This window comes from Prenolepis imparis, unplaced genomic scaffold, assembly GCF_030444845.1.
Source record: "Prenolepis imparis isolate NDT839.2.m4 unplaced genomic scaffold, iyPreImpa1.0 SCAF_14, whole genome shotgun sequence".
In the NCBI taxonomy this organism is placed as follows: Eukaryota; Metazoa; Arthropoda; class Insecta; order Hymenoptera; family Formicidae; genus Prenolepis; species Prenolepis imparis.
The window spans coordinates 9019336-9163514 of record NW_028141172.1 but is presented as its reverse complement, the minus strand read 5'-3'; the positions used below and the strand labels follow the sequence as shown (position 1 = coordinate 9163514).

The window sequence follows — 144179 nt, the reverse complement described above, 5'->3', positions numbered from 1 at the left end:
GATATTCTCAATAATAAGAGAGATATTAATTAATAAAGATCGGCCAATTCGCGTGACGACGGCGAGAAGAGACAGCCCAGTTTTATGTCGTTACTAAGCATGCGGCGAAAAGAAACAGTATAATGTTACACGGTTGCTAAGCGCGCGATGAAGCGGGGTGGAGCGCTTTACAAAAGACAGTAACTCTATACGAGTAGCGCTAACTCTGGACCCCCGAGTGGGCTGTCTCTTCTCGCCGCACGCTTATCATCGCGCGAATTGGCTGATTTTCTTTAATTTATTTCTCTCTTATTATTGAGAATATCGCAAAATGGTAGAGGACTTTTCTACTCGGTTTAACTAGCTCTACCTGCACACGACGGTTGATGCGACTATTACCGGACACCCTGTATATATAGATTTGTAAAGTTAAATTTTATATAGGTATTACATTTCATATTTAATTTTAAAACCAAAATACGGTAAAATCAATAACATACATATAAAAACAATCGAACCAAAAGAAAATAACTGATGTATTGTTACCAATGTTTAATAACATGACTACGTATAAACATCATTTAATATACGAATTCAAAAACGATATTTTACTTATATTTAGAAAAATAGAATTAATGCAAAATTTCGATATCAATGTATTATATTATTATTGATAAAACTTAAAAGTAATATTTAATCTTTAACAATAAAGAAATTATATTCTGCGATGACTATCTAATTCTAACGTTTCTTGATGTATGTACACTATTTCCCGTGAAAGCTGAGGAAGTAATACTTAAAAATTGAATTTATTATGTATATGTTAAAGGCGAGAAAATTCACTAAAATATAGAAAAGCTTACAAGCTTTCGACAAAATGTACGCGAGTCTAAAGTATTTCAATCCAATCTTGCAAGACTTGCCATGCGATGGCCATTAAATTACATAGAAATATAAACTCACTTAACAACAATATATAAAATAATAACACAAAAAAAATATTTGCGTAACTAGATATATTTTATCATTATTTATTCAATAAATAGACTGACAATGAGAAATTACATAATTTTATACAATAATCGCTTTGCATTTACTAATTCGTCTTGTCTCTCGAGCTTGATTTAATACCATTTTATTTATAAAATAGCAAAAGCAAGGCCAAACGTGTGGTTTACGTGAAATTTGCAAGTTTTTTCAATTTAGTAGCAGCTTTAATAGCTATATTATTTGCAATTGTAATCTCACTCGCGTATTGTTAATTAACGTTCCTATGTAATGTAAATTTTGCGCTGGTAGTTGAGCCGAATGTGAATTTAATTTGTCTTTTTGGTATACCTTCGTCTAAAATTCTTTTGTATGATTTTTAAATCTTTCCCTCGCTTGATTCTTTGTAGACTGAAAATAACTCTTTTATCAGAATTATAACATGCAGTTATACATACAAATACACACACACACACACACGCACACAAATATATATTTAAAAAACATCAAAACATTTGATATTATTGTGATGTTCAAAAATTCAAAATTCATTTATAATTATATAAGTATTCGTTATCTCATACATCGTGATACAATTATAAATATATAAAGATATATAGACACCTATTTATATACATAGCGTATGACAAGTAAAATAATCAAAAATTCATCGATTCTGTTAATGTTGGTCTATAAAGAAAGGATTTAGATATATAATATTTTATCAAAAAAATTAAGTATGCTATTTGCTACAATAATATAACTAAATTTAAAGAAATTTTAATACATTGCATAATTACAAACATTTTTAAGAAGATAATTCTTTTCCAATTATAATGCCTTCGAACAATTAATATATTTAAAAATTTTATATGCATATAATGAATTCGCTGCTTTATCCAAATATAAAATTGACATATATCGTCAGACAATAATATCGCTTAATAATGTAAATTACGTTTTATGTTTTTCTACTTAATAAAATAAAGGCAGGAAATTATAAAACGATGAAATTCAAATGCTATAATAAATGAATGAGAATTAAGTAACTAATTATATTTTTAAAGAATACGAGCTTTTTTTCGAAATTTAAAAAATTTATAAATTTAATACGAACAAACATTAAAAAATAACCAAAAGATTAAATCGTTGGCCTCCGAAATTTAAGAGAACTTGCTCATAGAGTATATCGCGCACGAAATATGATGCCTATCAACTCAAATCGTCAAACGTTGAATCGCTTAAAAAAGAAAGAAAACTTCGATAATTACATGTCATTTTTCAATAACTACAGATCCGTTATATCAATCGTTTCAAAGTGTATAACCGACTCGTGTATCTTTGAACTAAATCTGTATCCGATTGCGTCTACTTTGAACCGGAAAGAGGGTTGGCGAATTTATTAAAAGCGCCAACGAAGAGGATTTTTTGACGTCGTATGTCATAAATCAGCCAGACGAAAGGATAATTGCAATTCACGTCGACTAGCTTGAGGTTTGGAGAGGACTCTTGTCCGGCGTAAAACATGGTGATTGCACTCGCCATGGTGACTTTTTGCGTGACATTGACATAAGTTCGATGCACGGCATTACCGAGGTGCTGGAAAGATATGTAGTCAGGAACTTCTATTTTGTGAATCGCGCCGTATGATATTAATTCCTCGAGACCTAGATCTTGCAGCAGCTCACGGATTTTCAAATTTTTCTCCACTCGAAAAATCGGCCTCTTCGAGAAGTTTGTATCTTCTTGCGATGTCGCATCAGTATGATGTAACAGATGGCGCAATTTGCACCCAGTAAGCAAGGAACATTAGATTAACATTTTGAAATATTGATTTTATATGAATTTTATTAACGTTTTTATATAATATTTTATAAATGTTTTCAAAATATTATTTAATGAAATGATATTTCTGAATGTTTAAAAAATGTTATAATAATATTATTCCAAATATTTTATAAATGATGCTGTTATACATTTATTGAGATAAATTCAACATATCTACAATATTTGCAGAATATTTTATTTTATCTTTTATGTAATGTTAAAATAATAAGAGTTTTGTGTTGTTATAATGTTTTCTGTATTACTTTAAAATATATGTTATGCAATATTACAGTAATATTAAATAATAATACTTTGTTGCTTATAAATGAACGATTTTATTTCTATATAATCATGATTGATTTATTTGTAATAGTAATCAAAAAGCAGATAAATAACTCCAAAATAAAGTTTAGATTTTCAATACTAACAGTGAATATTGCAACATTAACTTCAGTAATAAATTAATTACTACATATAGATGAATAATTTTACATTCGTTGCGATTTATTTATAATTGCATTATACACAAATGCAATTTTGCTGTATAAAAGCTGCACTTATACATAATGCGATTGACCGCAATCCATGAATTAAAACACTCGATCGCCTCGTACTAAATACCTGCGGTGTCTTGTTCGAAGCTTAAAGCTCACATGTGAGGGCACCTTAAATCTTGCTCAATCACGTGTGTGCTTGCGTGTGCTGTGCCGATGCCGACACGAATCGACGTTAACTTAATCCAAGGTAATCCTTCCTTTTCTAAGTAATAATATTTATATAATAGTACATAAATAATCAAATAAAGTTGGAAAAAATATTGTAACGTAAATTTTTGATATTTTTTACGTATACTTGACTTATATTATTCAATCATTGTCGTGCTTGATGAAATAGGTTAGTTTGCTAAGTTGCACGCAAAACATTAATAAATTCTAAGATGTGGCATTCTAAAACGCGTGTGTTTACAGGTTTATATGACTTAACGAACGGATTTAACAAACTGAATCTTTGTTTATTTCAATCTTATGTGATTTAACCTGAAAGCCATTTCAAATATTCCAACTAAATTTGGCTTATAATTAGTTTATCACAAGTTAACATTTGATATATGCAAAATATTGATATTTTTTATCCTAATACATTTGCATGTGTTACAGTATTGCCACAAAAAATTTCACAACTTGAAAAATAAGGATTGGTGAAATATATATTAACACGTGGAACAAAAATTATAAGAGAGGTAAGTTTAATAATTAAAAAAAAATAACATGAAAGCTTTCTAATTATGGGATGAATTTGTTTACTGTCTATTTAATCTTTTTAAAAAAATTTTTTTTTGACTGAATAAGAGGAGAGCACAAAGATTTTTTTGCACATTTTAAAAGTCCATTATTAGTATATAATTGAATTATTTCATTGTTTGATTTTTATTATATAAGAAGATTTAACTATAGGCAGATGTACGCATGCTACTGATTTCTAACTAAATTTATTTTACTGTTAAATAGATATGCATAAAAAATGCTTTAAATTTCAAGTAGTCTTAATTATCTCCATTAATTTATCTCCATTAATACGATATATAACTTCATGCGATATATAACCACAGTATATTTCAATATTTATTATTTTTTGTCAAAATATCCCTTTATACATAATAGCCTCTATTTTATATATATGATCCACACAATATATTTGAAACTAATTACAGTATTGAAAGATAGAAGTGATAGAGGGTTCCAACAAAACAGAATATTCCATATTTTTTGTCAATAAAATATTAAATATCTTTTATAGTATAAGCTTTATTAATATCTCAATGCTTTTTTATAGAAAATAAAGAACAGAAAACGATTTGAAAGCATGGTTTCATGAAAAAAAATTGATTTTCGTGTCTAGTCTGATTTTCCACGTACAAGAAAATATTGCCATATCAGATTATGTCCCCTTTTGTCGGAAGAATTTTCAACTGTATAATATTTTATTTTGATTTCACGAATAGTCGTGAAGATATTCGCGTTATTTGAATTGGCTTTTATTTAAAATGGGCTACTCTATACATTATATTTTATTGTTATTTTCATTTTTGATATTTTTTCTGTATGATATTCAAATTTTTAATGAGTTTTTGTATGCACATTCTTTTATGTGTACATATGTATATATGTACATACATAATGTATAAATATACAAAATTAAACTTCTCAAGAGTTTTGTCTAAGTTGATAAAATGTACATAATATTATTTAATATAATTATTATAATTTGATCTTTTTATCTATTTTTATTACTTTTTATTTTTCAGAAATAAGTAAAAAGTATACCATTATTTTTTCTAAATAATGTACTAATATATATAAAATATTTGTGGCTTTTATATCTAAAGAATCTAGCTCTCAAAACAGAATTATCAAGAAGTTCAAAAAACTAATTTTTTTAAAATTATATTCTACCCCTAAATATTAATTATGGAAAGCAAACAAAATTTAACGCATAAGGTAAGAGTTCCAAAATTAACAAAAATGTATATATTCTTCGATATTTTTTATTATTTATATTTTGATAAATGAGATGTCAATTGAACTATTATTGCAATGTGTATCAAGTCTACAAAAGAATTATGAATGAGATAATATTATTTGAAAAATATTCTTATGTATAATTGTTGTAATTTTTTTAAAAGTAATTACTATTTATTTTTTTACCGAATAATTACTATTTATAAAATAAAAAATAATTACTATTTATATTTATACCGACTAATTACTATTCATATTTTTAAATTATTATTATTATTTTTAGTTTTATAAAAAATATCATAATGAGAAATATTTGAAAAGACTCGTGCGTAACAATATTCGAAAAAATGCTGTAAAAACTAGGAAAAATAGAACCGTTTCCAGTAGGTATATATCACGGAGAAAGTAAACCTAGTAATTCTAACATGTTTCTCTCAACATTTATTGAAGAAATAAAAATTTTACAAAATGAAGGTTTAAATTTCAATGGCAGAATTGTAAAAGTGATAATTAGTAAAATTCTGTGTGATGCTCCTGCAAAATCCTTTATACTGTGTATAAAGAATTTCAATTCATATCAAAGCTGTACAAAATGTTGGGCTGAAGGTTTATTTCAAAATAGAAGAATGACCTTTCCAGAATTAAATTCAAAATTGAGAACGAATGAGGAATTTTATTCTCAAATTGATGAGGATTATCACAAAGAAACATCTCTTTTATGTGATTTGAAAATTGATCTTGTTAAATCTGTCCCTTTGGATTACATGCATTTAGTGTTACTGGGAATTATGAAACGTTTAATAGCATTTTGGATTAAAGGAAATCAACAAGTTCGTCTATTAAAAGAGGATATTGATATTATTAACGAAAAATTGAAATTAGTATACAAATCAACTCCCTATGAGTTTTCAAGAAAACCAAGATCAATAACAGAATACGACAAATGGAAAGCGGTTGAACTGAGAACCTTTTTACTTTATTATGGTCCATGGCTTATGAAGCCATTTTTAAAGGAGCAGTATTTCCTCCATTTTCTTTCTTTACATTGTGCGATTCGGATTTTGATATGTGACGATTTAATAGAAAAATATATTGATTATGCTAATGACCTATTAATATACTTTGCAAGTGAGTTCGGCGATTTATATGGAAATGAGTACATCAATCACAATGTTCATAATATTATACATTTAACATTAGACGTGAAAAATTTTGGTTCATTGGATAAATTCAGCTGTTTTCCATTCGAAAACTACATGCATAAAATTAAAATGATGTTGAAAACGTCGAATAATCCATTGGCACAATTTATAAAGAGAGTTAATGAGTGTAATAAATACGCTTCACATAAAATAGATGAAAAATTTCATGTTAAAGAAAATGGTTTTGCCTTCATAAATAATACATATGTAGAGTGTTTTTCAGCAATTTATTATAAAAATTTCAAAATTGAGACTAAAGAATCCAATTGCAATTTCCTTTTAAAAAGCAATGAAGCCGCAAAAGTAATTAATATTTTTCGATTTCATAACGAATTTCGTATTAAATATGTAAAATTAGAGTTAATACCGTATTTTGAAAATCCCATGGATAGTACCATATTTTGGTGTAGTCTTGCTCACGTAACTGATGAAGAAAATATTATTTCTATTGAGGAAATATCACGAAAACTTTTAAAATAGAAGACTATTTTTTATCCATATTGCATACAAATTAATTTTTAAGGTGAGACATGTTATGTTACTTCATACCATCTTAAAATTTTGTCTGTGTTTGTGGGGGGGAGGGGATATTCCAATCGCATTTTACAATTTTTATTACAACTTTTAATTTTAAATTTATTGAGCTAATTTTATAATTAAGTTCTTATGAACAGTTTTTACATTATTTACTACTTTTTTCGTGCTTTACTGCTATTTTGTGCTTTAATATCATTTTATATTACTTAATATATATAAAACATTATTTATCAACTTTTTTCTCTTTAGCAGTTATTTTCTACACATTGTTTATATCTTTTCTTATTCGGAAAATTCTTTATTTCTTGTATTTAAAAATCAAAAGCAATATTTTTGTTATTTTAGTATGCACTGGTACAATTTGAGCATATGGAATTCTCAGTAGTTCCTATATTCTGGCTAGAAGAACCAAACTATTGTTATTGGCCTCACGGAATGAAAAATATAAGAACTGCAATAGTTAGAGGAATACCAGTGGAAGATAATTGGATGAAATATAAATGCAATGTTATTAGTAAGCATAGTAAGTACAGTTAGATTGATTAACATATAATAAGTACTATTGCTAACGAAAATTTAGAAAAATTTATTCAAACATCTTTTGTTAGAATATAAATTTGACTTTTTGTAACATTTATAAGAAATATGGATGAATCAAATTTAAACATAAACAAGTACATTCAAAGAATATTAAAATTCATTTGTTCTACATTTTTATAGTACTTAAATGTTTATATAAATTTCCTTTCTAATTTGTATGAATAGAAAATTGTATATTATATTTAATTGATGTAATGATTACTTCTTATTTTTAGTTACTTATGAGTTAGTTTTAGAGGCTGAAAAAACCGCTGTTGCTTCGTCAGAATCTGAAAATGAACGATCAGGAAAAAGAAAAGTTAAATATAACAAACATAAGCAGGATTATGTTGATTATGTTGGCCCTCCAAGAATGGTCTCCTCATACAAGAAATCAGGTGACACAAGTACTAGTACCGCAGGTAAATTTTTTTATTTGGTCGCAAGTATATCATAAGATTTAGATATAGATTATATAATATATTTATGTGTTATTATATGTATATAGGTATATATATGATTATATTGTATATATGTACATTCTGTTCAAGTATTTTGATTACTTGTATCTTTGATTATTTATTTGTGTTTGTATTGGTTTGCTAAATGTAAGTTTATTTTTAAAATTTTACTTATTTCATTGAAATAAATATTAATTAAGAATATGTATTAATAATAAATAATCTTACACTTAATGTTAAAAATAATTAATAAGAAAAATATAAGTTTTTAATTCTAAGTATTTGTTATATATAATAAAATTATATATATATATATATATATATATATATATACTAACAAACAGAATCTAATATTAACTTTGATTTATTTTCTAACAAAATTTTCAAATTCGATAAAATTTTTTTCATAACAAGCATGTATATTAAATACATAGAATATATCAAATATGTTCATACATATTTTTATATTGTATAATTTTATTATTCCATATAATTCTTTACAATATTATATAATTCTATAGATTTAAACCATGTGAATTTATAAACGCTCTATTTATACATGCTTTTATATGAAAAATTGTTTACCGGTAAAATATGTTTGAATATATTTCATTTTACAAAATAATTGTATTCTATTTTTAGAATCATTGGAACAGAATCACCAAAATTCAGAATTAGATAATGCAGAAGAAAGCGATGGTAATGCAAAAATTATTTTAATAAAAAAAGTAAAATTTATTAATTTTATTAAATCTTGCAGAAAATGACATATTAACGGATGATATCAACAATGCGCCAGTAATTATTGCACAAGGGACAATAAATGATGATTTCATAAATGAATTTAAAGAAATAATGAAAGATATTCAATTTGAACTAGAAAGTATGAAAAACAAACAGGAGGAATCACTTTCGCAGATTCAGGAAACTGTAAATATGATCCTGGCTAAAATTAATAATGAGCAATATCGCAATAAGGAAGACATGATAATAAAAGATAATAAAATTGCAAAATACCTTCCATTAAATTCGATTGAAAATTTCCTTGAGTTAGAGGATATACTGAAAGATGATGACGAAGTTTTAACGCAAGTAGTAAGTAAAGCTAGACATCACACAGACGCACGCTATTAAGTTCTTTTTCTCTTTTTTTTTTACTAATACAGTATTAATTAACCCCTTGATACACACAACTGTCAAAATATGCAATGACATATGTACAGATGTTGCTCATATCTACAGACTATATTTATATATATATACATATATTTTTTTTTCTTTTCCTGATAAAAGAAATATCTTAGACAAATAAATCGATATTCCATTAGATTTTATAAAGATTTCTTTTATTATTTTCAAAAATTATATTAATAATTTTAATAATTATATCAATAGTATAACAAATTTTTTTATAGGTTAATAAAGTGTTACTAATTGGAGGAAAAAATGAGAAAGATTTTCTTCGAAGAACCTTAAGTGCAATCTTTACTGATAATTTAGCTTCAATATGCTCATGGACAGGGCAAAAAAATAACTTTAAAATTAAGGATACATATATTATAATAGGTATCAAAAGTAAGTACTTTTGTATATATGTACATACATGTATGTACACGCGCAACATATACACACATTAATTGACATGTATAATTATTCTAAATCTTAAAATGAAATATATCAATTGGAATAGCAAGAGAAAAGTTACATAAATAAAATAAAGGCTATTTTGTATTATGATGCAATTAAAACAAAATTACATTTTATGATTTACATTTTTCTTATTCTAGAAGCTTTTAGAACAGCATTTCCTCGGGTTACGGAAAGGGATTTCGAATTCTCAATAATGGAATGGTTTAGATTTGCCACCGTTCGTAAACAAAGAAAACAAAGAGTTTAAGAGAAATAAGACAACATAGAGTGCAAGTAGGTATGTTATTTGATTATTTGTCTCGATAACTTTATTATTAATTATTACTGTAGATTTTAAAATCTTGTAAGTGTAATATACTATTTTTATTTTTTAGGGAGAAAATGTGGGAATTAAAAGTTAGCACTTTTTAAAGTATAAAAGAATAAATTTTATTTTAATGTTTTATATTTTTAAATTTTATTTGATGTAAACTTGATATTTCAATTTTTATATTTTATTGTATTTGATTCAATGCCTTTATAAAAATAAAATATATGTTCTGTATCTTCTATATTTTTCTTTTATTTCACATATCCATACCTAAATACATACAGAGTGTTCCAAAATTTGCAAATCAAAATACTATATAAACAAAAAAGTTATCGAAAAACAAAGTAAAATAGTTTTATTTGTAGATTTTTATTTCAAGAAATGATTTTTGAGATTTATATTTCAAAAACTATTTTTTTAAATAAAAATGTACGAGTAACTATTTTACTTTATTTTTCGATAACTTTCTTATTTACTATAGTATTTTGATTCGCGAATTTCGGAATACCCTGTATGTATGTATGTGTATGTACACACACACACACACACACACACACATATATATATATATATATATAATGTCATATACATTTAAATATTTTAGTAACATTAAAAATATATTGAAAAAATGTTGAAAAATATATACTTGTAATAGAAATAAAATATTTCTAACAATTTTAAATAGATGTTAGAATAAATATTGTTTTAACGTAAGAAAAATATTAATACAACATCATTTGCAATGTTATACAACTCTCATTTCAACGTTTTTAAAACCTTTAGATGTGCGTCAAAGTTTGTTTACGATGACGTTGTATACAACGTTACGAACTACATATTCTGAAACGTTACATGTTGTTAAATATCATTTTAGTAACATTGATGAAATGATATTTTGCTTACTGGGCACATACCATCCTTGGTCGACAATCGTTGGACCATATTGGAAATGTCAGTGTCGGTAGCATCTTTCTTGATCCTGCAGTCACCTGATTGTGAGTCTATTGAAGCAGGTAACAAGATAAACAATGACTTGTTACCATTCTGGTAGGGAAACTCGCTCACGTGCATACTTAATTCCTTACAATAGGCTAAAAAAAAAAAAAAAAAGAAGTTGAGAATATTATATAGAAAAAAAGTGATCAAGATTGATAAATCTATGAATTCGGAAATATATTCGTTTGATTGCATATAAAATATTGTGCATTGTTGAAAATTCCTACAATACTTGACATTTTAAGAAATTGAAAATTATTTGTGTAATCATATTTTCAACAAATGTTGGAAAATTGAAAGTAAAATGAGTGGCAAATTAGTAAAAATCGGAATCTTGTTTTTCAACAATTTCAAAAACATTTAACAACAATTTTTATTATTCTAAAATTTAAACCTTCTGTCAATGCGTATTTATTATTTATTATTTTTTATTAACATCCAGGTACCAATTTCCTGTTTTTTGTTCCGTGACATTTCTTTAGCAGCTGCTGAATATTCTTTTTCGTTATATTTTAGAGAGTTATTTTTAAATACAAAGCTAATTGTATTTTGCTTGGTATAAGAAAAAGTTCGACATGTTTAACATTTAAAGTTGCTTTGGATATTTGGATTTCCGTTCCTTGGCAGAAGGGTTAAAGCGTTGAGTGCTTTAGAATATAAAATATGTTTACAAAATATGTTTTGTTAAACAGCTTTCAATTAGTATCGTTAAATATGATACAATTAATTCAAAAAATGCAATTATAAAAAGCTTTACATATACATATATATATTATAAAAACAGATGAAATTACAAGATGATATTTTATGACATATATCAATGAAAGAGAAATTGTATGTATTTTTCATGGAATTAGCCTGTATCCAAGATCGATACGAAATAGAAATATAATTACTAACAATTGTTCTCAAACGATTGTTAATAAAAACGTCAAGGTCAAGCAAAGCTTATAATTCTTTTTCCAAGAAAACCATAACAACAACGATATCATCATGAGCATTGCGAACAATTGTTAGCCACTAATTTTCTTTCCGCCATCGATTTTGGACACAGGCTCGATGATCAATTCTCTTTCCATTTATAAATGGTCTAAAGATTATATTTGCTCACATTCTCTACGCTTTGGTTCGTCAGGAATTGTCGATACACTTGGTGCATGAGATTGGCAGGCCGTTGGAATTTGGAAAAAGAGATAATGAGAATAAGACATGTGAATCAAAATAAATTCCATATCTTTTCTGACTACGCTCAATTTCATAGGATGAATCATGTAATTCGTTAAGTAATATTTTATATCTCCATTTATGATATTTCTTCCCTGGATAAGAGAATCGATACGATTGAATCCGAAACCTGCGTTCAAAATATGATCACGCGATGATATTAAGAAATTATCCTCCTTAAGCCAAAGTTTAATATTATCTCTGCAGAAGGGGTAAGCTACATTACTTTCTGTCCGTAACTGAAAATATCAAAGAAAATATTAGTAAGATTTTCACTTATTTCTTGATAAAAGACTTCTGTCATTTTTAAATCTCGTTATTCAAATTTTTATATTAGCAGCCAAAATCGTATAAGTGCGCGTGTTATGCTCTGTTAAATCTAAAATTAACTCCAAATTGCGCTAAATTACTTTGTTTAAATTAATCAAAATAAAATAGTGTTAAAATTATAAAAATATTTCGATAAGTAAACTTTCTGAAATTTATTAAAGGCTCTATCATTAAAATATCGAACAGTGACAAATGTAAGATGTATCCAAGGTTCAAACATTTTAATTATAATTAAAAATATATTCTCTTTTTTTTGTAGCCGCTATTAATCTTTCTGAGTGGCAAAGTTTTTGTTGATAGATTGTTTTTACATTTCAATAGATAAAAAGTCTGCTATACAAATTTTGACACTTTTCTTATTGTTTCCATTGTTTAGTACAAAAATGCTTTATAATTATTTACTTGTCTTAAAAATTCTTCGTGTAATTTTAATTTGTGGTGTTGTAACAACTCATCTTTCGATAAATTTGTTAAATCAAGAATATCTTTTAGCCGCTCCTCGGTGTTACCACCATGGATTATTAAATAAATCATCATAAGTCCATCATATATGCAATTCGGACTAAAGGCTAAATTTTTCTTGGGGTTGATTTGGATAACTTTATGCAGACAATTGATCGTGAACTCAAAACGTTTCTCCGTCAATGTATCCTCTGGCAAATAAAAAATACGAGTAAGAAATAAACGAGCAAAATATAGAAGAAAAAAATATTCCAATTAAATAGTTACAATAAGTTATAATTATTTACTTGATATGGAAGTTTTCTGTCTAATTTTAATTTGTAGTATTGTAACAACTCATCTTTCGATAAATTTGTTAAATCAAGAATATCTTTTAGCCGCTCCTCGGTGTTACCATGGATTATTAAATAAATCATCATATATGCAATTCGGACTAAAGGCTAAATTCTTCTTGGGGTTGATTTGGATAACTTTATGCAGACAATTGATCGTGAACTCAAAACGTTTCTCCGTCAATGTATCCTCTGGCAAATAAAAAATACGAGTAAGAAATAAACGAGCAAAATATAGAAGAAAAAAATATTCCAATTAAATAGTTACAATATGTTATAATTGAAATTAATAAATTGATCCTAACAATTAATAACATATATAATTAAAGATATGTTAAATGTATATTGTATTAAAAACTTGTTCGAAAATTATTTTGTATGTTGAATATTTTTATTTATTACAACTCAAATTTAATTCTAGAATCGAAATACAGTATAAGAAATTATATATAATAACAATTTGAAGAGAAGAAAGAAGAAATTCATGAATGTATTCTCATCTATGTTTAATAACATGATTATATATTCAAACTTTGTTTAATTTGTAAAAAATTCGAAAAACGGTACTTTATTTGTATTACCATTAATTAGAATAATCACAAAATTCAAAGTCAATTAATAATTATTGATATAAATTAATAATGATATTTATCAATACTGACAATGAAGAAATCCATTTTACAAAAATTCTATTTATACTTTACTCAAGGGTACTTTCTGTCATTTTTACGCTGACGATGTTACACCTTAAATATAATCTTATTTTGTATATATTTAAAACTTGAAACAGTTCTCTAAAATATATTAATAGCGATTTGTAGCAAACTTTGAGAAAAAGTACTAGGATTTAGCTTATTAAAATTTAACAAATGGCAAAATTCTTCAAGTCATGGCCACTAAATTACATGGAACTGTAAATACCTTTGACATTAATATATAAAATTATTCCAGATTTTTATCTCTTCCACAAAAAAACTCGAAAAATTTTATGGATTTATGCAAGAATATTTTAACTTACCAATTTGTGATATCTGTTCTCGATTCATTTCTATTTATAAAATAGCAAGAGCAGGAACAAACGTGTGGCCTAGATGAAACGCACAAGTCTTATATTTATTAAATATTGCTTTGATCGCAATATTATTTAGCAGCTTTAGTCTCGCACGCAAATTTATGTAGTTGGCGTTATTATCGGATGAAATTGTTGCATTGATGAACCGAGTTTGAAATAGCTTTTTCCTCCCCATATACATTCGTTTCAAATTCTGTTGAACAACTTTTAAATCTGAAGCCGTTCTCCAGCTTTATACAATCTTGACGGAAAAAAAAACATTTCTGTCAAGAATCAAAGCATGCGCAAATAAATACTCACTCAAACACACACACTGGTACATATCAAAACATATTATTTGATTTTAATGTTAAAAATTTACATTTAATTTATTAAAATATTTATACAAATATGCGTTATTTCATACATCTTGACACATTTATGAAAATATACATAAATAAGTGTAGATATATATACATATATATAATAAATCAAATGAAAAAAGGAGTCAAAAATTTCTCATTAATTCTGTTAATATCTGATACATGATACAAGAGAATCATAAATAGAATATTTGAATATTTGATTAAAAAAGTAAAATTAATACTATCGGCTATAGCAATATCACAGCAAATTTACAAAAGAGTGAAGCACATTGCATGGTTATTCATATTTGAGATAGACGTATACTTTAGTCTTTTTTCTTATATATATATTACTACCGTGCAATTAAACAGTTTTATAAATTTTGTAAACATTATTTATATACGTATGTACACAATATAATATACAAATAATAAATTTTGACATTTTAAACTCGACTAATGTTTTTAACGAATTTGCAAAAAATTATTTTTTGGCATTTATAGCAGCTATATTATGCATATACATACAAACATGCATACACATATATATGTATATATACAAATAAATAAATATGCATATATGTTTCAGGGAACCGGACCAAAAAGAATTAGGGTTTGGTTTCGGTTACGGTTTAATAAAATATTTAACAACTATTCTGTTTCCAGTTTCGGTTTTTTTATCTAAATAAATTTAAATAAAGAAACTGAAACCGTTTAAATTACGATTTCTTCGTTTACGTTTTCGGTTTTTTTAAATTTTTACTTTTCGTTTTTCTAATCAAATTAATTTCTAAATTATATTACTTTAAAAAATTATTATTAATTTTTATGACATATAAATAAACAACACTTCATATTATACATGAAAATGTATTTAGTTATAGGTATATGTAATATATATATATATATATATATATATATAAATATATTTATGTCATAAAAATTAATAAAATAATAATTAGATACTTAAAAAGTCGCTAGTAAAATTTTAAAATGGGAACGAAGTAAAGTCGACCCAACTAGCCAAAATTATATTTATTCAAAAAACACACAACGTTTCGACCATATGGATGTGGTCCTTATCAAGTGTAATACTGAAACAATACAGTTTTAAATCATAAGTGCGAGACGGTTTGATATGTCAAAAATTAGAGATTTTTTACATACTTCATTAGTAGAGGTGCAGCCAAATTAACGATAACGTCAACTTTTCCATAATATAGTTACAACATATTTAAATAAACATAACATAAATTAATAAATTTTTTAAAGTAATATAATTTATATATATATACTTTTATAAATAATTTATATATATGTATATATATATATATATGTATATATATATATAAACGTGAAACATAATATCCTCACAGCTATAATTATTGCGATGGTATATTTTTTGTAAAAAATATTTCGACACCAATTTTCTTCTTTAGAATTTGTTGCTCCATTATAGCTATACGTAGCAAAACAGTGACAAACTTGCTTACATATTTATATCATATTATGTAGCGCACGAATATATTGTCACCGAATGAAATTTGTGTACGATAATTTAAACCGCGTGTTTTGTACATTATTATCATCGTCCAAAATTTTTTTGAACAAATCTAGAGCTGCCATTTGACTTGGTCTCACCATCCAACATAATTATATTGTAATAGAACAAGTTGTAGATTATTATCATCGCATCAGTAAAAGATAAAGGACAAAATTGTAATATAAGACAAATATGTAAAAATAAAGAACAAAATTAAGTTTAAAAAAAATGAAAATCTAAAGGACTGCTACTTGAAATAAAGGATTGTCTTTTAGAATAAAGAACGTATGATCAGCGTAATTATAGATCGTTATCTATTCGACAAATTGATTACAAAATTACACATAATTTTATAAAAGAATCTTTAAATTTACCAATTAATATTGCCTGTTCCCGATTAATTTCCAATGTGTTTATAAAATAGCAAAAGTAGGAACAAACGTGTGGCCCACGTGAAATTCACAAGTATTTTTTCAGAAGCTTTTATTACAATATTATTTGGCAACTATAATTTTGCTCGCATTATTGTTAATTAACATTGCTATCAGATGTAATTTTTGCTCTGATAGTAAATTTTTTTTTCTAAGATTTTTATTTGTACAATTTTCAAGTTTGAAACTATTCTTTAGGGTGATTCTTCATTCTAGTCTGAAGGTAACCGTTTCTATCAAAATAATATCATGCACTTATACAAACATACTGATAAATGCACATTAACAAAACATCAAAACGTATTATTTAATATCATTATCAAAAATTCAATATTTATTTATTATTATATAAATATACATTATCTCATACATCGAGATACAATTATAAAAATTTAAAAGAATAGATAGACACCTATTATATGTATATAGCGTACGCCAAGTGAAAGGATGAGTCAAAAATACAATTCTGTTATTGCTGGACTTTTAAAAAATAATGTAGATATAATATATTATTAAAAAATAATGTATAATGTAATAACAATATTATAGCAAAATTAAAACAGAATTAAGCACAGCGCACATTACACATATATGAGAAAAAGACAGTTTCATTTTTTTTTATACATTATCTCAGCATAAATAACATTTTTACAAATTTGGTAAACATTACCAAGAATTTAAAAAATGTATAAATGTATATATATGTATATAAATGTATATATATATATGTATACATATAATGTATATGTATGTGTATATACATATATTTATCATCGAAATTTAACATTGATATATTATGGGACAATAATATCAGCGCTTTTTAATGTTGTAATTATATGTTCTTTTGTTCAGTTATTTAAAACGTCAAGAAAATTTTAACCAATATAATTAAGGCCATGGATGGAAAAAGGGCACATAGGCTTTTGTGCCCTTTTTCCGTAAATCATCTAAATCGACTTAGGTATGTTTCATATATATAATATACAAAAGACAAAAAAATTTATTATTTAAACCCTTAACAGAGAACAAAATAAAATATAATTTTCTACAAGAATCTGTCGACCTAAATATCTGCGCTTTCATTAGATTCGTGCGTCTGTACGCATCCACCAAACGTCTCGCGCGAGACTGACCGCAAGATTCTGAGAAGCGGTGTCGCCAAGCGCACCCCAAACGTCCTTCACGCTGCGCGTCTCGCGCCAGACTGATTCTCGATTCTCGATTCTCGAGATGTTGCGATTGCGAGACTGACGACTGACGATCAGTCTCGCGCGAAACGCGCAGCGTGAAGGACGTAGGGGGTGCACTTGGCAACATCGCTTCTCAGAGTCTTGCGGTCAATCTCGCGCGAGACGTTCAGCGTGGTGGATGCGTACAGACGCACGAATCTAATGAAAGCGCAGATATTTTGGTCGAAAGATTCTTGTAGAAAATTATATTTCTTTTTGTTCTCTGTTAAGGGTTTCAATAATAAATTTTTATGCATTGCATAATTAATTCACATATTTTTATGCATGCATTGCAATCAATGCATGAAAAATAATATATAATAATTAATTATGCAATAATGCATAAAAATTTAGTCTTTGAATCTAAAACAGAAAGTGCAAACAAAAAATAGAATTTTCTATAAGAATCTTTTGATAATCGAGATAATCACAACGTCGAGATTAATTAAAATTTTATTGACGAAAGGATTTATTTATATTTTTTGATAGGAATTAGCTACTTTAAATCGGTTAAATTTATTAGTTCGGTTAATATTTTTGACAGTTATCAGGTGATTTTTATTAAAAAATATTATTCAAGGATAAAGTATCAAGATATTATTTACAACATATTACTATTTTAATTTTTATAACATGTGTGTGTGTGTGTGTGTGTGTGTGTGTTATTACTTTAAAATTTAATTAGCAAATTAACGCTTTAGTAATATTTTTTGACAGATATCAGCTGATTAAACCGTCAATTTGCTAATTAAATTCTTAAATAATACTACGTTTTAAAAATTAAAATAATAATATGTTTTAAATAATATATTATGGTACTTTAAACTCGATTAATATTTTTTGACAGTTATCAGCTGATTCTGTTAAAAAATATTATTTGTTTAATAATATCATTCTTTTTAATATAAAACCGAAGAATGGTTTTAGTTTATATAAAAAAGAAACAAAGTTATATAACTCGATAAGCAAAAGATTACTCAGTGACATATTTAAAGTATCAAGTTTTGAATCTTTATTTTGCTTAAAAATATATATTTTTTGTTACCGCTTAATAAATATTTTAGAGTCTCAGAGTTTTTATTTAATAAGTATCTTTACATGTTATGTGTGTCATTTAACACAATGTGACCTGAAAATTTTGACTTATTTTCCTATATAATTTCCATCATTTAATTTAATGCAAAAATGCTCAAAAATTATTTACCTCTAATTGTAGATCACGGGAGGTTGATGCTTTGTTGATTAAATTTGCAAAATGTTTATCAAAATTAACAGTACCTCTCAAGTCATCTTTCGAGACTGCCGTTAAATAAAGGATTTGTTTTAGGCGATGTTCAATGGCACCACTGGGACGTAAGATAAATCAAAAATAGTGCTTCATATAAGTTATACGGACTGATGGCATAATTGCTCTTCGGCTTGATCTTCATATATTTATATGCAAACATTTTATCGAGAACTTGAAAAGCGCTTCTGTCATATTATCTGGCGAAAAAAAAAACCAATATGATGAAAAGGTCAAGCAAAATTGACAAGAGATATATATAGAGATATTAAATAGAAAATCATAATAAATTATTATTAAAATTAATGAATTAATTATAATAATATTTCATAACAATTTGAACATTATTTAAAATAAAAAAAATATTAATAATTACAAAGCATTAAATAATATAATATATTAAAATTTTTCTACAATTATTTTGCGTGTGTATAGATAAATATTTATTATATCTCAAATTTAATATTAAATTCAAAATACTCTTTAAATTCAAAAATATAAGTTTAATGATCTAATCGAAAGAGAAATAAAGAAAAAAAATTCGCAAATGTATTATTATATGTTTACTGACATGTCTACATTTTAACTTCTATTATACTATTCTTCTATTATCTATCTGTACATAACGATCTCTAATTGTAAGAACAGTATTTTGGTTATATTTTCCGCAAATGTGTGTGTGTGTGTGTGTGTGTGTATGTGTGTGGAATAAACGCATAATTTGAGATCGATGGATTATTGATGATATTTAATAATAATATTTAATACTTAACAATAAAGAAATTGTATTCTGTAATAATCCTATTTATCCAAGAAATTCTGATAATTATTTAAATATACTTTCTGTCGTCTACCCTGTGAAAGACGTACGTAAAAATTGAACTTAATTCTTGTATACCTAAAACGCGAAAATATACGCTAGAATATAGTTAATAGCATCAAATTCGAAATAATGTACGCGATTTTACACGAATCTAAGGAATCACGAGACTCGCTATGCAATGGTTACTACATTACATCAAAATAAAATTAGAATAGTAGGTATATTAAAAAATAATATGTGGCACGAAAAAAAAATATTAGCGTTGTATATCTTAATTATCTGTTTGTTAAATCGGCATCAAAATTATTTGATTTTGTAAAAATTCTTGACTTACCAATTTCCTTTAGAAGTCGCTGCTCCATTTTAGCTATATGGTAACAAAACAATGGCAAACTTGCTTCGTCTCTATCTCGATATTATGTAGCTGCTACTTTTATTTATTTATATTATGATAAGGCACACGTGTATATTATCGTCAAATATAATTTGTGCGCGAACAGTTGAATCGGATGTAATTTAAGTTTTTTGTACATTATCGTCGTCTAAAATTTATCTGTACAAATCTAGGAATGCCTTTTGACTTGATTTCATTACCCGACATAAATATTGTAATAGAACAAGTTGTCGACTAGAATCGTCAGCGTAAAGAAAACTGTAAAAAATAATTAACTTTTTTTTTATTCCTTATTCATGAATAATTTAACTCAAGATTAATTACTTTTTTCAGCTGTCTTTTTAAAATCGTTGAAAAATTCGCAGTTTTGTCTTATTGTTTATAGATAATCTTATATTTTATATTATATAATTATGTGTGTATAAATTCTATTTTATAATATATTTTTAATGCTAATTAAGCATTTAAAAATTTTTTAAATAGTATTTAATAATGAAGTTTTCGACAACTCACAATAAAATAATTATAAATTAATATACTCCATAAACTTTATACAATATAACAGAAATATAGCTAAATGAGATGTCAATGGTGAATATGTCTATATCTGTATTATTCTTTGCTACTGTACATCTGTACTATTGTTTAAATTAATAGTTTATATAAAACACATATATGACGTCTAATCCAATATTTAATGTCATGACTGTAATCGTAAGAAAACACAGAAAAATTCTGGAAGTGAAAATATCAAATCAATATTTGTAAGATTTTATTCCTTCCATGATAACCGATTCCTATTATTTCTAAATTGCTTCATTCAAGCTCGTATTTTCGCAAGCATTACATTTGTCTGCTATATTTTTCAGAATTGTTCCGGTACTTTATTTAAATTAATCTAAATGAAAAAAGAATCAAAATTATAGAAATATTTCGATAAGGAAGGTTTCTGAATTTTATTAAAGGATCTATCATTAAAACACTGTTCACTGAAAAGAGATGTGTCAAAACTACGTATCTTTATTCCGCTAAAAAAAATACATATACATATCTTTCTTCTTTGTCACCGCTATTATCTTTGTCATCCCTTATAAATCTATCTAATTAGCAAAATTTTCGTTATATAATTATACTTACATTTCATTTTATACAGCCTGACATGCTAAATTTTGAATCATTTTTATCATGTAATGCAAAAATGCGTCAAAAATAATTATATCTAAATATATGTATATCTTATAAGATTTATTATATCTTATCTATATTATTATATTTAACTTTTAATATCTTATAATATTTAACGACTACGTTGAAACTTTGTTTAATATTTAACGAATTCAAACGGTATTACACTTATATTTTTAACAAATAAAATTAATGCAAAATTTGAGTTCTCGACGGATTATTATTGATCAAACTTAAAAACAATATTTAATGTTTAATAATAAAAAATTTATATTCTGCAATTATTCTGCCAAATTCTGAGATTCAAGTATACTTACTATCGTGTAAGCTGAGTAAAGTCTTACTTATTTAAAATTAAACTTATAGAGGTATAATTAAAAATTTCGCGAAAATATAGAACATACTTATATGGAAATATAAATTTATTTGACAAGAATATATAAATTAATAACATAAAATATTATTTTTAGCAACATATATTTTAGATCATATATTATCTATTCGATAAATTGATTGCAAAATTTCAAAAGTTTATACAAGAATTTTTGAATTTACCAATTAGAGCCCGTTAAATATAATATTGCCCGTTTACATATTTAATTACATTCTGTTTATAAAATAGCAAAAACAGGAACAAACAAATGGTCTACGTAAAATGCACAATTTTTTTATTGAAAAATTTTGATCGCAATATTATTTAGCAACCGTAATCTCGCCTGCGTAGTGTTAATAAGCGTTATTGCTGTCGGATGTAATTTCTGCACTGATAGTTGAAATAATTTTGTCCACTTGGCACTTGGTATATCTATGCCTAAAATCTTTTTGTATAATTTTCGAATCTGAAATCGTCATCTCTCTTGATTCTTCATTCTAGATTGAATTTAACCATTCTATTGGAATCATAACATGCACATATACACACAAATACAAACACACTCACAGATGCAAATTAAACAAACATATAATTTGATATTAATGCCAAAAATTCAAAAAATATTTATTCTTATAAATATATACATTGTCTCATACATCACGATGCAAAATGAAAACATAAAGAAATAGATAGACATCTATATATATAAATAGCGTACGTCAAATGAAAAAAGTCAAAGATTCATCGATATTGCTCGTCTTATTGCTGTACCATAAAAAAAAAGGATATGGATATAATATATTAACAAAAAAAATTATGTTTAATGCTGAAGCAAATTAAACACAGTTAAGCACATTTTACGATTACATATTTGAGAGAAAAAAACAATTCCATTTTTGTCCTTATACAATATAATATAGAACAAAAAATATTTTTACAAATGTTGTAAGCATTACTTAAAGTATATGTACACAGTAATATATAATGTTGAATTTCGGAAACAAACCATTTTCTCACTTCCAAAATTTCTACTGAACATAGAATCCGATACAAATAACTTTATGTCATTTATGGCAGAAATATTATGCATACATGCATACATATATATATATATATATATATATGTATATATAATATACATACGTAAATGTAACGTAAAAGTATATGTAAAATATATGCATCTATATGTATGTATATGTATCTATATGTATCTATATGTGTTTATATATATTAACTAGTTTATCGAAATTTAACATTTACATATTATGAGATAATAATATCAATACTTTCTAATGCTCATTATATGGCTTTCTATTCAATTTAATAAAACGACAAATAACTGTAAAACAATTAAATTAAAATGTGAAAATACAATAGGATAACATTTCCAAAACACTTTGAGAAATATTATAATTTTCTTTTTTTTTTCAATTTTGAAAAAATTTATAAAAATAGCGAAGATAAATTTGTACGACACAAAGAACTGATTTATTTCATCGGTCTTAAAATTTTTAACAGATATTATAGTATATTTCGCGTTTGAAATACAATTCAAATTAATACAAATCGATAAAAGATTGACTGAGAAAAAAATATAGCTTCGATAATTACAACATTTTCCAATACCTACAAATCTGTTTCTAGTAGCCGTTTCGCAGGGCGCGTGTTCGATGTATTTGACTCTCAACTTAATTTCCTTCTCATCCTTATCCCATCTGTTTTTCGTGGCCGTTTCTTAAGTTGTATCATTTTAAATAATTCTGAACTAAATTTTTTTGACGGACTATTTCCAGTCCCAAAAACAGATTCTCTGCAAGCGCCGATAAAGAGGATGTCTCGTTGTCGTTTGTCATAAATTAGCCAGACGAACGGAAACTTGGAATTCGTTCTGACCATCTTTGAAACCTTTGAATCAAATTCTTGTCCGGTGAACAAAGTCATCGCACCCGCCCAAGTGTTCTTCTTCGTGATCTTGACGTGAGTACGATGCGCAACATTGCCATAGGGCACAAACTGTTCGTCTCTCGTGAAGTAAGTATCCAGATTGATCGCGTTGGAGGTCAATAATTGCCCGACGCCTAGAGCTTGTAGCAGTTTACGGAATTTCAGATTTTTCTCCATCTCGAAGACTGGTCAATACGAGAAATTATCAATATTATTTTTATTCTTATTATTATTTAACAATTCGCGTAATTTGCGCATTCCGACGTCGCTCGACAATTGTTCGACCAAGTTGCAAAGTTTAGAGTTAGTACAGTGTATTTTGATATGATCGGTACGTGAGGTCCATGAAGCAGGTATCAACATGAACAGCGACGCATTACCATTTTCATAGGGGAATTCGCTTATGAGTGCGTCTAATTCGTCACAGAAAACTAAAAAAAAAAAAAAATGGCGGTGAAGATAAATGATTGAATAAAATCGTAAAAATTCGTTCTTTGTGTATAAAATAACGAGCATTTATGAGAATCCATATAATATTTCACATTTTCATTGAAAATAAAAATCTTTTCGTTAAAAATTTTAATTAGAAAGAATTTTTATTTTATTAAATTTAATTGTTCTATTAATGTATAATTTTTCCTCCCACATTTTTTGTAAAAGCTTCGAAAATTATTTTACATTATATTTTAGGAAATTTCCGAATACAAAGATCTTTTAAATTTTGTTTCTGGAGGGCAAAGTTACGACACATTTTTAACATTTAATACATCTTTGAGGGTATCCGTTCATTTAAAAAATAAAGTGATGTGCTTTTTGCAAAATAAAATAAATCTATATGTTTTGTTTATAATTAATTTAAAAAATATAACTATGAAAAAATTGTTTGTATGTAAAAGCATATGAAATGAAAAGGTACTCACAGTTTTTACGTTTTCTTTTGTCAGAAACAGTCGATTCGCTTGATGCGCCTGGTTCAGGTGTCGTTGATCTTTGAAAATCTTGTTTATTGAAACGAAGTAAAGACGTCATAACAATATCAATATTGTAATTTCTCGGGGTTAATTGTAGCGGATAATAAATATACTTTTTCAACTTCCATAGCTCCTCTTCTATTTTAAGATTTATTCCAAATACATTAACTCTAGTTTCGCCTTCTAAGACTATGAATTCATCTTTGAAAATTTTTTTCATACGTTCAGGGCTTGCGGAAAACTTACTTCCTCTAATCCAACACATACTTTTACCTTCATAATCGCATGCAGCCTCATTCATCTAGAATCGAAACCATCAAATGTTTATGAGATCTCATTCGTAAATAAGAGACTTCGGTTATTTCTCTAAATTGTTCTATACATATTTGTATTTATGTAGTCCTTACATTATATTCTAAAATCGCGTCAAGTGGCTTCATTCAAACTAATTTATATGAAAAAGATGCAAAGTTATATAACACGATAAGCAAGATTACTGGATTTCATAAAAAAATCTATTCTTAAAAGTTGCTCAATGACAAATTTAATAAGTATATAAGTTTCGAATCTTTAATTTGCATAAAAATATACATAATTTTTGTTACCGCTTAATTGATAATTTAAAATCGCAAAGTTTTTATTTATTAAGTATCTTCTCGTGGTATGTCATACAATGTGACCTGAAAATTTCGACTTATTTTCCTATATGACTTCCATCATTCAATGCAAAAATGTATCAAATTTATTTACCTCTAAATGTAGATTTTCAAGTGATGCATTAATATTATCTTCAATCGAAAGTATACTTTCATTCTCGAAATCGTGTGCAGCCAAAGGTTCGGTTGCCTAGAATCAAGAACATCAAATGTTTGTGAGATCTCTATTTATTCTTAATCAAAAAACTTGGGTTATTTCTCTAAATTATTTTATACATATTTTTATTTATGCGGGCTGAATCTTTATTATATTCTAAAATCGCGTCAAGTTACTTTCATTCAAATTAATTTATATGAAAAAGAAACAAAGTTATATTACTCGATAAGCAAGATTTCTGAATTTTATTAAAGAATCCGTTCTTTAATAGATTGCTCAATGACATATTTAAAGTATCAAATTTTCAAATCTCTATTTCGCTTATAAATATATATATTCTTTCTTACCGCTTAATAAGTATTTTAGAGTCTCAAAATTTTTATTTAAATGTACTTTTACATGTTATGTCATTTAATTGTGACTTGAAAATTTCGACTTATTTTCCTATATAATTTTCATCATTTAATGCAAAAAGCATCAGAATTATTTACCTCTAATGGTACATCATGGGAGGTTGATGCTGAATTTGTTGAATTTGAGAAATATTTATCAAAATTAACAGTATCTATCAAGTCATATTTCGAGACATCCGTTAAATAAAGGATATGTTTTAGACGCTGTTCAATAGTACCGCTGGACGTAAGATAAACCGAAAATAGTGCTTCATATGTGTTATACGGACTGAAGACGTAGTTGCCTTTCGGCTTGATGTTCATATATACACGCAGACATTTAATCGAGAACTTGAAAAGCGCTGCCGACATTATTTTATCTGCCAAATAAAGAAAAATTAATATTCTAAAAAAGGTCAAAACTGACAAAAGATATTTATTAAAGTGATATAATCATAATAAAATTAAAATTATATTATTACATTATAATTAAAATTATTAAATCAATTATAACAATGTTTTATAATAATACTTAAAATCTAAAAGTAATTAATAATTACATATTATTAAATAATATAACGTGTTTGAATTTTTCTGTAATGACATGAAATACGTTAAAACAACAAATATATGGAGATAATCAAAAGAGAAAAAAAAGAAGAGATTCGCAAATATATTGTTATCTATGTTTACTAACAAGTCTACATAAAAACTACGTTAAATACATAAATAATTCTAAAAACATTATTTTGCTTATATTTCCAAAAAATAGAATAAACGAATAATTTGAAATCGGTGAATTATTGATTAAATTTAATAATAATATTTAATATACTTAACAATAATGATATGACATTCTGCAATTATTCTATATATCGAAAAATCTAAATTTTATTCACATATACTTTCTGTCTATTCAATAAAAGTCGTACGTTAAAATTGAACTTATTTTATTACTTTAATGTAATGAAATACGAGACTCGCTATGCAATGTTCACTAAATTATATTGAAATGTATAAAATTAACTTATTAAGAAAAGTGTGTTATAAAATAATATAACACAAAGGAAATATTAGCATTGTATATCTAAGGCCCTGCGCACAATAGAAAAAATATTAGGGATAAATATTAAATAGTAGGAATAAGAATTATTTTAAAATAATAAAATCGAAAAACTCTAATATAAAAATACAAATTCGGGTATAAAAGACTCTTAGTAGTTTATTAGCCCTTATTAGTCCTTTATACTCGAATTTGTATTTTTATATTAGAATTTTTCCGAATTTACTATTTTAAAATAATTCTTATTCCTAATATTTAATATTTATTCCTAATATTTTTCCTATTGTGCGCAGAGCCTTAACTATTTATTTGTGTGAAAACGGAATCAAAATTGTTTGAACTTGTGAAAGATATTTTGACTCACCAATTTTCTCCTTTGACATTTGTTGCTCCATTTTAGCTCTACGGTAGCAAAACAGTGACAAACTTGCTTTGGCTGTGTCTCGATATCATATAGCCATTTTTAAGTATGTATATTATGCAGCGCACGTGTATATATTGTCGTCGAATTTAATTTGAGCGCGAGAAATTAAATGGAATATGACTTAAAGCCTTTGTACATTTTCATCTAAAATTTTTTTTACATTTTTAGGGTCATATCTAATACAAATCTATAAATTTTGACTCATTTTTATCATATAATGCAAAATTATGTTAAAACTAACCTAAATATGTCTTATAATATTTATTCAATGACTATGTTAAAATGTCGTTTAATATATTATGTTTAACAAAAAGAAATTATAATCTGCAGTGTGGTATTATCTAATTCTTACGTTTATTCGAGTCTACTTTTTTAAATAAAAGCTGAAAAAATAATACTTTACAATTAAATATATCTAAAAAAATACTTATATATCAAAACATAAATTTACTTAGATTATGAAAATTATAATATATTAATATGTTATAATGTCTTATCTGCGATTAATATTTTTTGACAGAAATCAGTTGATAACTGTCAAAAATATTAAACGAGTTTAAATTATTACAACATATTATTTAAAACTAATATTATTATTTTATTTAATTTTATTTTGAACAAACTGTCAAACTGCTAATCCTCGCGATGACAGCCTCTCGATGCTACGAATATAACGCACAACTCGAATCTTGACAGCCAATGAGCATCGCGGAAAAGCGACAACAATAAACTTTGATATATGCGAGTATCGATTTTACATATCTTTTTTGGAAAAAGATCTTTTTTAGAAAAGGAAAAGATTCAGCCTTTTTGTGCGCAATTACTCTGCTATGAGCATAAAATAATAAATATAAGTATAAAATAATTAATACGAATCAAAAACAATAAAAAATTATATGCACTTTATATATCATAATTTTATTATGCGCAAAGGAAGAATGTAGATAGATTAAGTAGTACGAGTCAACAATTTGTCACTGCGGTCAGCCTTTTCGCCGCGCAATCACTTAATTAATAACATAAAATCATTAATGCCAATCAAAAACAATAAAAAATTATACGCACTTTATATATCGTAAATTTATTATGCGCAAAAGAAGAATTTAGATAGATTAATAAGTAGTACGAGTCAACAATTTCTTAGTATATTCAGTCTTTTCGTCGCGCAATTACTTAAAGTAAGAATATAGATAGATTAAGTAGTACGAGTCAACAATTTCTCACTACGGTTAGCCTTTTTGTCGCGCAATCACTTAATCATTAACATAAAATCATAAATGCGAGTCAATCATAATAAAAAATAACACGCACTTTATATATCACTAGACATCGCGAACTGGAAACGCCCCTTCTTTATTAGGTTTCCTGATAATACGAAAAAATAAATAAAAAAAAATCAAATTGAGAAAAAGAAATGTTAATGTAATTAAACATTTACTAAACGTCAAACATAATGTGTTGAAATTTATTCAGCAATTATTTTATTAAAAACGCGTTATAATTAAATTTTATTACAACTTATATTTAAATTTAGAATTACAATAGATTCAACAATATACATATAATGATAATCAAGATGGTAAATCACGAAAAAATTCACGGATGTATTGTTATATGTTTAATAATTTAATTATGTATAAACATCGTTCAATATGTAACGAATTTAAGAAACGGTATTTTATTTATATATATTATTGGCAAATCAATTAAATTCGAAGATCGATGGATTATTATTAATAAAACTTGAAAGAAATATTTAATTTGAAACAATAAAGAAATTGTATTTTGCAATAATTTTTTCTAATTGTCACGTTCACTCAAAGTATACTTTGTAACGTGAAAGCTGAAAAAGTCATAATTTTAAATTAAATTTATTGAGTATATATATCTAAAACGCGAAAATATGTATACGTGAGTCTAGAGTATTTAAATCTAACAAATTGAAAGACTTGGCCAATAAATTATATCGAAATAAAAATTTACTCTTTACGACAATACATAAAATAATAACACAAAAATTTATAAATCGATTGCAAAATTTATAAATCGATTGCAAAATTACACAATTTTATACAAGAGTTGGACTGTTGAATTAGCGCTTTATCTCGATTTAATAACATTTTGTTTAAAATAGTAAAAGCAGCGACGAAAATAATATGGCCCACGTAAAGTGCACAAATATTTTATTGAAAAATTATGATCGCAACATTACTTAGCAACTGTAATCTCGTTTAAGTAGTGCTAATTTATTAGCGTTAATTGCTATAGGAAGGAATTTTTGCACTAAAGCCGAATGTGAGATATCTTTGTCCTCTTGATATATGTATCTTGGCCTGAAATTCTATTACTATTTTCAAATATAAGATCGCTCTCTTGTTTAATTCTTCTTGGATTGAAAAAAACCGTGCTATCATAACACCACAAATTATAACACACATACATATAAATATAACACATTCACTCATTGTCCCCAAACAAAACATTGAAACATATTATTTGATGTTAATGTAAAAAAATTGTATTTTATTTATATTTATATTAGTATTCGTCATCTCATACATTGTGATACAATTATGAATATCTCAAGAAATACATAGCATTTATATACATATATATATATATATATATATATATATATATATATATATATATTATCAGAATTTCACAATTTTTGAAAGTAAATAAAAGTCTATTCCATTAGAATTTTTCTATAGTTTAACCATATTCTTTCGCGTTTTAATCAATTCGAGTGTTTATTAATTTCGTTCTAATTTATTTTATTATCGCTTTGTCGAAGATATAATGTCAGGATCTTAACTTTTTTTTCGAGAAGCTATTCGAATTTTGAAAGAGAAGTCTTCATTCAAAATTATTGATTTAATATATGCAATACTCTTTAAAATAAATTAATGACGGTAAACACTCTCGCATTTAATTGGGTTACGGTTTTTATTCCATTTTTCTCTATGTCTTCTCACATTTTTAGAGCCATTTCTAAATTACGTAAGGCTTTTGTTTGTAACAATTTTTTACCACTCCCCCTCCATAAATAACCGTAAAATTTTTTGTCACCCCTCCTCTTTCCCATATTTTTTACGTATTATTTTACAATACTAAATAAGATCTCTTTAATACTTAAACTTTTTCTAGAGATACATAATTGGTTAAACGTGTGTGATACAAAATTTGAATACATTTATTGTATATCAGAGTAAAATAAAAATAATATTTTATAATTTATTATAATTATTTAATTTTAAAAAATGAAAATTCTTTTTTTTACAATCGAGTTACTATTGTGTGGTCGAAAAATACGACGAATAACAGCGAGCTTGCAATAAAACAGCCATTCTTAATCGTAAGAGCATAGTTCTATAGAGTATTAAGTGTCTCTATAATGACTTATGTAAGGCAATATTTTACACTTTTTGCGAAATCTTTGCGTCGTTTTAGATTTCCGAAAGTTCTTTCTGCTCACATTAATAAAACTACGCATCACTGAAACATAAGTTAATAAATGAAATATAAAGACAAAATTTGATTATTTCATAACATTACCAAATATTTAAAAAAATATATTTATAAATATTATCGGTGTGTGTATAAATATATATACTATATATATTTGTCGATACATATGTGCTCAAAAGCTTAACGTTACGTGACTATTACACATAATTGTATATATAGCAGTTAATTTGAAACGTATTAGATATTTATAAAATTATGTTGTAACAATTTTACGCGTAAATATCAACAATAAAATATTTTTATATTTAAAATCTACATCTAAATAAATTATTTGATCAAAAAGTTAACGCATTATTATTGAATAGGAACCGAGCGCCGATGCAATGACAAATAAGCGGAAAATGTGATACATTTTTTCATAATAATAGAAATATATATGTGTGTGTGTGTGTGTGTGTGTGTGTGTGTGTGTGTGTGTGTGTGTGTGTGTGTGTGTGTGTGTCATTTAGCGCGACATTTACTCTTTTAGTTAAACTTATTTATTTTTCGAATATAATACTGGGAACCTTGAATTTAGTCGATATCTGATCTTGTGCTTCATCGTTCAGTCTTCGTTTATACACAAATAAAGACATAAAATAAGACATCCGTTACATCCATTTCTTTCGCTGCGAGCAAAAGTTTATTTAAACATATTTGCGTTTTATTATAGTTTATTTTGTAAGTACATTATTCTAATTTTATTTCTTTTTTAATTTTGTAAAGAACCATTTATTATAGCATTCAAATAATGCCAAATATAGTATAATTCGTTATTATTTAAGAGATAATTTTTATTATTATCGAACTTTATAATTAAAGACATAATAACTTTTATAAGAACTTTTATATATAAATACATATATATATATATACATATATATATACACATATAATAGAAGCACAATAGCTCAAAACTTAGCAAGATAAAAATCGCAAATATAATTTCGCAATCTTGCGATAAACTTTCAAGTACATACATATTCAAGTATTCATTTTTCTGTTTTTTTGTTCTTTTTTGTAGATTAAACTGCGTATACAATAATAACAGAAATACCGACCGTTATAGAAATGGATAAAAATACGATAGATATATAATATAATGAGAGCAGACATTGCGGCACATCTCAACTTAAGTGGTGCACTCGAATCAGCTGCAAAAGAAGTTTTAAAAAATGAGTTATCTGAAGAGGAAGCAGCAAGAAAACATAAAGTCGATTGCTCACATTTACGAAGGAAAGTAATAAATATGAAAAATAAAAACGAGTTTTATGATAAAAAACCAAAATTTGAAACAGCAGTAAAAAAGTGGTAAATATGCATAATAACGGACCCAGCCCCAATCACCTTGACCTTGACATATGTTGTCAAGGTCATAGGCCTGAGTAACCTCCAACAAATTTTAGCCGTCGCTTGCTGTTTAATAAAAAGTTATTAACAAAAAAAGTTTACTAAATAAAACCAATATTTGTGACACCATATACATTAAATATACTGTACTGTGAATGTACTGTGGGGAGTGGGTGCAGGGGGAGGGGCTCCGCCCCTCCCCCGCTCGCGCGTTTACTTTACTACATATAATATAATAATACTATGCCCTTCAAGATAAATCATAACAAGACATATCATAACAAATCCCTCTCAGTTGATTTGCGTCATTCTTGGTGGCTAGATAGAAATTAAACGGAAAATGTTGCTTTACGAATTTATAAATCTAACCTGTAATAAACAGCGTTTCGATGCTTTCTTCGATATAATGAGCAAAGCATATCCATTGTAATGACATTATAATAACATTATAATAAATATTTTTCCATTATATATAGAAAAGTTGCAAAGAAAATATAAAATATCAGAATCGTATGTGCACACACACACACACACACACACACACACACACACACACACTCACGGGGGGGGGGTGCAAGGGGGGCCTTCGGCCCCCCTCCCGCACCCTCCCCTCCGGTAGGCAGGGTGGACCTCGCTTTACAACTTACAGCATGTGTCCATTTTAATTGAACTCTTCGCAATGCGTCCCCTACTGGCGGGGGGGGTGCGGGAGGGGGGCCAAAGGCCCCCCTTGCACCCCCCCCGTGTGTGTGTGTGTGCACATACGTTTCTGATATTTTATATTTTCTTTGCAACTTCTTTTGTTAATAACTTTTTATTAAACAACAAGCGACGGCTAAAATTTGTTGGAGGTTACTCAGGCCTATGACCTTGACAACATATGTCAAGGTCAAGGTGATTGGGGCTGGGTCCGTTATTATGCATATTTACCAGAAAAGTTTTAGAAGAAGGTTTTTTACAGCGCGTCGCTGCAAACATTTATAGAATTTCACTTATTGTTAGTAAGAGCTATCTTGTGAAATGCAGAAAGCCCGTGCTATAAAGCTTGAAGATTACAAATATGACAGAAAAATAAATTATACAAACCGTTCACTTACCGCATTGACATACTTGGATGAGAAATCTCTTTTGAATAGATTGATAAAATGGTGTACTGATGAATTAGTAGTACTTGCTAAATTTGCGCATTAGAAAAACTATCAAAATTTGCTTACGAGTATGTTCAAAGTAAAAAAATGCTATTTCCAGCGTCCTGGAATACACTGTAAAAAAATTTAGTAAATTTACACAAATAATAGGTGTAAAAATTACATGATTAGTCTTGTAAATATAAGAAATCATGTAATTATACAGAAATTATGTAATTCCACAAAATTATGTAGATTTGTCTTTTATTATGTAAATATATCTTCTTTTATATGGAAACTTACGAAATAATATGATATTTTAAAGATTTTATGTAATTATCTAAATTTTTGTAATATTACTCAATACAACAGTAATATTCTATATATCGTGTTTAATAATATGTATAATAATAATATGTTTAATAATATATTGTGTTTAATAATATGTTTAATAATACAATTATAAAAAATATTTTTATATTATCGTTTTATAATTTTACATACATATTGTAAATTTATTTTTGCAATCAGCTTAATTACAAATGAAGAAATTAATTTTACTTGTATATACTGCAAATTTACAAACGCGTGGAAATTTACAACTATTATAGTGGGTTTTATAAAATTACCCACTATAATAGTTGTAATTTTACACAAAATTTTTGTACAGTGTAGATATGAACGTGCGGATAATAGTTGGTTGAAAGAATTCAAAATGAGATACACCGATGATATGTATGTATGGTTCGAGTCTTGTTGCTGGATGGATGAGTAGTTTTAGATTAGTAGTTCTGAAATTTTGTACCGATCAAATATTAATTTGCTTTAGTCTTTCATCGTTAAATAAATGACTATATAAAATCTCAGAATGTAAAAGATATCTTTAATTCTATGATTTTAGAAACATTTTTAGAAAAGGAGATAATCCTTAATCAATAATTGAAATTTGACAGACACAATGTGTATATATACATATATATATATTTATAAAAGTTTATAAAAGATTTTTACATTATGAATATTGTCTCATGTCTATACGATCGAAATGATTATAACACGACAAAAGTTTTAAGGCTATTATGACGGAAATCTTTGGTAAATAAAAAAAAAATGATTTTATTTATGACACATGTATGATATTTTTGACAGTTAGATGTTTATAATGCTTAAATTCATATATGCTGTCTTAATGTTAATTTCTTTTAATAAAATATGTGTTAATATTATTATTACCACAGATTAACTATCGAATGCATATTAACAAATTAATTGCTTCAATTATTTTCTTAATGTAGATGCAAAATTAAAACATATCAAGAATTAAATTATTATTAGAAATTATTTTTGTTACTATGGGACGTTTCTCGATTATGTTCAAATACGTATGAATTTGAAATAATCTGAGCGAGAGATTGACTCTAAATATAATAACACAAATAATCTTTAAAAATTACTGTAATTTTGACATATTATAATGTAGAAATTTAATTACTAAACAATCTAAATATATATTGTATCGTTGAAATTTTGAAAACCACACATATATAATAAGTTTTAAAAGTAATGTCGCAAACTGATTATTATTTATAATTTTTATTATTTACAGTTATAATATGTATATATTTTTGTATAGAGATGAAAATGTTTTGTGATTTTGACGATAATTTTATTCTTCAATAATGTCAATTGAAAGAAATCAACGTTCTGTACATACTATATTATATTATGTTTCAATTTAGTTTCTTCGATTTGTGATGAAATGTGATGCTTAATTAGTTTGATTATGTAACAATCAAATATTTGACAACAATAAATATATTATATTAACATCATTTGTACGAAGTTTTAAATGTTTATGCATAGATAACTGAAACATATATGAAAAAGAAAATGTACTTTCTTTCGATTGATTTTTTAAGACATAGATTGAGAAAAGATGAGCTTGTTTCACTAAGCTAATTAAGATCGACGAAATTATTCGTTTATTAACCTGCAATAAAGTAACGCATTAAATTGTTCTCCTAAGAATGACATTTATATTTATGAAAGTAATTTACCTTAAATACAGATCGAACATAAGTTAATATTTTATACAAATGAGAGATATTTAGATTTTCTTGCAATTTCATTTAAACTTTTTTTTATAGTTGTAAAAAAAGTATGCTCTGTAAAAATTATGTAATATAAAGAATGACTGATATTTTAATTAGGCGTTGCAATTATTTAAATACAAACTATTATTTTACTTTTTCATATCTATATATATAAATGTACTATATAAGAATCAAAATCTTTATTCTTCAAATTTGCATGTAACTATGTACTCCAATTAAAAAATTATTAACAATACTTGGCAAAATTTAATTTATATATTTATTTAAATTTATATTTCAACTGACACTGTTTCTGCAATCCAAATATAGCACGTATCTGTTTGCAGAATTTTTATATTTACTATATATATATATAATTTTGAACCAGAAATTTATTCATTCTATTACAGGTTTACTAATGCTCATGAAAACTGGATTTCGATAAAATTGGTTGGTTTTTTTTCATATGTCGTATCTTGTGACCTGCTGAACAAAAGATGTAATAGCTCAAAGCTAAATAATGGACAGTTACTGAGTTATTATATATTAAATTAATTATTATTAAAATAAAAAGCGAATGTTTTCAATATTTTCTGAAACAGTTTAAAAGCTTGAGAATATGTTGAAAAGCAATATGTTGATCGTAAAACTAGCTACTTAATATCGTAAATATATATTAGTATTTTGTGAATACTGTGTGTAAGATATTCTAACAATTAAAACGAAATGAAAAAATAACATATTATAATTTTTGTAATCGAGCAGTATATAATATTAGTATTTTTTTACAGTGCAAACTGTATTTTTTCATTCGTTAAATAGTTCTAATTATTAATGACATTAATTAATTTTTTTCTCAATTTTAACTTAGCCGGTATAAAATTGTAACTTTAAAATTTTTACATATATTTTTAACATATTACAATTTTTGAAAGTAAATGAAAGTCTATTCTATTAGAATTTTATTAGTTTAACCACATTCTTTCGCGTTTTAATCAATTCAAGTGTTGATTAATTTTCTTCTAATTATTTTATTACCGCTTTGTTGAAAGTACAATGTCAGGAATTTAACTTTTTTTTAGATGTTCTTCGGATTGTGATAGGGAAGTCTTCATTCAAAATTAATGGTTTTATATATGTAATACTCTTTAAAATTAATTAATGACGATAAACACTCTCGCATCTAATTGAGTTACGGATTTTATTTCATTTTTCTCTATGTCTTCTCACATTTTTAGACAAATCCTATTGAAGCCATTTCTGAATTACGTAAAGCTTTTGTTTGTAACAATTTTTGACAACCACTCCTCAATAAATAACCATGAGATTTTTTGCGACCCTTTTTCTTTCCCATATTTTTTACGTATTATTTTACAATACTGCTAATAAGATCTCTTTAATACTTTAACCTTTTTCCAGACATACAGAATTGGTTAAACGTGTGTGGTACGAAATTTAAATACTCTTATTGTATATCAGAGTAAAATATAAATGATATTTTATAATTTATTATAATTATTTCTTTTAAAAAATACAAATTATTTTTCTTACAATTTAGTTACTATAGTGTTGTCGAAAAATACTACAAATAACAGCGAGCTTGGACTAAAACAGCCATTTTTAATCGAAAGAGCATCGTTGTCTCTGTATTAACAATCTCTGTGTACTATATTCTGCTATAATAAATTATTATTATTATAATTATTGTCTAATAACCTTACATATGTATATATGTCCATCTACACGCATTTGAAATATGAATTTGAAAACTGTATGTCGTGTGTGTCTTACGTGTGTGCTCTCTTGATATATTGATAAAATAAAAATTAATGTTAAAAGATAATAAATAAGGACAGTATTTTACACTTTTTCCGAAATCTTTGCGTCGTTTTGGATGTTCCGAAAGTTGTTTCTGCTAACATTAATGAAACTATGCATCACTGAAACATAAATTAATAAATGAGATATAATACAAAATTAGATTATTACATAACATTATGAAAATATTTAAACAATTATATATATATAATTATTAATAACTATTGTTGTGTGTGTGTGTGTATTAATATATATACTATATATATTTGTCGATACATTTGTGCTCGAAAGCCTATCGTTAGGTGACTATCACACATATATAAATTAACGAAAAAAACATCAGTTAATTTGATGCATATTAGATATTTATAAAATTATAGGGTAACAATTTTACGCGTGAATATCAACACACAATGAAATATATTTATATTTAAAATCTACATTTAAATGAATTATTTGATCAATAGTTTAACGCATTATTATTGAATAGGAACCGAGCGCCGATGCAATGCCAAGTAAACGGAAGAAAGAATACATTTATTTATAATAATAGAAAAAAATGTATATGTGTGTCATTTAGCGCGACATTTACTCTTTTGGTTAAATTTATTTATTTTTTGAATATAATACTGGGAACCTTGAATTTAGTCGATATCTGATCTTGTGCTTCATCGTTTATACACAAATAAAGACGTAAAATAAGACATCCGTTACATCCATTTCTCTCGCTGCGAGGAAAAGTTTATTTAAATATATTTGCGTTTTATTGCAGTTTATTTTGTAAGTACACTATTCTAATTCTATTTCATTTTTTAATTTTGAAAAGAAACATTTACTGTAGCGTTCAAATAATGCAAAATACAGTGTAATTCATTATTATTTAAGAGATAATTTTCATTATTATTGACTTTAATAATTAAATATAATTTTTATAAAAACTTATATATATGTATGTATGTATGTATGTATACACGTGTTATACAAACACAGTAGCTTAAAACTTAGAAGATGAAAATCGCAAATATAATTTCGCAATCTTGCGATGATGCAACATTTGAGTGCACACATTCAAGTATTTATTTTTCTGTTTTCTTGTTTTCTTTTGTAGGTTAAACTGCGTATACAATAATAACAGAAATAACGAAAGTTATAGAAATGGATAGAGACGACAGATATATAATGAGAGCAGACATTGCGGCACATCTCGACTTAAGCGATGCACTCGAATCAGCTGCAAAAGATGTTTTAAAAAATGAGTTATCTGAAAAGGAAGCAGCAAGAAAACATAGAGTCAGTTACATATATTTACGTAAAAAAGTAATAAATATGAAATATAAAAACGAGTTTTATGAAGAAAAACCAAAATTCGAGACAGCAGTAAGAAAAGTTTTGGAAGATCGTTTCTTCCAGAGCACCGCTGCAGACGTTTATAGAATTTCACCTAGAAAGCTATCTTATGAAATACAGAAAGCCCGTGCTATAGGGCTTCAAGATTACAAATATAACAGAAATATAAATTATACAAACGGTTCACTTATCGCATTGACATACTTGGATGAGAAATCACTTTTGTATGATTTGATAAAATGGTGTAAAGATGAATTAGGGAAAATTTGTACTTGCCAAATTTGCGCATTAGAAAAACTATCAAAATTTGCTTACGAGTATGTTCAAAGTAAAAAAATACTATTTCCAGCGTCCTGGAATGATTATAAACGTGCGGATAATAATTGGTTGAAAGAATTTGAAATGCGATATACCGATGATATTTATATCGGGTTCGAGCCTTGTTGTTGGGATGAGATGGATTTGTAGTTCAGAAATTTTGCAACGAACATAAATTAATTTGTTTCTATCGTTAATGACCATATATAATCTCAGAATGTGACAGATATCTTTAGTTCTATGAGTTTAGAAACATCTTTAGAAAAGGAGATAATTCTTAATTAATAATTGAAATTTGACAGACAATGTGTATATATATATATATATATTTGTTTATAAAAGATTCCTACATTATAAATATTGTAAAATTCTATGACTATACGATCGAAATAATTATAACACAACAACGTTTTAAGGCTATTTTGAGGAAAATCTCTCTGATTAATTTTTAAAAGAAATTTAAAAAATCTTTTTTAAACTACAATATTATAAAAAAAAATTATTATTATTTTATTATTAAATTTATAATTTTAACGACGGATTTTTGTTTCCGTGAAATTAATCGTAGATTAGATTAACTATAATAAAGATGATGTACATAAAATAACGTAATAAATTTTGTATACATTTTTCTACATTATACACATGAACACACACACACATAGACACTCTTCAGCGATATATAAAATTTTAAAGACTGTTTATACAGTACTAAATGTCAGACTTATTTCATTTATAGATAAAAAATAGGATACTAAATTTTCGTTGATATTATATTTTTTATAGTATGTTTTAATACGTATTATACAAAAAAAAATGTTTTTATTTTTAAATAAAAACATTTTTTTTAATATTAATTAATTTTTGTATACATACCGTTAAATCTTGTAGAAGAATGTGTTAGTAATAATATAACAATATAATAATAATAGAATAATATATTATTATATTATATATATATATATATATATATATATATATATGTATGTATATTTAATTATATATTATATAATTATTATTTTATTTTAATATTATACCATATTCTATATGATATTAAGATACATTAAAATTTTTAGAATGTTACAACTAAAATTGTCAAAATAATTATATGTATAAAATGTGTCATAGAGAAATAATATAATCCAAATATAATAATGTTTATAATAAATTTATTTATTTAATTAAGTAATTATAGAAATTAATTATTAATAAAAATTAAATATAATTCTTTAATAACATTACTAATTAAATATATTATTGATTTGTACATTTTTTGTAATGATGTTATTTATGACATATATATAATATTTTTGACAGGTAGATGTTTACAGCGTTATAAAGTGAATTGCTTTTAACAATAATTTTATTATTTTTTTTTTATTAATACATATTAATTTTTGTTTCCGCATATAAATAAATTAATTTTCACATTTAAAATGTTAATGCAGATTAAAGCATGTCGAGAATGAAATTATTGTTGGAAAATATTTTTACTATTATCGGACGTTTCACTGTTATGATCGAATACGTAAATTTGAGATATCTGATTGATTCTACATTACTCTAATAATCTTCTTTAAAAATAATTGTGACTTTGATATTTTATAATATAAGAATTTAATTTCTAAAAAATCTAAAAGATATATTATATATCGCAGAGATTTTGAGACACCACACATGTATAATAAGTTTTACAAGTAATGTTGCAAACTGAATATTACATATATATTTTTTTTTACTATTTACATTTATAATATATATGTATATGTATTTAATTATATATATATATTTTTTTATAAAGATAGAGATTTTGTGTATGTGTGTATGTAAGTGATATTTTGACGATAATTTTATTTTTCAACTTAACGTCAATCGAAAGAAATGACCGTTTGGTATATACTATATTATATTCTGTTTTAATTTGTTAGTTAAATAAGAATGTTTTTTTTTATTTTATATAAAATGCGATACGATTAATTAGTTTGATTATGTAACAATCAAACATTTGACAACAATAATTAAATCGTTAGCATCACTTGTACGAAGCTTCCAATGGTTATACATACCTGTAAGTGAAACACATATGAAAAAAGCATGTGTTTTTTTTTCGATTGATTCTTCTAATCTACAGATTATATAAGAGAACGAAATCGTTTTATGAAGCTAATTGAGTTCGATGAATTTATTAGTTTATTAGCTTACAATAAATTAATGCATTAAATTGTTCTTCGAAAAATGATATTTATATTTATGATGAATAATTTATCTTAAATAGAGAATCGAGCATATAAATTAATATTATACATATATTGTTTATAATTTCTTACACTTTCATATAAATTTTTTTTATATTTGTAAGAAAAGTACTCCCTGTAAAAATTATATGATATAAAGAATGACAGATATTTTAATTACGCGTTGGAATTATTCAAATACAAACCATTATTTTACTTTATAATTTGTACTATGTAAGAATCGAAATCTCTATTCTTTAAATTTGCATGTAACTATACTCAACCATGTACTTAACTTCAAAAATTATTAATAAAACTTGGCAAAATTTAATTTATATATGTCGGTAGAATTGGCTAGTTTTTTTATATGTCGCAGCTTGCTGAACAAAAGCTGTAATAGCTTCATACAGCTAAATAATGGACAGTTACTGATACAATATATTAAATTTATTATTATTAAAATAGAAACGGATGTTTTCAATATTTTCCAAAATAATTTAAAAGCTTGAGAATATGTCGTGAAGCAATATGTTGGTCGTAAAACTGGCTACTTAATATCATAAATATTATGTGATTGCAAAAGTTCGTATAATTTTAAAACCATTTTTATTTATTAATAACAAATAAAATAACAATATTTTAATCAAAATATTGGTCGTTGCTATTGACAACTTTTTGCCACTTTTCGGACAATAATTTAATTCCACGTCGATAAAATGACTCATTTTTGTTAAACAATCCATTGCTCGGCCCATTTTTGCACTTGTTCAGCATTTTGAAATCGTCTATTGTATATTATATTGGATAGAAGGTATTGCATTTATCTAAATAGATGAAAATCAGTTGGGGCGATGTCTAAAGAGTAAGACTTCCCAATCCAATTTGAACAACTTTCTTTAGTTGCAACAGCAACATGCGGTCTGGCGTTATCGTGGAACAGGTTCCATTTTCAATCGCGTTAAAGGTGAAGTTATATTCAGACTTATGATTTATCAGTCATCAATTCTGATTGAATATGGTTAACATTTAAAAACAGAAAAGCAACTTGAAAGAAAATAATTACTAAGTTACTGCAACGTGCCATTCATTTGTAACCTTACGAACTTTTGCAAGCACCTAATATATAGTATTGTGAATACTATCAGATATTTTAATAATTAAAACGGAATAAAAAAATTACACATCATAATTTTAGTAACCGAACTATATACTATTAGCGGTTTTTTTACAGTACAAATCATATTCTTTTATTCGTTAAAGAGTTCTGATTATTAGTAGCATTAATTAATTCTTTTTTTATTTTAACTTCACCGGTATAAAATTATAACTTTAAGATGGTTATATATACATATATACAGAATTTCAATCTTTAAAAGTAAATGAAAGTCTATTCTATTAGAATTATATTCTTATAATTTAAACATATTCTTTCCGTTATAAAAAGTTTTAATCAATTTAAGTGTCGATTAATTTCTTTCCAATTAATTTATTATCTCCTCGTTGAAGGTATATTGTCAGAATTTTAACTTTTTTCTCGAGATGCTTTCTAATATTGAAAGAAAAGTCTTCATTCAAAATTGTTGATTTACTACATGCAATACCTCTTCAAAATTTATTAATGACGATAAATACTTTCAAGATTTATTAAGATCCAGTTTTTTATCTCATTTTTCTGTATGTTTTCTCACATTTATGGAGCCATTCTTATTAAAGCTATTTTTAAATTACGTAAAGCTTTTGTTTGTTTCAACAATTTTGTTTGTTTCAACAATTTTCGACCATCCCCCTCTACCCACATAAATGATCGTAAGATTTTTTGTGACCCCTCCATCCTCTTATGTATTTTACGTAATAGTTTACAGTACTACTAATAAGGTGTCTTTAATTTTGTAACCTATTAACATAAAGATAAATAATTGTTTAAACGTGCGTGATACAAAACTTGAATACACTTATTTTATATCAAAGTAAAATAAAAATGATACTTTATAATTTATAAATTTATTCAATTTTAAAAAATTAAAATTCTTTTCTTTACAATCGAGTGACTAATGCGATCGAAAAATACAACGAATAACAGCGAGCTTGGAGTAAAACAGCCAGTCCTTAATCGTAAGAGCATAGTACTTTTGTATTAATTATTTTTGGCTACTATATTCTGCTATAATATAGGTATACTATTATTATTTTTTTTTAATGAACCTACATATGTTCATCTACGTGCATTTGAAATATGATTTTGAAAACTGTATACATCTTATTATGCTTTCTCGATAAACTTTCTTATTGATATATTGATAAGATAAAAATCAATTTCTAAAGATAATAACTTAGGATGGTATTTTACACTTTTCATGAAAACTTTACGTTGTTTTGGATGTTGCGAAAGTTGTTTCTGCGCACATTAAAAAAATTAAAATTTTCTATTACATAACATTACCAAAATATTTATAAAAATATATTTATGTATAATTATGTATAATTATAAAAATATACATGCGTTTTTGATACATATGTGCTCGAAAGCTTAATGTTACGTAACTATCACATATATATAAATTACCGACAAGAACATCAGTTAATTTGATGTATATTAGATATTTATAAAATTATGGTGTAATAATTTTACGCGTAAAAATATTAAAAATTTAATATTTTTGTATTTAAAATCAATATTTAAATGAATTATTTGATCAAAAAGTTAACGCATCACTATTAAATAAGAACTGAGTGTCGATGCAGTGCCAAACAAGCGGAAGAAGAAATATACATTTCTTTAAAATTAAATAAACAAAAATATGTGTCATTTAGCGCGACATATACTCTTTTAGTTAAACTTATTTATTTTCCTAATATAACAGGGTACCTTGATTTTAGACGACATCTGATATTGTGCTTCAGTCGTTTGTATACAATCAAAATAAGACATTCGTTACATCCATTTCTCTCGCCGAAAGAAAAAGTTTATATAACTATATTTGCGTTTTATTAGTTTATGTTGTAAGTACATTATTCTAATTCTTTTCTCCTTAATTTTGTATAGAACTTTTTATTATAGCATTCAAATAATGCAAATATATGTATAATAATAATGTGTAATTTATTTTATTTTATTTGAGAGATAATTTTCAATATTATTAAATTTGTATATATAAATACTTATAACTTTTATAAAAACTTTCGTATAAATACATATACATATGTACATACATATTCATATAATAAAAATAGCTTAAAACACAACAAGATAAAAATCGCAAAAATAATTTTACAATTTTGCGATGATGCAACTCTCACGTATTCATTCTTCTTTTTTTTTGCTTTTCTACGTAGATTACACTACGTATACAATAATAACGGAAATAACGAAAATTATAGAAATGGATAGAAATACATTGAGAAGATCAATTAAGGATCACTTCGAATCTAGTAAGAGACTCATAGCAGTTGCAATAGAAGTTTCAGAAAAGAACTTACCTGCACGGGAAGCAGCAATAAATTATGGAATCAATTTCTTCGATTTAAATACAAAAATAAACAATATAAAATTTAAGAAAGAGTTTAATGAAATAAAAACAAAATACGAGGAAGCAGTAAGAGAAATTTTAAAAAAACATTCCACATACGGCGCATACAGCAGCGCTGGAAACAAATATAAAATTTTACCGAAAACGCTTAAAAGTGAAGTACAAAAAGCCCGTGATATAGGGCTTGAAAAGTACGCATTTGACAGAAATTTAAATTTTGCACCACGCAGCATATTGACATACTTGGATGAGAAATCACTTTTGGATGATTTGAAGAAGTGGAAGAAAAATGCAGTTTGTCCTTGTTCACTTTGCGCCTTGGAAGAACTATCAACACTTGCTTACACGTATGTTCAAGAAAATGGAAAGCTATGTCGACCATACTGGACTAAAAATAAGCAGGCAGATATTAACTGGTTAAAAGAATTTGAAATGAGGCACAGCGATGAAATTTATATCGAGTTTGAACCTTATCCAATTTGTTTGTGTGAAATAAACAAGTAGAAAATTATAACTTTTGTCGAAGTTTAAGTAAACGCTTCTGAATTTCAAGGTTGTTCCAAGATTTTGCAGCGAACAAATTAATCTGCTTTAAACTTGTATCATTAATCAAATGACCATATAAAGTTTCAGAATGTAACAGATTATATTTTTAATTTAAATTCTCTGGTTTTAAAATGCTTTTGGAATGGAAAGTAATTCTTAATCAATAATCAGATTGAAATTTAACAGGCAATATGTATATATATTTGTTTTTAATAAATTCCTACATTATAAATATTGTAAAATTTTGCATGTTTATACGGAAATATGATTATAACACGACAAAAGTTTTAAGGCTATCTTGACGAAAATCTGTGATTAATTTTTTTTAATTTTTCTTAAACTTTTATAAAATAAAATTATTAGTTCTTTATTATTAAATTTATAATTTTAACGACGAATTTTTATTCCGTGATATTAATCGAAGATTAAGTTAACTATAATAAGAATCATAAAATAACGTAATAAATTTTGTAAACAATTTTCTACACACACTGACATACACATAAACACACATATACACACACACACACACACAGACACTCTTCAGCGATATGAAAAATGGTAAAGATTGTTATTATTTATACATTATCTAATGTCAGATTTCTTTCATTTATTGATACAAATTATGATACAAAATTTTCGTTGCTATTATACTTTTTGAATGTAACACGTTACGTTATAACAAAAAATATTGTTAGATAAGAACATTTATTTTTAATATTAATTAATTTTTGTATATACACGTTATTCGTGTAGAAGAATGTGTTATTAATAATAATAATAATATAATAATATAATAATGTATTATATATTATATTATTATTATTTTATTTTAATATTATAATGTATTTTATCGGATTATTAAAATACATTAAAATTTTTCGAACATTACAACTGAAACTGTCAAAATAATTATATGTAATGTATAAAACTTGTCATAGAGAAATCATAAGATCAACATGTATTATATAAAAATTAATTTACTTTTTTAAACTATATAATTAATTTTATTAATGAAGATTATATATAAATTTTTAATAATAATATTAATTAAATTTAATGTTACTGACTTGTACATTTTTCGCAATGGTGCTATTTATAACATGTATATGATATTTTTGTCAGGTAGATGTTTATTGCGTTCTAATGTTAATTTCATTTATCAAAACATTTTTATTATTATTACAGATTAATTATCGTATCTATCTACTTAATAATGAAATAATTTTCACAATTAATTTGTCAATGTAGATAAATGCACAATTATACCATATCGAGAATGAAATTATTGTTGGAAAATATTTTTGCTATTATGAGACGTTTTGCTGTTATGATCGAATACGTAAAATTGAAATAATCTGATACACTTTATATTACTCTAATAATTTTCTTTAAAAATTACTGTGACTTTAACATTTTGTAATATGAGAATTTAATTTCTAAAAGAGAGATCTAAAAAATATATTATATATCGCGAAGATTTTGAGACACCACACATGTATATAATAAGTTTTAGAATTAAGTCGCAAACTGAATATTACATATAAACTTTTTTTACTATTTAAAGTTATAATATGTATTTATTTTTATATAGATATAAAAATTTTTTGTGATTTTGACGATAATTTTATTTTTCAATAACGTCAATCGAAAAAACCGAAATAACCGTTTGGTATACTATATGATATTCTGTTTTAATTTAGTTATATAAGAATGTTTCTTTGATTTGATGAAATGTGATATGTTTAATTAGTTTGATTATGTAACAACCAAACATTTGACAACAATAAATAAATCATTAACATCACGTGTATGAAGCTTTCAATGGTTATACATAGATAACTGAACATATATATGAAAAAAATATGTGCTTTCTTTCGATTGATCTTTTTAATATACAAATTATATGACAAGACGAGCTCGTTATTAAGCAAATTAAATTCGACAAAATGATTAGTTTATTAACTTGCAATAAATTAATGCATTAAATTGTTTTTCTAAAAATGATGTTTATATTTATGAGGGATAATAATTTATCATAAATAGAGAATTGAACATATAAATCAATATTATACGAATATTGTTTATAATTTCTTGCAATATCATATAAATCTTTCTTTTATATTTGCAAGAAATGTTCGCTTTGTAAAAATTATGTAATATGAATAATGACTGAGATTTTAATACAAATCATTATTTTACTTTTTCATTTGTACCGTATAAAAATCGAAATCTTTATTCTTCAAATTTGTATGTAACTGTGAACTCAGATTCAAGAAATTATTAATAAAATTTTACAAAATTTAATTTATATATTTTTTTAATTTACACATATATATGTATATCTCAACTGACTGTTTCTGCAATCCGAATATAATACGTATTTATTTATAGAATTTTCACATTTACTTTATATAATTTTGAAACAGAGGTTTGTTCATTCTATTACAGGTTTACTATCCAATCCTTATAGAAATTGGATTTCGGTAAAATTAGTTGATTTTTTTCATATGTCGTAACTTGTGACTTGCTGAGCAAAAGATGTAATAACTTCAAAGCTAAATAATGGACAATTACTGATACAATATATTAAATTTATTATTATTAAAATAGAAACGGATGTTTATCAAAATTTTCAAAAATATAATTTAAAAGCTTGAGAATATATATTGAAGCAATATGTTGGTCGTAAAACTGGCTACATAATATCGTAAATATATAGTATTTTGTGAATAATATAAAATATTCTAAAAATTAAACCGGAATAAAAAAATAACATCACACCTTTCGTATCCGAAGTACATACTATTAGTTTTTCTATAGTACACAAATCGTATTCTTTCATTCGTTAAAGATTTATAATCATTAGCAGCATTAATTAGTTGTTTCTTAACTTTTACTTCGCCGGTATAAAGTTATAACTTCAAGAGGTTTATATATATTTTGAGAATTTCAATTTTCAAAAATAAATGGAAGTCTATTTCATTAGAATTTTCTTATAATTTAAACATATGCTTTCGCGTTATTAAAAGTTTTAATCAATTCAAGTGTTGATTAATTTCTTTCTAATTATTTTATTATCTCCTCGTTGAAGATATAATGTCAGAATTTTAACTTTTTTTTCGAGATGCTTTTTAATATTGAAAGAAAAGTCTTCATTCAAAATTGTTGATTTACTATATGCAATACTCTTCAAAATTTAATGACGATAAACACTTTCGAGATTTATTAGGATCCAGTTTTTTATCTCATTTTTCTGTATGTTTTCTTACATTTATGGAGCCATTCTTATTAAAGCTATTTTGAAATTACGTAAAGTTTTTGTTTGTAACAATTTTCGACCATCCCCCTCCACCCACATAAATGATCGTAAGATTTTTTGTGACCCCTCCTTCCTCTTATGTATTTTACGTAATATTTTACAGTACTACTAATAAGGTGTCTTTAATTTTATAACCTATTAACATAGAGATAAATAAGTGTTTAAACGTGCGTGATACAAAATTTGAATACACTTATTTTCACTAGCGGATCCTGACGTCGATAATGAAGGGGGGGGGAGGTTTTGCAAAATTATTTTATTTAATATTTTTGGTTTCATGATTAGCTTTTATTCCAGGGTCAACGACGTCGATAGCTCTTTAATGTTTGTTTTCCTTTATTTATATTTTTTAAACATATTCAGCAAAACGGTTTCTTTTAATTTGCAAGGGGGGGGGTTTAACCCCCCCCAAGGATCCGCTAGTGTATATATATATACAGAGTAGACCTAAAATACTTGGCCGAAATCAGGCATTAGATTGGGCTCGTCATAGAGATGAAAAACGTTCTTATGAACATTAGTCCAAAAAACACCTCCTTCAGGAGTTACGATTTCATTTAATTATTAATTTTGAAGAATAAATATTATACTTTCAAGGTTTTGATCGTACTTACTTACCTTTTTATTAATTAAGATGTTTAATAAGCTTAATCGAGTGATCTGCACGAGGCAACACTTTAGAATTCAAAATACAACAATCTCGGTCACTTTTCCTAGAATCGGTAAATATTAGTCGAAAGGATAAATTCAATAGTTAGACAAATAGAAGCGTGTGTTTTAGTTAACGATAGACATTTTCAACAATTTCTATAAATAAAAGTAAAATTATTTCCTTTCATGGCCTTCCATTTCTTTGAATCAGATAATTAATAATTAAATAATTAAATGATTCATGATTCCTAAAGGAGGCGTTTTTGGACTAATGTTCATAAGAACTTTTTTCATCCTTAGCCCGAGCCCAATCCAATCCCTGATTTTGGTCAAGTATTTCAGGACCACCCTGTATATATATATTATATAGATATAAAGAATTTCTCACCTAATTATTTTCATCCAACGAAATTATCTCATCATTTCGTCCTATGTCTGACTTAATCTACACTTAACTCCTTAAATGCGTAATGAGTATAATTTACAATGTATCTTATACATACATATTGTATATATTATATAGATATAAAGAATTTCGCCTAATTATTTTCGTGCAACGAAATTATCTCATCATTTCGTCTTATGTCTGACTTAATCCATACTTAACTCCTTGAATGCGTAATGAGTATAATTTACAGTGTATCTTATACTTATATATATACACTAGCGGATCCTGACGTCGATAGCTCTTTAATGTTTGTTTTTCTTTATTTATATTTTTTTAAACAAATTCAGCAAAACTGTTTCTTTTAATTTGCAAGGAGGGGTTTAACCATCCCCCTCCCCACCAGGATCCGCCAGTGCTTATTTTATATCAAAGTAAAATAAAAATGATACTTTATAATTTATAAATTTATTCAATTTTAAAAATTAAAAATTCTTTTCTTTACAATCGAGTGACTAATGCGGTCGAAAAATACAACTAATAACAGCGAGCTTGGAGTAAAATAGCCAAGTCCTTAATCGTAAGAGCATAGTTCTTTTGTATTAATTATCTTTGTCTACTATATATTCTGCTATAATATATACTATTATTTTTTTTTTTAATAATACTACATATGTATATATGTTCATCTACGTGCATTTGAAATATGATTTTGAAAATTGTATGTCGTGTATACATCTTATGATGCTTTCTCGATAAATTTTCTTATTGATATATTGATAAGATAAAAATCAATTTCTAAAGATAATAACTTAGGATGGTATTTTACATTTTTCATGAAAACTTTACGTTGTTTTGGATGTTCCGAAAGTTGTTTCTGCGCACATTAATAAAATTAAAATTTTCTATTACATAACATTACCAAAATATTTATAAAAATATATTTATAAAATTATGTATAATTATAAAAATATACATGCGTTTTTGATACATATGTGCTCGAAAGCTTAATGTTACGTAACTATCACATATATATAAATTACCGACAAGAACATCAGTTAATTTGATGTATATTAGATATTTATAAAATTATGGTGTAATAATTTTACGCGTAAAAATATTAACAATTTAATATTTTTGTATTTAAAATCAATATTTAAATGAATTATTTGATCAAAAAGTTAACGCATCACTATTAAATAAGAACTGAGTGTCGATGCAGTGCCAAACAAGCGGAAGAAGAAATATACATTTCTTTAAAATTAAATAAACAAAAATATGTGTTATTAGCGCGCCATATCTCTTTTAGTTAAACTTATTTATTTTCCTAATATAACAGGGTACCTTGATTTTAGACGACATTTGATATTGTGCTTCAGTCGTTTGTATACAATCAGTATAAGACATTACGTTACATCCATTTCTCTCGCCGAAAGAAAAAGTTTATATAACTATATCTGCGTTTTATTAATATATGTTGTAAGTACATTATGCTAATTTTTTTCCTTAATTTTGTATAGAACTTCTTATTATAGCATTCAAATAATGCAAAATAAAGCGTAATTCATTATTATATTTGAGAGATAATTTTCAATATATTATTAAATTTGTATATATGTATATAAATACATATAATAACTTTTATAAGAACTTTTGTATAAATACATATATACATGTACATACATATTTATATAATAAAAATAGCTTAAAACACAACAAGATGAAAAACGCAAAAATAATTTTACAATCTTGCGATGATGCAACTCTCACGTATTTATTTCTTTTTTTTTACCTTTTCTTCGTAGATTACACTACGTATACAATAATAACGGAAATAACGAAAATTATAGATATGGATAGAAATATATTTAGAAGATTAATTAAGAAACACCTCGAATCAAGTGAGAGACTCATAAAAGCTGCAAAAGCAGTTTTAGAAAAGAACTCACCTGTACGGAAAGCAGCAACAAAAAATAGAGTCGATTACTTGGATTTAAAAACAAAAATTAACAATATAAAATTTAAAAAAGAGTTTAATGAAAAAAAAACAAAATACGTGGAAGCAGTAGAAGAAATTTTAAAAAAACGTTCCTCATTCCGCCGCTCTGCATACAAATATGAAATTTCATTACAGGCGCTCAAACATGAAGTAAGAAAAGCCCGTGATATAGGGCTTGAAAACTACGCATATGACAGAAGAGTAAATCGTACATCTGTGACATTAACATATCTTCAAGAAAAAACACTTTTAGATGATTTGCAGGGGTGGAAGAAAAATGCAGTTTGTCCTTGTTCACTTTGCGCCTTGGAAGAACTATCAAAACGTGCTTACAAGTATGTTCAAGAAAATGGAAAGTCATGTCCATCATACTGGATTCATGATCAGGCGGATATTATTTGGTTGATAGAATTCGAAATGAGGCACAGCGATGAAATTAAAATCGGGTTCGAACCTTATTCAATTTGTTTGTGTAAAATAGACAAGTAGTAAATTACAACTTTTGTCAATGTTTAAAGAAACACTTCTGAATTTCAAGGTTCTTCTTAAATTTTGCAGCGAACAAATTGATCTGCTTTAAACTTGTATCATTAATCAATTGACTATATAAAATCTCAGAATGTAACAGATTATACCTTTAATTTGAATTCTATGGTTTTAAAATGCTTTTGGAAATATTTGTTTATAATAAATTCCTACATTATAAATATTGTAAAATTCGCATGTTTACACGATCGAAATATGATTATAACGCGACAAAAGTTTTAAAGCTATCTTGACGAGAATCTCTGATTAATTTTTTAAAAGAAATCTTACTTAAACTACGAGGGTAAGTCAAAAAGTAAAGGGACAAATAAAGAAATACACATTTATTTTAACCTATGTGGAAAATTTACATATCATTTTTTGACATAATCCCCACCAACATCGATACATTTGATCCACTGCTTAATAACAAGCTTCTGTATTCCATCCTGGAAGAAAGATTTGGGTTAAGTGTGTAGCCAGTTATGCACCACTGCAATGACCTTCTCATCCAAAGAAAATTTTTTTCCTCGTAGTATTTCTTTTCTTTTTTTTTTCCTCGTAGTATTTCTTTTCTTTTGTTTTCTTTTCATCTTTTCGGTTTATTAAAAGAAGCACTACGAGGAAAAAATTTTTCTTCGGATGAGAAGGTCATTGCAGTGGTGCATAACTGGCTTTACACACCCAACCCAAATCTTTCTTCCAGGATGGAATACAGAAGCTTTTTTATTAAACAAATGTATCAATTGGTGGGGATTATGTCGAAAAATGATATGTAAATTTTCCACATAGGTTAAAATAAATGTGTTTTTCTTTATTTGTCCCTTTACTTTTTGACTTACCCTCGTATTATAAAAAAAAATTATTACTTCTTCATTACTAAACTTATAATTTCAACAGCGGATTTTTATTTCCGTGAAATTAATCGTAGATTGGATTAACTATGATAAGAATTATGAACATAAAATAACATAATAAATTTTGTAAACATTTTTCTACACACATTACATACACATAAACACACACACAAAGACATTCTTCAGCGATATGTATATAAAATGTTAAAGACTGTTTATACATTACTAAATGTCAGACTTATTTCATTTATAAATAAAAAATAGGATATTAAATTTTCGTTGATATTATACTTTTTGTATGTTCTAACACGTATAACAAAAAAAATGTTTTTATTTTTAAATATAATCATTTATCTTTAATATTAATTAATTTTTGTATTCACACCGTTAAATCGTGTGGAAGAATGTGTTAATAATAATATAACAATATAATAATAATAGAATAATATATTATTATATTATATATATATATATATATATATACAGGGTGTCCGGTAATAGTCGCATCAACCGTCATGTGCAGGTAGAGCTAGTTAAACCGAGTAGAAAAGTCCTCTACCATTTTGCGATATTCTCAATAATAAGAGAGAAATAAATTAAAGAAAATCAGCCAATTCGCGCGATGATAAGCGTGCGACGAGAAGAGACAGCCCACTCGGGGGTCCAGAGTTAGCGCTACTCGTATGGAGTTACTGTCTTTTGTAAAGCGCTCCTCCCCGCTTCATCGCGCGCTTAGCAACCGTGTAACATTATACTGTTTCTTTTCGCCGCATGCTTAGTAACGACATAAAACTGGGCTGTCTCTTCTCGCCGTCGTCACGTGAATTGGCCGATCTTTATTAATTAATATCTCTCTTATTATTGAGAATATCGCAAAATGGTAGAGGACTTTTCTACTCGGTTTAACTAGCTCTACCTGCACACGACGGTTGATGCGACTATTACCGGACACCCTGTATATATATATGTATATATACATATAATTATATATTATATAATTATTATTTTAATTTAATATTATAATATATTCTATCAGATATTAAAATACATTAAAATTTTTAGAACGTTACAACTAAAACTGTTAAAATAATTATATGTATAAAATTTGTCATAGAAGAATAATAAGATCAAGATATAAAAATGTTTATAACAAATTAATTTATTTTGTAAAAAATTATATAAATTAGTTTTATTAATAAAGATTAAATATAATTTCTCAATAATAACAATAATTAAATTTAATGTTACTAATTTGTATATTTTTATAAATAGTGTTATTTATGACATACATATATATATATATATATATATATACATATATACTATTTTTTACAGATAAATGTTTATAGCGTTAGAAAGTGAATTTCTTTTAACAATAATTTTATTATTATTTTTTTACTAATACAGAATAATTTTCATATCTGCATATTAATAAATTAAATTTCACATTTAATTCGTTAATGTAGATAAATGCAAAATTATAGCATATCGAGAATGAAATTATTGTTGGAAAATATTTTTGCTATTATGAGCCGTTTTGCTGTTATGATCGAATACGTAAAATTGAAATAATCTGATACACTCTATATTACTTTAATAATTTTCTTTCAAAATTACTGTGACTTTGACATCTTATAATATAAGAATTTAATTTCTAAACAATCTAAAAATTATATTATATATCGCGAAGATTTTGAGACACCACATATGTATATAATAAGTTTTAGAATTAAGTCGCAAACTGAATACTACATATAAACTTTTTTTACTATTTAAAGTTATAATATGTATATATTTTTATATAGATATAAAAATTTTTTTGTGATTTTGACGATAATTTTATTCTTCAATAACGTCAATCGAAAGAAATGACCGTTTAGTATATACTATATGATTTTCTGTTTTAATTTAGTTATATAAGAATGTTTCTTTGATTTGATGAAATGTGATATGTTTAATTAGTTCGATTATGTGACAACCAAACATTTGACAACAATAAATAAATCATTAACATCACGTGTACGAAGCATTCCATAGTTATACATAGATAACTGAAACATATATGAAAAAAATATGTGCTTTCTTTCGATTGATCTTTTTAATATACAAATTATATGACAAGACGAACTCGTTATTAAAAAAATTAAGTTCGACAAAATGTTTAGTTTATTAACTTGCAATAAATTAATGCATTAAATTGTTCTGAAAATGATGTTTATATTTATAGAGGGATAATAATTTATCATAAATAAAGCATTGAACATATAAGTCAATATTATACAAATATTGTTTATAATTTTTTGCAATATCATATAAATCTTTTTTTTATATTTGTAAGAAATATACGCTTTGTAAAAATTATGTAATATGAATAATGACTGAGATTTTAATACAAATGATTATTTTATTTTTTCATTTATACCGTATAAAAATCGAAATCTCTATTCTTCAAATTTGTATGTAACTGTGAACTCATTGTCAGATTCAAGAAATTATTAATAAAATTTAGCAAAATTTAATTTATATATTTTTTTAATTTACACATATCTCAACCTTAGAGCATATAGACAAGATCTCAACTGACTGTTTCTGCAATCCAAATATAATACGTATTTATTTATAGAATTTTCACATTTACTTTATATCATTTTGAAACAGAGGTTTGTTCATTCTATTACAGGTTTACTATCCAATCCTTATAGAAATTGGATTTCGATAAAATTGGTTGGTTTTTTTCATATGTCGCAACCTGTGACTTGCTGAACAAAAGGTGTAATAACTTTAAAACTAAATAATGGATAGTTACTGAATTACAATAAATTAAATTTATTATTATTAAAATAAAAACGGATGTTTGTAATATTTTCTAAAATTATTTAAAAGCTTAAGAATATGTTGAGAAGCAATATGTTGATCGTAAAACTGGCTACTTACAATTAGTATCGTAAATATATAGTATTGTGAATATTATACAATATTTTAATAATTAAAACGAAATAAAATATAACACATCATGATTTTCGTAATCAAAGTATATATTATTAATTTTTTTACAGTACAAATCGTATTCTTTCATTCGTTAAAGAGTTCTAATCATTAGTAGTATTATTTAATTTTTTTTTTTAATGTTAACTTTGCCGGTATAAAGTTGTAACTTCAGAATTTTTACATATATTTTCAGAATTTCGATTTTCGAAAGTAAATGGAAGTCTATTCTATTAGAATTTTCCTATTGTATAAATTTAAACCTAAATGAAATCGCAATAACGAATAGAAAATAATTTTGACTTTATTTTAAAAACAACATAATTAAAATTTTAAATATTTATTTTATATAATGTTAATATAATCAAAAGAAGAAAAAAAGTAATTAAATTACTAAAAATAGAACTGAAAAGATTTTAATGAATATAAATTATTAATATTTTGAAACATTTAATAACTATAAATTTTATAATAAAAGAGTAAAATATTATTTTATAATAAATATTGAGTTATTTCTGGAAAAAAACCATTCTCTAAGGTTAGAAAAGAATAACCAGAACCTTAGAGAAGAATATTTTACTATGGTTTTTGAATGATGATTGTTTTATTAAGAAAGAAGAAATTTTTCTGGAATGTTCATCAGATCGATTCTTTAGGCTAGAAAACATACCAAAGCCTAAGAATGAAAATACTCTCTGATCTGAGAACGAAATAATTCTACCAGAAAACTCTTATTATAAAGAAGTATTGAATTTATAAATACTTGATTATTGAAGAATTTTGATATGATCCTTTAATCTGAATGTCGACTGTGAGAGAATGTATCTTTTGAACTCTGTATGTTTGAGATATTGAAATTCAGCGCTGAATCACTCCAATCTTTTGAAAATAACTCCAATTGCGCTGAATCACTCCAATCTTTTGAATATAACTCCAATCGTTTTTGAGATTTCCTTAATCTTTTGAATCCCTTTGAATATTCAGAAAATATGTCTCTTCGAGAAAAAACAGATAACCGAACAAAACACACCGAATATAATGAACCCAGTCATAATTAAGAAAAGAAAGAATACATAAACTGAATTTGCAACAAATTATAAACATTACTTTAAATTATATAATGCGTATTAATAATTCATAACTATATATTTGAATAAACATTTTGTACATTTTAAACATTTCCGCCCGCCTTCGTTAACCATCGTTAACGAATGAAATGAATTATAAAGTATCTGTTGAAATTGGTAAAGGACAAAGTTTTACAATGGGTCGCTTCTGAATAGATGTCTGCGTGCGTACTGTAACAACTCTTGTATACCCATCTTTTCCTGGATGAATTTGAATGATTCTGCCTAAAGGCCATTTTGAAGGAGGGTATCGTTCATCAATAACAAGAACAAGAGAATCTTTTTTAAGAGAAGGAGTAGCTTGATTCCACTTGTAAATAGCATAATAACGTTGTAAACATTCTTTTGACCATCGTGACCAAAAACTATCCAACATTTGACGAATTAATTGCCATCTAGAAAGATGTGAACATTTAATTGTTTCAAGTGATGGCTCTGGAATAACAGCAGGTGCACTTCCATTTAAAAAAATGTCCAGGAGTAAGAGCATTTAAATCTTCTGGATCTTCTGTAAAAGGGCATAAAGGTCGAGAATTTAAAATTGCTTCAATTTGAGTTAAAAGTGTTTCTTCATAAGTGAGAAGTTTGTCTCCAACAATGCGTTTAAGATGATATTTTACAGATTTAACTGCAGCTTCCCATTTTCCTCCAAAATGAGGAGAGGCTGGTGGATTAAATTTCCATTGAGTTCCATCTTTAGATAAAATCGTTGCGTAAAATTTTCTTAACTCTTTTGAAGATGATAAAAAAAGGTTTTTTAATTCAGAATCAGCTCCTTTGAAATTTAGTCCGCAATCGCTCATTAATATTGCACAAATTCCTCTTCTAGCTGTAAACCGTTTATAAGCAGCTATAAATGTTTCGGTAGAGTAATCGGTTACAAGTTGTATGTGAATGGCTGAAGTAGAAAGACAAACAAATAGAGTTATATAAACTTTATAAGTTCGAGCGTTCTTTCCTTTCCAAGTTTTAATAATGAATGATCCAGCGTAATCAACTCCAGAATTTAAAAAAGGACGAGAAGGAGTTATTCTTTCAACTGGAAGTTGCCCCATAACTTGTTGTGCTCGTTTCTGCCGATATCTTGCGCATCGTACACATTTTAAAATGAAAGATCGTACGGGTACTCGTCCTCCAAGGATCCAATATTCGTTTCGTATGTAAGCCAATGTGATTTGTGTTCCTCCGTGCATTGACCGTAAATGAGCCAGAAATTATTAGTGTTGTTAATGGAGAATCTTTAGGAATAATCAAAGGATGTTTAGTACTTGATGGTAAAAAAGAAGCTTGTAAATGACCTCCAGCTCGTAAAAGTCCATTAGAATCAATAAAAGGTGTAAAACGTGTAAGCGGATTTGATTTAGATAAACATTGTCCTTTGGAAAGAATTTTAAAATCTTGATAAAAATGATAATGTTGAACTGATTTAATCCAAAAAAATTTTGAAATTTCTAATTCTTGTGTAGAAATTGGAATATTTAATGAAGAATCTGGAATTTTCTTAAATTGTTTGATAACTCGTTTACATATTGCTGTAATTGAAAAGAGTCGAGTTAAATTTGAATATTTATATAACAGATCCCAAGGTTCCAAAGATTTGTCGGTAATAATGGTAGAAACTTGAACTGTTCGTTCTTCCAGATTATCTTTTACAGACACTGTTTGAGGTTCTTTTGGCCATGGCCATGTTGAAGAATTTTTCAAAAGCCAGCAAGGTCCATTCCACCACGTTGAAATGTCAGAAAGTTGATTAGGTGTTAAACCTCTTGTAGCTAAATCAGCTGGATTTTCTTTACCTAGTACAAATCTCCAAATTGCTTGAGGTAATGTTTCTTGTATTAAACAAACTTTGTTATGAACAAAATCTTTCCAACGAGAAGGATGATTGTTTATCCAAGTATATGTAATAGAAGAATCTGTCCAAAGGTATATGGGAATATTTTTTAATTTTAAAATACTCAAAACATGAGAAACTAATTTTGTTAATAATACAGCTCCTGATAATTCAAGGCGAGGAATAGTTAGTCTTTTAAGTGGAGCTACTTTAGTTTTTGAACATATCAAATTAACATGTATATCTTCTTTTGTTGTTTTTATTCGTATATAGACGACACCTGCAATAGCTTGTTGCGATGCGTCACAAAATCCATGAATTTCAATAATATCTTTTGATTTAAAACCTAACCATCGAGGAAATGATAAAGTTGGCATTTTATGAAGTTCTTCAATAAATTTTGTCCATTTGATAGATATAGATTCAGGTAAAGGATCATCCCAATCGAGCTTTATAGACCAAAGTTCTTGAATGAGAATTTTTGCCTTAATAATAACAGGAGAGATTAATCCAAGAGGATCGAACATTTTAGCTATGGTTGATAAAAGTGTTCTTTTTGTAATTTTCTTCATTAAAGATAAATTAATGGTGAAGTGAAAAGTATCTGTTGATGGTTTCCAACTCAAACCAAGAGCATGAATCATTATATCATCTTCAATCTGAATAGATGTTGAAGTGATTTGGTCTTCTAAAGGAATTGATTGAAGAATAACAGGATTATTACTTATCCATTTCTTGAGTGGGAAACCGCCCGCCATGCATAGATTATTTACTTGTTGAACTTTTTCTTGAGCTTGCTGAATTGTATCAGCTCCTCCAAAAATGTCGTCTACATATCGTCCTTTTGTTAAAATAGGAATAGCAAGAGGAAATTTTTGACCTTCGTCAATGACAAGCTGTAACATCGCACGAAGTGCTAAAAAAGGAGCACAAACTAGACCATATGTTACTGTGGTCAATTGATAAGTAACAATATTATTAAATTCATCAATCCATAAAATACGTTGAAAATCCCAGTCTTCTGGATGTACTTTAATTTGTCTGTACATTTTTTCTACATCTGAAGTAAATACATAACAAAATTGCCTAAACCAAATAAGAACATTAAATAAATCTATTTGTAATTTTGCTCCAGTATGAAGTAAATCGTTTAATGAAAATCCTGAAGTTGTATGACTTGATCCGTTGAATACTACTCTTAATTTTGTTGTCAGACTACTTTCTCGAAAAACTCCGTGATGTGGCAAATAATAAACATGTTGAGGTTCTGGATAAGAATTTGGTACAGATTTCATATGTTGAAGTTTTTCATATTCTTTTAAAAATTCTGAATAAAAATGTGCATAGCGAAAATTTGATGCAAATTTCTTGAATAAACTTGTAATCGTACGAATTGCCTTTGTTTGAGAATTTCCTAGTTTTTCAATGGATTCTTTGAATGGTAATTTAACTATGTAGCGACCTTGAGCATCACGTGTATAGGTAGATTTAAAATGATCTTCACATTCTTGATCCTTAGAAGATAAAGAAGAACCTTTTAATAATGGAGTTTCTTCTAATTTCCAAAATTGTTGAAGTAAATCATGAAGTTCTCTATCCAGAGAAACATGATAACTTTGAAGGTTACTTGACAATGAATTTGAATTGAATGGACCGGAAATTATCCATCCAAATTTAGTTAATTGAGCAATTGGAGAATCTTCGTTTCCTTTAATAAGACCTTCTTCGATAATTTGATTGTAAACATCAGATCCTAATATTATATCAATAAATCCAGGTACTCGGAAATCAGGATCTGCTAATTTTAGTCCGTTTAAATGTGACCAATTTGGTGTATTTACTTTCACAGATGGAATTGATGAAGTAATTTTTGGTAAAATATGTGCAAAAATGTAAATTATTGAATCTTCAAAATTATCGTTATGACATGATTTTAATTTAAAAGAAACTGTACCTCTAGTTCTATTAGATTTTTTACCTCCTATTCCAATTAAAGGAATAGAAGAATGTTTCCGAGGTAATTTTAGTTGTGCTAGTCGTTCAGAAATCAACGAAATTTCAGAACCCTGATCTATTAGAGCTCGAACTTTAACGTTTTCTTCATTTTGTTTTACAACAATGACTTGAGCTGTTGCTAAAAGGATATATGAAGAAGTAATTTCATGTCATGTTGAGTGTAGTACATGGGTTTTAGTTGATTTCGAAGATGTTATAGTAGAATCTTTTAATTTAGCAGTTTCAGAATCTGATTTTGTATTTGATAGTGGGTTAGCTTGATGAATAGACGTATGATGCTTACGCCCACATTTGTGACAACGTTTCAATACTCGACATGTGGATACACGATGTAATCCTAAACAATTGTAACACAACTTGTTTTTAGATATAATTGCCAAACGTTGTTGAACAGTTTTTGAAGTATATTGCGGACAGTTTGATATATAATGATTGGATGAACATATTGTACATGAATTCGTATTATTTAAATTATTATCCTTAATTTTTCCTTGATAATGTGATTTTACTGATTGTTGAGTTTGAGAAGATTTTCCAATTCGCGATTTTTCAAAAGTTTGAAGAGAAAGCATTCTAGTGACTAAAAATTCACTGAATTGATTCCATGATGGAGGTTCTTTAGATGATCCTAAATGGTGTTCCCATGCTTTGACAGATTCTGAATCTAATCGCTGAACCGTAATAAATATTAAAAAATCATCCCACGTTGAAATAGGTCGTTGCAGTGTTTCTAACTTTCGATAAATTTGCATGATATTCGTATATAATTGTTCCATTTCGCTAGCAGATTCTTTCGTCATGCGTTTCAAAGTAATTAAAGAATGTAACGCTGCATTAATTAATAGCCGTTTGTTTTCATAAAATGATATTAAAGAATCCCACGCTTTTTTAAAGTTATCTGCTGTGAGCGAAGTATTTTTTAAAAGATGTGCTGCAGATCCGATGAGACTTGTTTTTAAATATTGCAGTTTCTCAACTGAAGTTATTGTTGGATTTGTTATTACAAGAGAGCTGAATAAATCTTTAAATGATAGCCAATCTGCAGGTGAACCGTTGAATTTTGGAATATCAATTCGAGGCAATCGTGCATGATGAAAAAATGTTGGAATATTTGAAGTTGAATTTTGAGAATTAGACGAATTAGATTCCATTGTTGATGTCTTCTTAGTAACTTCGTTTTCAGTATCAAGAAAAGAATTAATTTTTTCCACTGCCTCGAGGTAACATTCATGTGTCATTGAAAAAAGATTATCCGAAAAATATAAATGATTATGTATGGTTAATCGATCATTGGGACTTAGCTGAGTTATAGATATTCCAATTGCTTCATGAACTAGTGAGAATTTTTCCCAATTTTCTTTAAGGGACGTTAAACGAGCTTGTACTCTTTGAGGTGAAATGTTTGATTCTCCAACTTTAGTAAAATTATCGACAGCATTTGCAATTAAATCCATGAGTGCGAGCTGTTGCTCAATCTTGTTTTGAATGTGACTGATTCTCATTTTTGTCGCTCTTTATATATCCGGCTCGAAGGACCAAAAATTGTATAAATTTAAACCTAAATGAAATCGGAATAACGAATAGAAAATAATTTTGACTTTATTTTAAAAACAACATAATTAAAATTTTAAATATTTATTTTATATAATGTTAATATAATCAAAAGAAGAAAAAAAGTAATTAAATTACTAAAAATAGAACTGAAAAGATTTTAATGAATATAAATTATTAATATTTTGAAACATTTAATAACTATAAATTTTATAATAAAATAGTAAAATATTATTTTATAATAGATATTGAGTTATTTCTGGAAAAAACCATTCTCTAAGGTTAGAAAAGAATAACCAGAACCTTAGAGAAGAATATTTTACTATGGTTTTTGAATGAAGATTGTTTTATTAAGAAAGAAGAAATTTTTCTGGAATGTTCATCAGATCGATTCTTTAGGCTAGAAAACATACCAAAGCCTAAGAATGAAAATACTCTCTGATCTGAGAACGAAATAATTCTACCAGAAAACTCTTATTATAAAGAAGTATTGAATTTATAAATACTTGATTATTGAAGAATTTTGATATGATCCTTTAATCTGAATGTCGACTGTGAGAGAATGTATTTTTTGAACTTTGTATGTTTGAGATATTGAAATTCAGCGCTGAATCACTCCAATCTTTTGAAAATAACTCCAATTGCGCTGAATCACTCCAATCTTTTGAATATAACTCCAATCGTTTTTGAGATTTCCTTAATCTTTTGAATCCCTTTGAATATTCAGAAAATATGTCTCTTCGAGAAAAAACAGATAACCGAACAAAACACACCGAATATAATGAACCCAGTCATAATTAAGAAAAGAAAGAATACATAAACTGAATTTGCAACGAATTATAAACATTACTTTAAATTATATAATGCGTATTAATAATTTATAACTATATATTTGAATAAACATTTTGTACATTTTAAACAATATTATTGTGTACTTTATCTGTCTACTTGTGTATATGTATTCTCATTATTGATCTCGTCTGTTTTTGTTAACTATTTTGTTGATAGATTTAATTTTTTATCAGCTTTTACCAATTTTTTATTTTAAAAAATTTTGTTTGTTAAATACGCAAGTTTGGATACTCATAAGATTTTCATGCACTTAAGGTATATCTTTTTATCTTTTGTTTAGAAAAGTTTATATGGATACATTTTTTTTTTTTAAATATATTTTCCAGTATATTTTTTTATGATATATAATTATTATATTACAATATATGTTTGTCACTTACCTTGTGTTTACATAAGTGTTGATACTCGTCCAAAATGCATTATGGGGAACTATAAGTTCTAGATTACGCCACATAATGAATCCTATTATAATAATATAAACTGTATAATTACACATAAATATGTATAATTATGTATATTTTAAATAATTTTAACACATGGTGTTCCTATAAATTCATGAGCAGCTTATAGTAGTTAAAGAAGAACTAATTTTAAATTAAAAAAGCTTGTTTTCATTGCAGCAAAATTAAAATAAGAAAAATTAAATGTAAAATTTAAATTTTAAAATTTTTTCTTATATATTTATGATTAGCAATTTAACTATTGTTTATTTATATTATTTACAAATTTTTTATATAAATATATATATGTATATATTTTAAAGTAATCAAATTATAATTTAGATATATATATATACATACCTGAAATACGATAAGGAGTAAACGATTTAACTTTAAATATACCAGGAATAAATATATTATAAATATCGTAAAGAAATTTAATGTCTTGATGACGAGATTCATGTTGAATTTGAACTATGAACAAGTCCATTATCCGGGAATTTGGAAAAGTCTAAAGAAAAACAAGCTTGCATTAAAAATATGCACTAATATATGCAATATTATTTGTTATATCTAAAAAAAACATTTATATTTTATATAATATAACTCAGAGCATACCTTATTAATGAAGTTATAACCAAAGTTGAAAAGCCCCATACCAGAAAATTTTAGCTCTCTCTTATTTTTATCGTTTTTATTCTCGTTTTATTTGTAGTATAAATTGTAGAATCTAAATTTAAATAAATAATTGAATAAATGTGAGACATATACAAATATATACTTAAATGGAAGATTTGAAACATGAAATTTTGCGGGAATAATTTACCTGCTCTTGTAAGTCTTCTTCGGGATTTTTAGAGAATAGTTTGTAAAGAATTGCTATTGTTTCATTTGCCTAAAATTATATTGATACAAAATGGAAATTTACAATCCCGAAAAATTTACACAGTATGATCAAGTAATTTGGATGAAAAATGTTTAACAGCAGCTTTATTGGCTATTATATTTTTTACTTTTGCAAAATTTATATCGTTTAGTCTTTATTATGTTAATTATAGTTGACAATTATTTCATTTTGTTACCTTATTGCAGATAGTTTGACATATCAGATTTAATGCAAGAAATTTCGCGTTATGTACGATAATCCATATACAGGTAAATAAGTTATCAAGAGTTTGTCCAATTGCAATATCTGTATTCCTATCAATATATGATCTGTGAATATGACGACACACATCCACGAATAATACAAAGTAACATCCCATTTGTAGCGTCATCGATATGCTGAATATTTTGTTCAGCTCGCGTGATATGAGGCATAATTGTAGATGGACGTGTCTGAAATCGAATCATAAAAGATTGCTCTAATTAAAATGAATCACGGATATGTATGTACAGGAATGATTAGAAAATTAAAATATTAATTAAAATATTCATTTTAATTAATATTTAATGTATATAATAATTATTTGACAAATTATCTTAACATCAACACATACTGCTTATATTTCTTGATTTCTATTCTTTGCGTCAATTAATTGTAAAGTTAATTTATTCCGCCCTTTTGTACGCTCATCTTCTAACATATCATGAATATGCTCGTTGATCCGTTGAAATCTGGATCCAATGTATCTGAAGTTAATGAAGAACTAAAGCTGGAAAAAATTCGATATCTAGCTATGATCTTAAATCTAAAAAATTAGAATATTTGATATGTGTGTATATGTATGTATATATATTTGTTTTTTATTGTATTAATAAATCGTGTAAATAATCTAAATTAAAAATATTAAATTTGATATAAAACTATATTTTTTTCTATATATCTCTCTAAATATATCTCATATATTTAATATTTTAATATATGAGATATTTTAATATATATTTTAATATCTTTTATGTTTACTTATATACACAAAACATAATGTTATTATTCTTTAAAAAAAATCACATATTTTTTAAATGAATATTATTAAAAGATTAAATTTAAACTTAAACGTCACATATAGTATTAAAAAATCTTTTATTTACATATCAAATTGTCTAAAAAAAATCTAGATCTCAATTTTTTATATTGTAGATATATTTCAAAAATATTTTTGTTACACATTGTCTGTAAAATAACTTTGTGAAGCACGCATATACTGACCTCAGGATAGTTATCCAAATCAAAATATTGAGAGTATTGACATGAATTAAATGATTTGCCACAAATGGAACACAGATACGAGTGAAACTGAAATATTCGTAGTTCAACCACAAACTGTCAGACGCATTTATGAGAAAAATCAATGCAATCCATCCAATTATTATTCCAATTACCCAATTGTATAGCCGTCGATATTCTTTCGGCGTTCCGAGCATTTCCAATGTATCATCCACGATGGAAAGTTTTCGTAAACATATTTTTAATTCCTTTGACAAAACATCGACTGATTACATAATATATCAGAAAGCTATTGATAATGTGTTATAAATATATTTTTCCCAAAAGGAATTATTAATATTATTAGTCTTTAAAATATAAACTAAGCTCATTTAAAAATATATCAATATAATATAAATATGTAATAAATGCACACATACACACACAAATATGTAATAATATTTCTAAATATTCTATTTGCAAATGAATAATATAATACAAGTATAAGAAAATTCTTGAAAATTTTAATTTTCTTTAAATGTGAAAATTAGTTCTTTTAATTAAAATATATTTAAATATACAAGATTTAAGATTTGACAAATATGAAATAATGAATTTTTACCTTAAAATAAAAGAGACTGACAAGCATCGACACAATTGCGGTGATTATTATTATTATATTGAACCAAGATATGAATAGGTACGCGGTGTAACTAGTGGAAACTAGATAGTAAAAAAGATACGCGTAAAGACTCCACGTGATCAAGAAATATGAATAAGTAAAATATGGCCTGGGTTGTCCAAGAGGATATTCGAAGACGCTCAAGCCGCAGAATGAGCCGACAATCAATAGTGGTGACAGAGCTGCCTGTATTGTTTTCGTCATAGTTTTCGAATCACCTGTCACAAATTTGAATTACATTTTGCTATGCGAGATATGAATACGTTTTGACAATTTTTGCGAAAATCCAAAAGCTCTTATTCTTACACACTTTTTTCGTAGATCTTCTCGGAAACTTTGTGGGTTTTATACTGCGAGAGTAATTGCCATTTAACTAACGAGTATATCGAACGACGCAATAAATTATTGGACAATCTAGATTAGATAGCCATTTCCTTGAGGTATTGTTATCTATACGCATTTAATTTTACAAAGCATAAATTCTTATGATATTGCATCTCTGTAGCAAACAAATTTTAAGTGAATTAAATGAATTGAGTAAAGTATGAACTGCTCTTTTTGCGAGGAGAGTGGAAAGCAAAATTAAAGGTGTTATCTAACTTTTTATAGAGTTCTTGAAAAATAATGAAGATATAATATATTAAAATAATTTTCATATATATTTTATTATTTTTAAATAATTTTTATATATTGTATATTATAATATAATAATATATATATATATATATATATATATATATATACCTCATCGTAATTTAAACGCGTAAGAATCTCTATTTTATATTTTATTATATGCAGAATAGAATATATATATATATTTTTTTTTTCTTAAAAGAATATAAATGTGACAGATAATGTTAACTTACCTTTATACTTTACCTTTGTGTTTGCTTAATCCTCAGCACTGCTAGGTGAAATGTTATAATACTAATTAAGCTCACCCATTTGTATTATAATGACTAAAAGACTTGCAACTGACGCATAGAACATGTGCTCTTATTTTACATGAAACACAAAACCAGTCTTATTAAATATATTAAAATATAAACAGAAAATTTTGTATAATGATAAAAAAACAGAACGCAATTAACTAATAAAAAATTATATTAGTATTTATATTAGTATTAATCTGTAAAGAAAAGTTCGTAAGTAAAATATTTTTAATTTTATCCTTTATGTTAATTTATACTTTGACAAAAAATGTGGATTATATATTATATACCTTACAAATGAAATCATAACAGAAAGTTTCATGTCAGAAAACTTATATAAACACATATATCTATCGAAAATATGATTTGAGACGCCATTTGTAACATCATCTGTATACTGAATACTTTGTTCAGTTGTATGATATGAGTCAAATGAAATGCCTATAATAAAAAAGAGATATAAAAATCCCATATAAAAACTGTCGTATAATAAAAAATATAAGCACAGATAAATCAAATTATCAAAGAATATAGGATAAATATGTGCTCCATCGAATCGTTGGCTTTTGTTGTTGCCTAGGGTAGAAACCCTAATGAAGGATGTGACAAAAAGAGGATGCAAGGCTTGTTGGCCGGTCATAATTATCCCTATCGTCATAAACACACACTGACTCTCTGTTCTCACTTGCAGGGCATGTCATGATTGCATCAACGAAAATGACAGTGGATCTCCTTATAGATAATTTTAGAATACATTTCTTAGAGCACTCATTTATATAATATTAAAATGAACGATCTATTGAGAAGAAATGTGAAAAGAATTGATTCATCATTAAACCTTGCGTGTAGCGAAACATTAAAATGATGCTGTTAATTTATTTTTCTTATATAAATGTGTTTTCTTATATGATACAATGTTGTAAAAATCAACATTGAATGCATTTATATTTTATTAACTTAAAATTCGATTAAACATATACTCGAATATCAATTAAATATGTATTTTGATAGAGAAACAGTTTTATTTTCTGATTTTATCTTGGACTTTGACATTTCCACAGATATAATTTATATTATAGAATCTTACTAAAAAAAATCATAAGTTGTTTCAAATCAATGATATGTTTTACGCGTTATCTTATTGTTAGCATTACGTATAAAAAATAACATAGTGATGCTAGGTATGTAGAAGATGAGATGCCATTTGATTTATTTGTGTTCCAAACAACAGATTTAATTCGCGAGAAATGCGACACAATTCTAAATGAAGGTACTTTTCGATAATATTTTATGTTATTAAAACACATTTATAATTATTCTTACATATTGGAAGAAATGACAAATAATAATTATTATAATTAATTATTGACTTTTTTTAGAAACAGAATTTTATCAAGTTTTATTACAAAATTAGCATTAGTGATTTCTTCAAATATGTGTATTGATTTACACTGTAATCCATAATGTTCGCTTGTAATTGCCACTAAAGTATATCAATGAACGGTAATTAGCGGTTTCTTCCACGTATATATAATACTTCAGTTTGTGCTTATCTGATACTACAGTAGGCATCGCATATATGCTCATGTTAAATCAATTAATTAAATTTTATCAAATTTTGTACCAATTTATCTGCATTATTAAAAAAGTCACAGATGTAGAATATATAGTAAAATCTTTGATTTACATTTAGAAATTTTTATAAATATATAATTTTTTCATTTGGAAAAGTTGTATTTTAAAATAATACATAAGAAGAAGCTAAATATTAAATTCACGAATATATTAATGCACCATAATTTAGTATATGAATTGTTACTACATAATATGTAAGTTTCTTTTATTTTCAACCATATTGTATCATAAACATTTACACTGAGACTGTATGCGATTATTCGTTTTGATTACATGCGTATACATTTTTCGATATATCTTTGGTATATTCATCTTTTCAAAGTATTATCCTGCAAAGTATCATCAGCTGCAAATTTGTATTATGCATATTTCAAATCTTTAAAACAAAATATTTTGCGTACACATTTTCATTTCCGCAATGATTGTAATAATGCTATATTTAAATAAAGGTAACAAGAACGTAATAAGAAGAAAATGCAAGATCTGTTAAATGGTCATCATTATTGTACGCTTGAACTACTGACTGTCTGTTCAAACTCATTTATTGAACGCGTTACGATTTCGTCGATTCGAATAAATCTTTATCACAATAATATATATTTCTCTTACAACATTTACTTATATTAAAACTATTTATTTAAACATATACATAATTATTTTTAATTGTTTTTTATATTCAAAAAAATTCTTTAAAAAAAAAGTAAGTAATTGGAAAATGTGTAAATACTTACATAATACTTACAATTAATTTAAAAGATTTAGAAGCGAATAAATAAATATATTATGTTTTATTATATCTGCATAGACTGAAACATATTTCTGTTTTTCTGCTACAAAATGTAGCAGATATGAAGAATACATCATAATTTATTCATATTTATTTTTATAATCTGTATTACTTAACTTGTGGAATTGATAGGTGGAGTATAGTGATTCAAATTTGGTAGATGCATCTGTATTATAATCACTAAGACGGTCGCCACTGACACGTAAAACTAAAAAAATATCCTTTTATTTTACACGACAAAAATAATTGTTGAACCGTATAAATTAAATTCTTATTTAAAAAGAGAGTTTTAAATAAGAAATAAAATAAGAATGAAAAACATATATACAAACTAAAAAAGTAGCAATTAAGCAACAAATCCAAATACTACGTTCTTATTTACACACTTGTCTCGTTTGAAAAGTATCGAATATAATATTTTTTTGTTTTATCTTACGTTAATTTAAAGTTTGCAAAAATGACATACCTTACGAATAAAGTCATAACCAAAGTAGAAAAGTCCCATACCAGACAATTTTAGCTCCCTTTGCTTTATTTGTAGTATAAATTGCAAAATCTGAGTTTAAACAAATAATCAGATAAATATAAAATATATCATATGTGTGACATAGTTTTCATAATCAGATACTATATAAAATTATGTAGTAAAATAATTTATCTGCTCGCCTAAATCTTTGTCAGAATTATCATTGGATAATTTATAAAGAATCGCTATTGCCTTGTTCGCCTGAAATTATATTAATACAAAATTAACAATCGCAATTATCATCAAACAATTTACAGAAAATAAATAAGACTAAGCAATTTGGATGAAAACTGCAACGCGAATTATATTTGTTAATGTTTTTTATTGTTTGCACCGCTTATAATTGTTATCTGATAATTATATTAATTAAAGTTAATTGATAATTATTTAATTTTCCGTTACCTTATCACAAAGCATCTGACAGATATAATTCAATGCGAGAAATCTCATGTTATGTATAATACCAAAAATAAAAATGAAAGAATTATCTATAGCTTGTCCAATTTCAATAGCTGTGTTTCTGTCTATATATGATTTATAAATTTGGCGAGACAAGTCCACGCAAGTGAAGAAATGACACGCAGTTTGTAGTGTCATTTGTACATTAAACACTTTGTTTAGTTCACGTGATATGAGGCATAGCTGTAGATCAGAGCTGTCCACGTTTTGCACTTTTCGGCCGATTTCCGAGGCTCACCGCTTAGCGGCCCCCACTTACGCTCGAGACCTTAGCAACTACGGTTATCGGGCCAACCGGGTAACGCGTTGCTAAGGTCTCGAGCGTAAGTGGGGGCCGCTAGGCGGTGAGCCTCGGAAATTGGCCGAAAAGTGCAAAACGTGGACAGCTCTGGTTTAAACAATGCTCCATATGCTAACCAATTTTTCAATTTTATTCTTTAATTCGATTATCGGCGTCAAATAATTTTACAATTAATAATATATAAAAGATTTGCATTTTTTAAATCATACTACATACTATATGTCCAATTTCTAATATATAGCTTGTATGTACATGTTTAAAACATGCGTTAATAATAAATATATATAAAATTTAAAATATTTTTTGTTATATACATTCAGAAGAAACTATAATATTTATTTGTTGAACAATAGGATATTATAGTGCAGAGCTGTCCACGTTTTGCACTTTTCGGCCAATTTCCGAGGCTCACCGCCTAGCGGCCCCCACTTACGCTCGAGACCTTAGCAACGCGTTACCCGGTTGGCCCGATAACCGTAGTTGCTAAGGTCTCGAGCGTAAGTGGGGGCCGCTAGGCGGTGAGCCTCGGAAATCGGCCGAAAAGTGCAAAACGTGGACAGCTCTGTTATAGTGTCTACTATGATGCCGAGAATTGGCAAAGAATTGCCAGTCACTTGAATACAACAAATTATACGGATATACATGTTCTCAATCGAGCGCAATTGGTCCATGACGCATTTCAAATGGCACTGGAGAAAAAACTTGATTTCCCTATATTCTGGGAAGTCGCGAACTACTTAAGACTAGAGAGAAATTATTTGGGATGGTATCCTATGTTCAGAATCTTTGAATTAATATCGAATATATTTCCATATTCAAATTATCATTTTGCATATTTTAGGATACTCACATTGTTTGTTATAAAGTTTTTCGATAAAATTATAGTAGAGATATCGAGTTAAGGCTCTTGGATCTCCTCGCTGCGGCCATGTTAGATTGTGACGTCAGATGCGAGAAATTAAGCACACGCTGAAAATTCTTAGATGCCATTTTTAAATGAAAAGATATTTCGATGAAACACTTTAGTACACTTTTAAAATACTTTCAAAAACTATTCTTTTCCTTTGACAGTCAATCAACAACCGTAAAATGATCGTGCTATCAGATTTTGTCATGCGGAATGATTGCGCATGTGCAAAGACCAGACGGACTGGGTCTCATATTACAGTCATTTTACAGCTGTTTATTGATTATAAAGGGAAAAGAATAATTTTCGAGGTATTTTAAGAATGTGGCTAAAGTCATCCGAAGCTATTTCATCGAAATATCTTTTATTTTATTTCGAAATGGCATTTAAGAATTTTTAGCGTGTATTTTCTCGCCTCTGACGTCACAATTCCAACATGGTCGGTAAGGAGCCAGGAGCCTTAATGCATAAAATGCGATTTTGTATCATAGTTTTGACATATTTTCTTAAAAAGATATAATATTAAATTATTAAGGAAATACCTAATTATACATGATAAATTTTTAATCGTACGCTAATTAGTTCTTTTCATTATCAAGAAGTAACGCATTATGTATATCGCCGTTATTCTTATAGTTATTCATGTTTGTATAAAATTGGAATAAATATGGTTTTATTGTTAGTCAATAAAAATGTATTTTTTTCACATATATTATATTTGTAAATAATTTAATGGCTGAACAGAAAGATTAATTTTTTAATCAAATTGTAGGAAGTATTGAATCTAACAAGAACTTGGTTTGAACAAATAGAAGAGAAAATGTACGATCAAATGGCACCCACCAATAACAATCTTGATAAATATTTCAAACAGGAACTGGCAAAATGGGGATGTCTTTTAGACAATCCTTCGTGCATGCATGTGGCCGCACGTCAACTAGAATTGTATTTACATGATAGTGAAAAAAATAAGTAAGTGTCTCTTAATCATTATATTTCTATATAATATATACTTTTTTAAATCTTGTGCTCTTATATTTGATATATTACTGGGGAAAAGAAGGCGATATAAACGCAAATATAAATATGTATATGTATTAGGGTTGTTCAGAAAATAATGCCCCACATTTTTTTTCTCCTCAGAAACTATTTATTCAACAGATTTGAAATTTACACACAATATACATGGATGTTTCCTCTTTAGATATATTATTTTTTGACAGAGCGCATATATGTATGTCAACTTTTTTATTTGTATAATTTTTGTCCATATATACGAGAAAAATAACATAATGAATAATTAAAAAACAATTAAATGAATTAAAAAAATAATTTTTGCATTGTTTTTTTTTAGAAAAAATATAATTTTGTGAAAAGAAGATATATGTCCTTTTATATATAATCATATATAAATTTATATATTACTTTATATTGGTATTTTTTTTAGATTTTTTAATATTTTAATTTTTTTATAAAAAGTATAAAATACAAATCTTATTTTTTTAAATGACTTTTATATTATTCTTCTTAATCTATATACATTATTCTTTCTGTATATGTATATAGTTATACAAAAGAAAACGAACATATACGGATATGCATATTTTATATATAATTATATGTGTTTATAATTTATATTTGATTATATATGGACTTTATTTGGGGGAATTTATTAATAAAGAGACTGCGTGTGCTAAATATCAATACGATATATTAAAAAAATGAAACATTTCTTTTTCGTATGTTATAGAATTTTGCCTGGATGGCAGAAATGGACTTATTGTAATGGTTTAAAGTATGCGAACATGTCTGTATGGGTCCATATATGGCAGAAAGCATTTAGAAGATACAAAGAAAAATCTGATCCTAAAATGTTGGAGTTCCTCAGTTGTTCTGAAAATCCCGAAATTATCGTTTATTATCTGTCGTTTCTTTTAAAAACAATTGAAAATTCTCAATTAGACAAAATTAAACATAAAACGCTAACATAAGAAGAAGAGCATAAGGTTTACGCTTTAACTACCAATATTTTTCTTTCTACTCTTGCAAGACATGCTACAAACTATATAATAATTGAAAGAATATCGAAGTTTTATGAAATTGTAAAGCACAGGTAATCCTTTTTATAAAAGTATACTGCTCATTATTATAGATTTTTTTATTTATGTATTAACTACAAATCTATACATATTGGTTTACTCTTACAGCCGAATCAATATGATTGTAATAATAACTGTGGTTATTAATAATGTGTATTATATCAAATCATATGAAGAGGTAAATTTTATAAATATTTATTTATAAAGATTCATTATAATATTTATTTTTTTTATCAGAATGTATTACATATCTTATATTGTAATGTATGTATTTTCTTTTTTTTCTTTCTTAGATATTTTTATGATAATTAATTACGAAATTATTAATTGATGAAAAATTCAAAATTAAAATAGTATTTATTTTAGGTATATGAATTCGCGTTAAAAAATATGCCACCCTCATATTTGCCTATTGTTGAAGAGAAGTTAAAAGAACGACATAAATTTATGAATAACCATCTGGATTTTCTTCAAAGTTTGTACCAAAATATCGAAAGGAGATACCTAATAAGGGACTGGAAAATTAAAATTTTGGACATTTTTCGAAACATAACAGGTGTATTCCCATTTTATAAACAGTACAAAAGAGCCTAAATATTCTAAATAATATTATAAATATTATACATATATACAAATAGGTATAGGTTTAATATATTTATTATTTATTTATAAATTACTTATTATATGATTATTTGTTTCTAATTACTTTCATTGTATTATATTGTAAATGTATTTAAAACGTTGTTAGCTCTCATTATTCAGTTTTAATATTTATGTAAATATCAATTATATTTATATGTAATGTTTATTATACAAATATATATATATATGTATGTATATATGTATGTATGTGTATATAATATTATGCATATTGAATATATATAACGCTCTATTAAATATTAATACAAAGATATCTTAAATAAATACAAGATATTAAATTCTATATATATAATATAAACATTAATATTTTGATATCTTATTATTAATATTTACTTAGTACATTTAACATAATAATATTAAAATATTAAAATTACCATTATTAATTCATATTAATTTTTATAATAATTTTATTATTTATAGTATTTTATTATTAACATATTTATAAAATTATATATTATTTGTTTTTTTTTAACATTTATGAAAATAAAAATTTTAATAACATTTGTATTCTGAGCATAACACTATAATTTAAAAGAAAAAAATAATTTTATCCTTACTGCATAAAAAGAAGAAATTAAATTGTGTTTCTCACATAAAAGCTATATCAATTTTTCTTTACTTTATAAAAAGTTGAATTTTGCATTATTGATCTCGTACTTATCATTAGAACAGAATTTTTAATTCCTTTTACATTAAATTAGAATAACAACCCAGTAAAAAATTGAAAAAATATCAAATGTACTTATTTTATACATCATCCAATAAATTGTGACAAGGAAAAAAATAATTCCTTTTAAAAATCAGACAAATATAAAAAATATATATTTCTGTTTGCAAATAACATATAATTTCCTGATTAAATTTCTTGAAAATTATTATAAATTGTAATAGACAAAATGTTTCTCGAGAACTTTTTAACGATGTATCAACTTTTATCGATTTAGTAATGATCGAATAAGACGTTTGTTATGTATAACCTTGAGAAGCTATTTATGTGAGATTATGTATTTCACATGTTATCATACTGCAAACGTCGTCAGATTTTGATGGTCCTTTGAAGAGATAACATCAGAATTAAGCGATACATTTTTGACTAAAGTGATTCGACTCGTGATTTTACAAAGATAGATCAAGGTAAGTCAAATACAAAACATTTAGATATATCTTTCGAATATAATTATATAAAAATACGTAAAGAATTCGCTATCTTATTATAGTTTTTATTTTCTAAAAAATATTTTATTTAATGTTTAAGTAAACTTTTAAATGTTTCTTTTATTTCAATTATTATCTTTATTTTTTTGCATATTGCAAATAACATGAAAACATTTATAGATGTAAATTGTAACAGTATTTTTTTATTTTTTAATCATTTTAATACGTAATAAATTAAAAATTAAAGACAGATTAAGTCTTGTTTGATACATATTTTTTCCCGAATAGATATCTAGAATCAATATTTTCTCATATGTTATATTAAATATGTAATAAATATAAAAAGATATAAATGGATATTAGTTTCTTAAAGAAATGTTTATACAATAATAAGTAAAAATGAAAAGTTTCTATGCATTATTTTGTTTAGTTTGATTAGCCGGTGAAACATATATAGACAAAAATTGAAATAAGCTTAATATCAATATTTTTATTATCACAGTATACGAATATGATTTGACAAGTGACATATAAACGTGATAATAATAACATATTGCAAGCATTATGAATTCCAACGTACGAAGTTCAATTATTAGAAGAAATTATTTTATACATATTTTATGCTTAAATATACAGCATATATTTCTGAATTTAATATTTATAAAAGCTTTATGATGTATGTATCTCTCAATCAAACTTGTTTTATACAAAATTATCCAAAAGGTCAATCGCTCGTGAGATGATTAGGGACCCAAAAACAAAGACAAAAAAATTGGTATGAACATAGGTCTGGAAATTTATTAATTTAATATGTAAATGTAATAAATAAAATCAATAATATAAACACATCAATAATATAAACACATACACAAACAAATTAAGAGATGTACCTTCACGTTCTAGATAGTGTTAAAGCTGTCCGCAACTTTTATTATTGACTATATTTTGTATAATTATGTTACAAAACTTATACTTCTTTCAATTTTGACAAAAAAACTTGAAAGTAAAGAAATTTGAAATTTTAACATAAAAATGACATTATCCGAAAATCAATGCAATTCCTATGTACACTAATTTTTTTCTTGTTTTGGGTCTTTAATCACCTCCAGATTTGTAAAACAACAATGAACAACTATTTAAATAGGTTGTGTATCTTTTTTTAAATTTTTGTAATTTTCTTTAATAATTTTTCTCTTTAATATATTTTCCTTTTCTCACTGGAATCGACAATTTTGCATTTCTTTTTCTTGCATTAACTTGTTCCTTGCTTTCGTTTTCTGTTTTACTTACTCTTAGCAAGGAAACGTTTTTGCAGATATCTAAAAAATGAGACTTGGCACGATGTTCCTAAAATTATCATTGAATACTTTATTATATATCCTTGTAATGACAATGGCTTTTTCTATCGATGTAAATGCGAGGGAAATATGGCGTAGAGAGTTTAAATATCGTTCGTTGAACTGTGTGATACCGCTTCGATATAACTTGAAGATGTCACTGATACCAGGATACGTGTCCTATGGAGAATCTAGTATTACTGTTTTTATTAATTGTGCAACACGCAACATAACTTTACTTATATCAAAATATATGAATGTAACAAAAGTAAATTTGGAGTCCTCCGACAGTGGTATAATCTATGTACCAAAGCTTTCATATAGCCATAATAAGGATACTGTCGTTCTTGATTTTGCCGAACAATCGTTGCCTGAAAATAACTTGGAATGCGGATCTTATACTCTATATGTCGATTTTTCAAACTCTATACATGACATGGACGAGCCTTTGCAAACTTGGTACATAGACGAGAAAGAGGATAAGAAAGAGTAATTGTATAATAAGTTATATTAAAAAAATAAGCTATTATATATATAAAGGTATATATAAATAAAAAAAATATATATATATATACCATACACATATAATAGATGATATAGTACGATTCAGTAAACTTATTTATTTACTTAGGCATTATTATTATTATTTTTTTTTTAAATTCCTTCCTTATTTAAATGGGAATTTGAAAAAAATATTAAATTTTATATTTATAATTGAGATAATGCTTATTTATATTTTAGAAAAAAAACTTTATTTTTGTCACAATTTTTTAATTTTATTGTTAGAGTTACGATTTATAAATTTATGGGTACAATTTAGCAAACCGGTGTTGTAAATAGTACCAAATACTACCTTTTTTAAATTTCTAATTTACAATATAAAACAATGATAAATTTGTGTTAATGTTTAGCGTATATTTTTGACAAAGAACTATTAATTTAAATTAATATAAAAATTTTGTCAATTCTTTGATAATTTTAATATTTATCTTAGGGGATACAATTTAGCATACTATCTCTTAATAATAGTATAACAAAACAAATGCTATGAAACATTATACTTCTCAAACTCGTTTATAAATGGCATTCTGCGATCTTTAAGGGTTTTCGGTCCTCGCCGCGGCCATGTTAGATTGTGACGTCAGAGACGAGAAAGCACAAGCTGAAAATTCTTAGATGCCATTTTTAAATGAAAAGATATTTCGATGAAACACTACTTCAGATGGCCTTAGCACACTCTTAAAATACCTCGAAAATTATTCTCTTTCCTTGACAGTCGATAAACAACCGTAAAATAATTGTGATATATCAGATTTTGTCATGTGGAATGACTGCGCATGCGCAAAAACGAACTGGGCCTTATGTTACAATCATTTTACAGCTATTGATTGATTATAAAGGGAAAAGAATAGTTTTCGACGTATCTTAAGAGTGTGTTACAGCTATCCAAAGTGCTGTTTCATCAAAATATCTTTTTATTTCGAAATGACATCTAAGAATTTTTAGTGTGTGTTTTCTCGCCTCTGACGTCACAATTTCAACATGGTCGGCGAGAAATCAGGAGCCTTAATATTTCTGTACCAACAATTGCTAAAAATTTGTCATTAAAATGTATTAGGTTCGTCGCAACATTGTTCCAGCCCAGAAGAATCCTACAACTGTTTCCATGTTTGGGCGAGCCAAAATTAACTGCCACCTTTAACATCTCAGTAGAACATGATAATAGATACAAACTTTTATCAAATATGCCGAGAAAGAAGCATCAATTTCTGACTAATAACATGATGCTTACGCATTTCCTCACGACCCTTCCGATGTATGCAAACGATGTAACGTTAATTCTGATGACGTCTAATATGATATCTTCAGATCCCTTCAGATACGACCTTAATGCTGCGAAAAGAATGATAAAGACGTGGTGTAGATCGCACTTGATACCTCACATTAAATTTACGCAACATGTTGTCGGAAATGTAACCATGTATTTAGAAGACAATTGGAAGATTTTAAAGAGAGGCCCTAAAGTAGATTATGTCGTTATTCCGAATTTTGGAGACAAAATCAGGCAGACTTGGGGACTGCTATTGTACAAGTAATACATACATTTAAGAAACAATCATAATTATAACTCATTAAAATATATTCTATTTCCAGCTTTTCAAGATTAAAAAATTCGAATTCGCATTTTTATACGATTATTGTTAGAATTAAATAGAAGCTTGATTAAAGAGAGATTTATATAACAGCATTTTCCGATTATTTTAACATTTAGAAAGAATTTTATAGTTTAGAAATATACATTAATGCTTAAAGTAATTTCCATAAGTGATTTTAATAATTGACAGTAACAGACGTATAATAAAATTATAGAATAACTTACATTCATATTTATCACGTAATAGTCACATTTATTTATTCATAAACTTTTTCGTTATTATATCAAATCAAAAATTCAAAAAATCAATTTCAAATTAATTGACTTACTATATACAACTTTAAGTTTTAATGTCATTAAGGACATATATTTATATCTTTATTATTGAACTTATTGTATGAGTTTGATATCTATGTTTTTTTTGTATTAATCAAAGAATTGTTAAGAGCTTTATTTTATCCTATCAAAGAAAAAATATAAAGAATATTGGAAAATAAAATATCCGCTTATTATATTTTTGAGAAAGAGAAAGTGCACATCAAAAATTCAAAAAATCAATTTTAAATTAATTGACTTACTATATACAACTTTAAGTTTTAATGTCATTAAGGACATATATTTATATCTTTATTATTGAACTTATTGTATGAGTTTGATATCTATGTTTTTTTTTGTATTAATCAAAGAATTGTTAAGAGCTTTATTTTATCCTATCAAAGAAAAAATATAAAGAATATTGGAAAATAAAATATCCGCTTATTATATTTTTGAGAAAGAGAAAGTGCACATAAAGTTATATAAAATAATTAGATATAATTAACATAATGCATAAAAATACATTGTGACAAAAAATTAATTTTCTTTTGTTTTTCAGTGAAAGATATATTATCTACGATGAAGAATTACATCCTGCTGCGTTTAAAACTATAACAATGCGCTTAATAATTCATGATATAATATATCAGTAGTTTGGTAATCTCTTCAATCCTTGTTGTTGTTCTCACCGATGGTTAAATGAGGGCTTCATTAAGTTCGTCGAAACGCATATCGTTGATAAGGTTATATTATTATTATTATAAATTAATTATAAATTATTATTATAAATTTTCTAATGCTAATTATAAGACATTTTTTGTCGATATTGTGACAACATGAAAAGATTTGAAATTGTCTTCCCTTTATTCGTTAAGAATAGAAGAAATGCCGAAAAATATTAAATATTCTTTTTTTCACTTTCTTACAATTTACAATATTTTAATAATTTAAAAAGAGACATTCTAGATTATTTATATAGCAACTATCTATGTTTAAATTTTGTATTATAATTTAGAAAAAACTTGCAAGTTTATTTTTTATATATAAGTTTAATAATATTTTTTATATGTCAAATACTTTATTGTCAAATGCTATAAAATTATGTAATATTATATTATATAAAATATAAAAGCTTTCTTTAGAAATAACAAGTAATTCCATATATATATCAATGCGTATTGTTAATGCAAGCTTCTTTTTCTGTTTTTAGGCCTTTCCAAACTCTCGGATAATAGACTTGTTCATAATCCAAGATCGACAAGAATCTTGTCATCTAGACATTCATTTTCCTCCCGATATTTATGAAGAATTTGCAAGTGATTTAACATTTAAAATTGAGTCTACTATTCGTCATCATATTATAGGTGTGTATGCATATCTGAATTATAATTTGATTACTATAAAATGTATATTACATATTATTTTATAAAAAAAATTATAAATAATACAATTCAACAATAGTGAAATGGCTAATCATAAATATCTAAAAAAAATAAAAAAATTTTAATTTTACATTTATTTGTTTCTTATTTTAATTATTTATTGCTATAATAGGACCCAATGTATGGCGCATGTTAGAAAGTGTTAGAAATTCCCAATAATATATTTTGGATGAGTATCAACACATATCTAAACATGAAGTAAGTGACAAATATATTGTAATATAATAATTATGTACCACAAAAAAATGTACACAAACAGAAAAGTATGTACGAAAGAAAAGTAAAAATGTAAATCTTTTCTAGACAACATAAAAAAATATACGTTAAGTTCATAAAAGTATATCCAATGAATATTCAATCTTACCTATGTAATAAAAATTTGAAAAATAAAAAATTAGTGAACGCTAATAAAAAGTTAAATCTGTCGACAAAGTAGTTAATAAAAACAGACAAGATCAATTCATAATTAAAATAAATAATTATGATTTTAAATTTTCTGAGTGTGAATCAAATATATTGTACATAGTTTTTATTTCTACAATGTTAAATTTTACAGGTTGACTTACTTAAATTCGACAACTCCCGATGATTTATGGAATATTATGCAGACCGCCATAGGTAAATCAAAAATTAAGAACTACAAACTAAACGTAACACAAATGATGGATATTTGGACTGAACAGAAGTTTTGTCCTGTGTTAAATGCGATACGGGATTATTATAGATCTCACATGAAAATATCGATAGACAAAAAATTCGGTCAATCCCCAAAATCCTTTTTTATACCCGTCACCTATACTACGGAAACAAACATTAATTTCAACATAAGTTGGCCAACCATTGATTATTGTTTAACGGAGTCAAATCCCGAGCCAAAAATACCCATTAAAAATGGAGATCAATGGTTTATTGTCAATATACAACAAACTGGTAAATATCATCACATAATAGTATTCTTATTAGTAAACATTTTAGTTAGTATTTTTATTAAGGGTCTTCGCCGCAGCCATGTTAGATTGTGACGTCAGAGGCGAAAAAGCACACGCTGAAAATTCTTAGATGACATTTTTCAATAAAAATATATTTCGATAAAACACTATTTCAGATGGGTTTAGCACATATTTAAAATACCTAAAAAATTATTCTTCTCCTTTGATAAAAAATTTTCATTTTTCAATATAATATACATATGTATACATATGTTATTAAATTTATTTAATACAGCTTTACATGCTTAAAATATAAGAAAATAATATACATATATATATATCGAAATATTTTTTATTATATTCATTCAAAGACATATAATATGTATATGAAAAAATCGAAGGAATAAGTGAAAAAGTCGATAAAATTTATTTGTTAAATAATAGGATATTATCGTGTCAACTATGATCCCGAGAATTGGCGAAGAATTGTACGTTATTTAAATTCTGAAAATTATACAAATATACATGTTTTTAATCGAGCACAAATTATCGATGACGCGTTTCATCTTGCGATGGAGAAAAGACTGAATTTCTCTATATTCTGGGATCTTGCGAGTTATTTACCGAAAAGAGAGAAAGATTATATAGCATGGTACCCTATGATCAAAGCTTTTGAATACTTGTCGAACATTTTTGCAATTATAAAAGTACCTGACATGGATCTTCCCCCCGTACTTCAGGTATTGTCACATGTTGTAAAGTTTATCGACAAAATCGTAATAGATATTAGAGGTATAAAGTAACAATTTATTACATTAGAAATTTAAGTGCATTTATTAAAATTCGGAGTTTATTTTAATCACTTACTGAAATTAAATAGTTTGGCGAATAAGAATGCGTATTTTTTCACACATATATTTGATTTTATATATAATTCAATAACCGAATAGAAAAATATGTTTTTTAAATTGTAGGAAGTATTAGTAAAAATAAAAGGGTTGTTTGAACATAGAAAAGAGCATATATATACATTCATATATAAATACGAGAATATATACGATCAAATGAAACCCGTCGAAGACGATTTTAGTAAATATTTAAAACAGGATCTCACAAAATGGGGATGTGTTATCAATATTGGCTTGTGCATAGAAGTGGCTAATAATAAATTGGAATTGTATATAGGGAACCGCAATAGAAATAAGTAAGTTTTCTTACAATCTTAATTATTTTTGTGTAGATACACTTTTTTATATCCCCTTGCGCGTATATTAGATATATTACATTAAACAAAATGCTGCTATAAAAATCAAATGTATATTATTATAGTATATTATTATATATGTATATTATTATATAAAATGTGTTTCTTGTTTCTCTAATAATTTCTGTTCGTATAAACAGAAATAAATGAAAAGCAATTATAAGAATGATCTGTACAAAGATTTTTTTTTACATGAAATAAATTTTGAAAAAATAAGAGAAAAAATTGCCCTTATATGTATATATATATATATATATATATATATATATATATATATATGTATATATAGGCATTGGAATCTTTTTTTAGATTTCTTAATAAATTCTTTTTTTTGACCGCGTGTGTATTTTAGTTTCTTCAAAAAATACAATACAAAAAATAATTCTTATAATTATTTTTCCATTATTCTTTTTATTATTGTTTCAGTATACATATAAATAGAATAGAGATTATAAAAAAGAAAGGAAACATTTGCGGATATATATATTTTATATATATAAGTATTATGTACCTATATTATATTTATATTTACTTATATATGAACATTTTTCCTGGATATTTTTATTAATATAAAGAAGCTATATTAAATATCAATAATAAATATGTCAAAAATTAGAATATTTTTGTTTGTTTGTCGTAGAATTTTGCCTGGGTGGGAGGAATGGACATATTGTAATGGTTTAAAGACAGCGAACGTTAGTGCATGGTACACTGTATATTTGATGGCATTAAATACGTACAAAGAAAAATTTCATTGTAAAATGTTGGAATATCTTGGTTGCTCTGAAAATCCTAACATTATCGTTAATTATCTGTGGCACGTAATACCGGAATTTGAAAAGCAAATGTTAAGAGATCATGAGATGCTTGCGCAAGAAAATGAGCGTAAAGTTTACACTTTAACTGCTAATATGTTTCTTTTTACTCTTGCGAGACATGCTAAGAACACTCCAGTACTTAAAGAGATATTAAAGTATTATGAATTTTTAAAACACAGGTAATAACTTTTATTTTATAAAAATATATAGCACATTATCGTGAGGATTTATTATGTATATTTATAGTCGAGTCAGTATAGAGGTGGCATTAAATGTGCTTATCAACAATGCGTACTCTGGTAAACAATTATTTAGCGAGGTAAATTTTATATTTATTTTTTATAAAATTTTGTTTATAATACTTATTTTTTATAATGCTTATTTTTTTATCACAATGTATTACGTATCGTATATTGTAAATAATGTACGTATTTTTCTGTTTCTTTCTAACAATGAGATCTCTTCTATATCAATATAATTTATGCTAACCATTTGAAAAACTCGGTTTTTATGATAATTAATTACAAAATTTCTGATTGATAAGACAATCAAAATTAAAATAATATTTATTTTAAATACGTGAATTCGCGAAACAAAATATGGGATTCTCATATTTCCAATTTTATATTCAGCAGAAGTTAAGAACACGTTCTCATAAAATAATCGGCCAGTTGCAATTCTTTTACAGTTTGTTCGAATAAGAGTTTAAAGTGAGAAGCTCAATACGCTTTACTACTAATAAGCTCTACTTGAATTGATATGGGCGCAACTGTAACACGTACATCAACAACTGCAACAGTAAAGCACCCATTTTTTATTAAATGTCCAACAATGCATCATAATTAATTAAAATAATTTGTTACATATTTATAATGTTTTATATATATTTCTTATTTATAAATTACTTGTTACTTTTATTTCAATTATTTTCTTGATTATTTCTAATTATATTGTATTATATTGTATTATATTGTAAATGTATTTAAATGTATTTAATGTTGAATTAGCTCATATATTATTCAGTTTCATTTTTTATATAACATTAATTATATTTATGTAATGTTTATTGCACACATTCACACACACGTATAATTTTATGTATATTGATTATACTTATAACTCTCTCTTCATTATTAATATAGAAATATATTAAATAAATATAAGATATAAATATACATATAGGATATAAACATTAACATTTGACATATTATTAATATTTACTTAGTACATTTAATGTAATAGTTAATATTAATATTAGTATTGCTATTTTATATTAATGTTTATAATAATTAGTATTGAATACACTTTGAATTTCAAAATTAAAATTTTTTAGGGCATTAAGAACTAGATGGTACTGCGTAAGTTTAAAAAAAACTATTACTTCTTTTAAAGAAATTAAATAATTGCGTACAGCGCACAATTTCTAACAATTTCTAAAAAGTTATTGTAAAAACATCTATTTATGTACATTAATAAAATTTTAAAAATATTATTTTTATTAAAGATTTTATTAAAGATAAAAAAAACTTTCTTTAAGAAATATTGTTTCAAAATATAATACGATGTTTAAAGAAATATGTTTTTACTATAAAACTTTGTATTGCGTAAAGAAGTAATTAAATTGTGTGTTTCTCATATGAAAGCCACATCAATTTTCCTTTACTTTGTAAAAAGTTGAATTTTGCATTACTGATTCCATATTATTAGAACAGAATTTTTAATTCCTCTCATATTACAGTAGAATAAAAATCCAGTAGAAAAGTAGATAAAATATAAAATGCTGTACTTATTTCATACATTATCTAATAAGTTGTAACAAGGAAAGAAATAATTTTTTATGAAAATCGGACAAAAATAAAAAATATAATTCTGTTTGTATATAACATACAATTTTCTTAATTAAATTTCTTGAAAATTATTTTATATGTAATATATAGACACAAAGTGATTCTTGAAAACTTTTTAATTATGTATTGACTTTTATCGATCTAGTAACGATCGAATGAGACGATTATATTACGTACAACCTTGAGAAGCTACTTGATACATAAGATTATGTATTTCATATGTTATCATACCGCAAACGTCGTCAGTTTTCGGTGGTCTTTCGAAGTGATAACATCAGAATTAAGGGATACATTTTTGGCTAAAGTGATTCGGCTCGTGATTCTACAAAAATAGATTAAGGTAAGTCAAATACAAAACATGTAGATATTTCTTTTACATATAATCATATAAAAATAAATAAAGAATTCGCTATCTTAGAGTTCTCAATTTCTAAAAGATATTTTGTGCAATATTTAAGTAAACGTTTAAATGTTTTTTTTTTAATTTCAATACTTATCTTCATTTTTTGCATATAACATGAAAACATGAAAACAGATTTAGATGTAAATTGTAACAGCATATTTTTATTTTTTGATCATTTTAATACATAATAAATTAAAAATTAAAAATAGATTAAGCTTTGTTTGATATATTTTTCTCGAATAAATATTTAAAATCAATATTTTCTCATATATATTAAATTATATATGTATAATAAATATAAAAAAAATATAAACGCAATGGATATTAATTTACCTTCTTAGAGAAATGTTTATACAATGATAAGTAAAAATGAAAAGTTTGCATTATTTTGTTTGAATTACTGATGAAACATATATCGACAAAATTTGAAATAAGCTTAACATCAACATGTGTATTATTTGTTTCTTCAAAGTAAATAACATATAAACCTGGTGATTAGTATAACTTATTGGTAACAAGCATTATAAATTCCAACGTGTACGAAATCCAATTATTAGATGGAATTACTTTTTACATATTTTATGCCTAAATGTATATTACATATTTCGAAATGCAGTATTTATAAAAGCTTTATGATATAGGATCTTTAAATCAAATTTATACATTATTAGGATGTTCCAAAAGTGTAGTCAATCGCTCAGAAAGTGATTGGAGATCCAAAAACAAAAAAAAGTTGATACGTATGTTATAATTATGTTAATTATATGTTGCAAAACTTATAAAAACAATTTCTTTTTTCAATTTTGAAAAAAAATTTGAATGTAAAGGAATTTGAAATTTTAATTTTATGAAAATGGCCGTTATCTCAAAATTAATTAAAATTGTTTAGGGCTTTAAGAACTAAATGATACTGATTAAATTAAAAGAAAAGCTATTATTTTTTTGAAAGAAATTAAATAATTATGTACAAGTGCACAATTTCTAAAAATTCATTGTATAAACATCTCTATTTATGTACATTAATAGAATTGTGAAAAAAATGTTTTATGTATAAGAAAAAAAAAAATCTTTTTTAAAAAAGTATTATGTTTCAAAATATGAATACGATGTTTAAATAGATGTGTTTTTACTATAAAACTTTTGTACTGCGTAAAAAAGTAATTAAATTGTGTTTCTCATATGAAAGCCACATTGATTTTACTTTACTTGTAAAAAGTTGAATTTTGCATTACTGATTCCGTGTCATTAGAACAAGATTTTTAATTCTTCTCACATTACAGTAGAATAAAAATTCAGTAAAAAGATAGAAAAAATGTAAAATAATGTACTTATTTCATACATTATCCAATAAGTTGAAATTCATTGTTAAATATGAATTTTTATTTTTATGTAATCGCTCGTCTACAAAGTTCCAGTTTCCCGAAATAAAATCCTGAATATGCCTCTGCTCCTAAGATAATTTATTTTGATGCAAAACTTCGTATTGCTAAATAATTAATTATAATTTCAGACAAAAATTATCTCACAAAAAAGTCGTTTTTAATTAAAGTGGTAATCATCGATATTTTCTTGTCAATATAAAAACGGATTTTTTAGATACTTAATTATACAAACAAAGATTTAAAAAAATTAGTATTTTAAAAATATAATGTTTCAATTTTAAAATAGAAATCGTTGAATTTGTAGAAAATCATTCATGCAATATTGCTCGATTGCTATCAAACTATGAAAGTAACACTAGCTGTTTAATTTGTTTCTTCTATTTGTATTTTGTCTCTATGTGATCTAATTATTAATTTTGTCTTATAAATTCCGTATTGCGACTTGTCTGATTTGAAATTTCTGTGAATTCCAGATTATTTTGACATACGGTATAATATTCAAATAAGTTGTTGGAAGCGTTCAAATCAGCTGATTAAAGCGTTAATTTGCTAATTAAATTTTAAAATAACAATCTGTTATAAAAAAACTAAAATAGAAATGTTGTAAATAATATGTTATAATATTTTAAACTCGATTAATATTTCTTTGACAGTTATCAATTGATTTCTGTAAATTATTAATTTCAATTTAATTAGCAAATTAATGCTTGAATCAGCTGATTTCTGTCAAAAGATACACTCGGCCAAAAAAAACGGTACATTTAAAAAGTAGTAAAAAATTGTATTGTGATCTGTTACAAAAGGAAATATTTAAAAATGAAAGATAATAACTTGCAATTCGTAGATTAACTTTAAAGAATTTACCGAATATATATAAAGATTTAATTTTTTGGATATTCAAGTTTTAATTATTGTCATATTAATTCAGTATACATATTAAAATCACGAGCGCTTTTTAATTATGTAAGGGCTAGTCAATGCTTTATTAGAAAATGATTATGTGTTACCTCAGGAAAGATTCAAATGACTATGAAAAACGATTCCAATTTATCTTATAATGGCATGGCATGCACGTATAATATATAACTAAAAGTATTAATATTAATGGACTGTCACGTACTTCTCTGAAAGAATCCAAAATATATTGCAGTTCCGGTCAGCTTCCAGAAAGCCATTTCACTGTGTTCGGATCTAAACTTTATATTTAAGTAGAAGATTTCTTTATTAAAAAAATTAAATTGCGTAAATCAGTTGACGTTTATTTATCACAATAAAAAATAACAATATTTATTACAATAAAATATAAAATATGTTTGATTAATTTTACTAAAAGTATAGTAAAATTAATCAAACATATTTTTTAAATTTTTTTATACCATATTGTCTCACGATTACTAAATGTTTTTCTGGGGTAAATTCTAAAGTAGATAAATTCTAAAAGAAACTTCTTTCTGTGTCTTAGAAAAAGTAACTGTTGGAAATAACATTGATTGTGAGTATCATCGATCAGGCAGAGCGAAATGAATCATACAGAGCGCAGCAAATAAAGCACGATCAGTCTAATCTGCGAAGTCAGTTACGATTGTGATTGCCACGAAAAAAGACAACGTTCCGCATCATTTGATTCAAATACTGTCATATAAACGTCACACAACAATATGCACATATAGTGGATCCTAATAACATGCGTAGTATACAATATGCATAAAAGAAGTAATCATAATTTTTTATATTTTAGTGAAACAAAAAATATAGCAAATATCAACGTGGATAATATTTTATGCTTGAATAGCGGTGAAAGTGACAGAAAATTTATAATTTTATAATTTTCGGATTACTTATATAAATTGTATGATTATATTTTTATTGATTATCTATTCACGAAATATTAAAAGAAATTACAACAAAGATAAATTATTATCTTGGATACAATCAAGTGAATACGTGTCGCTTCGTATTTATTTTTGTTATTGGTTCCCATCGAATAATTATAAAAGTTACTATTTACTAGAATATTGTGATTAATCATAAAAAGATATATCAAAATGTATTGGAAGACAATAACGCGATTCGCAAACTAGATTTTAAAAAATTCATCGAGCACATAATAAAGTATCGAGTCGATTAGATCAAATCTGAATCATCCATAGAATAAGAAATAATCAATACTGGTGATTAAAAATTGAACGCCAACATTCACCGAAATTATTATGTTTAAGTTGAGATTATACGTTTTATTGAAAAGTTTAATGCTGGTGAAAGCAGCTATCGCGATTTTGACAAAGAATCATACCGTTCCAGACAACCTTTTCACGCAGGTAAGAGATTTTTTTCGCTTCATTAAAAAACAATTAAATGTTATTACAAGTAATAGTGCAGTTTATTTGAATAACTAAAACGTGTAATATAATAATATTACATACTGTATAATAAAATAAAACTATACAAAAAACTATAAAGTATGATGCAATGAGAAAGGATGTATAAAGCTTGAAAATTTTATTTTGTTTATAAATAGATGTATAATATAGTCAAAAATTAAACTAAATTAAGACAAAATATTAAAATTTGACTGTATTATGTTTGTGTTTCTATTGCTATTTTTAAGATTAATAATTATTAATATTAATAAGATTTCCTGTTAATTTTTAACTATTTTGATACATACTTACATACATACATATATATATAACACTTGAATTGAGTTTTATGTGATTTTTCATCAATTTGCAAAAAGATCTTATTTACTTTATTAAATATTTAAAATTATTTAATAATATAATAAGACTTTTGTAAATCAATTTTTATTTAACTAAATTAATTCAATGAGTTCGCGTCATTTTGATGTATCAAGGATGGTTGCATTTGTGTCATATACATATAAAGGAATGTTGACTATATTGGTATAATAAAATTCAAATTGTATCAATTAACTTTATACGGCCAATAGTTAAATGAACAACATACGTAACATCAATCTATTCCAATCTAACTAGTAAAAATTTATAGATGTATATATATGTATATGTATTAGGTCGGTGCATAAGTTCTTGCCGATGCCTATATGCATGCGTTAATATAATTTTATGAGAAAAAATGGTTTTGTGGTTTATTAATTGCTCTTTATATTATTAAACTGCATGCATATATTAATATATAAAGAAAGCGTCATTATTACTTAAATAATTCGATATTTGCTAATCTTCTTTTACACACATTATATTATAATAAAACAAACAAAAATCACATTGTAGCAAAATCACATAGAGTAATTTTGACAATCAGTATTGACTATCAATGTTTGCTTCGTATAAGAAAATATGCAAAAAATAAATTAAAAACATTATTACAAAGTTTTGCAACATATGTAAAATTTAAAGATAAATTAATTCCTTAGTTCATAAAAGAAAATCGATAGTTTTAATACTCGTAAGTACTGCAGAAAACATATATTACAATTACGAAGATCCATTATTATTGTTACGATTCATTATTATTGTTACGATTCATTATAATCGCGATGCGTCCAACAAATGAGTATAAAATAGACAGTCAATGTTAGTTTGCAGTATTCGATGATATCATGGTAACCACTATACAACAAGTCTTGCGTCCTTTTTTTGTTACGTGCTTTATTTTGGGATTGAATTCCTGTCCTATAGAAGAACCAACATCAAGGATACCATGGATTACATGCTTAAGTATCTTATATTCTCTGAGCGTTTGGTTCTCTTATGCTTATCTTTATTATTTCACGATGTCTCTTTTTAAATGGGAGACATTACGTCCATGCAAGATTGATTGGATCTCTATCCTGTTTAATATTTTTACCACAATTGTATCCGCGATTATGAATTTTTATTATGAAAAGGTACAAAAACACATTATTAGTATACATATTTATTATGTAAAATTATTAAATTACATATATATTTATATCAATATTAATTAAAAACTTGATAACTTTCAAATCTTTAATACAGTAATTCACTAGAAATTTCTTTCAAAGCATTACTTTCCAAGCAATAATTTTTTTAAATAGTTGTATATAATTATGTTTTGCATGATAAAAACATGATATATTTATGGATACATTTTAAAATATCGCTTAAATAATCCAAATTGTTTTAGAAACTTAGGATATGTGTGAAAAGGCTTGCTGCTGTAGATGATACTTTAGAACAGTTGGGCACTCCAAAGGAATATCAAAAGATGCATATATATTCGAAACGAGTACTAATTGGATGGATTGTGTCCAGTTTTAGTTTAAATTTTTACGAGACGCTGGGTCTGTTCAAAACAGAACAAGTTGCTTGGGCATTATTTATACCTTGTATATTAAATCATTGTTTTCATATTATTGTACTAACCGACTTATTATTTATCTTTTTCTTATGGTTAGTATTTATGGTTAGTATTTATATGTATTCATGTGCGATCTACAAATTAGATTATAATTATTAAAAGATTTTTATCTAAATGCATATCGCAAATTTTTTCATATAGTCAAAAACTAATAAAACATTATATTTCACAGGTATATTAGTACTAGATTTGACAAAGTAAACGAGCATATGCGATATCTATTGGTGAAGCATGTGCCGAAATATACATGGAGAAAGCCTGTGGTCGCTCTTCATCGATATGTCATCTACCCCAATGATTACAAGCGTATATTGTGGATTTTAATGTAAATCAAAGCACGCTATATTTTGGTATATTATCGATCTAATGTTAATTTTATAATAAAATATAAATTCTAAGTAAATTAAAATAATCAATAATAAACAGGAAAAATTAATTTTTTATAAGTTTTTATAATACATAAAAACAATTTTTACGCTTATTTGTATAATGAAATTTCTTGATAGGCATCTTCATTTAGAATTATGTCGCATTGCTCGCGAGTTGAACTTAATATTCGGAACGCAAATGACTTTTGAAATAGCGTCTAATTTTGCAAGCATAACAATTATGTGTTTTGCTGTAAATATATTGCTAATACACTATCGGGAGGCAATGTCATTTAATGACTGGTTTATTATAAGCTGCTGGACTTTGGTATTTATAGTGAAAATTTGGATATTAAATTATATTTGCGAATGTGTCAGGATTAAGGTAAAACTATGCAAATCTCGATAAAATAGATATTACATTAATATTCAGATGTATATTCCAATATTGAACTCGAAATTTTAGGCTAAAAAGATTGATAAATTATTCCATCAACTAACAAATATTATTCAATATGCTGACGTTTATCAGGAGGTAAGCAATGTTTTAGCAAGAAAAAATTAATTAAATAAAAAACAGCAAAAAAATAAATAAAATAAATAAGAGAGAGATAAAACTAGAATAACAGTTATTTATCTACAGATTTATCAGTTTATTTTGCAAACAATACAACATCCGGTAAAGTTTACTGGAATGGGTCTCTTCTACTTTGGCAATGGCTTCCTTCGAAAGGTTTACTTTTTTACAGATTTTCTTTCACTACTTAATTTTTATATCATGTATTAAAACATATAATTAAATCATAAATTATAATTCTACAAATTGATATAATGTTGTTTTTACAACATTCTATTAGTATTAGTATCTTTTCATCACAAAATGCTTTCTTTTGTTTTTTTAAATTTCTAATTTATATAGGTGTACATTTAAATAAATTGTTATTTTTGCAAGCAGAATGCAGCAGAACTTAATTAAAATACATTTTCTTTCAGCTTTGTACGACGGTTTTAATGTATGTGATTATTATGATACAAATGAAAATACCTCTTTTTTAAGTATGGAACAATTTGCTTTTACAGAAGACGATATCAAAATTAGTTTATTGTCAAGTTTTTTTCACAAAAATATGTGAAGATAATAAAATATTTTTATATCTTGAAATGACAATAAGTGAAAGTTTTCATTCTTGTGCTTTGCATTAATAATATTGTGCGATAAATAAATTTAAAAAAGTATTATTAATTTATATTACAATTATTTTATACTTTACATTTTATATTATATAACATGAAAATCTATCCCATTCCATAAACTCTAAAAACTAATTATATATTTTTGATATTCCTTGTTCTCTTTTTTCTTTCTCTCTCTCTCTCTCTCTCTCTCTCTCTCTCTCTCTCTCTCTCTTTTAAAAAAATAAAAAATAACTTAGCAGCATATCATTTCCATTGCTCAAAGTGAATCGATCATTTTAATATATGTAAGTGCTAAGGAATACATACATATATATACTATATATATATATACTATATATATATATATATATGTCATATATCGCAAAAATCCATTATCACATTGCAAATTGCGATACATCCAATAAATAAGTTTGGACATACAGTCAGTGATACATTAATCACGCAAGTGATGGCATGGTGACTCTCCAACAGATCTTACATTGTTTACGTGCTTTATTATGGGCTTTATTATAGGCTTTATTATGGTTTAAGCGTCTACCATATAAAACAATCAAATTCAAGAATTCAGTGGATTGTTTACTTAAGTATTTTATATTTATTAATAGTCTGGTTTATTTATTTAGGCTTATATCTTCTAGAAGATAATAGGTAATATCTTCGTTTAGAATTATATCGCATGACTCGTTGAGTTGAATTCGATGTTTGGAATGGAAATAACTTTCAAAATGGCATCCTATTTTATGAGCATATCAACAATGTATTACGGCTTATTTGTGATGCAAGAGATATGAATAGCGAGAGAAAATGTTGCAAGAATTGTTATTTATGACCGTTTACGTTTATCTTATAAAATAGCTATGTAGATAATAATAGTATGTACATTATAATTTTGCGCGGAAAAAGTCTCATTAAATTTAGATTATCCATCTGTTTATTTTACCGGTCGATATTCTTCGGTCGAATAATAGTTTCAACATATTTCGCAGTATAATTCTTGTAAAGTTTCCTGCAGGATACGCAGAAAGAAAGTAAAAACATTTTTCAAATTTTGGCGGATATCATCACAAAGTATCTCGCATAATAAAATATAATTTAAGTTTATGATTTTCGAAAATCATGACGGAGACGATTCAAGCAGCGCTGTCACCACTATTGATTGTTGGATCATTCTACGGCTTGAGTTTTTTCGAATATCCTCTTGGACAACCCAGACTATACCTTACTTGTCTGTATTTTTTAATCACATGGAGCTTGTATGTGTACCTCTTCTATTACTTATTGTTAGTCTACACTAGTAGACTACACATATCCTGGACTACTGTAGTAATAATCTTTTGCGCGACTGTGTCAATGTTCAGCTTGTTTCGTTATAAGGTAACAATTATGAATTATATTACTCAAATTATTACGCTTAAATCTTATCATATTAGAGTACTTTTTATTGAAAGTAATATAATTTCAATCTTTTAACAAACAGACAAATATCAAATTTATGTTCAAGTAATGTTTTTAATAAATCAGTTTCAATAGTTGTATTATTATCATGGATAAAATAATTAGAAAAAAATATTATCTGTATTTATATTGATTTCTATATTTTAAATTGATCAAATTATATTATTCTTTAAGAAATTGAAAATGTATTTATGTAAACTTTCTGTCGTGGATGATACACTGGAAATGCTCGGAACGTCAAAGGAATACCGACGCCTATATAAATGGACAATTAGAATGACAATAAGATGGATTTTATTAACTCTTTTTATGAATTCATGCGATAGTTTATCGATAAACTATCAGTATATCAGCATCAATCATATTTGTATACCATTTATAACGAATCATATGTTCCACGTAAATGCCCTCAATGGTTTAATTTGGGGAGCTATCTTGAGGTTAGTATATATGTATATGTATATTATAGCTTTGTAAAGTTTCTTTATAAACAATATATATATAATAAAAATATTTAAAAAATTTTTAAAAGCCTAAATTTATTTAATTTTGTCATATCTTTTAGATTTCTTTTAACTCTTTGAGATTTCTCTTTCATATAATCTAAAATAAGATTTTGTTAATTTGCATTGTTAGTTTAAAAAGTACAATATTTATAAAATTATTAGTCTGTTAAAAGAATACAATCAAATTATTAGTCTATATAAATATTATATATATATATAAGATAATAAACAATTAACGAAGAAAGAAAAAAAGAGAGAAAAGGAACAAAATTCTATATACGTAAATATTATATGTCTGGATTTTAGTTGAAAATTGTAGATAACAAATCTTTTAATTTAATTTTTCATTAAATTCAGGTACATAAGCTCCAGATTTCATCAAATCAACGAGCACATTCATGATCTACTTAAAGATAACGCATTGTGCACTAGAAGACAGAATAAATTAATTTTAGGTATTCTGCAAAGTACAGAAGAACAAAAAAAATGTAGACAATACATGTGGATTGCAAAATTTGGAATGTAAAAATTGCAAAATACACAATATAACTTTACATTTTAATTTAACATTTTAATTAAAATTTTAAATTAAAACTATGATATCTTATAATTAAGGAATCAATTATATTTTTACATTGAAAATATCTTTAGTTCAAACACATTTGTTGTTTAATTTGATTATAACAATTTATGATTTAATTACTGGCACGTTCACTTGGAATTATGCTTTATATCACGCGAATTAAACGAAGTATTCAGTATACAAATGACATTGCGGATGGCATCTTATTTCACATTTTTTGTGGAATTGTGTTGCGAGATTTACATGACATATAAAGTCAATAATGTAGATACTTTTCAAAATTTTCTAGATAGATTAGTTACCTATCTAGGCCGTTGTATATACTGCAAAACTTCTTGCATTAAATCATATCTGTCAAATAATTTGCGATAAGGTATAACAGAACAAAGTAAAATTATGAATCACTAAAGTAATTATTAATCATTAAAACAATAAATTTAATTATTAATAGCAATAATGGATTTTAAAAATTTGATAGTAATGAAAATTAGCCATTAACATTGATATTGACATTAGCAATTTTCATTAAATTATTTGATCTTATTTTTTTATCTAAAATTTTCAGTTTACAGGCTACAATTTTGTATGAATATAATTTCAGGCGAACGAGACAGTAGCAATTCTTTATAAATTGTCCAACGATAATTCGGATAAAGACTTTCGGGAGCAGGTAAATTATTGCCACATAATATCATCTAGCATCTAGTATATATATGATATGTTTATATCTTATATAGTATATCGGACTATTTATCTAAAAATTCTCAGATTCTACAATTTATACTACAAATAAAACAAAGGGAAGTAAAATTTTATGGTATGGGACTTTTCTATTTCGGTTACGATTTCATACGTAAGGTATGTTTTACATATTATAAAAATATAAATTAATACGACAAATTTAATGAAAGCCAAAATATTGCGTTTATTATTTCTTAGATGACAAAAATAGTTAAGTAATGTTAAAAAATGTATTTTAACTTTTGTATGTTTAAAAAAACGCAATATATATTTTTTATCATTATATTGCATATCTTAGATCTTCTATTCAATTTATGCGATTGGAAAAAAACTCGTTTCTGTTATGTAAAAGAAAAACATACTTTTCAGTTCTACACGGCAGCCGTGTTGGTGATTATAATACAAATGCATATAACTTCCTATAACTTATTATCATATGATGATTATGTAATCGATAAAAGTTAATTAATAAAAAAGTTATGCAACATATATAAGAATAAACTGTAAAAACCTTCTGTGTTCTTGTATACATTGTATCTATATGCACACTTTTTTCAAGAAAATATAAGTTTTATATATAAGAAATAAAATAAAAATGTATTTATCAATTTTAAAAAATAATCTTAGTTTCTATTTTACGAGAAGCATTTTTCTCGAATTATGAAAAGAAATATAGTGACTTTATAACAAAGAAATTATACAAGACGAAAAATTTTCTCTTACAATTGCAATAAAGAAAAGTATTATTATATTTTGATTGCATTTATCTTTATATAATATAAAGATAACTTTTTTTAATTTGATGTGATAATATATTTTGCAAAAAATAAATATGGTACAGAACATGTCATTATATCATATTATACATATATATCATAATATTACACAGATTAAATATTTATTCTCTCAAATATTGTAAAATAAATTAAATTGCTTTGATATACATCTTCGCGCTTCATCTATTCAATTTAAAAGACTAATTTATATCTCATTCGAGATATTGAATTTATGTGCAGCATAAAAACATAATGTTACGAGAATAGTTGCTTGGTCATTTCTGCTCTGTAGAAAATTAATATAGGTATGTACAGATAACAAGTCCGGAAGGAAAAGGCGATCTAATCTAAACTATCTGTTTATTCTGTCGTTCGATATTGTCTGGTCTAATAGAAATTTCAACGTATCCTGCAATGTAATTCGCGCAAGGTTTCCGCGAAGGGTTTATGAAAAAAAGTGAAAGTGTTATTTTCAAAATTTTTGTAGAAATGTAGCAAAGTGTTTCTATTTTGCTTAGCAAAACATAATTTAAATTTATCATGAATAATTCAAGTAACATGCCGAAGACGATCCAGATAGCGCTGTCACCATTATTGACCATCTCTTCGTTTTATGGTTTGAACTTTTTCGAATATCCCCTTGGACAACCCAGACCATACCTGTCTTGCCTACTCGTATTGATCATATGGAGCCTTTATGCATATCTTTCTTATTACCTAATTTACATTAGTTATACTTCATTCTTGTATATAACTTGGTTGGGTGTAATAACAAATCTCATCGTAATTGTGATGATATTTGTCTCCTTGTTTCATTGTAAGGTATGTATAATTTAGAATTATATAAATTATATATAAATTATACACACAAATGTAGAATTATATTGTTTCAAAAAAATTAATCTCGAATTTTTTATGGCTATAAAATTTTAATACTTAAAAAACATTTGAATAGATAAGTTTCTCGATGCTCTCTCTTGTATTATTATTCATTTATATTAAGTATTAATATGGGTCAAAAATTAATAATATTAATTACAATAATATTACATCGATAATTTCTTCCCAAATACATATTCTAATAACGCATCAACAATTTCTCTCTAATATCGTGTAACTAGTTGATACTATTTTTTTAAGAAATTGAAAATGTGTTTGCGACAACTTTCCATTGTGGATGACACATTGGAAATATTTGGAATATCAAAAGAATATCGACAGCTGCATAATTGGGTAATTGGAATAATAATCGGATGGATTTTACTAGCTCTTTTCATAGATGTATCTGACAGTGTATGGTTGAATTACGAATATTTCAGCATTATTCGTATTTGTGTACCATTTATAGGAAATCATTTAATGCACGCTAATACCTTCAACGCTTTGATGTGTGGAATTATGCTAGGGTATGTATACTGTAAAGCAGAGCTGTCCACGTTTTGCACTTTTCGGCCGATTTCCGAGGCTCACCGCTTAGCGGCCCCCACTTACGCTCGAGACCTTAGCAACTACGGTTATCGGGCCAACCGGGTAACGCGTTGCTAAGGTCTCGAGCGTAAGTGGGGGCCGCTAGGCGGTGAGCCTCGGAAATTGGCCGAAAAGTGCAAAACGTGGACAGCTCTGGTTTAAACTGATATACTGATTTTAATTATAATTACCTGATTTAATTTATAAAAATATAATATTTATATACGCAAAGTACAATCAATATTAAAATCGGCAATATAAGACTTATAAGAATAAAAATATGTAATAAAAGTAGATTTTTATAAAATAAATTTAATAAAATATATTACCAAATATTTGATGGAATATTATTATTTATATCATATGCGAAATGTAATTTCAATTTTTATCAAAATTTTAAGAACAAAAATATGTAATAAAGATAAATTATTTTTAGAAAATAAATGTAATAAAATATTAAGTATTAATATTATGATTTAGTATTTACCAGTTTGTTGTATGTTGACAATGAGCCATTTATCATCACCCTCAACATCTATTCTGAACTCTGGTTTCGACTCCGTTAAACAATAACTAATATTTGGCAAACTTATATTAAAATCGATATGCCTTTTCGTAGTGTAGGTGAAGGGTATAAAATAAGGTATTCGATCTACTTTCTCTCTCGATATTGTCGCGCGACCATGGGTATAATTTCGGGTGACAAGTAGCACAGGAAAATGATCCTGTGCGGCCCAAGCATCCATTATCCGTTTTACATTTAGATTGTATCCCCGAGGATTTCGTTTATCTTTGACATTCTGCATAATGTTCCATAGATTATCAGGGGTGTCCAAATTAAAAGAAGTAAATCTGTAAAATTTGACATTGCGGAAATTAACAATTAATATGTATATATTTGTACCTTTTGATGTAATTTTCCAGGTTCAAACGTAGACAAAAGTTATTAATGGGTTTGTAATTTTTGTGTATGTTGAAGAATTATTTTTGTCTACATGTGAACCTCGTTTTGCATTAGAAATCTTACAAGCTCACATAAAACCACATAATTATATATCGATTACTTATATTAAAAACACAGTGTAATGTAAGATGGATCTCGTATAAGTTTCTTTGTTAATATAAAATACTAATTAAATATATATTTATTATACTATATTTATATAATATTACAAATATATTACTATATGTATATAACTATACATAAATATACATATAGTAATATATAATAATATAGTAGTATATAGTAATATATATATATATATATGTATATAATATATAACTATATATTTATATAATATTACAATAAAGGTACGTATTACTTACTTCGATTTTAAATACGTTTTGATGCCTATCCAAAATAAATCATGCGAAATTATTACACTTTCCAGCATACTCCGCCAATATATGGCTCCTACAGTAGAAACATAAAATATAAGGAATTATACAATAAACTTAAATAAATTTAAAGCACAAGGTTTATAAATTTCAAAACATAGCTGATATAGTTTAAAAAATTTTTATTTATAAAATAATTAAATTAAGAACAAATAAATACAAAAAATCTAAACTGATTTTAAATTTAAAAATTTTTTCTTCTCAGCGGAATTAAATTAAGAGAAAATAAATATAAATTTTAATCTTTTCTTAGATATTTATGGTTAGCGATTTATATTTGAACTATTGTTTAATAATATTTACAAATTTACATTTATATTATATATATATATATATATATATATGTATATATATATATACATACATACCTATGTGAGGAAAAGTTAAAAATGGATTAATTTGAAGCATATCTCTTGCATGTTTCATAACATTATTTATAGCAGATTTAGCATAATAATTGTTTAGACGACGAAATTCATATGTAGCTTGGACTACGAACAAATCCATCATCCGGGAATCTGGAAAAGCCTACAGATAGATTGGTTTAAGCAAATTAATATATAATATGTAACTTTTTGACTTAAAAAATATTATTAAAATTATTCAAAATATATACTTGCAAAATTTTTTTAAATTATATTACAAAAATTATATTAAAATATATATGTTATCGCTCTTTAAAGTTTTTTTTTATTTTCTAATGTTTTTCTAATGCTTCTTCTAAATAGTTAAGTAATTATTGTAAGATATTAAAAAGAAAAATAATATATCGATATTTCTTCTATTCTAAACAAATAGAAGAAAATTTCAAAATTTTTTATATCATCACGGATAACATTAAAAAAATTTTCCTATAATTAACGTTAGAAATGTAATACAACCTTGTCGACGATATATATTTCGAGGAACTTAATAAAGCCTTTGTTTAACCACTCGTTACAACGACATGACGGATTGAAGAGCTCACCAAACCATTCATATATTATATCATGAGCTATTGAGAGCCTGAATGTAGTTTCATATGTAACGGAATAGAAATTATCTTCCTTGTAGATAAGATCTGTTTCACTGAAAATTATAAATATTACTGTAATTCTTCTTTTTGTTGTAGGCTTGTATAATTTATTTAAAGAAAAATTAAATATATTGTACATATATTAGTGTAAAATAATTCAAAAATTATCAAGTAAAAACAAAATTTTAATTATAAGAATAGATTAGTCAAACTTTGATAAATAAAAAAAATAGTTTTCTGTAATAATTTATTAAATATATTATGTTAATTATATGTAATTATTTTGTTTAACTTTATGTGCACATCTCTTTCTCGTTCTTTCTCAAATATAAAATAAGCGATAATTTTACTTTCCAATATTCTCTTCACATTTTTCTTTCGATGTGATAAAATAAATCTTTTAACAATTGATTAAACAAAAATGTAAAATTTATATTCATATAATGAATTCAATAATAACGACTCCAAACCCTCCCTACGGTGTGTGTGTGGGGGGGGGGGGGTGTGGGTACGACATACTAAACATATGTTCTTAACATTATAATTTAAAATTGCTAAAGCAAGTTAAAAATTATTTTAAATCTTGATTTGATAATATAATAACAAAATAGTTTTTGAACGTATAAATCTAACTACTACACAATATATAAATGTAAATTATGCTGTAATTTTATTATAATATTACACATGTGTCATCGTGATTTATTAAAATCACTTAATTATAGAAATTACTATAAGCATGAATATAAGTCTATATTTTTGAATTATAAAACTCCCTCTATATATGTAAATGCTATTATAAATCTTTCTTTAATTAAGCCAATTCTCACAATAAGCGTAGAGAATGCACATTCTTTGTACTTTGAAATTCTAATAGCTATAAATAATATTACATTTTAATTAATTATAATTATAATTATTTCTCAAATGTATACTTGTAAAATACGAATCCCCAAGTCTGCCAGATTTTGTCCTCAAAATTGGGAATAGCGATGTAATCAACTTTTTGAACGCTTTTTATAATATCCCAATTCTTCATTAAATATATAGTTACATTTTCAGCAACACTTTGCATGAATTTCATGTGTGATGTCAAATGCTTTCTACACCAGGTTCTGATCACAGTCGAATCAAGAACCGGATACATTTGGCCAATCTCATATATTATAATTGTTACATCGTTTGGAGAAATCGAAGGTGTCGTATAATCGGAAATAAGTAATTATTGTCGTATTCAAATCTTCAAATTCTTGTATCAATATTCGACATAGCTCTATATATTCTCTCATGTTCTACAGTAATGTTAAAAGTGGCACTTAATTCCGGCTCGTCCAAACATGGAAATAATTCTCGAGCTCTTTTCGGCTGGTTTAGTGTCGCGATCATCCACCTACGACATTTTAATGGCATACTTTAGACAACTTTTTAGCAATTTTTGTGTTAACATCACAAAGTACATAATTTAAAAAAAACAATTATTTTCAGAAAAAAAATTTTTTTAAATAGCCTTCCTTTTTAACCCTTACACAAATTTCTCTCTTAAAGAAAATACGTTTAAAGCAATTATTTATTTAATTCGATTATTAATATTTATTATATGTAAAGTATAATCATAACTTAGAGATAAAGAAGTTTTACGTTTTTTACATTGTAAAATAATATATTTTATTATAAAACTCACAACAAAAGTATGCATATTAAAATTTTCAATGATAATATAAATAATTTGTAAAATATAATAAATAATATTTACAAAAATAATAATATACAAATTATAATTAATATAAATATTAATATATGATTAATGTATAAATATATGTATACGTATAATGTATTGTTATTATATATATTTATATACTTTTATATATTATTTTTATACATATATATATATATATATATATAATTTATTTTTATACTTTTTTATTTACCCACTTTTCATCTTCATTTTTGTTTATGTACCAAGTTCGTGAAAACTTATTCGAGATGTGTTGATCGGTTATAAAATTTAAAAATTCTATATTCACAATATAATCTTCATATTCGAAATTATTTACAAGCCATAGTTGATCGGCGAAATTAAGAACAACAGTTCCATCTTCAAAATTTTTTATATACTTTGGTGTATAGATCTTTCCACTCTCAACCGATATTAAATTTATTTTCATTATAGTTATATAAGTTGATACATGAAAAGTTATGTTCTGTGTTGCACAATTAATGGAAACTGTGATATTGGATTCGCCCTTTAACATGTGTCTTGATTCCAGTTTTAGCTTCAAATCATAATGAAATGGTACCAGACAGTTTGACGAAAAAGCCATTGCCATTACAACAATGTGTAATAAAATACTTAATGACAATTTTAGGAACATGTCAGTTTTTGTTTCCAATATCTGTAAAATATTTTTATTAAGAGTAGAATAAAAAACAAAAATGGACCACAAGTTATTATACAGAAAATGCAAAACTGTCAACTTCTGTTCGAGGAAAAGGAAACATATCAAAAAATTGCAACAATTTAGAAAAATATACAATCTATTTAAACAGTTGTAAACTTTTATGAAAATTTTTTTATATACATTGCGTTTAATATGCTTGTATTACACAATGTATGTTAATCTTAAATCGATAAATTTATGTTTTCTATAAATTTAATTTTTTAGAAAGTAAAGAATATTGATATATACGTCTTATAAAAACACAATGTAAATTCTTTGGGAAAAAATTGTAAAATTCAATATCTTATAGTAATATTTTTTTCTATTAGTCATATCTCACAATACGGTTTATACTTTATCTTTATGTTGTATTAAAATTTTTTTCTACTTTTTGTAATTATCATACTAAAAACGCTAAACATTATTTGATTCATTATGTGATAAAAGCAATATTTGATTTTTTTTACTTGAGTTACTAAAAACCTTGTATAGCTTTCTTGTATGTCTAACAATAAGTATGTATATCGATTTCGAAAATTGACGATACTTTAATGTGTATTTGTGTAGAACAATATGTATGTTTCTAAGAGTGATCTCGATGTCAACACAGAAAAATTAGCACGAGCACATGTTGTGTCCAAAGCCATTCAAGAAGCGATAATACAAATGATCGGAAATGAATGAGTTAGATTTTTCCTAGAAATTACATGGTAACGGAAAGGCCAAAATTATTATTAATTAATATGGAATTTTGCCCAATAAATAGAAATCCATGTATTCAAATTATTAGTTATAATTCCAGCTAGTAAATTATATTGTGTATGTACACTTCTCAAATTCTCTTCAAATTAAAGAAACTAAACATGTTTTAATTCGCAAGCTTATTTTTTTTAATTATCAAGTTTATGAAATGTGTTTCTTTTTATATTTTTTTAATGCAATTATGTACATATATATATTTTTTTATGCATATTGTAATATCGTACAAAACAATTGATTGAGAGACACAGTATAAAAAAATCTTAAATTAAATAAAATATATATATATATAAAAGCACAAATAATTATAAAATATCTCAAATATGAATGATGAAAATTACATTGGCTATGCGAGCCAAACGTGGATGTCAGTACGTATGCTTCCAATGAAATTAATTTTTTCGTTGGAATTTAATTCATTGTGCACGAGGCACGAATTTTGCTTGGTACTTATGCCAAGACTTTATTTGGGAATAATCTCAATTCGAGATTTAATTTCCCGAATCCCCTCTAACCCCCCTACAGAATTATAGGCGAGAAAAATATAGATCCGAAAGTCGTTGAATCGGGAATCGAACCCGAGACCTTTCGCTTGCCGGGCGACTGCTCTCACCATCTGAGCTATTCTGAATTAAATGTTTTCATGTTAACTGCAATATGCAGAAAATAAAGACAACAGTTAAAATAGAGAAAGGAATATGTGTAAATACTTTCTTCGAAACTAAGTAAAATTGTATTTAAAAAAAAAAAAAAAAAACTATAAATAATCAATGCCTTCTCTACATATTTTTACATTCATATGTAATAAAAAAATCTAAATGTTCAGTATTTTACTTACACTGTTAGTTGAATCACAAGCTGTTATTTTATATAGCTCTAAAAGTATATCGCTCAATCTTGCCTCTTCGAACGACAATCGAAAACTGACGACAATATCATAACATATGAAGTACATAATGTTATGTAAATATCTTCTTAAAGCCCATGTTTACACTACGAATCGTCGATACTACCTAATCAGAACGAAGTAGCCTAAGGATCTGGATTACAAATCCTTTCATATGTTCAAGAAGTGAATATATGTATATAGTTTATTTTATTATAGGGGGGATATTTTATACTTCAATTTAATATAATTTTACATAAACTATGATCTCGCAAAATATTTATTGTCTTCGATAATGTTATTTCTATACTTTTATATATAAAAAATATAAGAGATGTAAAAAAAATCAATCGATTTAAAAAAAAATACATAGTCGTTTTTAATAAACAATATATAACTGCGAGTTGCAAATGAAATATACTAAACTGTAAAATGATATATAAACATTTATTTAAATCCGTTCAGCCTGAAAATTGTTTGGATAATGAAAATGAAATCTTACTATCGAGCTTAACATAATGCTGTTTAACAAATGCTAAATTTGCAATTAGTTTAATTTATATTAATGATAATTAATTAAACTGATGATAATCAAACTATTAGTTATTTCTTTTATATATAAAGAGTCTTCTATATATCAGAACTATTTTATTGATAAACGGAACAAACGTTACAAAAAAAGGTGAAGTCGCTTAGTGAGAGAAAAGGAACGAACTAACTAACAAAGTTTCTTAGCGCAATCACATGCAAAAGAAAAATATATCTAGCGCTGAAGCGCCGCCAATCACTGTCGTCAACTTAGTTACATTAACTCAATTGGTTGCGCGGGCTATTTGAACTCGCTAGATTATACATATATCCAACACTCCCGCTTAATCTAGTGAGCAAAAAAAATTATTGTGTAACATTTGGCATGCTTAAGCCTAGACCTTTAAGACAAAATGCGTATTTTGTACCATTTAAAGGCTTGGTAAAAATATCAGCTATCATTCTGTCAGTGGACATATATTTAAGTGTAATCTCATTCCTTTCAAGAGTTTCTCTGACAAAATGATACCTAATATCAATATGTTTGGTTCTATTATGAAATACTGGATTGCACGCTAGTTTTTGAGCACTTTGATTATCATTATATAAAGTTATGGGTTTATTAAGTTTGATTAGCTCATTTAACAATCCTTTCAAATGAATAGCTTCTTTGGCAGATTCAGAGAGGGCAATATATTCTGCCTCTGTACTTGATAGAGCTACCGAACGCTGTTTTCGAGCTTCCCAGGATATCAGTCCATTTGCAAACATAAATACATAGCCTGTGTATGACCTGCGATCAATTACATCATTCGCCCAATCTGCATCTGCATAGCCTGTTATTTTAATGTCACCAATCCCTTTATAAACTAATGAATGGTCGAGGGAACCTTTTAAATATCTTAGAATTCTTTTTGCTGATTTCCAATTCTGATCAGTATGATCTCTATTAAATTGACTTAAAAAACTGGTTACAAATGCAATGTCAGGCCTAGAGTTGACAGCTAAATACATTAACGCACCTATCAATTGCTGGTATGGTACATTATTAATACTTTGTTTGTCATTACAATCAATTTTGAAACCTGCCTCCATGGGAGTTGAAGTACATTTTGCTTCTGACATACCGAATCTAACAAGCAGTTCTAGAATATAATCCTTCTGATTTATGCTTATTATTTTTGACTTTCTATCTCTGTCAATATTTAGTCCTAAACATCTTTTGGCTTGTCCTAAGTCTTTGATCTTAAAATTCTTCTTTAATTGTTCTTTTAATTTTACTTTTTCAGTTTTATCATTAGAAAATATTAAAAAATCATCGACATATAACGCAATAATTATAATAAACTTATTGCTTATTTTGAAAAATATACATGCTTCAAACTTTGATTTTTGAAAGCCTAACCTGAGCAATACTTCTTCTACCTTTTTATTCCAAACTCTAGAGGATTGCTTAAGGCCATAGATTGCCTTTTTTAATAGACATACCTTATCTTTATTATTGGGATATATAAAACCCTCGGGCTGATTCAAATAAATTTCTTCTGATAGCTCACCATTTAAGAAGGCTGTGTCTACGTCTAGATGATCTATGTCTAGGTCTAATTCTGCGGAAAGAGCAATTAATAGTCTTATACTAAAATGTCTTACAACAGGCGAGAATGTTTCGTAATAGTCACTGCCAAATTCTTGGGTGAAGCCCTTTGCCACTAGACGTGCTTTATATTTTATTGTGTCACCGGTTGAGTTTCTTTTTGTGCGAAACACCCACTTATTTTTGACTATCTTCTTACTTTCTGGACAGTCCACCAGGGTCCAAGCTTTATTGATCGCCATTGATTGAAGTTCTGCTTTCATTGCCTCCTTCCATCGAGCACTATCCCCCTGTTTGACAGCTTCTTCAAAATTCATCGGGTCATTCGGTTCATACATGGTTTGATATAGCATGTGGTCCGGATACTCCTTAGGATTTCTGTTTCTTTTTGGGTATCTTCTGTTTTTCTCTTCAGTTTCCAGGACCGCAGGAGATTCATCCGCCGCCTCTTCTTCTGTTTCTGTGAGACTTCCATATTTCTCTTCCTCTTCTTCTTCTTCCGAATCATCTCCAATTTCATTCGATTGTGTTGATTTTGAATCCTCTGTCTCTGGGAGATCTTCTGACTCTTCCTTATCGCTTAATAATTTAGTATGAGCAATACTTTTATTTTTTTTCTTCTATATCATTTATCGAAAAAATATTCTCCAGAAAAGTTACATCTCTTGCTCTGATTATCTTTCCTTTTTCTTCGAGATCAAATAGTCTGTATCCTTTCGTGTCTTCGCAGTATCCGACGAATATACACGGTTTTCCTTTTGCGTCCCATTTGCTTCTCAAATTCTTCGGAATGTGTACGTATGCCACGCAACCGAATACTTTCAAGTGACTTAGGTCAATTTTTCTGCCTGTCCATACTTCTTCTGGTGTCCTTCCTTTTATTGCTTTGTGAGGAGAACGATTCTTCAAGTACACTGCAGTGTTCACTGCTTCTGCCCAAAATTTCTGATCGCAATTTGCATCCTGCATCATGCACCGAGCTCTTTCAACGATTGTCCGATTTGTCCTCTCTGCCACGCCATTTTGTTCTGGCGTGTACGGAACCGTGAGTTGATGTCTGATGCCCTTTGACTTGAGATATTCTTCAAATTCTCTGTTTATGTACTCTCGACCATTGTCCGAACGGAGAACTTTTATGGTGTAATCGGTTTCGTTCTCTACTAGACGTTGATAATCTTTGAAGGTCGAGTACACTTCACTTTTTGACGCAAGGAAGAATACATGGATTTTTCTAGAAAAATCGTCAATGAAGGTTAGTATATATCTTTTTCCACTCCACGAATACTCTGGCATCGGACCACATAAATCTGAGTGTACTATACCTAATAGTTTATTAGCTCTTCTTGCATTTTTATTCCCGAAGGGCTTTCTAGTTTGTTTGCCTTTTAAGCAGGCAACACATTGCTCACCTCTTTCTTCGGCAAAGTTGACTCCTGTTGCTAAACCTTGTTTGAGTAGATTTATGCTTACTCTATTAAGATATCCTAGTCTTCTGTGCCATATATCCTCGCTGTCAACGTGCTTTGCAAGATTTGCCTCCTGAGAGATAGTGTCCAAGCGATATAAGCCTTTGTGATTGGAGGCTGTGACAACAACTTCTCCCTTTATCGAGCAGTCTTCAGCGTCATAGACTTGACAACCTGTTGAATTGAATACTATGACATGACTATTTTTTATCATTTTACTTACAGAAAGCAGGTTAGTCTTCAAGCCCGGAACGTAAACTACACTGGAAATGTTCTTCGGGCCATCTCTTGTGGAAACAACCACTTTTCCAGTTCCATGTGCACTCAGTGCCTGACCACTTGCAACAGTTACGTTGTGATTTCTGTCTTCATTGTAGTCTTGTAACCAATCCTTCCTATTGGATATGTGTGTAGTTGCACCCGAGTCTACGTACCATTCTTCAGTTGCTGAGTCCTTTGCGTTTGATACAAACAACGCTTTGTCCTTCTTGCAGGCGTCACCCGCTGCTTTGTCCTTCATTTTATTAGCCTTTTTGTTGGTAGGACATTCACTCTTAAAGTGACCTTCTTTATTGCACTTGTAGCACACTACTGTCTTTCTTTTATAGTGTGTTTTATTTCCTTTCGAGTAAAAGGCTTTGTCATCAGAATTTGAACTATTTGAATGCTTCGTGTCCTGCAGAAGTTTAGCCTTTACAAAGTCACTTGTTAGTCTTACATTTGCACTTTCCAGGGCCATTACCATTGGATTATAATCTTCTGTGAGTCCACTCAACATAATAACCGCAATGAACTCATCATCTAAGAGAGCATCCATGTCAGCTAGTTTTTGTGAAACCGATATTATTTCATTTACGTACGATTCCATATTTTTGAAACTTTGCAACTTAATTCCAGCAAGTGTACGTAATAAGGTTAACCTTCGTGACAGTCCTTTGTCTTCGTATGCCTTTTGCAAATTTAGCCATGCCTCTCTCGCACTTTCTGCCGATCGAACATGGGCGTACGCACATGGCTTGATCATCAAGCAAATCTTTGCTAGAGCCTTCTGGTCCTTGCGTTGTCTTTCTGGCTCCGACGTTGAATCTTTCTCTGGATAACCTTCAATTGTATGCCATAAATTTTCGTGGATCAAAGCCATCTTCATGCCGAATTTCCAGTTATTGTAACTCTCTCGACCGTCCAGCTTCTCGAAAGCCAAATGTACTGCTGAGTCGGCCATATTTACTTCCTTTTATGGCTAGCACTGACGAACCTTTTTGTAAGTCCGATTTCAATATTCCAATATAACAGGTACCTGGCTTATTTATTTTATTCTCCTTAAACCTGAGGCGCCTGGGCCCATAACCTATTAGTTATTTCTTTTATATATAAAGAGTCTTCTATATATCAGAACTATTTTATTGATAAACGGAACAAACGTTACAAAAAAAGGTGAAGTCGCTTAGTGAGAGAAAAGGAACGAACTAACTAACAAAGTTTCTTAGCGCAATCACATGCAAAAGAAAAATATATCTAGCGCTGAAGCGCCGCCAATCACTGTCGTCAACTTAGTTACATTAACTCAATTGGTTGCGCGGGCTATTTGAACTCGCTAGATTATACATATATCCAACACAAACTAATAATAATTAAGAATTATTTATTAATGTTAACTGTTAAAAATTTATGTAATTTGTAATATGCAACTGCGTACTTTTTCTTAAAAGCAACTATGTGTTTTCTTTAGACAAATTGATTGGTCTTATTATTCCGTGCATAAAAGTATTAAGGTGACATTACCGAAAACTGAATATTTTACAAGATATTTTACATTTTATGTAAAGAAATTGTTAACTTCAAACCTTATAATTCACAAAAAGTAATTTTAAAAAAATTACTTTATTATAGTTTTGGAAAGCTCTCGAGATAAGCTACAAGAATATGCAATGAAAAATAATAGGTTCCATTTAAGAAATTGAAGATGACCTTTATGTGATCTTCAAACGACTATCTTATGTTCCTCTCGAAGTCAAAAAATTTTTGTATAAAACATTTTTTTCTACGATCGCTTCCTGCAAAGTTACGAGGGGTGATAGATTAAAATTGGACACCCTGTATATATATATATATATATAATATTATTACTTAATAATAATAATTATTATTATTGTTATTAACAATATAATATATTTTACATTAATAATGATTATGTAATTGTTTAACTATGCATTGTTTATACTTTACATTAAAACATATGATGTATTATTATCAAATATAAATTAAATATTGTATAAAATATTAAAATAATACCTTTTCTAATATTATCTTCATAATCAAGATCGGCGGCGATGCGAACGGAAGCAGTAACATTGGTGACGACAGAAACAGTACGAAACCGGCAATAATAGAAATTTGAGCGTCTGAACGATTACTTAATTCTAATGTCAATTATAATAATAATAATGATGAAATATGATAAAATAAAAATAATAATATGACACTTACGTTGCGTCAATAATGTCATTTAATAATATCCATTTCATGGTTATACCTTTTTCTAATAAGAGGCAATCAATGTGAAGCACCGATATATAAAAAATGGCTGTTTGAAGGACATCTCCGATTGGCTAAACAGTCATACATTAGGGACAAACTCGCTTTGCGTGTACGCGTGCGAAGTTATGTATGCGAGATCTGAAGACTGAAAGTCTTAAATATTACTTTTTTAAGTACGAATTTTCGAGTTCTCGGGATTGACTGCACCAATCATCTTTAAACTGATCGCAATCGAAAGCTTATATTCACATTATATAAGCAAAATGCTTTAGTTCTGGAAATATTTTGACAGAAAGATCATTTGACAGGAAAACTCCGGATAAGCTACTTCGTAGCAACGCGATATCTCTGACGTTAATCGAATTTTTTTATACATTTGGCGTCGCGTCGCTTGATAATATCTCCATTTATAAAACACATACAGCAAAAATAAAGACACTTTTTATATAATTCGAATTCAATCTATTGATTGAGCGTAGTAAGAACTCGATTGCTTTTTATTGCTGTTATTGCGTAACTGCGAAATCTATGATACTCTCAACTGTCCGATTTACGTAAAGAGACACGGAGTGCCTCTTGATGTGATGCATATTGTTCATCTTGACACAAAAAAGTGAACAAAATACTTGATGCAAGTAATTATGGACTAGCTCAAGATCTATTAAATTACGCAATTAACAAAAAAATGTTATGGAATTACTTGAAAACAAAAAGTGCGAGATCACATGGCATACAAAACATATACCTATTAATACATACGGATAAGGACATTATAATATATGCATATATGCCAATGTTAGATTGAATTCTTTTATATCTTCATTCTTTTGTAAAGATGATAGCTAATATTACATTAAAATAATTTAAACAAGAATAGAAAAGTGGAATTTTTTGTGGCGCATAACATCAAAATTATGATTTTGCTATATCCTTATCGATGATGATTTTAAACTAGAATTTATTTATATAATTTTTAATTTTATTTAAATGTTTAAGAAATTCTTGCAATCTTCCACGTATTACACTTGACCTTTTAAGAATGATTAACGACTTTTCAATCTAAAAACTGTAGATATTGATTATTGCGTAAGATACATTTTTATTCGCATTTGTTTGAGTGGGGAAAACATAATAAAAGCAATAATGAGTCAAAGATATCGGCACATTTGTGTAGTAAGATAAATATAAAATTATATTATTATTTTGTTGTTATCGTTATTTGTACAATGACATTTATAAGTGTTGTACTAATTATTCTGGCATGTATTGCTACAATAAGTTACTTTATCTTAAATTACCATCGCCGACAGTCTTCTATTAAAACAGTAAACACTCTACCTGGTCCAAAAACATTTCCGCTTATTGGAAGTGCCTACTATTTTCTGCAGCGGAGTTCTGATGGTAACATTAAAAATATGCTTACTTATAGAAAAATGCTTATAATTTATAGAAAAAGGAAGAAGGAATTAATAAAATTTTTAATATATTAATAGGAAGAAGGAATTAATAAAATTTTTAATATATTAATAGGAAGAAGGAATTAATAAAATTTTTAATATATTAATATTCTATCAATAGAATAAAAATAAATTATTGTTAACTTTGCATTAATATGTAATAAATATAATGAATATAATGAAATATAGATAAATTATTTCTTTCACACAATATAGCATAAATTATTTTTTTAGAAATTTTGGATACTATAGTTAATCTAGCAGGAGATTATTCATCTCCATTTCAATTTTGGATGGGCAACAAGTTATTCCTTATAATATACGAATCAGATCAGATACAGGTAGAAAGATAACATATGTTTTACTGTTATAAATTACTTACATCTTTTATAAATAAATTAGTATCTATATTTTTTATAGAAAGAAAATCTATTTAAAATAAATAACTTTTATATTTATAATATCTAATCAAAGTGATTTTCTGAAGTGTATGTTAATTGTTTGAAATGACACAAATAAATGTGTATTGGAAAAATATTTTTAAAAATTTTATATAACATTGTAGACAATTTTACAAAACAGTCGATGCTTGGATAAAAGTACAATATATAAATTATTTGAACCAATATGTGGCAAAGGAATATTGACAGCTCCTGGTAAGATGTATTTTTAAAAAGATAAAACATAATTAGTTACTTTTAGAAAAATATTTATTTTTAACAGATTTAAAAAGTACAAAATTCTTTAAAGTAATATGACTTATTGTTAGAAGAATTTGTAGCGATTCAAAGTGCGCGTGATTCAAAACTATAATACATGTGAAAATCAGAGTGATCGGTGACTTAATAAATGATATTTTAATTTATTTTTAATTTTTTCGTAAAATTTATCTTTCTTTCTTTATTATCTTCTTATAAAATTAATTTCAGCACCTATATGGACTGAATATCGAAAAATGATGGCGCCAAGTTTTAATACAAATATGTTACAAAAATATTTTAATATATTTGTCGAACAATCCTTAATATTGACGGACAAATTAGAAAAAGGACTAAACGGGAATGAAGTTTTTTTTCTTCAACCTTTATCAGAATGTACTTCAACTATTGCAAGTGGTAAGGTCATGTACCTACTTTAAATTAATTGTCAAACATCTCATATCATAAATGGCATCATAAAAATTTTTACAAAGTCACGAAATTCGCTAAGGATGAAAAAAGTACATATCGTATACAAGTAATACAGTAATTACATTTTATAAATTGAATAATGTTAAACGCTATTTGTTTAAAAATAAGATTTTAAAGATTATTAAATTATGTACTAATTTTATAACAATAGAATCAGATTTATACATTTTATTCGAGTTAAATATAATCAGATTTATACATTTTATTCGAGTTAAATATAATTATACGCTTAAAATATGTATAAAATATAATATAAAAGTGTCAATTTATGAGTTTATATTTTCATTTTAGACATTCAATTCTAATAATAAAATATGCTGTAAAAGATTCCTCAACATTTGAGACACTAATATAAATTAATGTTGCAAAAATTACAATAAACTATAATGACATAAATACAGTCTTTTACAGCTGATTGTTATTTTCAAATACTTGTTAAAGAAGCATCCATCTGCTATTTTAAAATTACATATCACATTTATTTGGTAAATTTAATGTTTAATAAGTAACTCAATATAATTAGTCAATAACTATAGCTATTTTGAATAATGAGTTCACTTTTATTTGACATTATAAAGTTGCAATGACGGACCTCAAAGAGGAATATATAACGGATCAAGTAGTAAACCAATATTTCAAAGCAACAGAAAGGTAAGATAAAGTTTGATATAAATAAAGATAATTAAATTTCTTTTAAGAGAATATTTTATAAAGGAAACACTTGAATTCTAAATAAAATTTTTGTTATATAAATAGATTTATTGACATATAAATTTATAGAAATCAATATTTATTTTTAATTTTATTGATGGAACTTAATAAACACGATTAGTTAAATATGCTTCTATATTTTACAAAATATTATTTAAACAAAAACATTTTTCAGCTTCAAAGAAACTTTCAAATTACGATTAAAAAATATACTTCTATTCCCTAATTTTATATTCAATCTCACTGCTGTGGGACGAAAACAGCGAGAAACTATAAACATCGCAAATTCAGCTATGGATAAAGTAAATATTGCAAATATTATTACTCTTGCTTGCATAGCATATTATATACTACACAATTTATTATTACATAGGTAATACAGCAGCAAATGTATATATTAAATGAAATGAATACCAAGACTAAAGATAAAACAAGTCGTAAGTTTGTTGGTATTTTATTTGTACGTTTTGAGCTCTTTGCATTTTGATATTGCACAGATAACAAAATGAGTTTCTTTTATGTATAGCTTTAGATAAAATATTATTATAATGTGTTTTATTATTAAAATATTTAATATTTTTCATTGTTGTAAATTCATTGTAGCGTCTTTTTTTCATTCTTGCTTTATTTATTTATTTCTTTTTTATTAATTTTTAAATAATTATAAAATCTTCATCATAAAATTGAGAAAATAATGAACATACTTACATATACATATATACATATATACTTATAAATGTACATACGCATGCACTTAAACATTCACAAAAAAGCTTATATTCCTTAAATTATATAGATAGGTCACTTCTTCATGTTTTATTGGAAGCATTTTATAAAAATAAGTTGACACGAAAGATGGTACGCGATAACTTAATTAATATGCTACTTGGGGTATGTAAAGTATTTTTACATATATGATTATAATTGTATATAAAAAATAAATATATATAATTATTTATTTATCAGGCCGCCGACACAACTGCTGTTACTTTAAATTTTGTGATCTTAATGTTAGCAAATTTTCCAGATATACAAGTATGTACAAATTAAAATTTACTCAATAATAATTTATTCACTTGTTTTAAAAAGTATTACAAATGATATAGTTTTAGGATACAGAAAAAAAATTTTTTTTCTAAAACAATACTAAAGGAAAATTAAATTTTTTATTGTGACAGTTCAGATTAGAATTTTGTTTTGCATAAAAATTTATTATTTGTTAATACTTTTGAATAAATAATGGTCGACAGTTAAAACTTTTTGAAGATTATTTAGGATGATTTTGACAACATATATATTAAAATCAAGATCTCCTTTATGCTTCATCTAAATTTCAAGTAATAACGCGCTTATTGTTAGAGTATCTTTTCATATAAAAATAACTTAATTTGTTATAAAATTATAAATTTATTTAAATAAAAACTTTGTGTATAATGTTTTAATAAAATTAAGAATCTTAATAAAGCCGTAGAAAAATGTATACATTAATATTTATCACTGTCAGTATTTATATTCCAGAATGATATATAAATAAATGTAATTAATAAGATTGCATAATAACTCATAAATATAATTAATATGATTGCATAATAAGATTACATTTCTCTTACGATAGATATTGCATATGTTTATATTTATATAATATTAAGTATCTTATATAATTTTATAATATAGAATAATATATATATAGGAAAACGTATATAAGGAATTATGGAAAATTTATGGGACGAAAACTCTAAAATCTGTCCCAGTTAAATACGAAGATTTACAACATATGGATTATTTAAATCGTGTTATAAAAGAAACTATGAGAATATTTCCAACTATTCCTATAATTGCGCGATATCTAACGGAAGACGTACAAATGGGTTTGTTTACATTCAAAAATAAATAGTTTTATATGCATATTATTATTGTATGTATATAGCTTAAATGTAAAAGAATTTACTTTTAAAGAAACTATATTTTATAAATAATGTATCTTCAAAAAATTATTAAATCGAAAAAGTCGAATATAATAAATCAAATATAAAAAAGATCACAAGAAATTGTGCTCATTAAGTTTAATACAAAAGAAATTTGAAAAAATTATATCTAATTTTAACAACAAATATTGTTTTGTAAATCAAATATACACGCTTGTAGAATAAAACAAAAATAGATTTTATATTACTATTTCCTATTGTTTTATTTCATAAGCTGTTTGTTATGCTTCTATTATAATAACATTAAAAACAAAAATATATGTTTCAGGAGAGGTTATTTTACCAAAAGATTCTAATGTCGTTATAAGTATTATGACATTACATCGAAGCGAAAAATATTGGCCCAATCCGTTGGTATTTGACCCGGACAGATTTCTCCCTGAGAAAATAGGAACATCTTATAAGAATTACATGCCATTTAGCATAGGAACCAGAAATTGTATAGGTAAATATGGACAAATCATAAAACAGCAGCATGTATCACAATAAAATTGAATTGCATGTAATTTCTAAACTTTTGCAGGTACAAGATATGCAATGATTTCGATGAAAGTTATCCTAGCAACTTTGATACGAACATTTGTTCAAAATAGATAAAAGTATCCCGATAGATAAATTAAAATTAAGTATAAATCAGAAGCGGAAAGAGTTGATCTATTAACACAGATGATGATAATGTATATCTTCCGGAGAAAGTTATTCGTAGTTCTATTGATAAAGCCAAATCAGATGATTAATAAAAATAAGCACAATGTGAACGATTTTATTTTAAGCGTAAAAAGAAACAGAAAATATATTCGTGAACATTGCTTAATGATTTATTTCGACACACTGTTTGATTCTGTTTTGTGCACACGGCACTTCGGATATCTTTTTCTTTATGTACTTCCATCGCATATTATGTTATATATTAACAGATCAGCGCAACTGAAGAAAAATAATGCAACAGCGTGGCTCCTATATCACGACGTTGTCATTTCATTTTCCCAAAAATTGAATCATGGAAATAATATTAATATATATGGATGGATTTGGCATTCGATGCTCTTCAATTTTTGTTTGAACAAAATTCTTAAATTTCGTAAAATAATAAGGAGGGGGAAAGAGTGTAAATTAAAAAATTTGACGTTTCCAAAATATATGATTAAGCCATTCTAAAGAATATAAAATATTACAAAACTTTTGTATAAAACATTTTCTTATATTCCTTATATTATTACAGATATTCGCTGAAAATATATAAAAATCCGTTATTTTCAAAGGGTTGTTTCAGCTCTTAAACGTTGAGATAAGTACCTAAAAAAAATATAGATCAAATATTTTTTTATGCTCTACAACATATCCAAAGCGTATCAAAATTGGTGAGGGACACTTCCCTTGTAAGAGAAATTATGAAAACATGAAACGTGAATATAAATCTAAACTTATTTTTATGTATATTTATTAATCTCATTTTCAATCAATCAGATTGCTCTATACGTGTTACTGAAAAGGCATTATTAATACACTAGTTATTTAATCATATGTTCAATAGACTCATCGTCCACGTATATATAAACAATATATATAAATATATAAATTATTTGTTGGATTTACAAAAGTAACAATGTGTGACAAAATATCGATTTATATTATTCAAATTAAAGTTTTGTTGTTTGTCTGTTAATATCGCTTTATATCGTGAGAAAGTGCATCCTACCTTAGACGAGACAATGGGTGCATACTTAAAAAGTATCAATTTTTCCGATTTTTAGTGGCACAACAACTGGCTGTTCATTTTCAGAAATGTTAATTAAAATATAAAAGCAATTATATTTTTTGTTAATATTGTGGCCATTTTATTTCTTATGTTATCCGGAATGTGAGGCTGCTTCATATTTTTTTCGTACTTTTGACAAAATATTAAGAGAATCACATAACGAAATTCCAGATTATTCTAATTGTTTTATTGGCGATATAATGGAAGTAAAATTGTTTTTAACTATATGCAAATTTTCTTCAAGATTACGGTTAAAACATTATTTTGCAATATTAAATGAAATAGCAACAACAGGATACATTTTGATAAAATCAATTTTATTGTCAAGTAATAAATATTAAGATAAGATATTAAAATATGATATAGAAATGTGAAATATAGAAATCAAAGTATAAAAATATAATCATTTGTTTGATCTAATAATTATGTTTAATTATCATTAAATTACTATTTATTATGAATTTATTATCAGTTCTGAACATGAACAGCCAGTTGTTGTGCCACTAAAAATCGGAAAAATGGATTCCTCTAAAGTATGCACCCATTGTTTCGTCTAAGGTAGAATGCACTTTCTCACGATATAAAGCAATATTAATATGAGGTACAAACATGTATCATAGATAATTATTAAAGAAAACGCAATAGAAAGTAGTCCATCTTATGAATATATTTACAAATACATTGTTTGTATGCAATAAAAACATACATGGTGTTATTTAAAATTGAACTACGTTGTGTGGAGAGTAAAAATAATATTAATTTTACAAAGTATATATGCAATGGTTATGAAATCTGTCGATCTATATATGTATATAGAAAATATTTCTTTTTTTCGATACGTACATATTAATTTTAAAAAGAAAATTGTGTATTAAATGATTAATACCATATATTATAAACATCTTATATAACATATTTTGTACCATATATAAAATAAATATGAAATATATAATCAACGTACTTTGTAATATAAATTTGTTAATATATATTTTTTTAAATTAGTCTATAAAGTAATACAAGTAAATATTATCCAATCGTTTTGTAAGCAGAAGGTAGAAAGAAAAAAATAGGAAAGAAAAAAATTATAATTATTTTTTCCGTAGATCATGGAGAGATATCTATACAACTATGAAACATTCTTTTGTGCATAAATAATCAGTACAGAATATATAGCAGGAATATCCGTTTCTTCACTTCCATCACGTAGCTTAGAATTATTTTGACTTTCTCTATATTCTTTAACTTTTATTTCCGTAAACCTACGTGCTAACTCATTCTTGAATTCCTCCCTTAGATTATGCGGCATCTTGTCCAAGAATGTAAAAGTATATTGTGAAGTAACCATGGCTATCGAATTGAACAAAATAATATTAATTTATTAATTACAAAATAAGAAAAAGTAATATAAAAAAATTATATTAATCACATAGCCTAGAATTTTATTTCTGCACGCATGACAAGGAAAATACTTACATATAAACTTTTCTGTATTCACACAATTTTTCATCTCCCGAAGACTGCAATGATGAATTTGAAATCCGATATCTTCAAGTATTTCTATTACCTCTTCACGAGGTCGAGCCGAATAATGAAGTGCCCCAACATATTTTTTTTTGTCCTGTATAAAGATAATTGACAATCAATAGTTAAAAAATTGCAATAAAAGTAATACACACACACACATAATATTTATATATAAAAAAAAGTGATTTCATAGATAATGCCATTTGTGCTATATATTTGATATCGATATCTTCGCAGACCGATCAGTGTGTAAAACAAAAAAGTGTATCCAAACTTGATACTGTAATTAATAATGTCGAATAATACAAGTTTTTATGTAAAGAACTGAATCTATTTTATATGTCACTCATCTATAAGTGTGAACTCGAATTATTTTAAAATATTTCTAAAGATTGAAATTTTACAATTACGCAGAAGTTATGCTAAAATACAATTTCACATCATAGTTCAATGTAATAATATTCACCTCCATATACGATGCATATTGCACATCTTGTGCCAAACATTCCAAGGTTTCAAAGAGGGCTTTGTCGCGCGTTATATTTAATATCAGCATAGTTTTATCGGGTCGAAGCATACGATAAATATTCTCAAATGTTTGGCTGTTAAACAACAAAAATGTATGTTAACTATTGTAATTTTGAAAATATATATTTATTAGAATTATTTTTCGAAACATATATGTCAAAATATATTAGTAAAATTACAAGTTCTTTTCTACAAAAAAAAATATTAATTTATTTTTATTCAATAATTTTTCTTACCGAATGTCATGGCACCAATGCAAAGCATGAAATGAGAATATGTGATCGAATTTCGAAATATACTCCTCGGGCAATTTTTTCGTTTGAATATCCAACACTTCGAATTTGAGTCGTTCCTTGTCACCGTATGTTTTGTTTGCGTATTCGATCACATTCTTCATAATATCTGTACCTTTATAATATATATTTTAACAATAATTAATATTAATTGTTATTACATTATTGTGTGTATGTTTGTGTGCGCGTGCGAGTGTTATAATCTTTCGTAATTTATTATTTTCTCTTACCAATCATTGTTGCTTTTGGATCAAGTGCCGGAAGAAGAATATCCTTTGTTATATCTCCAGGTCCACAACCAACATCCATACATTTTCCAGATATATTTTTCAGTTCTTTGGCGAACTCGTTGATTATAAGTGATGCATTGTTTTTGCACATATTATCAAATAAAACGTACTGCGCTGGTTGTACCATGGTTTTATGATAATGTTTAAATAACTAGAATATAAAAAAATATATAAAATATGAAAAGATATATAATAAGATTGAAGGAAATGAACTAATAAAAGCCGATGCGTCGGCATTTTAATACGCAAATATTTTGTTTGTAATTATTCTTTATTTATTCAGAACGTTTCTGTCTTTTCTTTGGATCATCTTCAGCTTATCGTTTAATAATACAAGTGTTCGGTATAATGTATAAAAACAACACTCATTTTTAACTTTTAATACAATAAGCTGAGGATGGTACAAAAAAGTACAAAAATATTCTAAATAAATTAAGAATAATTACACACAAATTGCGTAATAAACCATAAGAGTTTTTCGTAATTAATTGAAATCAATAAATTTACGTTTTAATTCCGACACACTAGCTTTTATTAGCGGGAAATGTTATAAAAATTAAGTTTTATTATCGATTATATTATTGGAACAGTCATAAATGAGTGTTTTTTAAGTTTTACACTTAATGTATCTTCAAAATAAAATCAATTGTATATTTATTTATTAAAAAATAAGTACTAGATGTAGAGAATTTAATGTTTAGATATACATAATTTACATTACACATACAGTGTGTGTTGAAAGTCAGAAAATAGTTGAATATTTCATAAACTATGCATTTTAGAAAAAAATCTTTCAAACAAAAGTGGTAGGGCTTAAAAATATCTATTTACTAGTCTTGTCTGTCTCATTTAAAAGCTACTAGTTGACTTTCAAATAATGTTAAAAAGCGAAAAATGCAAAATTATAATTTACATGAAACTAAAATTATGTGATACTCGAGATAATAAGTTCAAATAAATAGTCAAAAGAAGTAGAAAAAAAGTAGAAAAGAATCTTTACGAGTTACCTTAGTAAACTTGTCTCCGCCGCGATTGGGATGAAAATAATAAAGAACTTGTGAGAACGTGAAAGACATGTCTCAACCTATATTTATATGATACTCGAGATAATCAATTCATTTTGCGCCGAGTTCAATATTATGATTATGCAATAGAACTAGTAATAATTATTACGAGTTATTTGATTAAATTTGCCTATAAAGTAATTGCGACTGGGTTAAACATGCACTTTATTGTAACAGAGATTACGAAAACGTGAAACATATACTTCTAAACTTATTTGTATACGTATCAAGCAACGCGGTATCAGTGCGAAGTCAAGTATATAATAAAATGCTAATATGATTTACATCAGTGCTCGTAATTAATTGCCCTTGTCGGGCCGATATCTGAAGCGACGCCTTCGATCCCCCATCAAAAATTGTATCACGATTTCGCGGAAATTGCAATCTCAGCATTTTTTTTTTGTAGGGACAATCCTGTCAGGAATGTTGCTTGATATGTATACAAATAAGTTTAGAAGTATGTTTCACGTTTTCGTAATCTCTCTTACAAAAAAGTGCATGTTTAACCCAGTCGCAATTAATTTGTAGGCAAATTTATTCAAATAACTCGTAATAATTATTACTAGTTCTTTTGCATAATCATAATATTAAACTCGGCGCAAAATGAATTGATTATCTCGAGTATCATATAAAAATGGGTTAAGACATGTCTTTCACATTCTCACAAGTTCTTTATTATTTTCATCCCAATCGCGGCGGAGACAAGTTTACTCAGGTAACTCGTAAAGATTCTTTTCTACTTTTTTCTACTTCTTTTGACCATTTATTTGAACTTATTATCTCCAGTTTCACAGTATGGTTTATTTCGCAATTTGTGTGTAATTATTCTTAATTTATTCAGAACATTTTAGTACTTTCTTTGGACCATCCTTAGCTTATTGTATAAACAGTGAAAGCTGTTTTTCATACATTATACCGAAAACTTGTATTATTAAACGATAAGCTGAAGATGATCGAAAGAAAGGACAGAAACGTTCTGCATAAATATAGAATAATTACACACAAAATATTTGCGTATTAAAATGCCGACATCGGCTCTTATTAGTTCATTTCCTTCAATCTTTTTATATATCTTTTTATATTTTATATATTTTTTTATATTCTAGTTATTTACACATTATCATAAAATCATGATACAACCAGCGCAATACAATTCATTTGATAATAACAAAAACATTACATCACTTTTAATGAACGAGTTTGCCAAAGAGCTAAAAAATATATCCGGAAAATGTATGGATGTTGGTTGTGGAGCCGGGGATATAACAAATTAAGAATATTCTTCTTCCAGCGCTTGATCCAAAAGCAACAATGATTGGTAAAAAAATTATAAAATAATAAATCAGATTATTATAACATCTCGCGTACGCGCGCACAAATACACACACATACATTGTGATAATAATTAATATTAATTAATATAACAATTATATATTATAAAGGTACAGACATTATGCAAAATATAATCGAATACGCGAACAATACGTGTGGTGACAAGAAACGACTCAAATTCGAAGTGTTGGATATTCAAACGAAAAAATTGCCCAAGAAATATATTTCGAAATTCGATCACATATTCTCATTTTATGCTTTGCAATGGTGCTATGACATTCGGTAAGTAAGATTATTAAATAAACGTAAATTAACATTTTTTTTGTAGGAAAGAACTTTTGCATATAATTTTACTAATATATTTTTACATAACTATATTTCAAAAATTAATTCTAATAGATATATATTTTCAAAATTACAATAATTAACATTCATCTTCATTGTTTAACAGCCAAACGTTTGAGAATATTTATCGTATGCTTCGACCTGGTAAAACTATGCTGATATTAAGTATAGCACGTAACACAGTTATCTTTGAGGCCTTAGAAATTTTGGCGCAAGATATGCGATATGCATCATATATGGGGGGGAATATTATTACATTGAAATATGATGTAAAATTATATAGTAGCATAAATTCTGATTGTAAAAATATCTTTAGCAATATTTTAAAATCCCCCGAGTGTACATACACTTATAAATGACTGACATATAAAATAGATTTAGTTGCTTTACATTCTTGTATTATTTAACATTTAATTTTGGATACACTTTTTTGTTTTACTTACTGATCGATCTGCGAAGATATCAATATCAAATATATAACAGATGGCATTATCTATAAAATCCCTTTCTTTATATATAAATATTTAAATATTACATGTGTGTGTGTATTGCTTCTATTGCAATGTTTTAACTGTAGACTGTCAATTATCTTTATACAGGACAAAAAAAAGTATGTTGGAGCATTTCATTATTCGGCCCGACCTCGCGAAGAGCTAATAGAAATACTTGAAGATATCGGATTTCAAGTTCATCATTGCAGTCATCGGGAGATAACACTTATAAGAATACAGAAAAGTTTCTACGTAAATATTTTCCTTGACATGCATGCAAAAATTAAATTCCAGAATATGTGATTAATATAATTTTTTTAATATTATTTCTTCTTATTTATTTGATTTGTAATTGTAAATTAATTATATTTTTTTAAATTCAATAGCCATACTTACTTCACAATATACTTTTACATTTTTGGACAATATGTCGTATAATCTAAGAGAGGAGTTCATGAATGAGTTTGCACGTAGATATACGGAAATAAAAGTTAAAGAATACAGAGATAGTCAAGTTAATTCTAAGCTGCATAATGGAAAAGAAGAGACGGATATTCTTACTTTATATTCTGTACTAATAGTTTATGCACAAAAAAATGTTTCTTAGTTGTACAGATATCTCTCCATGATCTACGGCAAAAATTAGTATAATTTTTTTCTTTCCTATTTTTTTTTTAACCCCCTTTTCACAAAACGATTGTTAAATTGATAATATTTATTTGTATTTCTCCCTTTATAGACTAATCTAAAATAATAATATTAACAAATTTATTTTACAAGTATATTGAAGTATGTATTGAAGTAAGTATATTGTGTGTGTGAACTAAATATTTTATATTTTATTTATATTACATAAGGTACAAAATATATTATATAGGATATATAATATAGTAAAAAATACTTAATACAGTTTTTTTTTTTTAATTGATGGAACGTATCGAAAATAAAAGAAAAAATATTTTTTATAGATTGACTGATTCCATAAACAATGTATATACTTTATAAATTTGTAAATATTATTTTTACTCTCTAACATGGTTACAATTCTAAATAACACCATGTATGTTTTTATTGCATATAAACAATGTATATTGTTTTGTCATTTTCTATTGTGTTTTTATATTTAATAATTATCTATGATATATGTTTGTACTTGATCTTAGAACTGATAATAAATTCATAATAAATAGTAATTGAATGATAATTAAACATAATTATTAGAACAAATAAATGATTATATTTTTATACTTTGACTTCTATATTCTATTTCTATATCATATGTCAATATCTCATTTAATATTTATTACTTAAAAATAAAATTGATTATCCAAGTGAATCCTGTTGATGCCATTTCGATTAAAATTGCAAAATAATATTTTAACCGTAATCTTGAAGAAAATTTGCATATAGTTAAAAACAATTTTACTTCCATTATATCGGCAAGAAAACAATTAGAAAAATCTGGAATTTCTTCATGTAATTCTCTGAATATAACATTTAGTCAGAAGTACGAGAAAGTGAGCAGCCTCACCCCCATGGAAAAATATTTATGTAAAAATATATGTAGAAATATATGTAATATATTATATATATTTTGAAATATATGTATAATATAAATACTTGCATAATATAATTTATATATATATTTAAAAAATATATGTAAGTAAAAATATAGTTTTATTATATTGAATTTGAATATAATCTATAACAAATAAATATTATATGCATATATATATATATATATATATATATGCTATATATTTTGAATAATAATTTGTATATATTATTATAATTGGATTTTTCCATATATGTGTGATATCACTTAAACTGTATAAAGAAATATATATATGTGTGTGTAATATATGTGTATATATTTTTATCATATATATATATATATATATATATATATATATATCACATATAATCTTTATATAGTTATACATATATTAATATAGGATTCTTGCATATATGTATGGTATATATTAACTTTATAAATAGAATTATATTTACATTATATATATATATATTATATATATATATATATATAATATATATACAAATATATATATTATATTTATATTATGTATATATTTTTGCATATATTACAAATATATGTATATATTATTTACTTATATTTGTTATATAACCCTAAACGGCAAACAATGATTAAATTTTGTATATGCAAACTTATATTTCATATATATTATAAATATATTTTTACATATATATATAAATATATTTTTGCATATGTATAAATATCTTTTTACATATATACATAAATATATACTATTTATATTTTTTAATAACAAAAAATTATATAATTTTGTATATGCAGACTTATATTTCATATATACTTTTGCATATATTATAAATATATTATAAGCGGCAAAAAATGATTTAATTTCTTATATATTTTATATATGTATTAATATATATTTATATATGTATAAAATATATTTTAGAATATATTTTTGAATTTATATTTTTCCATGGGGGCACATTCTGGATAAAATAAGAAATTAAAATAGCTACAATATTAACAAAAATAATGGCTTGCAAATTTTAATTAACATTTCTGAAAATAAACAGCCAGTTGATGTGTCACTATGAAATTACAACAATTTTGGTACTTCCAAAGTACGCATCCATTGTCTTGCTTAAGGTAGAATGCACTTTTTCACGATATAAAATGATATTAACAGACAGATGACAAAATTTAAAATTTAATAATTTAAGTTGATATTTTGTCACTCTCTCATTGATACAAATCTAACAAATAATTTATATATTTATATGTATTGTTTATATATACATACGTCTGTGGACGGTACTGCTTCTCACGTTCGGCCGCTAGCATACATGCTTGGAGCGAGTAAAACTGCACCGCGATCCGATTTTTGATTGTTGATACTACTGAACATAATTAAGAAACTAGTGTATAAGTAAAGTTTCTTCAATAACGTGTATAGAGCGATCTAATTTTGGTTGTATATAAGTATAATAAATTACAACAAAATCTTCACAGAAAAAAAATACGCCAAGTATATAAAAAAATTCGACATTGTATAGCTAATATGGTTTTGTAAAAATTTTTCTAAGATTGAAAATAAAATTTAAAAATATATTATTTAAAAATGCAGCTCAAAAATAAATATAAAACAAAGCTCAGCCAAGTATAAATGTATTAACTTATTATCTGATATAAAATTTGTCAAAAGAATATTACTTTTATATTTTTAAGAATGATTATCTGCATAATTAAAATGGTTTAGACCTGCATTGAAAGAATTAAAGTGACAAAAACTCGGGCGTGCCCGGTTCGGAGCAATAAAATGATATAAGTTTTCTAATAAGATTGCTTGAAAACTAATTTATAAAATTAATTTGTAGAGTAACAAGGAAGATTTTTTGTGTTTAAAAATGTTTCATATTAAATAATGTTGTTTTTTTAAATTCTTTTTTTCTCTTATGTTTTTATAATTCAAACTTTATTTGATAGGACTGCTTTTTTTAAATAATTCTTAAATAAAACATAATTTTTAAATAAAATATATTCTTAAAATAAATATTAGAATTTTAATTAATATGTTGATATTTTACATTTTTTTGCTGCGTTATGCTAAGATCATGTATTTTTAATTAATTTTATTCAAGATATATATATATATATATATATATATATATATATATATACTACACAATTATTATATTATTATAAAATCCTAATAAAAATAACAAGTAAGGCTCTGTGTACAATAGAGAAATAAATATTAAATATTATAAATAGGTATTATTTTAAAATAATAAAATCAAAAAACTCTGATAAAAGTACAAATTCAGGTATAAAATACTAATAATGGCTAATAAACTAGTAAGAGCCCTTTATACTCGTATTTGTATTTGTATATCAAATTTTTTTCGATTTCATTTTATTATTTTAAAATAATTCCTATTCCTATTTAATATTTAATATTTATTTCTCTAATGTGCGCAGGGCCTAATCGAAGAGAAAATTTATTCGATTAATAATTAATCAGTTTCAGCGATTAATTGATTAACCGCAACCATATTAACCGATAAATCATTTAGTCGAATATTAAATAAGATCGCTCTATACATGTTATTGAAAAAATTTTATTTATACACTAGTTCCTTAATTATGTTCAGTAGTATCAACAATCACAGATCAGATCGCAGTGCAGTTTACTTCGCTCCAAGCACGTATGTTACAATTACAATTTTGATAAATTGATATATTTTTGATTTTGTATGTTATCAAGGAATAGAGAAAAGAAAGAAGCGACGTCAGAGCTAACATAAATAACCACTCCACATTAATTATAAATTCGTATTATTTTTTATATAATCAAAGATTGAGACAAATATTTAATTCTAATATTTTTCAGAATGACGCAGCTTAATTCGTAGAACGTAATAATTTTACTCTATGTATACATAATTTTCACTGCTTTAAACCCCTTCCACAAAGTCCGATAACTTTGGAAGAAGTAGAAGTAAAAGAACAAATTGATAATATACTGCAGAGGAAATACAAAACGAAGAAGTTCAATTAGAAGACGAAAAAACTTTTGATTTTTACATATGAAATTCCAGAAGCGGAAAGAGTTGATCTATTAACACAGATAATGATAATGTATATCTTCCGGAGAAAGTTATTTGTAGTTCTATTGATAATGCCAAATCAGATGATTATAAAAAATAAGCACAATGTGAACGATTTTATTTTAGGCGTAAGAAGAGGCAGAAAATATATTCGTGAACATTGCTTAATGATTTATTTCGACGCACTGTTTGATTCTGTTTTGTGCACACGGCACTTCGGACATCTATTTCTTTATGTACTTCCACCGAATATTATGTTGTATATTAACAGATCAGCGCAACTGAAGAAAAATAATGCAACAGCGTGGCTCCTATATCACGACGTTGTCATCTCATTTTCCCAAAAATTGAATCATGGAAACAATATTAATATATATGGATGGATTTGGCATTCGATGCTCTTCAATTTTTTTTTAACCAAGCCAGTTGTTGTGCCACTAAAAATCGGAAAAATTGATTCCTCTAAAGTATGCACCCATTGTTTCGTCTAAGGTAGAATGCACTTTTTCACGATATAAAGCGATATTAAAATGAGGGACAAACATGTATCACAGATAATTATTAAAGAAAACGCAATAGAAATTAGTCCATATTATGAATATATTTACAAATACATTGTTTGTATGCAATAAAAACATACATGGTGTTATTTAAAATTGAACTACGTTGTGTGGAGAGTAAAAATAATATTTATTTTACAAAGTATATATACAATGGTTATGAAATCTGTCGATCTATATATGTATATAGAAAATATTTCTTTTTTTCGATACGTACATATTAATTTTAAAAAGAAAATTGTGTATTAAATGATTAATACCATATATTATATACATCTTATATAATATATTTTGTACCATATATAAAATAAATATAAAATATATAATCAACGTACTTCGTAATATAAATTTGATAATATATATTTTTTTAAATTATTCTATAAAGAAATACAAGTAAATATTATCCAATCGTTTTGTAAGCAAAAGGTAGAAAGAAAAAAATAGGAAAGAAAAAAATTATAATTATTTTTACCGTAGATCATGGAGAAATATCTATACAATTATGAAATATTCTTTTGTGCATAAATTATCAGTACAGAATATAGAGCAGGAATATCCGTTTCTTCACTTCCATCACGTAGCTTAGAATTATCTTGACTTTCTCTATATTCTTTAACTTTTATTTTCGTAAACCTACGTGCTAACTCATTCTTGAATTCCTCCCTTAGATTATGCGGCATCTTGTCCAAGAATGTAAAAGTATATTGTGAAGTAACCATGGCTACCAAAGTAAACAAAATATGATTAATTTATTAATTACAAAATAAGAAAAAGTAATATAAAAAAATGATATTAATCACATAGCCTAGAATTTTATTTCTGCACGCATGACAAGGAAAATACTTACATATAAACTTTTCTGTATTCACACAATTTTTCATCTCCCGAAGACTGCAATGATGAATTTGAAATCCGATATCTTCAAGTATTTCTATTACCTCTTCACGAGGTCGGGCCGAATAATGAAGTGCCCCAACATATTTTTTTTTGTCCTGTATAAAGATAATTGACAATCCATAGTTAAAAAATTGCAATAAAAGTAATACACACACATACATAATATTTATATATAAAAAAAAGTGATTTCATAGATAATGCCGTTTGTGCTATATATTTGATATCGATATCTTCGCAGACCGATCAGTGTAAAACAAAAAAGTGTATCCAAAGGGGGAGGGTCAATAAGGGCGTTTTTGTGCCCCCTCTGGATTTTCATAAAACAATTTTTTTTGTCTTGTATGATCATTAGGAATGTCAAAAATAATCATTAGGTGAGAAAAAAATTCGATCCATATAGCCAAAATTAATCATTAGTTTAGGTGTACCACTATGGTATCTAAGCCCTTTTTATGACTAATAAGTAAACTAATGAAATATTTTCGGTCATTATACTGCTTTGCCATAATATTTATGTCATTTTAGACTACAATGTGCATTGCCTCAAGATGTTATAGTTTAAAATGACATAAATATTATGGCAAAGCATTATAATGACCGAAAATATTTCATTAGTTTACTTATTAGTCATAAAAAGGGCTTAGATACCATAGTGGTACACCTAAACTAATGATTAATTTTGGCTATATGGATCGAATTTTTTTCTCACCTAATGATTATTTTTGACATTCCTAATGATCATACAAGACAAAAAAAATTGTTTTATGAAAATCCAGAGGGGGCACAAAAACGCCCTTATTGACCCTCCTCCCTTGATACTGTAATTAATAATGTCGAATAATACAAGTTTTTATGTAAAGAACTGAATCTATTTTATATGTCACTCATCTATAAGTGTGAACTCGAATTATTTTAAAATATTTCTAAAGATTGAAATTTCACAATTACGCAGAAGTTATGCTACAATACAATTTCACATCATAGTTCAATACAATAATATTCACCTCCATATACGATGCATATTGCACATCTTGTGCCAAACATTCCAAGGTTTCAAAGAAGGCTTTGCAGCGCGTTATATTTAATATCAGCATAGTTTTATCGGGTCGAAGGATACGATAAATATTCTCAAATGTTTGGCTGTTAAACTACAAAAATGTATGTTAATTATTGTAATTTTGAAAATATATATTTATTAGAATTATTTTTCGAAACATATATGTCAAAATATATTAGTAAAATTACATGCAAAAGTTCTTTTCTACAAAAAAAAATATTAATTTATTTTTATTCAATAATTTTCTTACCGAATGTCATGGCACCAATGCAAAGCATGAAATGAGAATATGTGATCGAATTTCGAAATATACTCCTCGGGCAATTTTTTCGTTTGAATATCCAACACTTCGAATTTGAGTCGTTCCTTGTCACCGTATGTTTTGTTTGCGTATTCGATCACATTCTTCATAATATCTGTACCTTTATAATATATATTTTAACAATAATTAATATTAATTGTTATTACATTATTGTGTGTATGTTTGTGTGAACATGCGAGTGTTATAATCTTTCGTAATTTATTACTTTCTCTTACCAATCATTGTTGCTTTTGGATCAAGTGCCGGAAGAAGAATATCCTTTGTTATATCTCCGGGTCCACAACCAACATCCATACATTTTCCAGATATATTTTTTAGCTCTTTGGCGAACTCGTTGATTATAAGTGATGCATTGTATTTGTGCATATTATTAAATAAAACGTATTTTATTTACTGCGCTGGTTGTACCATGGTTTTATGATAATGTTTAAATAACTAGAATATAAAAAAATATATAAAATATGAAATGATATATAATAAGATTGAAGGAAATGAACTAATAAGAACCGATGCGTCGGCATTTTAATACGCAAATATTTTGTTTGTAATTATTCTTTATTTATTCAGAACGTTTATGTCTTTTCTTTGGATCATCTTCAGCTTATCGTTTAATAATACAAGTGTTCGGTATAATGAATAAAAACAACACTCACTTTTAACTTTTAATACAATAAGCTGAGGATGGTACAATAAAGTACTAAAATATTCTAAATAAATTAAGAATAATTACACACAAATTGCGTAATAAACCTTGAGAATTTTGCGTAATTAATTTATATTAATAAATTTATAATACGTTTTAATTCCGACGCACTAGCTCTTATTAGCTCATTTCCTTCAATTCTTTAATATTAATATATAGAGTTTATTTTCTCTATCATAATTAGAATATAACAAAAAATTCAATATGATATGGAGTAAAAAGATTATTTTACAATACTTTATCGGTACAGTTAGAAATAAAATTTTTGCTAAATAATAGTATTCTCTCACTTAAAAGCAAAGATTGATTAGGATTGTTTGTTGTCATACGAGGAAGAGGATGTATTTGAGAAAGGAGGGAAAGGTAGATACATAACTTGAATTAAATAGCAGTCGAAATGTCAGTGTTATTTTTAGACGTTTGGTTAGTGATTATTCAATCAAAAAAGTGTAAGCGCGAATTATGCGAATCGAAACCTATATCGATCTTCCATCTAGCATAAGGTATCTATCTATATTATAGCGGCTTGCCGAACTTTCGGAGCAGGGAGCGCAGAACCAGCAGTTAGCGAAGGACTGCCTAGCTCGTCAGACGTATGTGAACGAAGGACAGTTTACCTACCCTGAATATATACCCCAGTGGGCATTCCGAGTTTTTCGTTTTACTTTATTTCTTTTGTAATGGCTATAGTTGTGAAGCCAGTTAAAAGTGAATCTGTTAATTAAAGACTCACTGAGTGAATATCAAAGAGGAACGAAGGACATACAGTTTAAATTTTAAATCCTTTATATCTCCTCCCTGTGACCCCCGTCCCTATTACCGGATACTACAAAAGGATATTAAAAATAAGTCATTTTTGGGTCCTTCGAGGAACCTAAACTATTTACTGGAAACTGTTTCTAGAATTTTTTATAGAAGCAGAAACTAACAATTATTTGTTTACCAGGGGTTTACGGGAAAAGTTATTAAAATCAAGATTTATTATCGATTATATTACTGGAACAGTCTATTATAGCCCTCAATAGCTATAACTACTTATGTTACATCCGCTTGTCAACGCGCTGGCTACGAAAAACAGCATACGCAGCGAGTCACGCGCGAAATCTTAAAATTGCAAAAATGCAAGCGAAGCGAAGGAGACTTCGAATTTCCTTCGCTTGCACCCTGGACTTTGACCAAGAGGGCCTGTTACCAGGCACTCCCTCCGATCAAAAGACTCCAAAATTCGGCTATAAAACCGAACAATAGACGCGCTCGAGCAGTCGCAAATTAAGAACCGAATTAAGTATAACGCCGTCGCTAAGATTATAACATACGCAACCCACCGGACGTTCTAAACTATACGAACGTCACGGAACGACCGTAATCCTACACCATTCAAGGATACGACGCGAGCGCTAGTACTCTACCTGAAATAAGAGTTAAATAAAAGTATAGACAGTTTGAATAAAAATCGAATATATTTATACGAAGATCTACAATTTCTTCATTAAATAAATTTCCACGGACCGGACCATCCTGACGCCCACGGATTCCCATCCCAAATTCGACGCGACCCCTGTGCCTTTCACGAGGCACATAAGTCATATATGAAGTGTTTTTAAAGTTTTACCCTTGATGTATCTTCAAAATAAAAACAATTGTATCTTTATTTATTGAAAAATAAGTAGTAGATGTAGAGAATTTAATGTTTTGATATACATAATTTACATTACATATATACAGTGTGTGCTAAAAGTTTGAAAATGGTTGAATATTTCATAAGCTAGGCATTTTAGAAAAAATCTTTCAAACAAAAGTTGTAGGGCTCAAAAATATCTATTTACTATATATAGTCTTGTCAGTCTTATCCAAAAGCTACTGGTTGACTTTCAAATAATGTTGAAAAACGAATAATGCAGAATTATAATTTACATGAATCTAGAATTATGTGGAACTCGAGATAAGTTTAAATAAATGGTCACAAGAATTAGTAGAAAGGAATCGTTACGAGTTACCTGAGTAAACTTGTCTCCGCCGCGATTCGGATGAAAATAATAAAGAACTTGTGAGAACGTGAAAGACATGTCTTAACCCATTTTTATATGATACTCGAGATAATCAATTCATTTTGCGCCGAGTTTAATATTATACAAAAGAACTAGTAATAATTATTACGAGTTATTTGAATAAATTTGCCTACAAATTAATTGCGACTGGGTTAAACATGCACTTTTTTGTAAGAGAGATTACGAAAACGTGAAACATACTTCTAAACTTATTTGTATACATATCAAGCAACATTCCTGACAGGATTGTCCCTACAAAAAAAATATGCTGAGATTGCAATTTCCGCGAAATCGTCATACAATTTTTGTGGTGGGGGATCAAAGGCGTCGCTTCAGATATCGGCCCGAAAAGGTCAACTAATTTCGAGCACTGATATAAATCATATTAGCATTTTTTTATATACTTGGCTTCGCACTAATACCGCGTTGCTTGATACGTATACAAATAAGTTTAGAAGTATATGTTTCACGTTTTCGTAATCTCTGTTACAAAAAAGTGCATGTTTAACCCAGTCACAATTACTTTGTAGGCAAATTTAATCAAATAACTCGTAATAATTATTACTAGTTCTTTTGCATAATCATAATATTAAACTCGGCGCAAAATGAATTGATTATCTCGAGTATCATATAAAAATGGGTTAAGACATGTCTTTCACGTTCTCACACAAGTTCTTTATTATTTTCATCCGAATCGCGGCGGAGACAAATTTACTCAGGTAACTCGTAAAGATTCTTTTCTACTTTTTTTCTACTTCTTTTGACCATTTATTTGAACTTATTATCTCGAGTTTCACATAATTTTAGTTTCATGTAAATTATAATTTTGCATTTTTCGTTTTTCAACATTATTTGAAAGTCAACTAGCTTTTAAATGAGACAGACAAGACTAGTAAATAGATATTTTTAAGCCCTACCACTTTTGTTTGAAAGATTTTTTTCTAAAATGCATAGTTTATGAAATATTCAACCATTTTCAGACTTTCAACACACACTGTATGTGTAATGTAAATTATGTATATCTAAACATTAAATTCTCTACATCTAGTACTTATTTTTTAATAAATAAATACAATTGATTTTATTTTGAAGATACATTAAGTGTAAAACTTAAAAAACACTCATATATGACTGTTCCAATAATATAATCGATAATAAAACTTGATTTTCATAACATTTCCCGGACATGGTAAACAAATAATTCTTAGCTTCAGTTTCTATAAAATTCTAAAAACAGTTTCCAATAAATAGTTTAGGTTCCTCGAAGGACCCAAAAATGACTTATTTTTAATATCCTTTATTGATTGAATAATCACTAACCAAACGTCTAAAAATACCACTGACATTTCAACTGTTAATTAATTCAAGTTATGAATCAACCTTTCCCTCCTTTCTCAAATACATCCTCTTCCTCGTATGACAAAAAACAATCTTAATCAATCCTTGCTTTTAAATGAGAGAATACTATTATTTAGAAAAAAATTTTATTGGTAACTAAATATACCGATAAAGTATTGTAAAATATTCTTTTTATTCCCCATATCATATTGAATTTTTTGTTATATTTTAATTATGATAGAGAAAAAAACTATATATATTAATATTAAAGAATTGAAGAAAATGAGCTAATAAAAGCTAGTGTGTCGGAATTAAAACGTAAATTTATTGATTTCAATTAATTACGAAAAACTCTTATGGTTTATTACGCAATTTGTGTGTAATTATTCTTAATTTATTTAGAATATTTTAGTACTTTTTTGTACCATCCTCAGCTTATTGTATTAAAGGTTAAAAGTGAGTGTTGTTTTTATACATTATACCGAACACTTGTATTATTAAACGATAAGCTGAAGATGATCCAAAGAAAAGACAGAAACGTTCTCAATAAATAAAGAATAATTACAAACAAAATATTTGAGTATTAAAATGCCGACGCATCGGCTCTTATTAGTTCATTTCCTTCAATCTTTTTATATATCTTTTCATATTTTATACATTTTTTTAAATTCTAGTTATTTACACATTATCATAACATCATGATACAACCAGCGCAATACGATTCATTTGATAATAACAAAAATATTACAAAACTTTTAATGAACGAGTTTGCCAAAGAGCTAAAAAATATATCCGGAAAATGTATGGATGTTGGTTGTGGAGCCGGGGATATAACAAATTAAGAATATTCTTCTTCCAGCGCTTGATCCAAAAGCAACAATGATAGGTAAAAAAATTATAAAATAATAAATCAGATTATTATAACATCTCGCGTACGCGCGCACAAATACACACACATACATTGTGATAATAATTAATATTAATTAATACAACAATTATATATTATAAAGGTACAGATATTATGGAAAATATAATCGAATACGCGAACAATACGTGTGGTGACAAGAAACGACTCAAATTCGAAGTGTTGGATATTCAAACGAAAAAATTGCCCAAGAAATATATTTCGAAATTCGATCACATATTCTCATTTTATGCTTTGCAATGGTGCTATGACATTCGGTAAGTAAGATTATTAAATAAATGTAAATTAACATTTTTTTTTGTAGGAAAGAACTTTTGCATATAATTTTACTAATATATTTTTACATAACTATATTTCAAAAATTAATTCTAATAGATATATATTTTCAAAATTACAATAATTAACATTCATCTTCATTGTTTAACAGCCAAACGTTTGAGAATATTTATCGTATGCTTCGACCTGGTAAAACTATGCTGATATTAAGTATAGCACGTAACACAGCTATCTTTGAGGCCTTAGAAATTTTGGCGCAAGATATGCGTTATGCATCATATATGGGTGGGGATATTATTACATTGAAATATGATGTAAAATTATATAGTAGCATAATTTCTGATTGTAAAAATATCTTTAGCAATATTTTAAAATCCCCCGAGTGTACATACACTTATAAATGACTGACATATAAAATAGATTTAGTTGCTTTACATTCTTGTATTAGTTAACATTTAATTTTGGATACACTTTTTTGTTTTACTTACTGATCGGTCTGCGAAGATATCAATATCAAATATATAACAGACGGCATTATTTATAAAATCACTTTCTTTATATATAAATATTTAAATATTACATGTGTGTGTGTATTGCTTCTATTGGAATGTTTTAACTGTAGACTGTCAATTATCTTTATACAGGGCAAAAAAAAGTATGTTGGAGCATTTCATTATTCGGCCCGACCTCGCGAAGAGCTAATAGAAATACTTGAAGATATCGGATTTCAAGTTCATCATTGCAGTAATCGGGAGATGAACACTTATGAGAATACAGAAAAGTTTCTACGTAAGTATTTTCCTTGACATGCATGCAAAAATTAAATTTCAGAATATGTTATTAATATAATTTTTTAAATATTATTTCTTCTTATTTATTTGATTTGTAATTGTAAATTAATCATATTTTTTTAAATTCTCAATAGCCATAATTACTTCACAATATACTTTTACATTTTTGGACAATATGTCGTATAATCTAAGAGAGGAGTTCATGAATGAGTTAGCACGTAGATATACGGAAATTAAAGTTAAAGAATAGAGAGATAGTCAAGGTAATTCTAAGCTGCATAATGGAAAAGAAGAGACGGATATTCCTACTTTATATTCTGTACTAATAGTTTATGCACAAAGAAATGTTTCATAGTTGTACAGATATCTCTCCATGATCTACGGCAAAAATGGGTATAATTTTTTTCTTTCCTATTTTTTTCTTGAAACCCCCTTTTTACAAAACGATTGTATTAATAATATTTACTTGTATTTCTTTATAGACTAATCTAAAATAATAATATTAACAAATTTATTTTACAAGTATATTGAAGTATGTATTGAGGTAAGTATATTGTGTGTGTGAACTAAATATTTTATATTTTATTTATATTACATAAGGTACAAAATATATTATATAGGATATATAATATAGTAAAAAATACTTAATACAGTTTTTTTTTTTAATTGATGGAACGTATCTAAATAAAAGAAAAAATATTTTTTATGGATTGACAGATTCCATAAACAATGTATATACTTTATAAATTTGTAAATATTATTTTTACTCTCCAACATGGTTACAATTCTAAATAACACCAAGTATGTTTTTATTGCATATAAACAATGTATATTGTTTTGACCATTTTCTATTGCGTTTTTATATTTAATAATTATCTATGATACATGTTTGTACTTGATCTTAGAACTGATAATAAATTCATAATAAATAGTAATTGAATGATAATTAAACATAATTATTAGAACAAATAAATGATTATTTTTTTTTTCTTTGACTTCTATATTTTATTTCTATATCATATTTCAATATCTCATTTAATATTTATTACTTAAAAATAAAATTGATTATCCAAGTGTATCCTGTTGATGCCATTTCGATTAAAATTGCAAAATATTGCATAATTATTGTAATTTTGAAAATATATATCTATTAGAATTAATTTTTGAAATATATTTATGTCAAAATATATTAGTAAAATTATATGCAAAAGTTATTTACTACGAAAAAAAATATTAATTTATTTTTATTCAATAATTTTTCTTACCGAATGTCATGGCACCAATGCAAAGCATGAAATGAGAATATGTGATCGAATTTCGAAATATACTCCTCGGGCAATTTTTTCGTTTGAATATCCAACACTTCGAATTTGAGTCGTTTTTTGTCACCGTATGTTTTGTTTGCGTATTCGATCACATTCTTCATAATATCTATACCTTTATAATATATATTTTAACATTAATTAATATTAATTGTTATTACATTATTGTGTGTTTGTTTGTGTGCGCGTGCGAGTGTTATAATCTTTCGTAATTTATTATTCTCTCTTACCAATCATTGTTGCTTTTGGATCAAGTGCCGGAAGAAGAGTATCCTTTGTTATATCTCCGGGTCCACAACCAACATCCATACATTTTTCAGATATATTTTTTAGCTCTTTGGCGAACTCGTTGATTATAAGTGATGCATTGTTTCTGCACATATTATCAAATAAATCGTACTGCGCTAGTTGTACCATGGTTTTATGATAATGGTTAAATAACTAGAATATAAAAAAATATATAAAATATGAAAAGATATATAATATAATAAGATTGAAGGAAATGAACTAATAAGAGCCGATGCGTCGGCATTTTAATACGCAAATATTTTGTGTGTAATTATTCTTTATTTATTCAGAACGTTTCTGTCCTTCCCCCATGGAAAAATATATATGTAAAAATATATGTAATATATTATATATATTTTGAAATATATGTATAATATAAATACATATTTGCATAATATAATTTATATATATATTTAAAAAATATATGTAAGTAAAAATATAGTTTTATTATATTGAATTTGAATATAATCTATAACAAATAAATATTATATGCATATATATATATATGCTCTATATTTTGAATAATAATTTGTATATATTATTATAATTGGATTTTTCCATATATGTGTGATATCACTTAAACTGTATAAAGATATATATATATATATATATATATATGTGTGTGTAATATATGTGCATATATGTGCAATATATGTGCATAATATATGTGTAATATTTTGCATAATATAATAATATAGATAAGATATAATAAATCTTATAAGATATACATATATTTAGATATAATTATTTTTGACGCATTTTTGCATTACATGATAAAAATGATTCAAAATTTAGCATGTCAGGCTGTATAAAATGAAATGTAAGTATAATTATATAACGAAAATTTTGCTAATTAGATAGATTTATAAGAGATGACAAAGATAATAGCGGTGACAAAGAAGAAAGATATGTAGTTTTGACACATCTCTTTTCAGTGAACAGTGTTTTAATGATAGATTCTTTAATAAAATTCAGAAACCTTCCTTATCGAAATATTTCTATAATTTTGATTCTTTTTTCATTTAGATTAATTTAAATAAAGTACCGGAACAATTCTGAAAAATATAGCAGACAAATGTAATGCTTGCGAAAATACGAGCTTGAATGAAGCAATTTAGAAATAATAGGAATCGGTTATCATGGAAGGAATAAAATCTTACAAATATTGATTTGATATTTTCACTTCCAGAATTTTTCTGTGTTTTCTTACGATTACAGTCATGACATTAAATATTGGATTAGACGTCATATATGTGTTTTATATAAACTATTAATTTAAACAATAGTACAGATGTACAGTAGCAAAGAATAATACAGATATAGACATATTCACCATCGACATCTCATTCAGCTATATTTCTGTTATATTGTATAAAGTTTATGGAGTATATTAATTTATAATTATTTTATTGTGAGTTGTCGAAAACTTCATTATTAAATACTATTTAAAAAATTTTTAAATGCTTAATTAGCATTAAAAATATATTATAAAATAGAATTTATACACACATAATTATATAATATAAAATATAAGATTATCTATAAACAATAAGACAAAACTGCGAATTTTTCAACGATTTTAAAAAGACAGCTGAGAAAAATAATTAATCTTGAGTTAAATTATTCATGAATAAGGAATAAAAAAAAAGTTAATTATTTTTTACAGTTTTCTTTACGCTGACGATTCTAGTCGACAACTTGTTCTATTACAATATTTATGTCGGGTAATGAAATCAAGTCAAAAGGCATTCCTAGATTTGTACAGATAAATTTTAAACGACGATAATGTACAAAAAACTTAAGTTACATCCGATTCAACTGTTCGCGCACAAATTATATTTGACGATAATATACACGTGTGCCTTATCATAATATAAATAAATAAAAGTAGCAGCTACATAATATCGAGATAGAGACGAAGCAAGTTTGCCATTGTTTTGTTACCATATAGCTAAAATGGAGCAGCGATTTCTAAAGGAAATTGGTGAGTCGAGAATTTTTACAAAATCAAATAATTTTGATGCCGATTTAACAAACAGATAATTAAGACATACAACGCTAATATTTTTTTTTCGTGCCACATATTATTTTTTAATATACCTACTATTCTAATTTTATTTTTATGTAATGTAGTAACCATTGCATAGCGAGTCTCGTGATTCCTTAGATTCGAGTAAAATCGCGTACATTATTTCGAATTTGATGCTATTAACTATATTCTAGCGTATATTTTCGCGTTTTAGGTATACAAGAATTAAGTTCAATTTTTACGTACGTCTTTCACAGGGTAGACGACAGAAAGTATATTTAAATAATTATCAGAATTTCTTGGATAAATAGGATTATTGCAGAATACAATTTCTTTATTGTTAAGTATTAAATATTATTATTAAATATCATCAATAATCCACCGATCTCAAATTATGCGTTTATTCCACACACACACACACACACACACACACACATTTGCGGAAAATATAACCAAAATACTGTTCTTACAATTAGAGATCGTTATGTACAGATAGATAATAGAAGAATAGTATAATAGAAGTTAAAATGTAGACATGTCAGTAAACATATATAATAATACATTTGCGAATTTTTTTTCTTTATTTCTCTTTCGATTAGATCATTAAACTTATATTTTTGAATTTAAAGAGTATTTTGAATTTAATATTAAATTTGAGATATAATAAATATTTATCTATACACACGCAAAATAATTGTAGAAAAATTTTAATATATTATATTATTTAATGCTTTGTAATTATTAATATTTTTTTTATTTTAAATAATGTTCAAATTGTTATGAAATATTATTATAATTAATTCATTAATTTTAATAATAATTTATTATGATTTTCTATTTAATATCTCTATATATATCTCTTGTCAATTTTGCTTGACCTTTTCATCATATTGGTTTTTTTTATCGCCAGATAATATAATGACAGAAGCGCTTTTCAAGTTCTCGATAAAATGTTTGCATATAAATATATGAAGATCAAGCCGAAGAGCAATTATGCCATCAGTCCGTATAACTTATATGAAGCACTATTTTTGATTTATCTTACGTCCCAGTGGTGCCATTGAACATCGCCTAAAACAAATCCTTTATTTAACGGCAGTCTCGAAAGATGACTTGAGAGGTACTGTTAATTTTGATAAACATTTTGCAAATTTAATCAACAAAGCATCAACCTCCCGTGATCTACAATTAGAGGTAAATAATTTTTGAGCATTTTTGCATTAAATTAAATGATGGAAATTATATAGGAAAATAAGTCAAAATTTTCAGGTCACATTGTGTTAAATGACACACATAACATGTAAAGATACTTATTAAATAAAAACTCTGAGACTCTAAAATATTTATTAAGCGGTAACAAAAAATATATATTTTTAAGCAAAATAAAGATTCAAAACTTGATACTTTAAATATGTCACTGAGTAATCTTTTGCTTATCGAGTTATATAACTTTGTTTCTTTTTTATATAAACTAAAACAACAACTACACGCGCGCCATTCTTCGGTTTTATATTAAAAAGAATGATATTATTAAACAAATAATATTTTTTAACAGAATCAGCTGATAACTGTCAAAAAATATTAATCGAGTTTAAAGTACCATAATATATTATTTAAAACATATTATTATTTTAAACATAGTATTATTTAAGAATTTAATTAGCAAATTGACGGT

At 26.1% G+C, this 144179-nt stretch overlaps 11 protein-coding genes and 5 pseudogenes across 15 annotated transcripts in view; 9 read left to right on the top strand and 7 right to left on the bottom strand.

Annotated features, from left to right (window-relative positions):
• The first annotated feature begins 3973 nt into the window (after positions 1-3973).
• Positions 3974-10254, top strand: LOC145945677 (uncharacterized). 4 transcript variants are annotated; one of them, XM_083054777.1, is made up of 8 exons: positions 3974-4033; positions 7397-7574; positions 7867-8052; positions 8734-8790; positions 8852-9186; positions 9507-9666; positions 9879-10018; positions 10116-10254. In XM_083054777.1, exons 2-7 carry the CDS (start codon positions 7421-7423, stop codon positions 9986-9988), a joined length of 1002 nt encoding a protein of 333 aa, XP_082910903.1. In that variant the 5' UTR covers positions 3974-4033; positions 7397-7420; the 3' UTR covers positions 9989-10018; positions 10116-10254. The 4 variants fall into 4 exon arrangements, with proteins under 4 accessions (XP_082910903.1, XP_082910902.1, XP_082910901.1 ...); XM_083054776.1 differs by lacking the exon at positions 3974-4033 and adding an exon at positions 5100-5291 and having other exon boundaries at positions 9879-10014; positions 10116-10162; XM_083054775.1 differs by lacking the exon at positions 3974-4033 and adding an exon at positions 5101-5291.
• A 48250-nt stretch (positions 10255-58504) lies between these two features.
• On the bottom strand, positions 58505-62754 carry LOC145945089 (uncharacterized). Its single transcript, XM_083053922.1, has 6 exons — positions 61536-62754; positions 61191-61370; positions 60627-61076; positions 59517-60563; positions 58979-59318; positions 58505-58640 (listed from the first exon to the last, which is right to left on the bottom strand). The coding sequence occupies exons 1-6, from the start codon at positions 62752-62754 to the stop codon at positions 58505-58507; spliced, it is 3372 nt and encodes a 1123-aa protein (XP_082910048.1).
• Positions 62755-64662: 1908 nt separating this feature from the next.
• On the bottom strand, positions 64663-67252 carry LOC145945088 (uncharacterized; annotated as a pseudogene).
• Positions 67253-70389: 3137 nt separating this feature from the next.
• LOC145945685 (uncharacterized) lies at positions 70390-71415 on the bottom strand. Its single transcript, XM_083054785.1, has 4 exons — positions 71206-71415; positions 70939-71004; positions 70744-70836; positions 70390-70485 (listed from the first exon to the last, which is right to left on the bottom strand). The coding sequence occupies exons 1-4, from the start codon at positions 71398-71400 to the stop codon at positions 70390-70392; spliced, it is 450 nt and encodes a 149-aa protein (XP_082910911.1). The 5' UTR covers positions 71401-71415.
• Positions 71416-72134: 719 nt separating this feature from the next.
• Positions 72135-74465, top strand: LOC145945683 (uncharacterized). The gene is made up of 3 exons (XM_083054784.1): positions 72135-72329; positions 73243-73442; positions 74221-74465. Exons 1-3 carry the CDS (start codon positions 72327-72329, stop codon positions 74459-74461), a joined length of 444 nt encoding a protein of 147 aa, XP_082910910.1. The 5' UTR covers positions 72135-72326; the 3' UTR covers positions 74462-74465.
• Positions 74466-77738: 3273 nt separating this feature from the next.
• On the top strand, positions 77739-85992 carry LOC145945087 (aminopeptidase N-like). Its single transcript, XM_083053921.1, has 12 exons — positions 77739-78210; positions 79340-79813; positions 79876-79921; positions 80845-80934; positions 81402-81503; positions 81770-81831; positions 82190-82563; positions 83007-83302; positions 83537-83766; positions 84467-84823; positions 84891-84963; positions 85978-85992. The coding sequence occupies exons 1-12, from the start codon at positions 77777-77779 to the stop codon at positions 85990-85992; spliced, it is 2553 nt and encodes an 850-aa protein (XP_082910047.1). The 5' UTR covers positions 77739-77776.
• Positions 85993-89785: 3793 nt separating this feature from the next.
• On the top strand, positions 89786-97956 carry LOC145945086 (uncharacterized; annotated as a pseudogene).
• An 869-nt stretch (positions 97957-98825) lies between these two features.
• Positions 98826-99838, top strand: LOC145945681 (uncharacterized). Its single transcript, XM_083054781.1, has 2 exons — positions 98826-99089; positions 99408-99838. Exons 1-2 carry the CDS (start codon positions 98826-98828, stop codon positions 99810-99812), a joined length of 669 nt encoding a protein of 222 aa, XP_082910907.1. The 3' UTR covers positions 99813-99838.
• Positions 99839-100210: 372 nt separating this feature from the next.
• On the bottom strand, positions 100211-106251 carry LOC145945085 (aminopeptidase N-like). Its single transcript, XM_083053920.1, has 7 exons — positions 106183-106251; positions 104080-104540; positions 103083-103537; positions 102014-102200; positions 101501-101660; positions 101061-101148; positions 100211-100586 (listed from the first exon to the last, which is right to left on the bottom strand). The coding sequence occupies exons 3-7, from the start codon at positions 103292-103294 to the stop codon at positions 100211-100213; spliced, it is 1023 nt and encodes a 340-aa protein (XP_082910046.1). The 5' UTR covers positions 103295-103537; positions 104080-104540; positions 106183-106251.
• A 7331-nt stretch (positions 106252-113582) lies between these two features.
• Positions 113583-118336, top strand: LOC145945676 (cytochrome P450 4c21-like). The gene is made up of 12 exons (XM_083054773.1): positions 113583-113757; positions 114048-114154; positions 114379-114469; positions 114743-114928; positions 115582-115654; positions 115890-116016; positions 116088-116151; positions 116511-116605; positions 116681-116749; positions 117405-117582; positions 117968-118144; positions 118223-118336. The coding sequence occupies exons 1-12, from the start codon at positions 113583-113585 to the stop codon at positions 118294-118296; spliced, it is 1416 nt and encodes a 471-aa protein (XP_082910899.1). The 3' UTR covers positions 118297-118336.
• Positions 118337-120451: 2115 nt separating this feature from the next.
• Positions 120452-122244, bottom strand: LOC145945678 (juvenile hormone acid O-methyltransferase-like). The gene is made up of 5 exons (XM_083054779.1): positions 122034-122244; positions 121747-121918; positions 121449-121584; positions 120932-121076; positions 120452-120805 (listed from the first exon to the last, which is right to left on the bottom strand). Exons 1-5 carry the CDS (start codon positions 122218-122220, stop codon positions 120585-120587), a joined length of 861 nt encoding a protein of 286 aa, XP_082910905.1. The 5' UTR covers positions 122221-122244; the 3' UTR covers positions 120452-120584.
• A 1597-nt stretch (positions 122245-123841) lies between these two features.
• Positions 123842-126135, top strand: LOC145945684 (juvenile hormone acid O-methyltransferase-like; annotated as a pseudogene).
• Positions 126136-130788: 4653 nt separating this feature from the next.
• Positions 130789-133162, bottom strand: LOC145945679 (juvenile hormone acid O-methyltransferase-like). Its single transcript, XM_083054780.1, has 5 exons — positions 133000-133162; positions 132713-132884; positions 132410-132545; positions 131356-131500; positions 130789-131229 (listed from the first exon to the last, which is right to left on the bottom strand). Exons 1-5 carry the CDS (start codon positions 133148-133150, stop codon positions 131009-131011), a joined length of 825 nt encoding a protein of 274 aa, XP_082910906.1. The 5' UTR covers positions 133151-133162; the 3' UTR covers positions 130789-131008.
• Positions 133163-137571: 4409 nt separating this feature from the next.
• On the top strand, positions 137572-139336 carry LOC145945680 (juvenile hormone acid O-methyltransferase-like; annotated as a pseudogene).
• Positions 139337-140126: 790 nt separating this feature from the next.
• On the bottom strand, positions 140127-140604 carry LOC145945084 (juvenile hormone acid O-methyltransferase pseudogene; annotated as a pseudogene). The gene is made up of 2 exons (XR_014426793.1): positions 140418-140604; positions 140127-140302 (listed from the first exon to the last, which is right to left on the bottom strand). The product of XR_014426793.1 is annotated as a juvenile hormone acid O-methyltransferase pseudogene (transcript).
• Positions 140605-142431: 1827 nt separating this feature from the next.
• LOC145945083 (plasminogen activator inhibitor 2, macrophage-like) overlaps positions 142432-144179 on the top strand; it is an 8066-nt gene continuing 6318 nt past the window's right edge. The window contains exons 1-2 of the mRNA XM_083053918.1: positions 142432-142459; positions 142719-142746. Of these exons, the coding sequence (XP_082910044.1) occupies positions 142432-142459; positions 142719-142746 (56 nt within the window). The remainder of the gene's footprint in view (positions 142460-142718; positions 142747-144179) is intronic.

Coding starts and splice junctions, on each gene's coding strand:
- LOC145945677 (XM_083054775.1), top strand. CDS start 5,262: ATGGAAAGCAAACAAAATTTAACGCATAAG. Junction 8,791..8,851: donor TAATGCAGAAGAAAGCGATG/GTAATGCAAAAA, acceptor TAAATCTTGCAG/AAAATGACATATTAACGGAT. Junction 9,667..9,878: donor TATTATAATAGGTATCAAAA/GTAAGTACTTTT, acceptor TTCTTATTCTAG/AAGCTTTTAGAACAGCATTT.
- LOC145945085 (XM_083053920.1), bottom strand. CDS start 103,294: ATGTATCCGGTTCTTGATTCGACTGTGATCAGAACCTGGTGTAGAAAG. Junction 101,661..102,013: donor AAATATATATCGTCGACAAG/GTTGTATTACAT, acceptor ATCTATCTGTAG/GCTTTTCCAGATTCCCGGAT. Junction 100,587..101,060: donor AAAACGTATTTAAAATCGAA/GTAAGTAATACG, acceptor CAAATTTTACAG/ATTTACTTCTTTTAATTTGG.
- LOC145945681 (XM_083054781.1), top strand. CDS start 98,826: ATGCCGAAGACGATCCAGATAGCGCTGTCACCATTATTGACCATCTCT. Junction 99,090..99,407: donor TCTCCTTGTTTCATTGTAAG/GTATGTATAATT, acceptor TATTTTTTTAAG/AAATTGAAAATGTGTTTGCG.
- LOC145945683 (XM_083054784.1), top strand. Junction 73,443..74,220: donor CATGATAGTGAAAAAAATAA/GTAAGTGTCTCT, acceptor CGTATGTTATAG/AATTTTGCCTGGATGGCAGA.
- LOC145945679 (XM_083054780.1), bottom strand. CDS start 133,150: ATGCACAAATACAATGCATCACTTATAATCAACGAGTTCGCCAAAGAG. Junction 132,546..132,712: donor CATTGGTGCCATGACATTCG/GTAAGAAAATTA, acceptor GTAGTTTAACAG/CCAAACATTTGAGAATATTT. Junction 131,230..131,355: donor GAATACAGAAAAGTTTATAT/GTAAGTATTTTC, acceptor TTACTTTGGTAG/CCATGGTTACTTCACAATAT.
- LOC145945676 (XM_083054773.1), top strand. CDS start 113,583: ATGACATTTATAAGTGTTGTACTAATTATTCTGGCATGTATTGCTACA. Junction 114,470..114,742: donor AGGAATATTGACAGCTCCTG/GTAAGATGTATT, acceptor AATTAATTTCAG/CACCTATATGGACTGAATAT. Junction 114,929..115,581: donor TACTTCAACTATTGCAAGTG/GTAAGGTCATGT, acceptor GACATTATAAAG/TTGCAATGACGGACCTCAAA.
- LOC145945087 (XM_083053921.1), top strand. CDS start 77,777: ATGGCTTTTTCTATCGATGTAAATGCGAGGGAAATATGGCGTAGAGAG. Junction 81,832..82,189: donor AACACATATCTAAACATGAA/GTAAGTGACAAA, acceptor TAAATTTTACAG/GTTGACTTACTTAAATTCGA. Junction 84,824..84,890: donor TATGAATTTTTAAAACACAG/GTAATAACTTTT, acceptor GTATATTTATAG/TCGAGTCAGTATAGAGGTGG.
- LOC145945678 (XM_083054779.1), bottom strand. CDS start 122,220: ATGGTACAACCAGCGCAGTACGTTTTATTTGATAATATGTGCAAAAAC. Junction 121,077..121,448: donor AATATGCATCGTATATGGAG/GTGAATATTATT, acceptor ATCTTTATACAG/GACAAAAAAAAATATGTTGG. Junction 120,806..120,931: donor GAATACAGAAAAGTTTATAT/GTAAGTATTTTC, acceptor TCAATTCGATAG/CCATGGTTACTTCACAATAT.
- LOC145945685 (XM_083054785.1), bottom strand. CDS start 71,400: ATGACACTACAAACTGCGTGTCATTTCTTCACTTGCGTGGACTTGTCT. Junction 71,005..71,205: donor GTCAGATGCTTTGTGATAAG/GTAACGGAAAAT, acceptor ATATAATTTCAG/GCGAACAAGGCAATAGCGAT. Junction 70,837..70,938: donor CTGACAAAGATTTAGGCGAG/CAGATAAATTAT, acceptor TTTGTTTAAACT/CAGATTTTGCAATTTATACT.
- LOC145945089 (XM_083053922.1), bottom strand. CDS start 62,754: ATGAGAATCAGTCACATTCAAAACAAGATTGAGCAACAGCTCGCACTC. Junction 61,371..61,535: donor ACGTTGTCACAAATGTGGGC/GTAAGCATCATA, acceptor ATATCCTTTTAG/CAACAGCTCAAGTCATTGTT. Junction 58,641..58,978: donor TCTTTGGAACCTTGGGATCT/GTTATATAAATA, acceptor TTATTCCTAAAG/ATTCTCCATTAACAACACTA.